We start from the raw sequence: 109,867 nt of genomic DNA on the forward strand, positions 1-109,867 counted from the left end.
TAAGCATTAAGGACAGACTCCCTATATTTAAAAAAAGTGATTAAAACGTAAACGTCTATCATAAATTTGATAGTTACTGCTCACTCTTAAACGGCTGAATCGATTTCGATTATATTTGGTATGGAGATAGTTTGAATTCCAGGGATGGACATAGTTTTATTTAAATTAACCCTCGATGGGGTAAAATAGGGATTGACGTTATGTATGTTCAGTTAATTATAGATAAAAACAGATTGAATTAAGATACTAATGCTTTACTACTAACTACCTCTGCCCATGTGTGTTTGAATTTAACAAAAAAGTTATTTTTGTAGCAAAGTTACTTCTTATTATATCCGCTATCTGCCGAGATATCTAGAATAGCTATGAGGAGCCGAGATAACCGATTGGTTAGAGCGCGTACATTTAACCGATGATTGCGGGTTCAAACCCAGGCAAGCAAAACTGAATATTCATGTGCTTAATTTGTGTTTATAGCTTATCTCTACCTCGGCTCGTGAGGAAACCTGCATGTGTTTAATTTCAACGAAATTCTATCACCACTGGATCAGCCTGGTGGAGTGTGTTCCTAACCTTCTCCTCAAAGGGAGAAGATGCTTTAGCCCAGCAGTGGGAAATTAACAGGCAGTTACTATACTATACATAACATGAGTTCTTTGCATCGAAAAACGTAATTCGATTTTTAATTTAATAATTATTCGCATAAGTCGATCTTAATGGTCACCGAAATTACGATGAATGTCATTTTTTTATACCAGGAACAAATTACAAACTCTTCAATGTAACCTCTTTATATTTATTACCACATTAAGCTATATATTAACGGCTCGGGCAGGGCTCCGTTTTGGATTCCAAGGCTACGTTAAATGTCACTTTTGGGAGTCCACATATGGGTTTGGACATCTTCATTCTTATTACAAGTTATTTTAAGGACGAATTATTATACAGAACACTAGTTAATCTTGGTAAAATTAATGTGTGGGGTTCAGTAGTGAAATGTAAAAACCATTCAGAAAGTATTCTAGAATATTTATTTTTATTACTAGTAGTCGAACGCGGTTTCGTTTGCTTTTTAGGGTGTTGGTTGTCATGTGTTAGGCAAAAAAGTAGCCCATGTCCTTTTTTGGAGTCCATATTTGCTTCACACCAAATTTCATAAAATTTGGTTCAGCGGTTCGGTCGTGAAAGAACGATAGACAGACATACAGACAAAGTAACATTCACATTCATAATATTAATATACAAATTAATAAAGATTTAAGCATTTTTTTTTACATATATCTTTTTTCTGGAAGTTTTCGCTGGGTATATAGTTTTTTATATGTATTAAAATCATATAAATGTATGCTTATGTTTTATGGAAATCTGTAAACCACTTAATATATCTCCATAAAGATATAATATTAGCATATATTGTTCACAAAAAAATAACTCTTAATCTATACACAATGGGTTTTGATGCGGTTTTAATAAAGTGATTTGAGAGGATGGTTTTTGTATATAATACATGGACAATATAGTAAAGAAACGCTGACAATTTTAGAAGTTTGTACTGTGATGTCGTAAATAAAAAAATAGACTATTTGACTGGTTTTTAAATTCCACTTTATATTGTTTAGGGGTTAAGGAACCCAGTAAAAGCTGTTTTTATTTTTATTTTTAGTAACTCTACTTGGACAATATGACCCTGCAATGGGTTCGGTGACGTCACTTACTTGTATTTTAATCTGTGGTACATATAGTAGGCAAGCAAATTTAACAAGCAATTGATTTCATCATAAGCCAATCAGAAGCGTTTTGTGTCACGTGACAAACGTTTAAAAATGCATTTTTATCTTTGAATAGATTAATTAATATTATCAACCTTGATTAACAAATAACCAATTTTAAACTCACAATACATACTGATTACAATAATTGACGCTTTATTTTTCGCATTGCCTATTCTATACTATATTTAGTATCAGTTGAAAATTCAACGGATTTTGATGCAGTTTTTTTTAATAGATAGAGTGATTCGAGATGAAGGTTTTTGTATATAAAACATGGACGATATAGTAAAGAAACACTGATAATTTTAGAAGTTTCTAATGTGATGTAAATAAACAAATTCTATAGTATAATTAGTATCAGTATTGCACCCGTGCGAAGCCAGGCGGGGTCACTAGAGATAAATAATTAATATTTATCACCATAATATCTCGTATACGAATCTTCAACGACAACTACAATACTCGTTATTATTAACGACCGGCGTTAATAATAACGAGTATTGCCTTGAAGTCCAGTGAATTTATTATTATTTTTTGTAACGTCTTCATTTCTCAAGACGAAGGATTTTCCTATAATGTACTAGCGACCCGGCTTCGCACGGGTACAATACTGATACTAAGTATACTATAGAATATGTTTATTTACATAACATTAGAAACATCTAAAATTATCAGTGTTTCTTTTGTTTATTGTCCATGTATTATATACAAAAACCTTCCTCTCGAATCACTCTACCTATTAAAAAAAACTGCATCAAAATCCGTTGCTTAGTTTTTAAAGATTTAAGCATACAAGGGACAAAGGGACAGAGAAAGCGACTTTGTTTTATACTATGTAGTGAAGTAGATAATGTCAAAAGAAAAAAAAACAGATATATTTAAAAAATATAGTTCAATATCACTACATTTTATACAACAAAGTCCCCCGGCCAGACTTTTTACGTTCGCGATAAACTCCAAAACTACTGAGCGGATTTTCATTCGGTTTTCACTAATAAACAAACATATTCATGAGGACGGTTAAGGTGTATAATTTATTAAGGTTTTTATGTTAATAAGTTGAAATAGCAGGATAAACATGTCGCAAAAAATCAAGCCGCCAGAGTTTTCATTAAAAAAATACATTTCAATAAATTTAATAAAACAACACTAATACAAAATATAAGTAAAAGTTTAAAATATTAAAAAAAAATATGTTCTCGCGCTAGTAGTAGATAATAAATTATAAACACGTTTTTTTTTTTATTTAGTCTACCTTCTCCAAACAAAACCTCTCCTACACAAGTCTAGTAATTTTCAGAGCGAAACAAAGCTACATTACTGAGCACATTGTGAATAAATGTTATTTATGTCATAAAATTTTCTGTATTAATAAATAACTTCCATGCAGAGCCGGGGCAGATCGCTAGCCTAAATACTATATCTGATACTGTATTTCACTAAACTACATAACTATAACCTAAAATTTCCTTCCGATCTACTGATAGTAATTTTATTTAAAAGTCTTCGAATAATCTTGTGTTATTCTATAAATAAAAACGCTAAAATATATAATTTAAACCATATTACTACTACTCTCTTAAATATATCCATTTAGGAGATTCCTTTACCCATACAACATAAAAAAAAAATGCGCGCGAAACCGAAGTAACCGCCATTATTTTTTCATTTTGGGCACAGATAATATGATCGAGATCGAGAGCTGAGATAGCCCAGTGGTTAGAACGCGTGCACCTTAACCGATGATTGCGGGTTCAAACCCAAGCAAGCACCACTATATATATGTGCTTGATTTGTGTTTATAATACATGTCGTACTCGGCGGTAAAGGAAAACATCGTGAGGAAACCTGCATGTGTCTAATTTCATCGAAATTCTGCCACATGTGCATTCCACCACATTGGAACAGCGTGGTGGAGTATGTTCCAAACCCTCTCCTTAATGGAAGAGGAGGCCTTATCTCAGCAGTGGGATATGTACAGGCTGTTACTTTAATATTATCTATATTGCTATATTGGCGCGACATATAATTTTTTAAATTCATTGTTAGTTACGTTTTATTTTGGAGTTTTAAACTTAATTGAGTATGATATCTATGATTTGGCAATTTGAGATATATTCGAAGTTAGAACTTTTGTTTTGTTAGTAAATTATTTTGAAGTCCTCAGGCACGGTGGAGTGACGATTTACGCAAGACGGCTGGCAGAGCTGGATGCGAGTAGCCGAAGAAAGATCACAGTGGCGTGCATTTGGAGAGGCCTATGTCCTGCAGGCCATAAGAGGACACGACAAATGGAGCAAAAGAGTGACACGGTGGTACTCCAGAGAAGGTAATAGGAAGAGAGGTAGACCGCAGAAAAGGTGGGATGAAGACATCAGACAACTGGCAGCAATCATGTGGAACAGAGTGGCTAGAGAAAGGGATGAGTGGAAAAGTTTGGAGGAGGTCTTTTCCGACTGGCAAACAGATCTACATATGATAACCAAGAAACAGATATTAGTCTAAATACTTTATTTAGTTCAGCGTTAGTATTAGTTTTTAAGTTCAAATTTATTATAACTTGTTAAGAGATCTGAATAAAAATGCTATTATTATTATTATAGGTCCAGCGGTGGACAAATATGGGCTGTTAAAAAATGAAGTTTTGTTTTTTTCTATTTCACTTCTGTATTCATCCTTTAGATGCATCGAATAAATCATCCCAAAATAACAATTTTATTTGCCAGACTAACCGGATAGAGAGCGTACTTGACAAAAATTTTTGTTTCTATAATTTCCCTTTTATTATCACACTTATTATACAGGGTATTGGTACCAATGTCCAAATTGGTGGAGTTACCAATAACCCTGTATAACCTTCTCCTCAAAAGGAGAGGAGGCCCTAACTCAGCAGTGGGAAATTTACAGGCTGTTGTTGTTATTATCACACAGAGAAAACGATACTCGTATCATCCGCCAAAAGTGGAGGGTTATGTGGGGCTCAGTCAGTCAGTCATTCTGGTGCCCTGGAACCCTAGTACCCAGAAAACCCACTTGAAAACCAGCGGTACTCTTTCCGTCTCCTTCAGCAGGCTCGAATTACTTTCCCATTCTACCGTGACGGTTTTTTGTATGTTTTTTGTTTAGCGGTAGAATATCTGATGAGTGAGTGGTAACTACCCAGCCGAGCTTGCACAAAGCCTTACCACCAAGTACGATTCCTATCATTACGTGTCATAAGTATATCTAAATTATTATTTTATCTGTGTAAGCTGTTTTAATACAGAATACAATAACTTGTCAATTTTGCACATATTTTGCGTCTAAGGAACAAAAATGTAATTCTTGTCTATACTTATATCTGTAGATGCTGTTGAAATCACAGAATGTATTTAAATAAAATTCGATATTTGAATCGGTATCAGGCATGTATCAAATAGGAATTTATTACAAGAAATTTAGTATATAATCAGGAATTTTGATCCAATTTTAAGTAAGTAACAGCCTGTAAATTTCCCACTGCTGGGCTAAGGCCTCCCTTCTTTTTGAAGAGAAGGTTTGGAACGTATTCCACCACGCTGTTCCAATGCGGGTTGGTGGAATGCACATGTAGCAGAATTTCTATGAAATTAGACACATGCAGGTTTCCTCACGATGTTTTCCTTTACCGACGAGCACGAGGTGAATTGTAAACACAATTACGCACATATATATAGTGGTTCTTGCCTGGATTTAAACCCGAAGTCATCGGTTAAGATGCTCGTGTTCCATCAGGCCATCTCAGCTTCAATCTTAATATACATAAATGTATCTATACATAACACACACAAAAGTGCCCAAGACTTCTAGACATTTTCTACAAAAATAACGAAATGGTACTTAAGGCAATAGTTATTTTTTCGTGATATTCTCATTCACAAAATACAACACAAATACTGACGTTTTGTGAAAACATCAATAATAGACAGACTATAATAATTAATTATTCTAAATTCATCATCATATCCAAACTTTTATTTGGAAATAATTGAATAGCTTCCAAATATCTACCCCGATTATCAAAAACCTAAATGGAAAATACTAAGATATAAGTTAGTGATGTTTATGATAAATGAAATTATTACAAATATTTTATAAGGCGCTTTAAAAAAACGAGAATATCAATTTTATTTCAAAATCAGATGTTTACACGCACTTTGGAATCGTCATTTAACAACTAGGTATATTAAGTGAAGCTACGATTCAGATTCTACCGAAAAGCACCGGCCAGAAACTAAGCAGTTACTCTTTTTCAACATTTAAAAAATACAGTCGTGTTAGTTAAATACAATTATATATGTATGTAATACATCCTGCCTGAAAGTCAAAAGCTCAACGCTTTTTTATCATCTATACAAATTACAATATTGAATAACATGCCTTCTTACCAATGTATTTTTTACAAATGATTTGAATTTACGAAACGGCAAAGTTAAAAATATCTGCTGTTAGAAATATATTATATATTAGGGTAACCATTAATAATACTCCTTTGTGAAGTATTTACGTACTTTATTTCTGTAATTATTGGTAATGAAAACCTCCTAATAAATGACTCCCTACTGATCAAAGCATGGTGTTGAGTTTATATCACTACTTCTACTACACTACGGAATAATGGCACACATTATTTAGGTTTCCGAACATATACCTCCTTTTTCCCAATTAATACAAGAAATAAGAATAAACTTGTAACCCCTAGTTCCCGTTTGCATACGGTAAGGATAACGTTTTTGGGCAATGGTATACGCATACATAATAAGACACCGGGAAATATAACCAATTTACATTTTTAAAATTTATAAAGATTATTAAGACTAAATTAATAAATAAATCATATTATTCATTAAAATAATGCTTTTTAAAAGAAACACCAGGAGTTAGGGTCGGGTTCCATCATAGGACACTAATTAATGTAAATAACAGCATTGTAAATCTGTTTATGTGAAAAGAACAACTATGCGAGTTTCTTGCCGTTTCTTCTCGCTAGAAGCTGCTTTCCGAAACGTTGATAGTATTTAATTATTAACGATTCAAAAACGCTTCATTGTGAGGTTACTTGAATAAAATTGATTTGAAATGAATCAAGATGGCAGAGTAGATGAGCAGATGAGCAGATCAAGATGGCAGTGGTTAGAACGCGTGCATCTTAACCGATGATTGCGGGTTCAATCCCACATTAATGTGCTTAATTTGTCTTTATAATTCATCTCGTGCTCAGCGGTGAAGGTAAACATCGTGAGGAAACCTGCATGTGTCTAATTTCATTGAAATTCTGCCACATGTGTATTCCACCAACCCGCATTGGAACAGCGTAGTGAAATATGATCCAAACCTTCTCCTCAAAGGGAGAGAAGGCCTTTAGCCCAGCAATTTACAGGCTGTTGTTGTTGTTGTGTTGTTGAAATTAATAAAATTAAAAATTAAAATTGATAAGAGTGAGGAATCGTTAAGAATCAATAATGCTTGCAGCACAGCACAAGCGTGACCTTGTGTTCTCCCGTTTTAAATGTTGGGCCATCTCGGATGTACTTATAACTATATATATAATTAATTCAATTACAAAACAAGTGTAACGAGACCCACGACACGTTCTGATTAGTTAGTTAGTTTCTTAGTTTGTTTACGAAGCGCAATTACTGTAGATGAAAATACGTAACATCTGTTACATGTTTTTATCTTTTTAATAATATCAAATTTGTTCAAGTAGGCTCATAAAATTACTTGAATTTTAGAGTTGAATAAAATCTAAAGCTGTAAGACATTCTAATTGTCTGTATATCTGCATATATTTTTATAGCCCCGCACAACCACTTTGTGGAACCAGCTTTCGCCGCAGGTTTTTCCGAACCGATACGACATGGGAACCTTCAAGAAAAGAGCTTACTCCTTCCTTAAATGTCGGCAACGCACCTGCAAGCCCTCTGGTGTTGCAGATGTCCATGGGCGGTGGTAGTCACTTTCCATCAGGTGAGCCTCCTGCTCGTTTGCCACCTAGGCCATAAAAAAAATAGATTGAAGTCTTTATATTTTAATTTGGAATTGAAGTTATTTGGACACGTGGTAGCACGTGTCAGCCAAGTTCAAGTAGAATTGGCGAGCACCGTGTGCAATGATATTGTAATAAACAGATATGTTATATCCATACTAAACAACAGAAAAAAGTGTGCCGCGCCGGGGAACGTTTATTTTAATTTATTTTTACATTTCGTTAAAAGTAAAAAGGATAGCTTGATAAAAACAATAAGTAAAAGGGATAACTAGATGTTTTAATTACGCAAAACGTATTACTACGTAATTATGATGTATTATAACGTATTACTACGTAAAACGACTAAAGGCAAACGTCCCAATTAGGACGTTTTCTAGTCTTCACTTTTTGCGCATTAATAGCATCTGTTTACTATAACATCATTGACCGTGTGTAATACACGAACCAATTTGATTTATATACTACTAGATGCACTGTCCTGTACTGAGGTCTGAGATGAGATTTGATTGAGATTTTGCGCTAAGCTACAGTCAATTGACCTCAACTAATTTAAATTTGGCTGAAGACATGTAGGAGAAGCTGACGGTTGTTGGTGTTAGCGATTTATTTTGATTCTTAATAATCTCGGATATCGTTTGTACATTGGCTACTACAAGCGCGTTTTTATTTAAATCTTTTAATAATTGTTTACGGTTAGTATTAAAGTATTTAATTTCGTACTAAAGTATTTCGTATTGTCCTGTAGAAAAATATTTGATTCGTTATTAGGTTTATCAAAGAGGCTGCGGTACAACCGATGTGTGGGCATAGATAACAGAAAATACATAAAATAAATGCACCAAAAACAGAACAGCTAAAAATTTAATTTATTCTTCATTTTTTTTAAATAAACGACAAATTGCATTCTTCGATAAGAACAAAATAAACTCTTCTGAGTAAGAGTAAAATAAAGAATAAGAAAAGGTTATGGATAGACGCATAGCAACCGGGAATCTTTTTAAAGATCTTTTTGTGGTGTACAGTATTGTAGTACATTATTTTGATCTATCTCGTAGGATTCAGCCAACGTTTGCAATGTAAGCGCAAACAAATTTTGTATACGACATCACTGAACTAATTAATTTTTTACTACATTGTTCATACAAAAACCTTCTTCTCGAATTACTCTATCTATTAAAAGAACCGAATCAAATTCCGTAGTATAATTTTATAGATTTAAGCATACATAAAACAGACAGCGATAAACGACTTTGATTTATACTATGTAATGATGATGATGATGATATATAAAATGTTCTTGTATCTTTGATAATAGCTACTCCAGAACGCTCCCGAACCAATCAAGAACTCAGTAATGATAATTACACAGCCACAAGACGCGCCGCCTTTTGCGGAGTTTTCGGAGGTTTCCTTCCTCGTCCATATTTTCTCTGCACCTAATGTCCCTTAGATATAACGGATCGAAATGACTTCGAAATTTTATTGAACGCAGTATTATCTATAGGGTCTGTAGCGCCAAAACGTCTAAAATAACATATTACTTTGATATTCCATTATTTGAAACAGGTTAAAGAGTAGATTTGTAGAGCGAAATAACATATCCTAGGAGACACAATATATTTTCTAAGTAATTCGTCATTTTATTTTGAGCTTTAAAATTATGAAAGCTCAACTAAACTTACGGTTTGTACTTTATATTTCTTTAAATTACATGAATTACCCAAAATTACAATATTTTTTTAAATCCTCAGTTTGTATGTAATTGTATTTAACTAAAATGATTATGTATTTTTAAATGTTGAAAAAGAGTAATTACTCTTTCTGTATTCCAAACCGATGGTAGCAGACTTGAATAAATATGTTTTTTTATTTGTTTTACTAAGGTTATGAAGGCTGGCAACTCTATTTTGACGTTGACAATAAAAAATGTCAATTGGCAAATAGAAGTAGCTGATTTTGAACTCAATTAATTCATTATTGATTTGGGCTGTTTGGAGTTTTATATCTTTCAAATGGATTTAAATTAAATTTCTTAAGCTATTAATATGTGTCGTTTGTTTAAAATGTCATTGTAATATTTACAAATTTTATCATAATACGTGATTATGGCATAACAATGCAAACCCATTGAAGCGAAACCAAAAAAAAAGAAAGTTATAATCGACTGTAAAACAATTTAATCAGATACAATTATATTTAAGTAATTTAATATGTTACCACGTACATATTTAACTGAGCAAGACATAAGGAAACGCCAAATTGACACGTTAAAAATATTCAACGATAATGTTACCGAAATAAATGAAAACTCCGAGTATAAAGTTGAATTCGAAGCAGGCGGACGCAATTTCAGTCTAAACGTAGTTCTAAACCCGGAATTTCCTAATGAGAGACCAAATATATTCATAAATCCTGTCATACCTCATCCATGGCTGCTAGAAAACTCGAACCAAGTAATGGGAGCTCCCGGTTTAATGAACTACACCCCACATTCAGACCTAGGTCGTGTAGTTCAGGCTATTATCCGAGAATTTCAAAGATCTGTACCAATTATGAGCCACGAGGATAAATCAACGGACACTAGTCCCCAATCCAGTTACAGCTCGCAATCATTGATGTTTCCGGAATTAAGTGAATTGACGGTTGAGGAATTGCAAGAGATTATGGAGAATCCAGATTTACAGGTAAATAAAAATTTACTATACATTGTGTAGATTGATATGTATAATGATACTAATGTATATAATTATATCTAAACTATATTTATTAAAATAAGAATTAATAACATTAAATGCTAAAATATATACAAATATGAACTAAAACTAGTTACTGTATAAATCTTGACCGTGTGGAATGGTGGCAAGAATGCTAGCAGCATTTCCCCAATGCATCGCTATTTTGATCCTCTGGGCAAAAAACGAACCAGCCCTCCTGTCACCAGTGGAGGTATTATCTTAAGATAAATGACTAAATGATTAGTTGCAGTCATGTGCTGTATAAAATAATTCAAATGATTTCATATTCTAGCTAGGTGTACAACAAACCCTGCTTTTTAAATGTTCTATTTTTAATTATAAATAAGAAAATTTTCATTTGGTGTTTTCCTTTTTTGCTAAAAATCAAATACAGTGAATATATATTTGCCCCTACCCACCTGATGCTGAATAATCTCAATTATGTGACCACAGCTTCAACTCAATACAGAATAGCTAATCAATATCATAAACTGCTAGAATTCCTAAAAAATATCACTAATATTTTGCATATATATATTGATACCCATATTTAGTCAATAAATCTTTCTTGGGGCAAGGTGTCCATTTCTATAATAAAATCCGTAGACATTTTTAACTTTACCGTTTCGTAAATTCAAATTGTTTATAAAAAATACATTGGAAAAAGAGGCATATTATTCGATTAAAGATTTTTTAGATGATAAAAAAAAGGTTGGATTACCTGTTGACTTCCAGGCAGGATACATTACATACATATATAATTGTATTTAACAAATATCATTGTATTTTTTAAATGTTGAAAAAGAGTAACTACTGAGTTTCTTGCGGGTTCTTCTCGGTAGAAACTACTGTCCGAACCGGTGGTAGCTTCAATTAATTGTTAAATGACGATTCAAAAGTGCTTGTAAAAAGCAACTTGAATAAAGTTTATTTTGATTTTCATTTTTAGATAAACTTTTTTGTCCTCGGTAAAATCTGTGTATGCAATTATGGGTAGATACCATTAATTTGACACATATTTTCCTACTCAGCAACAATATCTTATATTGTCTTGCTCCAGGATAAAAGTTAAGTGTGCCAATGTAAGAACAGGCACAAGGGACATAACATTAATTAACAAGGCTGGAATAAGTTTATATTGTTTATATTTGCTGTTCCTAGTCAGCTTACTAATGAAAAATGAAAATATTAAGAATTCAACTACATTTATTCTATTATTTAATTTCAGGATAAATTACTAGAAACAAATCCACAGTTATTGGAACTAGATTTGGAGACAGAGGAACTGATGACGAGCATTGAGCTCATAGCACAAGAGAATATAATGAAACAACAGGTTTTAGACGATCTCAAAACGGACGTGCTCGATCGTATATCGACGATTGTGCAAATGAAAATGAGTTTTGAAGAATTGAATAGGAAACATCAGAAGTTATCGGAAATGTACGATCCGCACAGGATCAGAGACTGCTTGAAGGATGGAGCCTGCAAAGCAGATGAAGATGCAGAAGTGATCGCAGAACAGTTTTTATTAGGTATTTATAATTGTCATTCATTCAGTCATTCTACCGCCAAAAAACAGTACTCAGTATTGTTGTGTTCCGGTTTGAAGGGTGAGTGAGCCAGTGTAACTACAGGCACAAGGGACGTAACATCTTAGTTCCCAAGGTTGGTGGCGCATTGACGATGTAAGGAATAGTTAATATTTCTTACAGAGTCATTGTCTATGGGTGATGGTGACCACTTACCATCAGGTGGTCCATATGCTCGTCAGCCAACCTATACCATAAAAAAAAGAGTATGTATTATCCCCATAACTTGTCAGTAAAGAATATATATGCTTTGCTGTATAGTTAAAATGTTATACCTGACTGCAATAGGGTATACCTGTAGTCTATCCCAATCAAGAAAGATAAACAATAATAAAACTTGGATTTACGTTTTTCATACGATTTCCTAGCTCAGCAATATTGTACTATACTTGCTGTTCTCAATTAATGTATCTCAATATAAATATCAATACAAAATAATAAATAAAACCATACCATTCTACTTATTACTAATTATATCTACTCAAATTTTATTTTCTCTTTTTTTATAACAACTTAGTCGACATACAATATGGAATTTTTTGAAAATCCATTGATATTTAAGCATAAATACTTAATTAACTCTCGACCAATGATATTGTGTCAATATTGTTTATTTGGTTAAGAATTAACAAGGAAATAAATACTACCTACTATTCTTGGCTTTAAAATTCTATTGAGTTTAGTGTCTCAACCGTACGTGACATTGGCGAAATAATCTGTGCCCTGCCTGCACAACTAAAAGCCATTAAACTAAGAATTTAATTGAATTTAATTCTTCCTATTGTGTTTGGACTAGATTATACATATGACCCTTGATTAATGAAAGTTCTGGATACAAATTAGAAAGTTATTACCAACATCGAGCATTACTCTTTCTAAAACATATTGTGCTTGTAAAAGAGGTCGGCGGCGGCGGGTCTCGAACTCTATCGTAACAAAAAAACGTTTCTTTTTTTTTTTTTTTTTTTTATGGTATAGGTTGGCGGACGTGCATATGGGCCACCTGATGGTAAGTGGTCACCATTGCCCATAGACAATGACGCTGTAAGAATTATTAACTATTCCTTACATCGTCAATGTGCCACCAACCTTGGGAACTAAGATGTTATGTCCCTTGTGCCTGTAGTTACACTGGCTCACTCACCCTTCAGACCGGAACACAACAATACTGAGTACTGTTGTTTGGCGGTAGAATAACTGATGAGTGGGTGGTACCTACCCAGACGGGCTTGCACAAAGCCCTACCACCAAGTAAGTTTCAATACAACAACAACAACAGTCTGTAAATTCCCACTGCTGGGCTAAAGGCCTCCTCTCCCTTTAAGTAGAAGGTTTGGAACTTATTCCACCACGCTGTTCCAATGCGGGTTGGTAGAATGCAAATGTGGCAGAATTTGTATGAAATTTGTCACATGCAGGTTTCCTCACGATGTTTTCCTTCACCGCTGAGCACGAGATGAATTATAAACACAAATTAAGCACATGAAACAGTGGTGCTTGCCTGGGTTTGAACCCGCAATCATCGGTTAAGATGCACGCTTTCTAACCACTGGGCCATCTCGACTCTTCTCGTTTCAATAAGGTTAATATTATTAATACATAAAAGATTTTATTTGTATCAAGATCTGTTTTGTATTCTTATTATTTAAAGATTACTAGTGTTCGCCAATTGATCGTAACTCGACCATAATAGGTATAGAAAATATTTATGAATTTAAACATTTTTAATACTCTCAATCCCAATTTTTTTTATTGGCAACACTAATATTGAAATAAAAAATAAAACAAGAACCTCTGTTGAAAGACAGTGAAAACGGTACTATAACGTTTTGTCTTTGCCTTTTATAAAGATGTTGTAATTTTTTTTTACAGGTAACATTCCAGTCGAGACATTCATAGCTAAATTTGCTGAAAAAAGAGCACTGGGGCAAGCAAGACGGGCCAGAGAAGAGAGGCTGGCTCACCAGTTAGCGCAGTTGGATAAAGCTACCACATAAAATTATTTCTAAATTCATCATAACTAAACATTTATATATAATATTTATTTGTAGTCTGTGAGTTAGCTGAATGGAACGAATGGAAAATTTGTTGGTAGGGAGTTCCCCGTCACCTTTTGAGTGAATGATAACGATAATAATTCATGTCGGTCTTTTCTGTGTGCAAACCATGTAGCAAATAAAATTAGTTTGTAATTCATGTTTATGACTGATCATTTGTTATAAAAAATCATATCATTTGTAATATATTAAACAGACAGTAATTACACGATTTTTTTTTTATTGATGTAATCAATGATATTCTAATAAACAAATATGTTATACCCATACTAAACAACAGAAAAAGTGTGCCGCGCCGGGGACCGTTTATTTTACATTTCTTTAAAAGTAAAAAGGATAGCTTGATAAAAACAATAAGTAAAAGGGATAACTAGATGTTTTAATTACACAAAACGTATTACTACGTAATTATGATGTATTATAACGTATTACTGCGTGAAATAACTAAAGGCAAACGTCCCAATTAGGACGTTTTCTACTCTTCACTTTTTGCGCGTTAATAACATATCTGTTTACTACAACATCATTGGATGTAATAAAAAGATTGAATAAGAATGACTATGAATAATTACAAACACAAGCGCCGATTGATAATGTATAGAATAACTAGTAGTAATACGCTGGTATTATTTATACAAATTGGATTATTAGCGTTGGATATACTTTTATTACAAGTTTATAACTTATCGCTAGAGAATTATATTAAAACTGTATTGGAAACAGCAATAGTCAGTATTATTAATAAAAAATGTACTATGACCTCAATAGAATAATTTAGCCTTTTGTTTTCCTTTATAAAATAAAACTATTTAATCCTTAAAAAAGTTACATTTTCACCTCGTAGGGTATCTGTCTAATCAATTTTAACGGCAGAAGATTTAAAATAAGTAAATAACTTTGTCTGAATTGAGTTGACGTCATTTGTTGAGATCTGAAATAGTCTGTGGTTTTATTTATGGTGTTGTCAAAAGTGCGTTTCTGAATGTTGGCGATCCTAAAATTTATAAGTAAATATGAAAGCTGTGAAATAAAACTAGTTATAACGGATTTGAATCGCGTATATTAATTATTTTTAACATTCCGACGTTTCGAGCACTTTACAGCGTTCGTGGTCACGGGTACACTAAAAAAAAAAAAAAATTAATTAACATACGCGATTCAAATCCGTTATAACTAGTTTTATTTCAATGTGTAATAATCGCGAAAATTTAAGACAACATTATAGGAAAGCTGTTATAATCAAAAATTGTTTGTTGTGCATCATCATCATCATCAGCCTTTTGCTTTCCACTATTGAACATAGGCGTCCCTTAGAGCGCGCCACGCTGCTCAGTCCACTGCCCCCCTCATCCAGCCTCCACCGGCGATCTTACGCATGTCCTCGGATCAGCGGGTCGGAGGTCGCCCTATACTACGTCTCCACACTAGGACTCGTATGCTCCAGCGGCCATCGGCCCTACGACAGTATAATTAGATTGGTGTGCATAATAAAGCAAAATTATTAGCAAATGGAAGATTTGTTCATCTTATTCCTTCTTTAATTGAAATAGATTAAAAATAACAATTAAAGCTCCGCTCTGCAGAAACAGTAAGTATAACTTGTCTACAAAAGACTAAACAACTGAATTTATTAAATTTAATAATTACATTTAAGTATTGGCAATAAATAGACGTGGCTTTTAAATAATTAAATATAAATTTAGTTACATTTTTAAATACATATGGCAATATACCAGTATCTACTCAACAAAGTATTTTATTAATTTCCTAAATATTTAATATTTCCTTATCATAGTTATCGTAGAGCCTTGTTAATGTTAAAGAATGATATAATCTGTACCGAATTTTGCATTTTAGAATAATTAGGTTTAACAGGCGTACTTACGACGGTAAAAGTGTATATTCTTCGGAAGAAATTTTATTAAACTATTAAATATAACGCATATTTATTTTAATTTAAATACGAATGCATAATTGTAGCATTTTAAAGAGTTCTCCATCATCTTCATCTCTATTTTTATTATTAACACGATATTTATTTTATCTGTATGCTTCAAACATATCAGTAACGACGAATTTAAAAAAAATGCCGGTTTATACATGTTTTCTGAAAACTTGTCAACTTTTAATAGGTCATTTATAATCAATATCAAAAGCAGAAATAAAACAACGGTTTCTGGAAAATTTAATTTATTTTTACTCGTTTTCTAAAAAAATTTGTCATTTTTTTTCATAAACACTAATTATACTATCGTAATATCGATTAATTTTAAAATACATTATACGTTATAGTCATTACATTCCTCTCAATAATAACGTCTACGAAATTATTTAAAAATAAACTATTACTTATAATTAAAATACAGATTATGTAAAAATTTAGGTACTCTTGGCTTATAGTATTGCACAATATTATTATTTTACAGAAACTACTTCCAGGAACAGCCCAGGGAAAACTAAGATATTTCATTGAAATATACACACAATTATTAACGCGGATAATATATATTATCTGTATGTATGTATGTATAACATTCGCGTACTGAATATGTATAATTTCCTTTTGAATCAGACTGTTTTTGGCGAAAACCACATTAAAATCTATGTGTACAGACGGCGGGAAACGTCTTGTTTTATACTATATAGGAATAATCTCCTATCTGTTCACCTCTATTGACTAGAAGACATGGCAATTGATAGCTTATCAAAAAAGTAATGTATACATGATAAAAACGAAGAAGTTATTGAACTCTATTTATGTGGCCAAGTTCTCATTTTATATATTAAAAGATTGACTTTATAAACAGATCTTAAAATCATAATTAAACCAACACTTTCTGTTATAATAAAAAATCGCAGCAGGCTTTGAAGAAGTTTTTGTTTATGTTACATCTTTTGAGTAATTGCCATAGATAATGTTGGACAGAAAATAGAAAATATGTCATATAATTTTGATTTAAATTTTTACAATTTGTCCCTTCAGAAATTTCATTTGAATTAGACGTCTTTTGCGTAAAGGCACACTTCACGAATTCATTAATTCTTTTTACCACAAATACACAGGACCTTAGGTATTATTATTAGATAATTAGGCTAAACGATTTAATATTTTTATGAGTAGTTAGTGGTAGCTAACTGACCATTATTTACTTTCTACACTCATTCTATATACAAAAAAACATTATCTAAATCAATTTGTTTTTAACATTATATTGTTTAATATATTTACTTATATCTACTCTGTTAAAAATAATGGCACCACAGTAGTAATTACAAACCCATGAATAAAATAACATAGTTGATTATTTCTTTATATTTTCATAATTATGGTGTTATAGTTTATTTAAAAATTGAATAAAATCATCCCAAAGACAGAAACCGTTTTTATCTGTTTCACAATATTTTAATTCTAACAAAGCAAAGTTTGGTGGGTCTTCAAGTGATAATACATCACCATCTCTCAGTTGTTTGTTTGTTTGATAAACATAATTAATTTTGAGCAAATATTTATTTAATGCCCTATCGAACCACTTCTGGAAAACAATTTTTCCACCAATTGGCGTTGAAACAAAACTGTCCAGTAAATTATACGGCTTAAAGGACATTGCATTTAAAATTACGTTAATATTTGCATCATGCCCCATTAATAAAACAACATTCGAGATTTTATTATTGAATATATCAGTCATATATTTTAGAAGTGGTTTTGCTATATCTCTAGACACATGTGTTGTGTTAAAAGTGACATTATGATAACCAGCGGTAAGTGCCAAAATGGAATACCATTTTTTTGTTCCGTTTAATTTGCCCCAAGCAACATCTTCCATAGGAAATCCATTGTAATATGACATTAAAAAATCATCAAGAGCTTCATTGCATAATTTTAAAGGTCCCGATAGTTTGGGCTTTTTGCCCACCAATATTTCTAATTGATTTTTATCAGTAGTCATGTCACATTCTTTATCGAGTTTACAAAATTCTGAGTATTTGTAATTGAGAATATTTTCCATGGATTTATAGGATTGCTCTAAATTTAAATTGTCTAAAACATTTTTCATTTCTTTAAGAGCAATATCCTTGAAAATGGCTGAAGAGTTATGAATTACTGGATTGAAAATGATATCTGTTTTATTTAGATCGGTATGGTGCACTGTAATATTACAATCAGGGAAAGCATTATTAACAAATGCTTGTGCAGAGAACAGGGTTCTTTGCATTGAATTTGCATAAACATAAAATTCTTCATCAGTTGGACAACTTTTAGATATTAAGCCTTCATTGTGCAACCAACTGAAAAAATATGTACCCATAAAACCTTCTAAAACAAAACCTTTTTCGGTAAGATATCCAGGCTTTTCTTTGAAATGTGGCCAAGGCTGTGGGGTCATTCTGCCAAGGTTTTTAGACAAAGGAGTTCTTACATTGTGTCTGCTTAATATAACTACTTGCTCTAGTCTCATTGATGGCACATTTGAAAAAAATATTAACACAAAAATAATCACTTGGGTTACCACACATATTAAAATAAGAAATATCGTATTAATTGTTTCGCGTTTGTCACGCATGATGGTTGAAAACTTAACAAAGAAAGTGCATACTACCTACGTATAAAATTGTGTAAGATAAATGTGTAAATACAATGATGAAAAGGTCAAATAATTGTAACCTAAAAATAAATTGTTTGACATAGTGATATTTAATCTTGTTTGCACCTTATCATTTGTATTTACTTTAAATTTAACACATGTTTAATAATCCTTAGAAATAATTTTAACATTAGATCTATTAAAAAAAAGCAATAGGATTTCTATTTTGCAATAATATTGTTTTCCAAATATACATTTTTTTGACTTGACAATTGACAGAACACAGAACATGAGAACAGATTAAATATCGTACCTACTACCTACCAATTTTAAAGTACAATACAAAAAATTAGGCAGTGATGCCAGCTCTGAAAAACACTTGACATTTTAAAATAATCCAATCGTAGGAGAAATTCGTTGCGATATACTAATAGCCCTATTATATTATTTATAGTATGTACTACTAACAGTTCTTATTTAATAAACCTTTTTTTATAATAAACACAATAACACATGGCTTAAATTTCAAGTTCGAATAACTGTTTCGTTGATGTTCACAACGTGATAAATATAATGGATTATTCAAGCTCTCGACCAAAGAAATCGTATCAATTCAAATGTTTATTTTAATTTTTCGCTGTCAAGTCTGGAATAGGATATTGGTCTATTCATTTACCATATCGATACTGATATACGATATTGATCTATTCATTCATTATAAGTTACGCTCATACTTACATTAGCTCAAAATATAATTTATTTTGCTATTTATTTTCATATTCTATATCTATTCTGAATTTAGGCGTCACACGAGGATCACTTTTAGGCCCGGTTTTTTTTGGCATACACGAATTGTTCTCATCTTTGTAAATTATATAGTCCTTACGTCGCCATAAAAACATAAATATTTAACAAATGCGTCTTACCTTCCAAACGTGGACATTAACTGCGTTAGACCACAAATTTTATGCCGCTTATAATACGAAATGTGATTATTTTAGAAGAACTACATTTACAACATAAAGGGCTTTTTGGACTTTATTGGTAATGAGCTGGTCATGTATGTCGATGGGTCGATGGCCGTTTGAGATGTAAATGATCTTAAGCAGGTAGCTGGACCCAACTAGCTGTGGAAAACAGAGAACCGTGATTTTGGCACATTTCGGGAGAGGTCTTACAGACATTAATAATATTTTTGTACTGCAGAATGCTAATCGTGCAATTTATAACCTGGGTCCAAAAGATTCGTTAAGATGTAAATTTAAAGAAATTATAATAATGAGTGTCGCTTCTCAATTTGTTTTTGATAATGTTATGTATGTACGCAAAAATATAAATGATTTTCCCAAAAATTGTGACGTATATTCTATTAATACTAGGAACAAGAAGAAACTTGTTACGCCTAGTACCCGATTACACGGGGTTAGTAACTCTTTTTTTGGGGCAATGTATACGTTTTTACAACAGGATCCCAGAAAACGTTCAACAATATTCAATTATAAAATTCAAAAGAATCGTTAAAGAGCGTTTGTGTGCTAAAGGATATTACAGCACTAATGACTTTCTAGTTGACTGTACACCTTGGGAATGAGATGATCGCCTCCAGGCTGTTTCAAATAACAAGAATATGTTTATTGTTGTAAATTATAAATTGACATTATAAAAAAAAAAATCCCACTGAGTTTCTTTCGCCGATTCTTCTCAGGTCTGAGGTATTATATTCCGAACCGGTGGTAAATTTTCGACAATCAATAAAAGTGTAAACACTTCTATTTTGAATAAAGATTTTTGACTTTGACTTTTGACTTTGACTATGAATTGAAATTTACTTGGTGGTAGGGCTTTGTACAAGCCCGTCTGGCTAGGTACCACCCACTCATCAGTTATTCTACAGCGAAATAACAGTACTCAGTATTGTTGTGTTCCGGTTTGAAGGGTTAGAGAGCCAGTGTAACTACAGGCACAAGGGACATAGCATCTTAGTGTACAATGTTGTCTATGGTCGTGATCTAGGTATATCATAAACAAAAATGCTGTCTCGAAAAAAAAAAGGTTTTCTCATAATGCTCTCTACCAAACGAAATAATTCTTATCATAATTAGAAACACATGTAGAGCATGAAAGTATTATGAGTGCTTGTCTTGATTTGAATCTGTTACATTTAGTTAACATACACGTATTGTATCCACTGTTCCACTTTCATAATAAATAGGTTGGTGACACATGACGATGTAAGGAATAGTTAAAATTTCTTACAGCGTCATTGTGGGGTGATGGTGACCACTTACCGTCAGGTGGCCCATATGCTCGTCCGCCAACCTATACCATAAAAAAAATAATTCTTTTCGATCGTATGTTTTGATTATTTTTATAGTATCATATATTATGATGAATCCCACTTTAGTATAATACTCTAAACACAAATATTCGTTCCTCAAAACCGAAAGTTTTTCCATCGAGAGGTAAGATACACAATACGAATTTATATATAGAAAATTAGTAGTTTATTAAAGCGTCCAAATATACTTACAATATCATGAAAAACCAATAATGTCGATGGTAACAGGTACAATTGAATTTGTTAAAATTTGAAACATACATATCATTGATAACAATTTAAAAATGCTCATACATGGAGGGAATAAACTAAAACAATTTGGTGTATTTTTAAACAAGAACAAACGATATGTTATCAGATCAGGGTTGCCAAAGACTATTCACCTAATTCCCCAAAAATGTAAGCGAAATTCCCCAAAGGCGGCAATTATCGATCGTTTTGGTATAATATAAAATTCCCCTCGTTTTCCCCGCACAGTGACAATCCCCACACCAATCCCCGATCGACTGGCGATTCCCCGCATTTTGGGGAGTTCCCCACACAGTGGCAACGCTGTATCAGATACATATATATTACATTATACATATATTTTAACATATCTTATTCATATTTTTTCTTTTCCAGCCACCTACGCTTGCAACACACTAGCCAATTCCGCTAATGTCAGGCAAATCAACATGAATATCTTCATTTAATTTACATTTAATAATAAAAAAGTTATAAAGCTCCTTAAATCCTTTTTGTTTTATTTTTCATCTTTATTATTTTCCTATGTAATTTATTACAAACTATTGTTACATTAAATTTCGTTTAATATTTTCATAAAATCGTTCCAGAGACAATATCCTTGATTATCTTTTGGACATCCTGCTATTTCCATAGCCACCCAACGAGGTGGGTTTTCTTTTGACAGTTTTGTTCCTTTTCGCAATTGTTCAACGGTTTGATAAACATAATTTACTTTCAACAAATCTAAATCAAATTCTTTGTTGTGCCATTTTTGAAATACTAATTTCCCGCCTAATGGGGTAGTTTCATATTGATCTGGCAACACATAATGCTTAAAGCCAATTGCCGCCATTACTGAATTCAAATTCGAATCATGTCCGTGTAACAGAGTGAATTTTGGCGCGTTTCGATTTTCAAATAAAGCTTTCATGTATTCTGTTAATGGTTTAGCTAGTTCTTTGGCTAAGATCGTACTATTGAAGCGAACGTTTTGATTTGCTTTTGTTATTTCTGCGAGAGATTTCCATTTGTCAGAGCTGTCGATTTTGCCCCAAGCTACTTTTTCTAAAGGCATTCCTTCATAGTAGCTCATTAAAAATGAATCTACGATCGAATTACCATAGGCTAACGGACCGATGATGTTAGGTTCATGTCCAATTTCATAATAAATATCATCTTTAGTATCAACAAAGCTACAAATATTATCCATTTTACAAGCTTCAGAATTTTTTAAATCAATAATTCCTTCCAAGTCTTCATATACTCCTTTAAGTTGAAGTTCGTTTAATTTTTGCTCCATTTCCTCATATATAACCTTTTTTAAAACATCCGATGTATTTCTTAAGATAGGATTAAATAATGGATCCATTTCTTCCGAGTTAATGCTGTGAACATTAACATTGCAAGAACTGAACGCACCTCGTACAAAAGCCTTTGCAGATTGACGTGTCCTTTGTCTTGTATTCGCATAAATGAAAATGGTATCCTTATCCGGACAACTTTCACTCAACAACTTTTCCTTTCGAAGCCACTTCACAATATAATCACCCATATACTCTTCTAATCTTGCACCTTTCGCTGTCAAAATACCCGGGTCTTGATTCCAATCAGGCCAAACATTTGGCGATAAATGTTCCAAGTTAGCTGTCAACGGTGTACGAATATTATGCCTACTTAATACGAAAACTTGTCTGAGTTCGTGTCCACTAACAATTAAAAACAAATTAAAAAAAATAAAAACGTCAAACTTTCCCGCCATTTTAAATTTTAACCGAACGAAATTAAATTAATTTTTGCACAATTATTTATAACTGTTTCGGTCGATCGAATCGACAACACTGATTACATTTCACTTAAGTTTATTTCATCATGCTCTCGTGCGGCACGAGAGCTAGTACTACGTTAGGCACGAGTCGTGCCTAACGTAGTACTAGCTATCACAAACGGACAATTATTTAGCGATTGCTTATAAAGTCAAGGTCACTTAACGCATCAATGTATTCATATCGTAGTCAATTAATGAACAATCATAATTTCCTGTTTGCAAAATTAGTCATTGTATTAACTAAGATACTTTTACACTTTTTTATATATCATCATAATATTCTTATTATTGTAATACCATAAGTGAAGAGTGTTCTTTTTAACGGGCGGAATAAAAATATATGTATAATTTGTCGATTAAATGAATAATAAGTTTTAATTTATTGCGAGTTACGATACTGATATATTATTAGATTATTAATATTATATAATAAGATTATCATATTGAGTGTTGTGAGTGACATATCTACGTCATTGGCTGGCAAGATTTAATAAAGATATCAATGTTTAATAATTAATTCAGATAAATGATGTTTTCCTTATTACCCAATGATGTTCTAGGAAACAGATATGTCATTAACGCGCGAAAAGTGAAGACTAGAAAACGTCCTAATTGGGACGTTTGCCTTTAGTCGTTTTCATCATAATTATGCCAGTAATACGTTATAATACATCATAATTATGTAGTAATACGTTTTGCGTAATTAAAACATCTAGTTATCCGTTTCACTTATTGTTTTTATCAAGCTATCCTTTTTACTTGTAACGAAATGTAAAATAAACGGTCGCCTGCGCGGCACACTTTTTTCTGTTGTTTAGTATGGCCCATTTGAGCTGATGCCTTATATTAATAAATTTGCCGCTATGAGCTCTATTCTTAAAATAGATCATTACGAAATTTCAAACAAGAATTTGCACCTGTAATTATTTTATTTTAGGTTACAATAATATAAAACCTCTTTCTATTACGAACCTCTTTCTATCAGGAAGTATAACTCTTGTTCTCTTTGTTGATAATCATATGTCCGGAACTTTCTTGTCTTTGTAAAGGTGTTTAGTTGTATGAAGTGCGTTGTTTCACGTGCGTTTCAATAATATAGGGTAACTGTCGCAATTGTGAATGCTGTTGTGAGATTTAAGTTTTTATCTCGAGAAATATTTTTTGATAGGTTTTTTTTTACAGTATTGTTCATCGTGTTTGTTATTTAATATATAATATAGCGAAGGCTTGGTGGAAATCTTGGTGTCCCACTACACATTTCATTTTTTTTCATTTAATTAATATTACCGTAGGGCACTAGGGGACCTGCCCAGGGCCCCCATCCTGAGAGGGCCCCGAACAACCAAAAATTTCTTTCTCCCGTCACGTATTTTCGAAATTGCCATATATGTAAAAAATAACTAACATATTTAAAGGCTAGTAGCTATAGTCGAAATTAAAAGTAGATAGCTCTAGACGTGCTTTGTGATAGTAATAGATGTACTTAAGCCATTTTAAGGTTTGGCTATAAGCAAATTATTTTTACATTGTAGTAAATATCTACCAAAAGGGCCCCAAATTCATGGGCATAATTCATAGGGTCAATAGGGCCCCAGCTAACTTGAGACGCTGTTATTATGCACTCTAATCATACTCACTGTACAAACCAGTACACAATTAATTATACAAGGTATTGCAGCTTGGCGTTAGAATATTCGACGAGTGCTGGTACCTACTCAAACGGTCTTACACAAAGCCCTACCATCTTATGGTTTGACTCAAAATCCTACCTGTAAAATGTGTCTTCTATTTTAACCTTAAAAATATAAAAGTTTAATTTATAAGATTTAAAGATATAGAAAGTCCGAAATTCATATCCTTACCTTTTACTCGTACTTCGTACTTGGCAAGCGGCCATATTGGCGTTACTCCAGCCATGGCTTCCCCGATGCCACCACAGTTGACGCTTTACTGTTTTAGAGTATTGACGCTACCCAGTTTGTTGAACATTCAATTGAAAGCCAAAAAGAAATATAATTTCATAAATCACGACTGAAATCTGAAATTATTAAATTTAATACAAACGTCATTAAAGCGCGGGAAAAATTGCGCGCTTTTCGTTCATAGAATTATAGAACAAAGGCTTTGTGTCATACATCCTTGTGTTTTGGATACTGATTAATATATCAGGTGAGTTGTTTGATTTTAATTAAAACTTTAGATAGTAATAATATGTTTTTATTCAAATATACTTGAATGCTCATATTTTTAGGAATATTAAGATTTCCTTATTGGTTTAGAAAGTTATTACGACATGGAGCTTACACAAAGAGGTCTTATATTAAAATATTGATCGTAAATTATTCGATACAACTTTTATAAACATTTCACTTGTGTTTATTGATTATTTTGAACAGCTGCTTTGTTGTGACTCCATTCATAATGTGTAATTCTGACGTCCAACAGACTGCGACGAGAGATCGGGACTTTTGCGTAGAAATGTCATTCGATTAAAATTTATTATGTTCAAAGTCTCAAGTGTTTTTTTTTTAATTTATTGATTTTTATGACTGTCATCTTACTTATAAATCAAACAACACGAAATTATGTTTTATGTTCTGTGTAAAATAAAGATAAAAGACAAAAAATTAACAGACTCAAAATAGCAACATATAATATGGTAGCTGATTTTCATGTCATCCTTTCTACTTTTTTTTTTGTTTAAATATCCAAATCTTTATCATCGGGTAAGACAAACTTAAAAACTAAATAGGTAGTATAAATGTTACATTTACCGATGTCTTTACGCACACAAAGATGTTTTTAGCCTTATAATATTATAATAATTAAATTGATGACGCTGTCTTTATAGCTTATAACATTTTGTTATATATGTCAGAATCATTTAGTAACTGTTCGTCATCTTTGATAATAAATCTCATCAACGCTAATTTTTATAAATCCATGTAGGTACCCATAAACTATCCCATACAAAAAAGTACATTTACTTATTTGTAAATGCACTCACAATATGCATTCAAAGCATTTTTTACATACAAATTAACTAACATAACAATAATTATATAATATATGTATCTCAATTCCAATTAAACATAGCACTTCCAGATTCATAAATTAAAAAAATGCAAATTGATTTTTAGGTTAGTATAAGTGTTCGTAAAAAATAACATTGGATATTATTTTATAATATTATTGATTTCATCGCCATTTTTGTTTCGCAATTTTATACCATATTTCATTACTATATAGTGCTATTTTGAGTATTATTAAAATTAAACTAGTCACTTGACAGTTAATTGACATTTACGATATGATTCTATGAGAGTGGTAACAGTGAAAGAAAGTTTAAAATACTGAAAGTTGTCTATGATTATCAAACACAGTAAAACACTAGTGAAAGTTGTCTATGATCATCAGTGTACTCTAGAAAAATAAACAACAATAAATTGACAAGGCTACATGTGAATCCAATCTTCAAAACATAAAAAAGTGTGATATTTTTTTATTGCAAGTTGTGTGTGCGTCACAATTACAAAGGCTTTGTAAACATAGAAATTACGCACACAACAATAATGTCATTATAAATCTTTCTTCACTCACACAAAACGAAAATACTGTTTGTAATACGCACACATGTATACTAAAACAGTATAAGCATAATAAAATATATTCTTACGCTACAATACTGTGGATAAATGACGTTATCGATGTTTTATAGGCATACAACCGTGTTAATACACATTAAGAAAAATGCGGTTATTTTAATCTTACAAACAGACACTCTAATTTTATTCAAGACATAAATTATCATCTGCAATTGAGAGCCGAGATGGCCCAGTGGTTAAAACGCGTGCATCTTAACCGATAATTGCGGGTTCAAACCAAGGCAAGCATCACTAAATATTCATGAGCTTCATTTGTGTTTATAATTGTGCTCGGCATAAGGAAAACGTCGTGAGGAATCCAAATGTGTGTTCCACCAACCTGCATTGGAACAGCGTGGTGTAATGTTCCAAACCTTCTCTTCAAAGTGAGAGGCGGCCTTATCCCAGCCGTGGGGAATTTACAGGCTGTTGTTGTATGTGCAGCTATCGTCCCATAATCACTGGGTCAAAAATCGTCATACCCTATTATAAGGAAATACTTGGTAAATGTTTAAAAGCGATATCGTAAACAAGCGTGTCGTACAAGAAAGGGTTATAATTTACGAATTCAGTTCATTCAAATCTCTCAGGTAAACAGGCCAGATATATTTGGATCCGAATCGAATGCGTACTTGTAGCTGAGAGTTTATAAACAGACGCCTACACTTTGAATTTACGGGCACGTGAATTAAAACTCGATTTTTGTACCTGCATCCTTTGTTTACGAATAAACTTATCAAGTGTTAATCACTACATATGTAGTATAAAACAAAGTCGCTTTCTCTGTCCCATTTATAGGGACCATTTATATGCTTAAATCTTTAAAAGTACGCAACGGATTTTGAAGCGGTGTTTTTTAATTGATAGAGTGATTCGAGGAGAAGGTTTTTGTATATAATACATGAAAAATATAGTAAAGAAACGCTGATAATTTTAGAAGTTTCTAATGTGATGTCGTAAATAAATTCTGTAGTACATTTAGTATTAACTTCGCAAAGACGAGTCGGGTCGCTAGTAATATTATATTCTGTGAAAACACTTTCGAATGAAATTGATTATATTGGTGGCTTTGTGCTAATTGGTTTGGTACCAACCACTCATCAGATATTCTAACCAAACAGTAGTACCCAGTATTGTTGTGTTCAGATTTCAAAAATGAATGAGCCAGTTTTAATGTCTATGGGCGTTAGTGACATTTAACATCAGGCATATTTGCAGTTCCACTGTCTATTTAGATTAAAAATAAAAATTGTCAATTGGACTTACAATCGAACTGTGGCATTTATTATCTGTGGAAGAAAGATTGGTATTTTTGGCGGGCTTTTTTGAAAAGTGACAATTTTCATTTGATAGAAATAAAAATGGCCGATTCAAATTGATTATAAGGTCAGATATAATTTACAAATTGTTCGTACATTGTTTACTTGTTCACCTACCTATATTAAAACAAAGAGTAATGCTTTATCCGATTATAATATACGAGATGACATATACGATTTTCCATTAACTGATTTGAAGCTGATTCCAGTAAACTTGTCAGTGTATTGCTTGAACATGACAAGTCTAGTTAAGTTTGTAACGTCATGTAACTTGAATATTTCATGACGTTAGTCGAAAACCGTCCGGCAGGCAACGACTTTATACTCAATGGATTTATCCTCCATCCAATCGCTTCTTTCTGTTTTCTGCCACTAATAAGTCTAGGATGGTTAACGCGTCGTAATTCGTAACTGTTCATGCCATAGTTTCATTGCGGCATCATGCAAACTAGAAGAGGAAATTGAATACGAGTTGTCTGTATGAATGATACTCGAAGTCTGGGGTGGTCTGGGGGGGGGGTGTATTGAAAACGGAGATCTAAAATAGTGGATCTTATTTGAGTAGGTTGCTAAACTGAGATGATGAGATGATGATTAGAACGCGTGCATTTTAACCGATGATTGCGGGTTCAAACCCAGGCAAGCACCACTATATATATGTGCTTAATTTGTGTATATATTTCATCTCATGCTCGACGGTGAAGGAAAACATCTTGAGGAAACCTGCATGTGTCTAATTTCATCGAAATTCTGCCACATTCTGGATTCCACCAACCCGCATTGGAACAGCGTGGTGGAATATGTTCCAAACCCTCTCCTTAATGGAAGAGGAGGCCTTATCTCAGCTTTTTAGTGGGAAATGTACAGGCTGTTACTTTACTTTACTTATTACTTTACTAAACAACATTAATTTCTATTATCTATTTCCCAACCGACAATGCCACTATTATTCTGTCAAAGGGTTTATCAACGAGCTTATTTCATTGATAGCAACTACATCTCATACTTAATTTGAGAAAGTATGTTTTTTTGTCTCTTGTGTTGAAAAATAAAACAATAATAATCAAGGGCTTATTAAAAAATACCACTTACCAATTGGTTTTCGAGATGAAAAGCTTGAGGAACTCAAATCTACAACAGACAGTTCTAATGATTAGAAGGTTATAGCACATAAATCCACACTGGATTTCTGTACTAATCCAATGAGTAGGTATAATATTTTTAAAAAGCTTTTCTTAACTATTATAATACACGAAGAAAACAAAATTTCTATCCCTATTTCAGTCATTGAATCATTGGTAAGCTTCCACGTGCGTTTTCCAACCTAAATCAACGAAATATTTAACTAAGAACTAAATATGTTTTTATTGAATATTTATTACTGTAAGGCCATGCATCTACCTACCCATAGTGTTCTAACGCACAGTCACTTTTCAAAGACATTAAAATAATCCAATAGACAATTACTGCTTTTATTTACGATACAATTAAACAATGTCAACCTATATTATAGGTACCAACAATAATTTAAATACTACGTAGTATAATGACCTGAAAATCTGTTTAAAACTTGGTTTTTAATGCCAAACAAAGTTATTTAGTGTCAAGGTTCCGGTCAAACAACCGGGCTATTTCTGGAAGCCATTTCTCTCCGCCATTTTGTTTTGATACAGACGCGAGACTCGGTCTGTTCAATAAACTTTTAGTTTTTTTAAATTAACTTACTTTACACACATTATTTGAACATAATTTAAATTTTTTATATTGATAATTGATAAATAATAAACAACCTTATTATATAAACATTATTTAAAAAAAAAGGATACGGTCTATTTAACTGTCATTATTTTTTTTTTTTTTTTTTTGTAAATAAGTCTAAAGTCGCTTTTTGCCATTATTGTTGCATTTAAATTTTTAAAGAAATAAATTTTATGTTTACAAAGCTTTATTGTGTTCTATTGATATCAGAAAGAGTTTTCTGAATAGTTATCATCGCTAAATTCAAAAGTGCTTGTATGATTTCATAACAATAATGCAAATGTATTTTACTAATTACATATATTAAAAAAAAAACCCTTTTGAGTTTATTTTATAGAGAATGGCTTATTTTCGGGAAGTTCAGAACAAGTTGCTTTAATAGCTGTCGTTTTGCCCAAACTATTGAAAAATACAGATGAATAATCCTATAATGTCACATTTTTTTATTTGACATTAATAATTACAATGATAATAAGACAAAACCGTATGAAAATACGTTTAAATTATGTTTAAAATACCACAAAGAGTAGACAATCACTCTCAATACAATATAGGAGCGGTATATACTAGATACGGCTGGTTTTGCTTGCTGATATTAACACTATGACATATTATGCTTATGTGTAATTTAGGTATATATAATATCTATACAAACAGCCTACTAGACAATCGAAAATATTTCAGAAATTGTCTATTTCTAAATATAATCCTCTATTATTAGTATTAATTATATTTCATATACCGTGTAATTAGTAGTTAAACAATAATAACTCATTACAATCATGACAATAATACAAGGATTAATGCCTATCCGGACAATAAAGACAGTGTTTACCGCTCAACTGTCAAACTCAGAGTTATTGCTGACATATTAATGGGGGGAAATAATTTTGCTCCTACGTGAGATTCGATTTGATCCCAGGACTTACAGTTAGCTGGTCAATAAACACCCACACACAAATATGCTTTGTTTATGTGGATATTTTCGTTACCATAGCAACGCTGCTGCGCTTTCATCAGACGGAAACGTTGATAACCTTGAATTAATATACGAAGTACAGATACAAAATAATATTTATATACGTACATCAATGATGTTTTAGTAAACAGATATGTTATTAACGCGCAAAAAGTGAAGACTAGAAAACGTCCTAATTGGGACGCTTGTCTTTAGTCGTTTTACGTAGTACCTAATACGTTAAAATACATCATAATTACGTAGTAATACATTTTGCGTAATATAAAACATCTAGTTATCCCTTTTACTTATTGTTTTTATCAAGCTATCCTTTTTACTTTTAACGAAATGTAATAATAAACTAAACTAAACGGTCCCCGGCGCGGCACACTTTTTTCTGTTGTTTAGTATGGATATAACATATCTGTTTATTAGAATATCATTGACATACATATAATGATTCCTGAACGATTGCAACACTGGAATGTATATTTATTTGAAAGTATATACGTTAATATATACATGAGTATCACATATGTACAATAATTTGATTTATGTCTGAAACCAAAAATTTACTCTGTGATAGTTATATGTAAACTCATCTGGCTAGGTACCACCCACTTATCACCATATTCTACCGTCAAACAGTGATACTTCGTATTATTTAGTTTTGAAGGGTGAGTGAGCCAGTATAACTACAAACACAAAGGTCACAAGTTCGTTCTCAAGGTTGGCGGCGCATTGGCAGAATAAAATGTATTAATAGTTTGTATATCTACGGATGGTAGTTTACTACTTACCATCCGGTGGCCTATTTGCTGATCCAACTACCTCTTTTGATTTAAATGAATGTCAATAAGACTTACAATCGAACTATGGTATTTATTATCTGTGGAAAAACAAATAGTACTTTTGGCGGGCTTTTATACAATTTGACGTTTCATAAAATTAAAAATGGCCACCTCTAATTGTTTACAAATTGATAAATTAACCAGTATGACTGCTTAGAGAACAATAAAATTAATATTTAAAATAACATAAACTGTACAAAAGACTTATCACTTTATGAATAGATTTTAACATAAGTTTTTTTTTTAATAAATAGAAGCACCTAATTATATTAAACAATTAAATAACATAAAAGCAAAGCAAAGTAATTCCTTACTGGCGAAATTTAAGCAACGCGCAACCGCACAAAACAAATGATAAACAAAACACACGTGGCGCCATCTTTTATCCACGTTAAAATAAACGATCAAGGTCATTGGCCTGTGCGACAAAATTGAGAAGGTCCCTCTAATTACGTTAAATCTTCCGATGCTCAATATCATTTGGAAATGGCTGGCGTCCATCCAAATTGGAACGATATGTGACATTTCATCATGATCTCGGGTTTCCCGAACTTTAAACCTTTGTAGGAAAATGTGATGATTGACTTTTTCTTTTCTTAGTAAGATTTGGGACGTTTGTTAATTAATGAGAGATGATTTCTTGGCTAGTATCGTAGCTAGTTTAAGAGAGAAAGTGAAGTGAAAGGTCGGGTAAATCTGTTTGAGTGTTTCTGTTATGAAATTCTCTATAACAGTCCGTAATTTGGAAGTTGGCAAAGTGAGCACCGTTACTCAGAAGTACTCATTATTAAAGTGATCTACAATTATGTTTATGTGAGTGTGCACCAGTTTTTACGCACACACGTAAACAACATAGGGATCATTTCAATACATGTTAGGGGCCATCCATAAATTACGTCACAAGTTAAGGGGGAGGGAGGGGGTCGACGTAGTGTGACATTGTGTGACAAGGGGGAGGGAGGGGTCCTAAATTTGGTGACGTCACATTTCAAAACTCTTTATAATCTAAGTGATCAGGGTTATACTTGAGACTTCTTCCCAGACGAGTCAATACAGAGGAAGGAAAAAGACATGTCGTAACTGTTCCTATAAAACTGTGTAAACCAGATTCTACGCTACATTTGAAACATAAAAATGGCACATTCTGTACTGCTACTATAAGAAATCTTGAATCGTTAGCTTCAATTTTGGGTCCTGATCAAGTTTTCTTTTTATCAATGGATGACAAAGGACGCGTGCCATTGGGTATAACAGCAGCAAACGCTCAAGCACCAATATTAATGCACCTTGATTATCGCGTAAAATTACCAGATCATGATTTCGTGGTCGCGGAAAAACATAAACTTATTCCCTCTGTCTATGCAGGCATTGTAATAAAGAAGGACGGTGAAGGGAAACCTGAAGCTGTGACCCACTCTGGGTTTTATAAAACCCGTATTTATTTTTACTTGTGATGGTAGTCCCGACGAAAATCCACGATACGATCGATGGATGCTATTTACATTGCCACAAATGCTCCAGGAAGAAGCTCCACAAATGCTTTCAACAGAGTGGAACGACGAATGGCGCCACTTAGTCGCGAACTTACTGGTGTTGTTTTAAAATATGACAATTTTGGTTCCCATCTCGATTCCAGTATTCGAACAACTGATTTGGAGTTAGAAAAACGAAACTTTGAGAGTGCAGGCATTGTGCTGGCTAATATTTGGAGCCAATTGGTGATAGATGATTTTCCTGTGGTTACCGAATAAATTAGGCCAACAGATACTGGACTGAATAATATACAGGCTAAGGAATTGAAGAATGATGCGACTTGGTACGCAAATCATGTGCGTGAATCACATTATTTATTACAAGTAGCAAAATGCGAGATTGTGGTGTACGACGATCTAGTCTTTGGCGACTGTTACAAGAGGGGTTTTAACCACCACCTGTTTTAATAAATCAGACGTCAAGCGGTTATGTAACCATAGAAAAAGATAACCCCGAGGGTAAATTCGCTCTACTGTTACTTCAGCTAGCTATGAATCTTCGAGCGTCATTACATTTGAAGCAAGTTCCGTATGATAGCTATAGCCTCAGTGTCGAGGCATACTTGTTTAAGCGATCATGAGACACCTGTGGTCTATATTTTGCATCATACACGGCCACTTATCAACACAAGGAATTACATAAGAAACAACAAGAAATGTTTCCCATCGCGAAGATTCGTCCTCAACCAATTGCTGCTAGACGTGCCAGAGAAATTCTTTGTATGGATGATGACGGTAATGCGGTATGGTTTGGTAAAAAAGATGTTGACACATCGAATCTTCCTGACATTCACAACCCTTACGAGAACGTAGTGGCTGCTATGCCAGTTATAAATAATTTAAAGGAGTGGGTTCAAAGTCCATGGACTCAAGATGATTAAGGTTGTTCTTTAATTAATAGTATTTATTTTGTTAATTCGTTTAAATGTTTGATTTGATCTAAATATTTAAAAAAAAAATTAAATTGAAATAAAAAAATACGTAACTGCTGTTTTAATTAAATAATTATTTCTAGATTTAAAAATAAGTATAAAATATGTGACGTCACACTAGGTAGGGGGGGGGGGTCTCACAAACGTGACCAGCTGTGACAAGGACGGGGGGAGGGGTAAAAAATAATGAAATTAGTGTGACGTAATTTATGGATGGCCCCTTATTGAAAATATCACGAAGAAACCTGCATGTTCCTAATTTCATTGAAATATTCAAACGTCTGGCAGAAGAGTGATAGAATTCGTTCCGAATCTTTTGGTCAATGGTAGAGGAAGCCTTAGTACTGTTGTCATTAAATCTGCCGTAGTGTAATAAAATGCCGTGAACTAACATCACCCATAGGCAATGAAGCTGTAAGAAATATTAACTATTCCTTACATCGTCAATTTGCCACCGACCATGAGAACTATGGTAAGATGTTATGTCCCTTGTGCCTGTAGTTACACTGGCTCACTCACCCTTCAAACCGAAACACAACAACACTAAGTACTGTTATTTGGCGGTAGAATAACTGATCAGTGGGTGGTACCCAGACGGGCTTGCACAAAGCGCTACCACCAAGTAAACCTATCACACCTCCACCATATAACCTATGGAATAGTTTTGGAATAATAAATTTAACGGTTTGTCATCGATGCGTTTCATAGGTTTACATTTTTACCACGTTTTTTGATCATAGCTCATTTTTGACTTTAGGTAGATAACGGCATTATAGTTATACCACGGCAGAAATAGCTTTTATAAATAGTAAGAATATCATGTACCAAAAATGTTTTCCTTCACCGCCGAGCACAGGATGAATTATAAACACAAATTCAGCACGTGAATATTCAGTAGTCCTTGCCTGGGTTGAACACGCAATCATCGGTTAAGATGCACGCGTTCTAACCATTGGCCCATCTCGGCATATTATAGTTACCTCACAAATCATGAAATATGTAGGTGTTGATATATCAACGAGTAAGCTTTAGTTTAGTTTAGCTTTAACGTGATGTCACCCGCCGTTTCGGTCTGGCGTCACTCTGGTTGGATTATCGCCATCTTTGTATCGATTTTCTTAGCATTTTTGATCACGAGTTTAGCGATGAGAGATTTCCTCGAAAGTTTATTGTAGGGTCGCCAACCTTTGTGATCTATTCTGTCTTGTAATAACGGTCACGTAAACCTATTGTGACTATTATGTGATGTTTTACTACCCAAAGATTGTGAATTTAAACGCGGATCAGCGCCTTTGTTGGTCACATGCTTATAATTATGGAAAAGTATTGTGATTCTGCTAGTGTGTAATAAGCATGGATGTAAGCAAGGATGTTCGTGGCATAGTAAAGAGTATATCCATTTGTCACTCACGGATTCTTTTTGATTTTTTTTGGGAACTATTCATCCGGTTTTTTGCATAAGAAGTTTGCTTTAATATCAAGTTTCATCTAAATCAAAAATCAAAAGAAACTTTATTCAAATGGGCTTTTACAAACACTTTTGAATTGTCATTTAAGAATTAAGTGAAGCTACCACCGGTTCGGAAAGTAGATTCTACCGAGAACCGGCAAGAAACTCAGTAGTTACTCTTTTTCAACATAAAAAAAATACAGTCATGTTAGTTAATAAATTTAAATTAATATATCCTGCCTGGAAGTCAACAGGTATTAATTCCACGGCTTTTTATCATCTACAAAATCTTGTATCGAATGCCTTTTTTACAAATGTATTATTCCACATACTCGATTGAGTGTTTTGGTCGTGAAAAAGTTCAATTCCATTCAATTTTTGGTTTAATGGCTTTTAGTTGTGCCGACAGGGCACAGAATAATTCGCCAATGTCACGTAGGATGGAGAAGACACGAAAGAGATTGATTGGTACAGTTGAGGAAACAAACATAATTAAATTTTGAAGACTAGCACAGTCGTTGTAATTTCCTTGTTAATCCTTAACCTAGAACAACACAAACATTAAGGGTTAATAATAAGATACAGTAAAAATAAAGTGAAAAAGTTATCGACAGATAGTTAGATTTTCACATTGACATTTGACGTTTTACGTTTGACATTCATAATATAAATCTCTCGCAAAATTGAAAACTTGGTTCGATCTAAATAAGTTAGATCATATATATTATCTGTCAGCATATTCACTTTTTCCGACAGGTATTCACGACACTAGTCGAGCCTTACTCAAAAAATAAAAACGAAAACATTCTTTATTCAAGTAATCTCATATATGCACTTTTGAGAAACCGAGTGTTAAACAGTCTTGACAAGAACCGATAACGAAAACAATAGTTAGTCATCTGCCATATTAATTACAGAGTATACCTTGATATGTAGACAAAAATTACAATATTATAAACACTAACAGCTTATGTAAATCAGACCACATGTGTCTATACACATGATCGTTACACAATTGAGACACTATCGCCAAAAAATAGTTCGAAACACAGGCGTGACTTTGGCGCGTAAATTAACATGCGATGTTAAATGTTTATTATTATTGTTTGTTATTTTGCAACGCAATACAAACAGACATGGTGTCTAGCGATGCTTTTGTTTTTAAATACGAGTTAGTTTTATCTATATATAGTTGTGTATGCCACGTGTTCGTACTATAACTGTTTGTAAAAATAGATTTATTGTAGGCGATTGGTACGTTTTTAGTGTATCGGTTATTTCAAATAAGGTATTAGGCTGACAAATGGACCTTGATAGATGACCCATTAACAAATGTTAAGAATCATTGAATCATAAATACACCAATGCTTAGAAATCAAGATGAAATATCCCTGTTGTGGCTCACCCTTCAAACTAGAATATAAGAATACTAGGTATTACTGTTTGGCGGTAGAATGCGCAATAACTGGTGGTACCTACATAAGTTTAGACTAAACTTTGCCGCCTGTTAGCCGATAAATTTCCCAATGCTAAACAAAATTCTGATTGGGAGCTTTTTTCACCAAGACAAGTTTCCTTGGGTGTTTTTTCTTCATTGCCTTACCTGAGCTGAATTAGACACATGAGATGAATAAAAGGTCACTATTTTAAGTTATGTTTAATATCATTTTAAATCTAGAAGATATATCGGTTTATACTTGGGGGAGGTCTTTATCCAACAGTGGACATCTTCCGGCTGCAATGATAAGGATATTTAAGTTTAGGTGGATTTAGTAGCGGCGTTTTTATTGCAACACACACACACACACACTTTTTACACTACAACGTTTACATATGTGACGTTTATACATTCTCAGGATCGTTATATCTTATCGAGTTATTTAATTAAAATACACACCTGTTTGATATCACAGAACCAATTGCGTCATGCTAATAGTTTAATTTTTAGACGCATAAAACTGCGAAATATAACTGTTTATGGAATGTAATATTTTATACTAAAAAGTTTTCCGATGTTTTTTCTTTTCAAAAGACACTCATTGTTAAGTATAGAATTAAATGTTATATTGCGATTCGTATGGTATAAAATTCATCAAAGTCCAAATACTCTCTCCAAGCTTAACTGGAAGACTGACAGGCTGTTATTAAACTTTTTTCTCTTCCCCAGCGATCATGCCGTCCGAAGTTATAACTGACAAATCGCTGCAGCGCGAACTAGCTGACTCCATCATCCGTATGGTGCCATTGGATGAAATACGCATATTGCTCGCCTGTGGGGCTAAGGTAATCACTATCGCTACATATTATATAAGTCCCCTGGCTGCGTCTGTCTGTCTGTATGTTTGCCATAAACTCCGAAACTGTTGAACGGATTTTCATGCGGTCTTCACTAATAGACAGAGGTATTAATAAGGAAGGTTTAGATTTATAATTTATTCACTTTTTGTAAATAAGTTGAAATAATACGACAATTTTTAAAGATATCGTTAACATAATCATAACAAAAATATATAAATAGAAGGTAAAAATTAAAAAAATACTTATGTCCACTTCACATAAAAAAAAAAACTTATGTTCGAATCTAAAAATACCAACATTAGACAAGTATTGCTTAAATATTTGGGCTTTAACGTTATGAATGATTGAATTCCTCGGCATAAAAAAATCTGATAACTAAGGAATAACAAGCACTTAATACGAAAGAAAAGAAATAGGATACTTAACAAACGACTCCGTTCTCCTCCCACGTGGGGATGAAGCCAACAACAGCTTATAATATTAGTTTTATTTTAGTTTCTGAGATATTTGAAATAGTCGTGGTTTTTGTCATGTAAATATTTTTTATACATATGTTTAGGTAAACGAGCCCGTGACACAGGGCCTACGTCCACTGCACTACGCGATCTGGCAGAGATACTTGGAGGCGACAAGGCTTTTACTCGTTCGAGGCTGTGATATAAACGCTAGAGATGATTGTGGTTACAGCGCACTGCATCTATCCGCTGAACACGGGTAAGTATCATCAAAACTATAGTATATAACAACCGTGTATCTGGTTGTCTTGGAAATTTAAGGTTTTTTTTTTCGCACTTCACATTAGCGGAACAATCTTTGCCCTTTCGGCATATTTTTTTTGTGCTATAGGTTTGCGGACGAGCATGAGCCACCTGATGGTAAGTGGTCACCACCGCCCATAGACATTGGCACTGTTAGAACCATTCTTTACATCGCCAATGCGCCACCAACTTTGGGAACTAAAATGGTATGTCCCTTGTGCATATAGTTACACTGGCTCACTCACCCTTGATTGTTTGGCGGTAGAATATCTGATGAGTGGGTGGTACTTACCCAGATGGGCTTGCACAAAGCCGTACCACCAAATCCAAAATAAAAATAAAGTATTTTTACATGTATAATCTCACCCAGATACAAGGAGTTGGTGAAGCTGTTGCTGGAGAGTGGAGCTGCTGTCGATTACCGTCCAGATACCGGCGAGGAGTTTCCCCGCACCACGCTCTGTGATGAACCCCTAAGGCTTGCGATACGTAACAAACATTATGTAAGTATTACAGTCACAAAAACGGGATATACACCAAGTATTTTATTTTTATTTGATGGATCTCGATATTTCGACGAATGTCTTGTTCCCCAGACTTTAATGTAAGTAAAAGTAAGGTTAACCTTTCCAAAAAACATTTTACTACTACAAAAACGCCATATACCATATCCTATTAAGGCTATCTGAACTCGGGAGCCTCCTGACATACGATTTTTGTTTATTTCTTGATTGTATTCTTAAAAAATATCTACATTGTTATTTTTTGTCGTAAAGTCATTGGGCTTCCTCCTCCTATATTACGGGTAGTGCTCACCAACATTATCATTATCAAAAAAACATTTGCAGTAAAGTCATTTCGCTGGCCGGACTCTGGAAATTAGAAATGTCTCCCTGTAACGTGGCAAGCTCGTAAATCCCTTGATCCTGAACCCTTTCCAATTAGCTTTGCCTTTCTACGGACTATGAAAATATGAGAATAGATTGTATTTTAAACAAATATGTCCTGCATTGTTAACTGGTCGCCTTAAACATTGACTGCAGTGGACAAAGGAAAAAGGTGTCATAATGTCTTATAACCTTTTTAGCTTACCATATACCGAAATAAAGCTTTTTATTCCAGGAAGTGGCCCGTCTTCTTTTGGAACACGGAGCTGACCCAAACAAACGTTACTTCTTTGGTTCAGAGATAAATCTCGTCTCGGATCCCGAGTATTTGGAGCTGTTGTTGATGTTTGGAGCCAATCCTGACTCCAGGGACAGAGCTGGCCTTACGCCGTTGATGAAGGCTGCTAGACAAAGAAAGGTAATGTTTTACCAAACTAGCCATACTTAAATAAGATAACTTGAAGGATAGATCTGTTATTTCAGGTAGACCCTGAATCTCCCAGATATACACCAAATTAAAATCCCAACAAAAAACCAAATCAAAATATACTTTTTTCAACAAGCTCATTAAAACAAATTATATTAAGTGAATCTATCACCGGTTCGGAATGCAGTTTCTACCGTGAGGAATCGGCAAGCAACTGAGTCACTATCATATTCTGTGGTGAATTTAAATTGTTTGGTGATTAAAACTATTTTTTTTTTTCATCCAGTATTTTACAAAACGGAATACTAGTGTTACCAAAAAGTATTTACATGAAATGTTCGTTTCTTGAATACAAATTAATATGAGCCTCAATATTATGTTCAGGGTATCGAATCAGTGCTGATGCTGATCAGCTACGGGGCGGATGTCAACGCGATCGCCGACGCGAGGAATGACTACCGAACGGTCATGCATTACGCCGTTTTGGGTGGTGAGATATTAATCTTTAAATATTATTTCTGAAAAAAACGAAAATCAGCTAAAGTTACGCAAAATATTGACGTACCATCATTGATTTTGGACAATCTATGATGTTCATTATGGATTCGCGAAAAAAAAACACCTCGCCTCATTGCCTCCACTGGTGAGGAGGGCTGGTTCGTTTTTGTCTAGAGGATCGGAATTGCGATTCAACGAAGAAATACTGTTAGCATTCTTGCCACCATTCCAGGCGATCAAGATTTATACAGAAACTAGTTTTAGTTCATATTTGTATATTTAAATTTAAGCTGTTGTTAATTCTTATGTTAATAAATTTTTGCGAAAAAATGGTATTTAGGATATCTGCGAAGTTGTTATCGGAACTTCTGTAGTAAAAACAGGATAGAGGATTTACGATAGTTAAGTGGAATTTTATATTTATAATATTATTAGTAATAATATTAGTAAGTTTTATATCTAAATAAGAATCATGTATAGCAGATCTCGTGGAGTATTTAAATCTGAGTTATATAGATTAAAATAGAGTATAGAATATTAAAAGAACTGATTATAGTTTTATTGGTATCACTTTGATTGACTAAGACATATTTTGTGAAGCCAATTAAATGGCACGGTTTAAAAACAGAATTTTGGAAGACAATTTTCCTAATGTAAGGTTTTTTTTTTAATGTATAGTAATTTTATTATTAATCTCCAATGAATAAGAACATGCAAATCAGAAATAAATCAAGAATGCTAGCAATATTTCCAGGTTCTGAGGCAGTTTCGATTTTTTGAGGTATAAATAGACCAAACCTGTCACCAGTGGACGGATTAAAAGACTGATGAATTTTGTAAATAGCATATTCTGCTACCTGGAGTAATCCAGAGGTCAAAGAGGTTTCTGTAAATATTGCAGAGAGAGGGACGCCAAAACGCTGCCAGCAACCGATCGTTTCTCTTATTTCAGATGGAGAACTACATCTAGCTGATTATATCAAATAAAAGATTTTAAATTGACATGGTTATTAATTATTATTATTATTAATTAAAAAAAATATATATTATTAAAGAGCTGAGATGGCCCAGTGGTTAGAACGCGTGCATCTTAACCGATGATTGCGGGTTCAAACCCAGGCAAGCACCACTATATATATGTGCTTAATTGAGTTTATAATTCATCTCATGCTCGGCGGTGAAGGAAAACATCGTGAGGAAACCTGCATTCCACCAACCCGCATTGGAACAGCGTGGTGGAATACGTTCCAAACCCTCTCCTTAATGGAAGAGAGGCCTTATCTCAGCAGTGGGAAATTTACAGGCTGTTACTTTACTTTACTTTATTTTTATTATTAAAGTAATTAATTTCGGAATATTTACCATGTTTATTATTTTTGTTCGGTGAAGCTCGATATTTCGACATTGTCTACGAATGTCTTGTTCACGAGACTGAAGTTTGCGGGTAGATGTTGATAATGTTAGAAGCGTCCGTATCGGACTACCTCCTTTCTCGTACGTTTGTTAAACACCGGTCACCCCTACTGTTGTCACTTTCACCCCTACCAATGTCACTAGTTATATTTATTTTATGTACACTCGACATTCGATCCCGCGTTTTGCAGACGAATCTCACCGTATCGATTCGCAATTTTAAATAAGACTCGTAGACGCGAACAAATATTTTTGGAAGATTTATATCCAAATGATCTGTATGTTACAATAGAATCAATTAGAAGCAAAGAATATTATAAATATTGCTTCAGCATTTTCTCAAGCCCATTTCTGTTTCAGGCAGCACAGAAGTAGTGAATCTCTTGATCAAGCAAGGGGCCAGAGTCAACTATGAATGTCCTGACTTGAACAAGCCGAGTCCATTGGACCTCGCGATATTGAAAGGGGATGTGGCTATGCTGCAACTTCTGTTATCAGCTGGTGAGTTTCTGCATAGCATGCAATAGCATTTTTCCATGATTCAGATAATATGTAAAAGATCTGATGATCTGTGGTCAAACGCGATGATATTTCGATATAGACTATTTTATTAATCTCTATGAAATAAATGAGCCGAGATGGCCCAGTGGTTAGAACACGTGCATCTTAACCGATGATTTCGGGTTCAAGCCCAGACAAGCAGCACTATATATATGTGCTTAATTTATGTTTATAAATTATCTCTTGCTCGGCTGTGAAGGAAAACATCGTGAGGAAACCTGCAGGTGTATTTCACCAACCCGCATTGGAATGGTGGAATATGTTCCATGCCCTCTCCTTAATGGGAGAGGAGGCCATTAGCCCAGCAGTGGAAAATTTACAGGCTGTTACTTTACTAATTTCCACTAATATATTCTTAATATTACACACAATTATTTACCGGAAATAAATTTTATAAGTATTTAAATATGTTAGTTCTGTAGCTTTAAACGCAATGACCATTAAACCTTTCAATTCCAGGAGCTCGAGTAAACTCGTCCAGCTCAGTAATCGGTACACCTCTACACGTGGCCTGTTCGGACAACATATCGAACAGAAAGGAAATTGTTAAGGTAGGCTACATATATTCCATGCACGAATCCATATACTGATAGCAGAACATGCAACGAGTTTTAGGGGAGTTTTTAGTGAATGATATTATACCACTTGGTTCTAGCCCCTATGTGTTTGACGACCTCCGTGGTCGAGTGGTGTGTACACCGGTTCTCATGGGTACGCCACTCCGAGGTCCCGGGTTCGATTCTCGGCCGAGTCAATGTAGATTATCATTAGTTTTCTATGTTGTCTTGGGTCTGGGTGTTTGTGGTACCGTCGTTACTTCTGATTTTCCATAACACAAGTGCTTTAGCTACTTACATTGGGATCAGAGTAATGTATGTGATGTTGTCTTATATTTATATTTATATGTGTAGGTACCTACTGATTAGATGTTCTACTGCTATATAGCAATACTTAGGTATTGGTGTGCTTGGAAGGTGACTGAATATAAAAGGCACAAGGAACATAACATCTTTATGTAAGGGAAACTTCCAAGTTTGGTGGCGCATTGGCGATGTAAAGTTTGTATTTCTCACAGCGCCAGTGTCTATGGGTGGTACTTATCATCCCGTTTGTCAGTTTGCCTACATATTTTAATATTTATTGAGTTGTATTCGTTATTATTTCATAATGTAAGTTTTTACTGCACCACCATATTGCCGTCTTCCATACACATTATCCTTCTAACCCAAAGGTTGTCTGGAAGAAATGGCTTATAAGCCATAAGACCGCCTTTTGCTTGGCCAATTTTGTTTTAAAGAAAATATATTTTGTATCTGTATGTAAATTTGGTGTGCAATAAAGAGTTAAATAAATAAATATAAAAAACATAATTAGCTGCGTATTGCAATTTCACCAGCTTTATTTAGAATATCGTATTTTTGTTCTGTATGGATCAAGTGTTGGGCCACAAAAGGGATGACTGAAAGACAATTGCATGTTGCGGAGATGAGAATGCTAAGAGGAATGTGTGGTGTTTGTTACGCGAATGGATAGAGCAAGGAATGACTACATAAGAGGAAGTTTGAAAGTGACACCGATAGCCGAGAGGTTGTGGAAGTTGTCTGTCATGGTATGGGCATGCAATGCGGAGGAATGAGGAACATATTGTGAAGAAAGCCTTGAGCATGGCTGTGGATGGATATAGAGGTAGAGGACAATCAAGGAAACGATGGATGGATTGTGTGAAAGACGATATGGTTGTAAAGAATGTTACTTGTGAGATGACGTCTGACAGAGAAGTATGGAAGGAGAAGACATGCTGCGCCTACCCCTAATAAAATTGGGATAAGGGCAGGAGGATGATGATGATCGTATTTTTGTTAAGATTGCTTCAAAAGCGAATGTATAATAAGCATGTTACTACGATACTTTTTTTTTAATTCTAGATCCTTCTAGAAAGTGGTGCAGATCCAAATCTAAAAGTTTACAATGAAGATGACGGCGCTCAATTGCGACCGGCCCTAGCGGAGTACCTCGCCAGTAACACGGAGCCCTGTGCAGAGACTGTAGCCCTATTGCTTAGATATGGAGCTAGGGTAAGTTATTCTAGAATCTTATTTTGTACAGATTTAACTCTGCAGATTACGATTTAACGAAAAATGATGCGTTAAATTGCAATTATATTTCACGATTCACATTATTTCGACAGTTTAAAATCTGACGAGACAGATTGTAATCTATTGAATTTTGTAATCTTACTGTAACATATAGTAAAAGTAAAGTAACAGCCTGTACATTTCCCACTGCTGAGATAAGGCCTCCTCTTCCATTAAGGAGAGGGCTTGAAACATATTCCACCACGCTGTTCCAGTGCGGGTTGGTGGAATGCACATATGGCAGAATTTCGATGAAATTAGACACATGCAGGTTTCCTCACGATGTTTTCCTTCACCGCCGAGCACGATGAATTATAAATACAAATTAAGCACATATATATAGAGGTGCTTGCCTGGGTTTGAACCCGCAATCATCGGTTAAGAGTGCACGAGTTTTAACCACTGGGTTCTGGTTCTAACACTATATATACATATAGATATATGTTTATATAATATTTGCAGGTCATAATGAAAACCCAGTTCCGAGACCCGGATGGCATCCTGAACCATCTTCAAAATGTAACCTCTGAAGAATACGAACACATATTCTACCGTCTCCTAGAAGCCGCGGAGGCCTTCGACTTATGTATGATAAAGAGAAATAATGTTCTGAAACCCAATCAAAAACAGTCCCTAATCGAAAGTGCTAAGACTCCAATTTCCTTACTAGCTCAAGCTAGAATATATCTGCGTAAATTCTTCGGTACCTCACTCGTAAATATTGTTAAAAAGCTGGAAGTACCGATAACTCTTCACAGTTACTTGCTTTTTGAGTATAAATAATTGCATTGATATCAAATTCTTGGCATTATTTTACATTGTGGCAGAACGTCAAATTCTTTTGCCCATTAGTTAAGTTTTTATTCAATGTTGCTAGCTGTCAATGTTACCTCCAATAAAGGGGTAATTGTACAGGGATGGAAATGAAGGGAATTTGTTGATTTTTATGAAAATTAAAGTGTAGGATTAACGGGCATCCGGGGATGTAGCCCATTATAAATTTATAAAACTTTTTTATAATTTTTTTTTTGAAAATAAAAGGATCTCTTTGGTGCCCCAAGGTGTGCAGGCCTTTAAATTCCTGGTAGTTTGTATGCTTATATATGCCGTAGGTAATGATGGATTAATACATTTTTCATAGATTTATATAAAACAATATGTTTTATGACTAGCTTTGGTTTGTTAAGGTCATTGTTTATATAACGAATATATAAATAAAAAGGAGAAAATATTTTTTTAAATGATTGTCTGTATTAGTTTGTCTTTTTTTATTAAATTGAATAGTTTTTCGATAAATAAAGTTAATCTTGAATTACTATGTTATATCCTGTATATCATGTTATATTCAATGATTTTCGAATTGATAAAAATATTTGCTTTTTATTATAAAATAGTTGATATGATTTTCGTAGTCTGATTTTAAAATATTGTGATATTTTGTGATACACTTTAGGTTAAGATTTATATTAAATATCTCAATGTATTACAAATACTCATATATTCGACTGGATTATATATTTTAAATAAATAAAGTTTGTGTGTAAATGTTTTTATTTATTTTTATTTCCTGTGTTACTACGTCAAAATACTTTCTTTAAAATAAAATTATCTTAAGCAAACAATCTTACTCTACGTGATCTAAACTTTTTGCGTATACAATTAGCTTCAAAATTAAATAAAAAACACGAATAGAGTCGAATTAAGCCATGAAATTTTACAGTACTCAAGTGAAAATCAATCGCAGTACTGGGCTAATCGACTTATGAGACTGAAGTAAACCTACGATACAAATCCACCGAGAATACTATCTCATTGTGTTATTTATTTGGTGCATTGCCAACAAAATACTCTCTAATACATTGTAATACTAACACATATTAAGTTAAGAACTAGAGGTATCATAATTATAATTGCTATCGACATTCAAACGAGGCAGGCAATATAATAGGTTGGGGAAAAAGTTTCTTCGTATTTTATATGAAAATTCAAAAAGTTTTTTTTTATAGTTTATTTACATTTGACTAAAGTATGTAGGTGCCATTTTGTTCCATAACTTTTTGCCATCTTGTTGGTAGTGACATGATCCCATTGCTGTAAAAATTTTGGGGCTTCGAAAAACTGCGACAAGTGGTTTTGGCAGTCCTCTCGTGATGTTAACCTGACACTGCCTAAGGAATTCTGCAGAGACTGAAACAGATGAAAATCTGAAGGTGCAAAGTCAGGACTATATGGCGGATGCATTAATACCTCCCAGCCAAACTCTCGTAATTTTTGTTGAGTGGCTAAAGATGTGTGAGGTCTAGCGTTGTCATGGTGAAAAACCACACCCCTTCTGTTGATCAATTCTGGCCGCTTTCTCTCAATTTCTTGCTTCAATCTCATCAATTATTCGCAATACAGATCTGAATCGATGGTCCTGCCGGGTGGTAACAGCTCATAATGAATGATGCCCTTCCAATCCCACCATACACACAGTATTACCTTGTTGTGAGTTAATCCGGGTTTTGCCACAGTCTGTGAAGCTTGACCGGCCTTTGACCACGATCTTTTTCGCACGTTCTTGTCGTATGGGATCCACTTTTCATCACCAGTTATCAGCTTCTTCGAAAAATGGTTCGGTTTCATTACGTCGTAATAAAGAATCACAAATGAGTACACGGTTCATTAGGTTTCTTTCAGTGAGTTCATGAGGCACCCATATATCGAGCTTTTTTGTGTACCCAGCTTTATCTTCATCAGCTTATCAATTGCCAGTTCTTCAGCTACATCGTAACTACTAATATGCCGATCTTGCTCCACTTTTTCAAAAATGGCATCAATTTTGTCCGTAACAGGGCGACCAGAGCGAGATGCATCTTTGATATCAAAATTTCCGGCTTGAAAACGCTTAAACCAAACTTGCGCTACTCTCACAGATACTGCATTAGGTCCATAAACATCACAAATTTTTTTCGCGGCTTGAGTTGCATTTTTACCTTTTTTATAGTAAAATTTTAAAATGTATCGAATTTCTTCTTTAGATTCACTCATTTTAACAACAACAAAAACAAATGAAAATCACACAAATTCCTATTTGAATTTGGAAGTGCCTTCTAAAGAAATTAAAACTTTTTAATGATACCAAAACCAGCCAGATACAAATGGTATAGCCAAAGAGATTTTATTACAAGTTCATACATACGATATGCGAAAAGACTTTTTCCCCAACCTAATATTTAGTTACTTAAAATAAAATGTTTTGGTGTAGTTTTCAACAGAACGAATGTTTAAGATCCTCAAAATAAGCGGTGTACTATCTACGATAATGTACAATTTTCGATACAAAGAAAATGCGCACTGTCTGTAAGATACAAATCATCATTCAGACGCATCAAAGAAATTTGATGAGTGAACTAGTATTCAATTTGCATATTAAATTCGTTAGGCTGTTTTATAGAAAGTCTGCATATCTATCAGTTTTGGCTACTAGATTTAAAAAATAAATTACTAAGAAATATTTTTAATATTCACTTTTCTTATATGAAGAAACTACGGATTTAATATAAATAGGAAGTCACAAAGGGCAAATAAAAACGATTTTGGACAAATTATAGAATGTATGACCAATTATAAATGTAATGTTTACAGAACCGCGCTAAAATTATCTTTTTATAATAATATATAGGTAAATTAAATAAATATGGCAATGGCAACATTAGAAATAACGTCAAATTTCGTGACTTGTCAAATAATCACAATTTCTGGAAAGCCACGCTCAAAACATAACAAAAGGACTCAGGAGTTTAAATTAAAACTTAGCAAAACTATTTACAATGGCTGACAAGCAAAAGGTTGATCTAGGTTTGTTGGAAGAGGACGACGAATTCGAAGAATTTCCCACCGAGCGTTAGTATTACTGCGTCGTATTAAATTTGATACAGAATTTCAGTTTTATTTCGTGCTCTTAACTAACAATTTTTTTTAAAAACGTCAATCGTTTTTACTGGTGTAACAATGGAATCGAATAATTTAAAAAATAATATAACTTTTTTTGTATATCTATATGCCTAAACTGGCAAAGGCATCATAGTTCAGTTCATTAAAGAGGTTTAATGTTATTGATTTAAAATATTTAGAAAAACTTAATATTTATATTTGTTTAATAGATTGGGGTACAGAGGATGCTGATGATGAAGATGTATCAGTGTGGGAAGACAACTGGGAGGATGACATCGTACAAGATGACTTCAATCAACAACTAAAGTATGTAACTTGATATATAACCTCATAACTATTTGTAGAGATAATTTTAGTATTTTTAAGTCTATTTACTTGAGGCTATTCTAATTTCAAAAAAATTAAGACTATAAAAGACCTTTGACACTGAAAGTAACAGCCCATAAATTTCCCACGGCTGGGATAAGGCCTCCTCTTTCGTTGAGGTGAGGGTTTGGAACATATTCCACCACACTGTTCCAATGCAGGTTGGTTAAATGCACATGTGGCAGAATTTCGATGAAATTAGACACATGCAGGTTTGCTCACAATGTTTTCCTTCACCGCCAAGATGAATTCTAAACTTTGACACTGAATTGACACTATTAGTGTTGAGCTAGGCGAAGCTTACTGCTATTTGAGTAAAAACCAACCATGTCGTACTCACTTCTACTTTATAGAGTTTATCGTTATAAAGGATGACATTACAAAGAGTTTACACTGTATATTGTTTATGAACAAACTTGACTGAATACTGTTATCCAACACCTTTCATTCTTGTTAATAAGTTGCCCTTAAATACCCCCCAACAGGGGGTCTGTTGGGGGAAAGCCTTCTTTCTTTTTAAGCTTTGTCACCATACTTTACCATGGTACATCCAAATGCATATTTTCTGATACTGTTATGAAATCAGTACATTTAAATAGTTGAAGCAAAATTTTGTATTGCAATTATAAAATTTTTATTTTATCAAATATAACAGCATACTTTTATTTGTTACAGGCAACAACTGGAGAAACTTCGTGAACAGAACATGAGTTAATTTAGGCATTAAATTTGAAAACTGCCCAGCAGTTAAAATATTCTTTTCTTTTTATTTTATTCATTAAGTTGTCATAAAATTAAATTAATAAAGTAAAATATTGTTTTATTGAATTGTATTACCCTACCCTAGAATTAAGTGCATGTTAAATCTGCATTTAGAATGGGTATGATAATAGCTCAAACGAGTTGGCATTGATCTGTTTTTGTACTATTGAAAGAGTGAGGCACATTGTAGTGCTCAAAATTCCTTGTTTTAACAGCAGGATATAATGGATCTACATAACCATGAAGGAGTCTGATAAAAAATGATTACTATTATATTTTTTGCTTAAGGTGGGTTAAATTAAATTTTAAACCTATTTTTTGTGATATTATTTGGTATATAAGTATTATATTATACTGCAAATAAAAACAAATTCATAACTTACATTTTTTTCTTATTTTTTTAATTTCCAGTAAATAATTTGATATCCATAATTGACCTAACTGAATCAATCAGATGATAAAATTCGTATCAATAACATTCCTGATGAACTATATTTATATATACAATTGTTACATTTATTTTTTGATAGTTTTAAGTAGGGTTGTTGAGGAAGAGGATTTGTCACGCGTAAAGAGGATGCGGGTGAGGATGAGGATATTTTTCGAGAAAGAGGATGCGGATGAGGAAGTGGATTAGGAAGATGGAAATTAAAAATACTAGCGAACCCAACCAAAAAGCCGCTATCCTGTCAGTTTATAACATACATACACTAAAAATAATAAAACTATTCTCAAAACACACAATAAACAATCATCAAAATCGGTCCAGCCGTTATGAAGGAGTTCAATAACAACACAAGCACACAAAAAAGATGAGTGAATAATACAATTTATTTTAGGAATTCAAATGATATGTAGTATATAATAAGTGATAGTTTATAATTCTTTATTAATTACTTAAGTCGAATATATTATTCATCAAAATAAAGGTTAGTATTCCTTAGATAAATAATCCATAGAAGTTAGGCCGTACAGCTCCCAAATATTTCTGATCATTTTTCCACCATAGAAGACTATGTTCATGCAAAATGGACTCATTTTACTTTAATGTCGTTATTTAATAGCAACTTTAGTACGACGCACCTATCATCTATTGGTAATATTTCATTTTCATCGTCACTATTTGGTTCAGAGGCTAGCATTTCGGCTAACATTGACTGTACAATCTTACCCGTGGAATCGGTGGCTGTCGGGCAGGATGTGTCTTTTAGTAGACACGGTAGCTTCAGGTTCCTCATAAATTGCTCTAAAAATTGGAGGAAGCGATAGAGGAAGAGGATTTTTAAATTTCATTTATGAGGATGCGGTATCGGTTGAGGAACCCAAAATTTGCGGAACTTTCGCATTATGAGGAAGCGGAAGAGGAATCCTCAACAACCCTAGTTTTAAGCAGAGACAGTTATTAAAAGCAAATAACGTTGCTGAGCGAACAAAAAGCATTTGCGAAGTTGTCTATTATTTTATTATGTAGTATTTTAATATCTTCCTTTTATAGTAGGTACAAAAAGAAAACAAATTATAAAAAAAATTATTTATTTCTAAAATTTACACTACAATTAACTACTGAAACATGAGACCGGCTCAATTATCAATGAATAAAAATACAAACAGTTACAGTTGGCTACAAGTTGATTGCCGATGGGGCCTGAAGTAACCAGTGATTGGTCGTTAGTATAAATAAAAAATCTCATTATCAATGATAGATTTCTTTGTATTTTAATATCTAATTGATTCGATTTTTTTTTGTTTTATTTACACCCTCGTTGAAACAACCTTGACCCTTTACTTGGAACAGTTTTCAGTTTGTTTGCAGTTTAGATGCATATATGGGAAATACACCATTATTACAATTTAAGTGCATTCAGCAGATGGTGTACTGTTCTAATAGACCATAGACACTACCTAAGGTCCCCCATAAGGCTTTCATGACGAATACATAATTACATAGTAACCTCGATATACTCGAGAAAAAAACCAATACAAAAATTTTGAGTACAGTATAATAATTGTTAAAAAAAAATGGTTAATAAAATATTATCTAACTTATATACAACATATAGAACACAGTAATCATAACAAAAGGCACATTTTAACGACTTCAGACGTTTTCATGGCAAATCGGCATATACAGTCATTTATCACGAATTTACTTACATTCATAAAACATTGAAAATGCCGACTTGACATGATGTTTTAACATAGGATTTTTATAGCTTTTTTCATTTTTTTTTAATCTCAGGCTATTGGCTTATTCTTTATATACTCGCCGCATGAATAGCTTAACATAATAACTCCTTCGCATAGCTGGATAGCCATCATACAATTAGCTATTTAAAAAGATCACTTACATTTTCTTTTAAACATATATTCATGTAAAAAACGGTATGATTTAAAAAAGTTAGAAATAAAATCACAGAGTACACACATTTTTACAAAATCATCAATGTGAATACCTATTGATATAGGAGAAATTTATATATAAACGTCTTACTATTATTTCAAATCCTCTCTTTTAAGAAGCACATATAGTACGACACAAGTTAGATGTAGCATCGGAAAATGCAATGGAATGAAAATAAAACCGATTACTGGCGATTTACACAACCAATAGAAATAGCTCCCTATCGCGCCATTCGACGCTATTCGTCGCTATAGATTCTCGCGTCAGAGAAAGCAAGTGCATGTAAATCGACGCGTCATATATTAGGTCATATGATATTATAAGTTATTTACCTTTGTGCAAAGATCATATTCGCATGAGAAATGAATATCGATAATTTGGGTTAGCGTACTCAATTCGGATGTGATCGGTTTTACGAATTTTGCCGATGCTACACCTAAGTTGTGTCGTACTATAACTAGATATTATTATTTGATTATTATAGTACAACCAGTCTTTATTTCCCAAGTACATTGGTTAAAAATTGATGTTTCCATCTGCTTCGGTCGGCGCAAATTGGTACACATCTGCCGACTCCTGAGGTTGGGTGTTACGATCTTCTTGATCGACGAAGTAGTTATCCAAGATATGGAGAGCTTTCTTATAGATCTATATGAGAACAAAATATATAATTAGTTATTAAGTAAAAAGTACAGAGGACGTTTTTTGACGAGTTTGAATGGGTACTTTTTTATTTATAAAGTAATTTCGGTACCCACCGTAAAAGAACATAAATAAACAGTTACTTGCGCATTTATAATATAAGTATAGTCTATACTCGCAGGCACAGCTAGTTTTATAGACTAGTTTGAATTTAACAAAAAAAAAAATTATTGTAGCCAAGTCACTTCTTATTGCATCACTTATCTCCCAGTGAAAATCCCGTCAAAATTGGTCGAAACAAACAGGCAGACAAAAATGGTAATAAGTATTATTTTCATATATGTACCATGCATACATACATGCATTGAGTAAAAAGGGATATTTTAATATTACAAACAGACACTCCTATTTTATTACATGTATAGATAATAATTATAAAACCACCCAACATTGAGTGGTCAAAGCCTATACAATGTTATGATTCCCATTTCGCCTAAAATTACACTGGCTTACTCAAATTTCAATGCGAACTTATCAATAAAAATAAATTAATGTTTGTTCGTAACTAACTAACCGCCTTGTGGATTGTGAGCATTGTGATTATAGATAAAGAGTTTTTGAGTAAAGGTTGTTTAACTTCGATAATCGACTTAGAACTTGGTGAAATTTCAGTAACATAATTACTATAATATCTAACACTTCAAACTTGCCTCATATTTGTGTCACAGAATATCTTTATATCAGATACACAACAGATTATCACACAACTATTACTCTTTACAACTACTCATCCCTTTTTTTCAATTTAAGCAGAACAATATAAATTGAAAAGAAAAAGACAATATCATCGGTTGATTCAGTACGGATCAGTCATACAAAATCAGACATGTGTACAATTCCTTAAGTATAACTTCAATTCAGATCATACCTGTTCATTTTCGTGCTCTTGCAACGATTCGATGCGATCCAACGCACCAATCTCCTCGAGTTTTATACAAAGTGGTTCGACTTGACCAAATTCCGCGGCAGCCTGAAATAAAGAAACGATTAGTTGCTAGGCATTTTTATTTCATCTCAAATCAATGCCCAATTTCGCATTTTTTTATAGAATAGGTTGGTGGACGAGCATATGGGCCACTTGATGGTAATTGGTCACCATCACCCATAGACAATGACGCTGTAAGTAATATTAACTATTCCTTACATCGTCAATGCGCCACTAACCTTGGGAACTAAGATGCTATGTCCCTTGTGCCTGTAGTTACACTGGCTCGCTCACCCTTCAAACCGGAACACAACAATACTGCATACTGTTGTTTAGGGGTAAAATATCTGAGTAGAATAATAAGTGGGTGGTACCTACCCAGGCGGGCTTACACAAAGCCCTACCACCAAGTAAAGCTACATCTATATTAAATATCTGAATCAAGATACGTGCCATTCATACTTTAGTATTCACGATTTATTTCTACCAATGAAAATTGAAAACTAAGATGTTGTCAACAAAAGTTGATACTGGCCTAACGAATATTGACTGTAAACTTATTATATTTGTAAAATGAAAAAAAAAAACACAAGTTACAAACTAGCCATGTTCAGACATTTTAGAAATTACACCAAAAAAGACAACAACTTTACAAGAAGAGTATATCGATCAATGATTATGAGTTCAAATCCTGGGCAAACACAATTGAAATCATGTGGTTAAGTTGTATTTAAAACTCATATCGCGATCGGAGGTGAAAACTTTGTTAGGGTGACGTGATACGATCTGCCACGTATTGGAGTAAGCTACATAATATAGTCCAACACAACTCAGATGTAGCATCGGCAAATTCAATGAAACCGATTACTGCCGATACAACAATAGACATATCGCGCTATTCGACTCTATTCGTCGCTATAGATTCTCGCGTCAGTTCAACCCGAAATAACAAGAGCATGTAAATCGACGTGTCAAATTGATGACTATATCAGTTCACATGATATTACAAGTTATCACGTTTGTGTAAAGATCATATTCACATAAATAAATATTGATAATTTGGCATAGCGGACTTATTCGGATGTGATCGGTTTTACGAATTTTGCCGATGCGACATCTGAATTGTGTCGTACTATATCTTCTGCTCAAAACGGGCATATCTCCAGTAGTGGGAAGTTAACAGCTTGTCACTAAACTTTTTATACCAAAAAGAACTAGATAGAAATAATCATTTAAGTAAAACTAGTTATTACGGATTTGAATCGCGTATATTAATTATTTTGGACATCCCGACGTTTCGAGCACTTTACAGCGTTCGTGGTCACGGGTAGACTGCCTGTGGTCACGGGTAGACTGCCCGTGTGTGTTATTTAAATGTGTAATAATCGCGAAAATTTAAGACAACATTATAGAAATAATCACTTACCTTCATCAATTGTGTGAGTCCGTCCAAAACCACAGTGACGGCACGTTGGTCGGGCGACGCCAGGATGGCGCAGTAAGGCTCCAAGAAACCGGCCGATATTAACGCATCCAACTGCCCCGGAGTTCCTCCCAGGCACAGATTTGTTATTGCCCAAGCTGCTTCTTTTTGGCATCTATAATTAAATATTGAATATGTTTATATAATATGGCAATATTTCATTTTCTACCATGCGCTCCTTACCCTCCCGTAACTACGAAGAAGTATATCCTTAATTTTATATTATTAATACATATTGTTTCGAAATATTTGTTGTGGTATAAAATGATAATTATTAAAACGCAATTTTCTTCTCAATGGAGTGATAGCAAATGAAATATCTTTTTTTTTAAAGCTTTTTTTAAGCATTATTAATGTTTTATTCTTATAAACGCCTGACATGGGTATATGTATGGCGTTCCAATTCTTATTAAATTTTTAACCTCGGACTGAATTTAGTCATAATAAAGGACGATATACTACGATCTCTTCGCTCGTATTGCATTTGTTTTTGACGGCGGCACAGTACACTTTAAATACTGCTGTAAAAACATCTATACATAATAAGCTATTTGACTGGCATTTTAAAATACCATTTTATATTATTTAGTAGAGGTTCAGGAACCCAGTAAAAGTTGTTTTTGTGTGTATAGTGCGTTTTATGTGTGTGCATGTGTGTTTTTAAAAAATGCATTTTTATTTATGGCTTTTCTAATAAATTATCTTCAACTTATGTTTATAAATACCCATTTTAAAACTCATAATATATGCTGATTACAATATCACCCTGCAGCTCAGCATATATTTTCCTTCCATACTTCATTGTCAGACATCTCACAAGTAACATACACTTTATTTTTCTCATTGTCAAATAGGCTATTTGACAATGTGTGAAAAATAAATTGTGAAATATTGTAATCAGTATATATTATGAGTTTAAAAATGGCTATTTACTAACAAAACTTGAAAATAATACTTAATTTATTCAAAAATCAATAATTAAAAATGCATTTTTTCAAACATTTGTCACGTGACACAAAACGCTCCTGATTGGCCGGGCTTATGAGGAAGTCACTTTCTTGTACACCTTGCTTTTCTACTATATGTATCACAGATTAAAATACAGCAAAGTGACGTCACCGACACCATTGCAGCGCCATATTGTCCCAGTAGCGTTTTTGCGCGTTATTTAAATATGGAATTTTTAATATGATATTTTTCGGCAAATATGTACTACTGATATTACTGGGTTCCTTAACCTCTACTAAATAATATAAAATTGATTTTAAAAACCAATCAAATAGCCTATAGCCTAATTAATGACGTACTATTACATATTACTATGATGTATATACTTACTTGATGTCCTCGGTGGTGAGAACAGACACGAGATGCTGCAACAACCCCTTGTCGACTGCCATCTGGATCTGCGTCTGAGTCCCTGCGAGCACGTTGCTGACGGCCCAGGCTGCTTCCTTCACCAGCGACGGCTTCCCGCAGTGCATCAGCGCTACCAGGTGATCCAGACAGCCTGCTTCCAGGCAACGATCCGTCTGGAAAATTACGATGAAAAGATAATGATGCCGACAGTTTCCACAAGTTGATTGATAATACAATGAACATGTTGTGCCCGCGACTTGATTTTAACTAAATTTATTGTTCAGTTCAAAAACTTTCTATGACTTATTATTTATTAAAAGTAGTCTACATAAGTTAAACCTTATTACATTATATTGCTTGTGAAAGTCTTGTCAAAATCGGTCGAGCTGTTCCATTAACCGAAACAAACAGAGAGAAAATAATTAAAAAAAAACAATAATAATTTGTAAAATATACATTTAGTGAACTGGAAAACTTTTTTATTATAAATAACAAGAACTTATTTTATTGAAAACTTTATATAATAAAGCTATTATAACAAGCATGGAATAATATGCACATAAATCTATTTTAGATTAAGTCTTGTTTATATTTTTCTCCAAATTGGAATCATCATGACTCTGCTCTGTCCCTATGTATGCTTAGATCTTTAAAATTACACAACGGATTTTGATGCGGTTTTTTTTAATCGATAGAGTGATTCGAGACTAAGATTTATTTTAATACTACATGGACATTAGTAGACATTGATAATTAAGATTTTCTCTACTATATTTAGTGATAAAGGATCTGATATGATTAAGTATCATGTAAAAGTATTAATCTTACTTGTACATCCGAGCCGGTAAGCATGTTTCCGACAGCTCGCAGCGCTGGAGTGCGGACGGCTGGCGACTTGTGCTGCAACAACTTAACCAAGCGCGGTAGGAGGTGTTTTGTATTTTGCACTTCTTCTATACGCTCATTTGGACCGTCGGTTAAGTATGAAAGGGCCCAGCATGTGTCCGCTGTGAAAAAAAATAATTAATTAAGTTATTAATTATTACTTTACTGCCTGAGGCAAGATGGCCCAGCACTTGGTTAGACTTTAGGTCTTGTTTATTATCTCGTGCTCGGCGGTGAAGGAAAACGTGAGGAAACCTGTATTTGTAACAATAACATGCATTGGAGCAGCATTGTGGAATATATCCCTAAGAGAAACCTTCTCCTCAAGGGATCAAATTTAAAGGGTTTTATTGTTGTGCGTTATATAAATTACAATTCAGTTATTTAAAACCTGTGTTAAATTGCATTACATGTCAATAAATTAAACCTCCTCTAACCCTTTCAGTACTAGCAGCTAAGTATGTAACCTATCTGTTGTATTGCCTATTGTATTTTGTATGTATGTATATTTACTTTGAATTATTAATACACTAGCCCACTATGTTTTCTCTTGTAAGTCTCTTTCAGTATCGTTGCCTGGAAGATATTTCTGCTTAGTGATAAGGCCGCCCTTTGCATATGTTTGTAGTGATTTTGATTTTAAGCTTTTTTCTTGTATTTTGTTCATTTTCTGTGTGCAATAAAGCTGTTTATTATTATTATTATTATAAATTTCTTACCCAGCACTTCTTGGTCAGCTACAGTGAGAAGTTCCGAAACATAAGGCAGCGCTGGGGCGACTAGTTCAAATTTCACTAGCGGATTTTTATTCCTGTAACAATTGTTTAATTTGTAAGTAAATTCACAACCATCATCAGACATTCAAATACATTATGGTAGAGAAACATCAAAACAACCAAAAATATTTTTGATTTGTCGGAAGATTCAAGTTTGCCATGAATGTATATATATAGATATAAGAAAGGAAAAGAAAGAAGGATATAGCGAGTAATATGATCTGAACAGAGAGCTTTTCCAAGTTGTTACCAACGTCCTAGCTTTTCGCATTCCCTCAAAATCTACAGGACTACCATTTACATGGAAGTAAGGCTCTGTGTAAACCTTTTTACTTTTTATTACCATCACCATCTGCAACAATGAAGGGCTTGCAGGTGCATTGCCGGCCTTTAAGAAATGCTTACTTTTTCTTGAACTTCCTATATTCCCTCAGTAGGTTCCCAAATCGTATCTGTTCAGAAAAACCGCCTCCAAAAGATTCCACAGAATGGTTAAGTGATGCAGCAAATGCCTTAAAAGTTGTGGACTATTGGACATCTTCCTTAGAAGCGGGTGAAATTTGGAATTTTGAGGCGATGTCCACAGATGAATTTAGCCGTCCCCATACCCAACATACCTTGTGAAAAATGTGGTGTAAAACGCAGTACAAAATGTAGAGTGATCCAACATCTCTAAGCAATGCCAAGAGATCATAAAGGTCGTAAAGGTTTCGTAAAGTCAGAGACAAAAAATAATTTGACAAAAAAAAAGCCCCTGAATTTCTTTCGTCGATTCTTCTCAGGTCAGGGTGTTCCTTTTTCCGAACCGTTGATAGTGTTTAATTTGACAATCAATAAGTAAGTGTAATGCTATATTGAATAAAGGAATTTGAGATTTTTGAAAGGGTTTGGTCATCGATAATTCGAGCCGCTATATTAGAAATGGTCAAATCGAAGAAGCTGGTACTGGGGATATAAAAAAAAGAGCCAGACTACGAGTTTAAATAAAACTAGTTATTACGGATTTTAATCGCGTATATTAATTATTTTGGACATCTCGACGTTTCGAGCACTTTACAGCGTTCGTGGTCACGGGTAGACTGTCTAACCGTCTACCCGTGTGTGGTCTAACCGTGACCACGAACGCTGTAAAGTGCTCGAAACGTCGGAATGTCCAAAACAATTAATATACGCGATTAAAATCCGTTATAACTAGTTTTATTTAAATGTGTAATAATCGCGAAAATTTAAGACAACAGACTACCAGTTCTGGTAGCATAGCAACCTGCAGAAGCTGGTATATTAAAAAGCTGGGGATATTAAAAAAGAACTAGACTATAACTTCTGGTAGCATAGCAACCTGCAGAAGTTACTGTAGGTCCAAGCGGCGGTCCGCAGCTGACTGGGCGCTGTGGTTGGCGTGAGGTGCGGCAACAGCGCGGGCAGAGCGCCGTGGGCGAGCACGGCGTCCCGCGGCGCCGCGCCGTCACCCGCGATGTTGCCCAGCGCCCACGCACTCTGCTCGCCCACCACGCCGCCGCGCGCCAGCAGAGACACCAGCTTCGGGATCGCTCCTCCCTAGTCCACGAGTGGGATCAGTTGTGTATTTAATGAATATAGCCAAAGTGTGCTTGGACGACATTTTTTAAAGTTGTTTTTTAGAGTTGAAATACAAAATTTTGCAACGAATGGTTGTAGGAACTATGTACAAAGTTGTTCAATATTTATATTTATTTATTTTTGAAAAATCAAGACAAATTCACATTATTTATTTATCTATGTTGTAGTCCCTTATAGGAAGTCACATCATGTACCATAAATTATACGCCTTTAATTTTATGCTTTTGAAAATATTCAAAATAAAAATACAATAATATTTTTAGTATGAAATAACAAATCAGAATAAAGAAAGAAGTTTTAATAGTTAAGTTTATTTTTTTTTTTTGTGATTATACCTTATTATATATCTTTTGGTGTAGTTATCTAAATATTTACCCTTTAAGAGTAGAACTACATAAAAGACTAAACACATTTCTTTTTCTAACAGTAAATTAATACTTACATTGATAACAGCCATCGTATGTTCATGAGTGCCCGATGCAATATTTGTGAGAGCCCATGCTGCTTCGAACTGTAAATCTTGGCTAGAAACAAAAAAGTTAATTGTAGGTGCACATATTAGTTATGACAAATGTTAGGGACTGGTGGTAGGGCTTTGTCCTAGCCCGTCTGGGTAGGTACCACCCACTCATCAGTTATTCTACCACCAAATAACAGTACTCAGTATTGTTGTGTTCCGGTTTGAAGGGTGAGTGAGCCAGTGTAAATACAGGCACAAGGGACATAGTATCTTAGTTCTCAAGGTTGGTGGCACATTGACAACGTCATTGTCTATGAGTGATGGTGTCCACTTACCATCAGGTGGCCCATATGCTCGTTGCCAACCTATACCATAAAAAAAAACTGTACATCTTTAAGTTTTTAAGGATTGAGTGCAGGCATGAATAATGAAACCCCTAGTATCCTGATTGCATAGCATTTGATTCACATTTGCAAAACAAGACTCAAGACTTATGAACCCGTGATATTAAATAACAATGAAAAATAGTGACCTTTTCGGTATCTTAACAATTTATATTTAAAACAAAATGAATATTTACTACAACACTCCAATAGTAAGTAAGTTTACTTGGCATCAAACTAAGGCAACTATTTTATATGTGGAATTATATGTAATAATTGTAATTTCATACATTCAACAAATAAAAAATTAGAAGTCATCAAGACCCTTTTTAATGACCATAAACCAAAAGGATAAAAAGAAAATTACATTCCATAGACATATTTTGAATATAAATTGGTTCATAAGACTCTTCAGATTTAGACAATGTAATACAATTGTACTGGTCGGATTTATCCTAAATTTATGTTGAGTTAAATTAAACAATACTACAGCTATTATGATGAAACTTTTACAGTTAACTTATCAGTATTTAGAGGTCATCATAATAATATAACAATTTTTCAAACCGGAACACAACAATACTGAGTCCTGTTATTTGATGGTAGAATAACTGATGAGTGGGTGGTACCTACACAGATGGGCTTGCACAAAGCCCTACCACCAAGTGAAGTTACTGAGTAATACTTTATTAGTTTACAATATTTAATGTACTTATATGGTAAAGTGTATTTAAAACTATGTATATGGATAATCACCCTTTGGAAATTAAATATTTCTTAGGCCATATTTAGGCCATTTCAAATAAAAAATACACTTATTACAAATAAGATTATTCAAGTTATTATATGATACTAGAGCTTCACAGTATCAGTTGTGCATTGCAAGATCTGCATAGTAATATTCATTATGGTATATATATTACATAGTTATATGTAAATTATAATATGCTATCAGCGTTAAGTGTGTATACCATTCATCTCTATCGAGGGCATCCACCAATGGTTTTATGACGCCAGCGTTAACCATTACAGATATTGGAGGATTCTGCTCCCTAGATAACATACGTCTACCGGCTCTGGCTGCAGCTGTTTTCACGGCAAGATCGACTGATTTCAAACCTGAAAAATATACAACCTTTGTAAAAACCATTAATTATATCTATTTATATGGTTGTTTTGTTATTATTCTTGATTGCTTTGCACGGACAGACATTAAACCACATGTTATGGAGTGAACAATATTACTTCTTGGTTTGACTGAATAATTATGGTATTAATTATTACCTTGTACGATTTCTGCAGGTGTCATGAGCTTTTCAGTGTCCAACACCTCTCCTGCCTCCGGGGACATAGCCCTGCGTTTGAGGAGTTGCTCATCTCTTGCCTGTTTGCGGAGAGTCACGCTCAACTCGGCCCTCTTACGACGTAATTCCTGGTGTAAATTAAATTTTGTAAGTAATTAGTGCAAAGTTTAATGCATAAAAATTGAAAAAGAGACATTTTTTGATAGGAGGCAGTATATTTTTATGAAATCACGAAGTAATCTAGCTTAAGATTTTCATTGAAATATTTTTTAAATAAAAATAAACCAGATTGCATGCATTATGTACTGACTATGATTAAACAAAGAGATGCTAGTTTTTTTTTTTTTTAACACAATTTAAATAAAAAGTGCTAACAGATAGAACAAATTTAATTGCTAGGCATTAAGTAAATACTTAAAATGTTAACCCTGTGAATAATTTAAATATCGAATGTTCAAATATAACTTACAGTAGCTCCATGGCCAGCATTTTTGTATGAGGCTAATCTGGAAGTATGTGTACGTTCTGCCATTTTAATTCACTTTGATGATTAAGAAACTTTTTCGTAATAAATTAATTTGATAAATTTTAACAAAGGAACAATGTGCTGAGCTGTTGGGAAGAGATATGAAAATTTAAAAGCCAACGGATTCACTAGCCGGACTTTGAAAGTCCATATGCTTTGAGTGTTGTCGCACGTAAATATGTTAACAAAATATGAATGAATAAAAATATTTATGTAATACATCATTTAAACATTTCACGAAATTCGTATGACAAAATAAATCAAAACTTTTTATGAAAAATAATTAGCTTACACATACAGGATTTTTTTTTGAATTTTTTATTACGGCAACATTTCATTAGTGTTGTTGTTCTTGTTTTGTTATACAATCGATTATCTTACTTCGTTCATGCTGTCGGGTTTCTTTAGTCTGCATATTTTGTTTTATTTCTCGTACTAATTATTCACTACAATAAAGTAGCTTTTTAATTATTAAAATTAGGCTAAACAATGAAAATTTATTTAATTATAGCAAAGTAATGATCATTTTTATTTATCTATTATTTTTTTATATATTTCTATTTTACAAAGTTAATCAATACATATTAATAATTATTAATACATATTTTGTATTTCTTAAGGTTCCTTACTCTTAATATCAGTTATAATAATTTGAAACGAAATCTTAATTTAACTTTTGAGCATTGTCATAATAAGATAATATATTAAATCTTTAGGTTTTATGAAAGAGCCAATGAAGTAAGAAAAAGCTTATTAGACTTTAACTTCATTATTAATCAAACTGCATTGCGACTGCACGGTAGCATCGAATTAATGCAGTCGAGACAAAGATCTGAAAAAATCCTGAATAAAATAAGAAGAAGTAGGAGGCGCTTTTACGACAGATATTGAGTGGTGGGACGGGCCTAACATGCGCAAAGACGAATTACCCTGCATTATTACCGCGTTACATTATTATTAATCTCTGTCATGACCGACACTTTCATCCGGTGACCTTATAATGCAGAACGATTGTATATTAAAGTTATTAAAACAAGTTTACAAGCCATCATTGGCGTGTAATTACGCAAAACGTTACGCCGCTGGGCGTGACATCACAAATCAGTCCGGTCGGACTGAAGACAACACGTCTACTGTCCATCCCTTTCTAAATCTTGCGTTGGAAAGAGAGAAGCGATACGAGCCGGCTGGTGCTGATCGTATTCTGTCGAGGGTGTCGCCATTTTCGTTTTGACGAATATTGACAGCACGGCAGACAGACAGTGGCGCGGTCGTCGACGCAGCGTCTGCCAGACTATTTTTATTTTGATTGTGAATCATATAACAACCTGGCTTAATTTATTTATACATTATAAACATTCGATCGTAATTAATTCTGTATTTACAAAACACATACTCGTGCCGAGTGATATATTGTTAAAGCGGTTCCGATATTTGGTGCTAACCTCCTTCTTTTTTACTTGTGTTTTTGAGAACTGCAAGACGTGATCGATATGTGCAAGATGTATTACAGATGACTTTGCATTACGTTTGACATCGTGTTAATTATCTGGTAAGTATTTATGTGGATAAATATAGCTTTTATAATCATTTATTAAAGATTATTGTGATATTTCATTGTTCCTTTTTATAAGATAAGGTTTTTTTCTGAATTTTGTTGCTATAACTAGGTACTATGATTATTTTTCGCGTGTTAAATGTCAGATGTTCATTGTTGCGGTAGCTCCAGTTTGTTTACGAACTGTCACGGGCAGTATACGGCCTAAGATATATTGCCTGGGTTGGCGACTATGCGTGGGCCGCCGTAACAGACCAAAATCAACCTTACGCCCTGGTATTAAAGTATAAAATACATGAAGAAGAATCGCGATAACAGCCCGTGGAATTAATTTATCACACGCCGCGCTTGACAAGTTGAAAACATAAATTCGACCTTGGCGCACCACGTGGTTTGAAGTCGTTGTGCTTTCTTTTTATGTCATTGTTATCTGTGAAAATCGATTTTCGAAATATTATTTTATGCAAATTAATTGAAAAATAAACATCACTATAAACATGTAAATTATCGCTACATGATTTATTATCTACATTTCTTGTCAAATTCGTTAGACATTTCAAATTTTTAGACCTAATTTGAAATTTAATGGAAAATGTAACATATAATAATCTAGTATATTATTTTAATATTGAATCTTGGACCTTATCTGGATAGTATATTGTTGATTTTTTGTGTGAATATCTATGTATATGTATTTCTACAGTCGTCTTTGATTTTTTAAGTAAGTGCGTTACGAGTTTAACAAATCGAGCAATAAGAAAATTTAGGAAAGTATTTAAATAAAAATCAATTTTAATTATTCTAAAAAAATGTTTTTTTTATAAGCTTCAAATTTTTCACGACATTTTTATCGTCGTAATTTTCAACTACAATAATATTAAAGCTAGCTATTATTATATAAATAATTAAACATTGATGTTAGGATTATTGATAAATAGGTCTCTCAAAGTGATTAGATAAAAAAAATACCGAGATAATTATTGATAACTTTTTCGACATGATAATCTACAATCAATAGGCCTATATTTAATTATATTTCGTGAACAACAAATAAAAGTAATATAGATTGCATCGTAATTATAAAAAGAATCTAAAAACATTTGATCAATTATCACAAGATAAGCATATGATAAGTGCAATTTTTATTTATTTTTTAATATCGGAAATGGTTGCCTCGTGGATTTATAATGTCAATGTTTTGTCCCGAAGGTCAAGATAATTGGTTTAGAATGTATAAGAAAAATCTTGACAGATACAACAGACAACTAATTTTAAGCTTAATTGACTTGATACAACTTGATGTTGCTTCGTACTATTCCATCTGAATAGGAATCTGTATTGAGTGGGTGGTACCCACTCGATATAGACTCTACTACCAGGTAGTGATACTTATTATTGTTGTACTGTGGTTTGTAGGGTGTAAAACCGAGTGTAACTACAGCCACAGGTGATATAACACCTCAATTCTCAATTATAATCTTATCTAATGTAATAAATGACTTCATTTGTTTTTTTGTTACATCTTCTAATCATGATCATAAAATTTTGAACATGCATCATAATGGGTATTGAAAACAACATGAAATGCCTAGCTAGCCTCTCCTCTTCTTCAAAATAAAATCTAGGACGAGTATTCCTATTAATATAAATAATAGATTTATCACAATTTTTTACTCTACTGGAAAGTTGTAGTGTTATTTCTATGAAGCAGAGTTTTAAAGATCTCATATATTAACAATATTAATTAAAGTCGTAGATTTATTTTAGTAGATTTTTTTACTATGTTATGTTTAAAGATTTTATTGATTTGTCTATTGTACAAAACTTTCTGCCATTGTCATTTATTTTTAAATATTTTAATCAAATTATATAATCATAATTAAATTTGCTGCTTAGTGGGCACTTGCTAAGGTCTCTCTGTTATTCCGTGTCAATTCTAATTATTACACTTTCTGTGATTTTTATTTATGTAACAATTATTTACCTTTTGTCTGGCTCTCTCATCTCATCTCTGATCATTATAACATTGTTTTTTTTTTGTATTTTTGCAAATCTCTTTGGTATAAAATTTTAGGGTTTTATTTCAAATTAAAATATGATATAGTTATTTGTGTTCTGCTTGAATTAAATGATTTATCTATGAAATATGACTGATAATAAATTAATATCATATTATGTGTAGGTTTGTGATGTTATCCCTATTTTGTTAGTAGTTGTGTGCTAGACCAATGATATATCGTCAATTTGCTTTCAAATGACGTTTATTTGGCTTTCTTCTGTTTTCGTTGGAATATAGAGTATATATGTTTATATGTTAGTCTATACAAAGTATCAACTCGCGTCAAGTTTTACGTTTCAATCACTGTAGTAGTTACTAGCACAATATCCTGGCTTTGCATGGGTGCAATTTATTTATAAAGAAACTGCTATGGTGTGGATGTAATTTATACCCCATAGAATTTAGGAGTAATGTACCTTAGGTGTAATTGAATAGTTGGTTCAGGCGATTACTTCCTACATACAAACAAAATTTCTCTTCATAATCTATATATGTAAAAGCGACATTAAACTCGCTGATTAATAATGAAATCTCAGAAAATATAACACATACAAAGTTGAAATTTTGATAGGTTTCTTATAGGGTTTGAGCTGAGATGGCCTAGTGGTTCGAACGAGTGCATCTTAACCGATGATTGCGAGTTCAAACTCAGGCAAGCACTACTATATACAAGTGCTTAATTTGTGTTTATAATTCATCTCGTGCTCGGCAGTGAAGGAAAAAATCGTGAGGAAACCTGCATGTGTCAAATTTCATCTAAATTCTGCCACATGTGCATTCCACCAACCCGCATTGGAACAGCGTGGTGGAATATGTTTCAAACCCTCTCTTTAATGGAAGAGGAGGCTTTATCCCAGCAGTGGGAAATTTACAGGCTGCTACTTTACTACTTTACTTTATTCTTATAGGGTGCAGACATCCGCTGAGAACGGATTTTACGAAATTTCATCCCTAGGGGGTTTAACGGGGGTTCGAAGTTGATGTTTTATAAATTTCGCGCTGGTAAAGTCACATTTAGCCAGTATTAGTATAGATGTGGATATATAAAGATTTCTTGAACATACAGACATATGATATGTTTTATTATATTTTACTATGTTGCAAAAACCGGCAGACGTCCTGCCTGTGTACGTACATGAATATTTATGGCGATCGGTTGAACGGGAGTTGATGTGCTGCAGAGCTATCTAGGGGCGAATTATAAAAACAAATTGGGTTATATAAAAACCGTCTCAATAAAAATACACTTTTCTGGTGATTGGTCAAACGACGTTGAAACCATTATAAACTAGTTGTTACCGCGGCTTCGCCTGCGTTTTTGAGGTTGGTTGTCTAGTCCTAGGCAAAAAGATAGGCGATGTTCTTCCTCGGAGTTCAAGTTTACTTCATAACAAATAGGCTATTTGACAATACGAAAACTAAATTGTGAATTAAATTAATCAGTGTATATTATGAGTTTAAAAGTGGTTATTAACTAACGAAATTTGAAAATAATACTTAATTTATTCAAAAATCCATAAATAAAAATGCAAATTTTCAAACGTTTGTCACGTGACACAAAACGCTCCTGATTGGCCGGGCGTGTGATGAAGTCACTTTCTTGTAAACTTTGCTTTTTTACTATATGTACCACAGATTAAAATACAAGAAAGTGACGTCACCGACCCCATTGCATCGCCATATCGTCCAAGTAGCGTTTTTGCGCGCTATTTTAATATAGAATTTTTAATATGATATTTTTCGGCAAATATGTACTAAAAATAAAAATCATATGGGTTCCTTAACTTCTACTAAATAATATAAAATGTATTTTAAAAACGTATTTTAAAAAACAGTCAAATAGCCTATTTCATCAAATTCGGACAGACAGAGTTACTTTCACGTTGATATTATTGGTATAGAAGTATAGATTCCAAAGTAACTGTCTGTTTGTTTGTCGCTCTTTCACGGCTTAACCACTAAACCGAATTTGACGAAATTTGATATGATGCAAGCTTGAACTCTAACGAAAGACAGACCTTTTTTTGTCTAATATTTGATGATCTCTAAAGCACGAGCAAAGCTGCGGAGGGGAAGTAGTCTCAAATAATTAGTCAGATACCAATGATTTTTGGTTTTTTTTTTATCTTTGATAAAATTGAAATGCGGACCGGCAGATAGACCATCTGATGGTTAGTGAACACAACTGGCCCAAGGTGACTTCAAGGTAATTACACCAAGGGGATGATTACTACAGGTACAATGGAAACCTAAGCCAAAACTTGGGAAGGTTGTTGACGCATTAGTGATCTAAAATATGATTGATATTTCTTGTTGCACCAATTCCTATATGCAGCGGTAATTGCTAAAAATAAGCAGCCCATTTGAACCCTATAATTAAAAGCCATCTTCTCGTTACCTATACAAAAATTATTAAGGACACTAAATTGTATATTTCTGTTTTAAAATTCCTCAAATTCTAGTTTTGTTAATTGATAAATTTAATTGAAGATGGTATAGAAAAGCGTGGAGTTCGAATGCAAATAATTATTTCTTCAGACGATGATAGACGATACTTCATTTTTTTAATTATATAATTAACTTAATTAATTAAAAGAGTAAGCTTTGAACTTCTTGCCGGTTTCTCTCTGTAGAATCTACATTCGGAACCGTTAGTAACTTAAGATTTTAATTAGTCGTGTGATACGATGATTTGTTGTGGGTCAAATAAATTGGTTCATAAATGTGCAGCAAAATGGTTTATGGGGCATAAATCATAATAATCTATGAATTGTGTACAATATTCTGAAGAATCAAAAGAAATTTATTTTGAAGAATCGTTTAATAATTTACATGAGCTGGAAGTTCTGAAATGTTCCAATCCTCAGTGGTAATGAAGAAGTAAGCGTCTCATTCTCTCTTGAGGTCTGGAAGTTATTCTATAACTGAGCTACATTTGTAGATTGACTAAACCAATGTCTTTTGTTTCGTTGGCACCCCTAGGTAATAAATAGAAGTGTACCTCGCAGACGCCCTTTTCTATACAGTACCCTTGAAATGCGTTTTGTTTGCTTTCAGCGCTTTTAAAAAGATAATAATTGATACAGTTGATCTTATATTTTTAATCTCCTTCAAAGAAAAGAGTTTATCCATTCGCTTTCATTTATGAACTGGTTTAGTTGTTATTCTTTTTTGTTTTGGTGGGTTTCTTTTCCGTTTGGTCCCATTGAAATTTGAAGTTCGATTGTTTCTTCAATAAAGCTCTGAATGTTTATTTCTAACATTTGTTACTATTTATAGCATTCTTATTTTGAGTGCTGTCTCAATTAGATATCATACATATAGAGATGAGATGGCCCAGTGGTTAGAAAGCGTAAAACCCTCTCCTTAATGGAAGAGGAGGCCTTATCCCAGTAGTAGGAAATTTACAGGCTGTTATTTTACATAGTATAAAACTATAAAACAAAGTCGCTTACCGCTGTCTGTCCTTATGTATACTTAGATCTCTAAAATTAAGCGACGGATTTTGATGCGGTTTTTTTTAATAGAGAGTCATTCGAGAGGAAGATAATTGTATATAATAAATAATTATATACAAAAACCTATATTTTAGAAGTGTTTAATTTGTGTCTTAAATAAACAAATTTTGTAGTCGGTAGGTATATTAAGCATCATTATTGGACCGTGCGAAGCCGGGGTGAGACGCTAGTATTATTTAAAACGTTTTATATAGAGACAAAATCAATTGGCATACAGATGAGAAATGCACAAGACAGTTGTTTTGTCTTGACCATTTTTGTATAGATGCAAATACAGTTAAAACCCCCATCAGTGGCGGATTTACAAATCTGCCGCTAGTAGGCTACTTTTTTTGCAGTGATATTTCTGTCAGTTACTAGATTATTATTCCAACCCGCTATGTAGTGACGAGTATACGGATTACGGACGTAATGTGTATACATATAATTATAAGTATTTTTTTTTATTTCTTTAATATAATAAATATTTGGGCTAAATTTGCCGCCCCTCTAAATCTGCCGCCCTAGGTTCCAGCTTACTTAGACTACTGGTAAATCCGCCACTGCCCATACTTTTCATATCAATCGTTCTCTTGCTTGTCTTTAATATAATATTGTTGATGTCCAGTACCCTCATGACCGATTTATGCCTTGGTGACCTTTCTTCACAGACACTAGGCAATCACGCAATGAATCAAGGATTTGAGAGCTACGAGATATTATTTTACAGAAAACTTATAATTTTCAACTGCCATTGGAGTTTAAAGCTAGCCCCTACATTGGATGAATTTCAGATAATTTTTTAATGTTTTCTTAAAATAACAGTTACTTTTTAGATATTTAATGTTAAATGCTCAGATATCGTACAGTTGTTTTCGACATTTATATATAGTGGTAGGTATATTGGTACAGTCAGGGAAAGAAAAAGTTCGTCACCTTAAGATCTATTTTCATGTGCTCAGTCTGATCGAGAATGACATATTGCGTAGCAATGATTTGATGCTTAAAAAGTACTAAGAGTTTAAGACTCGATAAAGGAATGAATTTGAAAACTGATGAAGTTTTTCTTACTCTGACTGTATATAGTAACCAATATATACCTGAAAATAATTTGACCAATTGGCATATTAACTAATGTTTACTTTTAAAAACTTATAATCGTTATTCAATAACAGCACCTTAAAAGAAACATCATTATTTGTTTATTATTACCCTTACTGTTATGATTCTGATTAGTATAATTAATGATAGTGATCGTGATCGATAACAATAGTATTTTTTTAGAAGGCACTGAAGGATTCATGATCTTGTAAGGTTATTTTAATTGCACATTTCAAATAAACTGAACGGAGATTTGAGATGATATAGTTTTCTTTGGAACACTTAAGATTTAATGTATATGTGTTGCTAGTATTCTGGCTGATTTATTATACGATGTTGCCACCATCAATTCAAATCGAATTTTCATATTAATTGTGTAATAACTTTTTTTTTATATATAAACAATCTGGGGGGGTAAATATTCCACCTGGTGGGTAATAAGCCAAAACGCCCATAGATATAGTCGCCGTAAGAAATATAACCTTAAATCTTTAGTCTTAGGGCGGGAGACGTTACATCCTTTTTTCAGGTAAGTAAATATTATACGTAGCATCGCTGTATTGTTCTACATCGTTTATAGTGAAACTTACCCACTTGGATTATATCTAGAAGCGGCATTATGCTGTTTTTTTTTAAATGATTGATGAATTATGAATTTATATATATTTATTTACCTACCTTTTTATTTATCTAGGTATGGTATATACATTGAAGAATTGGGTTCTTAAAAAATATAGGAGTTGCAATCAATATGCACAAATTAAAAAAAAAAACTAATTTAAAAATAATATGAAGCTAAAAATAACCAATGGCATTCTTAAAAATAAAATACCGTCTAAATTTTGTCACGAATGCAGAAACCGAACGGAGAATTTAACGCAGCTTTCCCGCGAAAAAACCGCTTTGACAGCGAAAAAGGCGGGAACAGCCGCCATTACAGACAAGTGACGCCTCGGCCAGCGGTATAATTGGCGAGCTGGAGTTATGGACAGATTTTAATAACATTCAACCTCAAGTTATTGCTTGTTCATCTCGATGATATTTATCCTTTATTTTTTAAGCATATCTAACATGAGGTTATAGTGCAGAAAAGTTAATTAGAGGCAGCGTAATTTACATTAAGAATAGATACGTTCGTTTCTTTAATTAAGTTCTTTTAATTAGTGTATTCTTTGCATAATGAAAAACCGCAAGATCGTTTATTATCTAGGTTTTCTTTAAGTTTTTTTTTTTTATCTCAAGATTTTTTCAATAATAGTTGCCAGTCTTCGTTGTTCATAATGAAATGTTATTATTATTATTTTAATTAGGTCTAGAATACGATTTTCCTTTTTGGTGTCGATTTAGACAACGTTTTTATCTTCAATAATATTTCTGTAATTTTGTACGAAAATCAGGATAAAATCATTATTGTAATTTATTCTCTATTTCTTAAGCAGTAAGGACTAGTTTGTAACGTAATGTCGGTGTTCTTTGTTTAACTTAACGTATAATATTCAGATTCTAACCAGAAGCCAGTTTTAGATAGTGGAGAGTCAACGCAGAGAATTTACTCTTTTCAATGTACATTAGGTAAAATCTTTTGTGGGAAGCTAAAATTGATGGCAACTTTTCGGTTCAGTGAGTACGTGATAATTTTTTGAATTGGTAACTTTGAATTTTTGACATATTAGTGAACGATATAATATTTGGTGAGCGTTTAAGTCTAGAAGATTCGAAATTTGAGACCTATTTAGTGCTCTCATTAAAGGCTCGCTATATTTCAGAACTGGTTGTATCACACGGTTTTACCTGTATTATGTTTTAATTATACACGTAACGATACAAATGTCTTTCTCTAAGTCCGTCTGGGTAGGTACCATCTACCGGCAAATTGCAATACGTTGTATGTTATAATCCGTTAGATACTATAGATAGATAGGTATGACAACTAACAAAATTTTGATAACTAATGTGGGCATAGATTCAAGTGATTTAAACGAAATTGAGACAAAACGATACATACTTACAATATGTATTTATTTAATATTTCTAAGGCGTATTCCCAAAACGACATTAATAAAATTGTCACCGAATTTCCTTACCGAAATTTATGTATCGAAGTTTCGAGAATTTTAATAAAAAGCTTTGCCAAAATTAAAACTAGCCGAGAACGTGTTCCGAATGTATATTATTTTGTAACAACCATTTTTCCCTTTGCACCGGAAACATCTCGCAAAGCGAATTCAAATTTGGAATTGTATAGAGGGATGCTGACTATACTCTCAGAGGGTTAACTGACTTGTTTCTTGACTGGTCCGTGGATTGGTTGGGAGATGTGGTCTTGAGTTAACTTTTACGAATTTTCTTCGACGTTTACTATAGTAAGTTTTACTGCGATTTCGTTGGATTTGTGGTTTGGATATGCGAATTCTTAAAGCTTTTATAATTTTAATAATAAAACGAATATTATATTAATATTCCAGATTTAAATTCAGTGAAACCGTGAAGAGCAGTAAAACCTTTTCCAAGACGCTGTATTTTCTGCTGTACGTTTTATGGGTATAAGTATACTTTTTCCAGAAATTACTTTAAAACTATACAAGATTGCAAAGCCAAAATAATCAATCCATACTCAATATATTATATACTGCTTTGTTTTTGTAAGATTACTTCTCATCCATATTTCGAGGCTTGCAATATCAATCTATCTACATATATAAATTGGGAGAAAACCTCAGTGGATATAGGGCTGATGCATTGGCATATATTTATTTCGATGATAATTATATAAACGAAATAATTCCTTTTATGTCATCATCATCATCAGCCCGCAACCGTCCACTGCTGGACATAGGCCTCTCCAAGTGCACGCCACTGTGGCCTTTCTCCGGCTACTGTCATAGTTTTGCCTTAATTATGGAGACTGCCTCTTTGTATCGTTGGCTAGATAAGATTTCAGCCAGGATAAGTGTGTCCACGTAAATTCGTTCGTTCGTATTGGATTTACAGTCCAATCGAATTATACGAAACTGAGCTGTACAATAATCTTCTTTGTTTTGATGTATTATATTAAAAAAAAAATGGTTATTAAAAAATGTGAGAAATGAACGTTAAACAATAATGGACAAGTTTTAACGTCGACGGCGCTTGTGCCTTTGCGCGATTAATTGTAAAACGAATACGTTCGTGAAGTTTCGTGTAAGTTCGTGAAAGGTGATAGACGAAATGATGAACAGTTCGTTATATTATAAGTAGTCTATACTTAAAAGACCTACCTTTTAGCGTTTGCAGACACCCTTGTGAACGGTAAAAGGTAGGCAAGGGCATCTTGGAAGTAATAAGATCGTCTTTGGCAATTTATGTTATATTATTGTAAACAATCACACAGACAAATAAACAAAAATCAGCTGAGTTTCATTCGTTGGTTCTTCTCAGGATATTTGAAAGTTGGTCTATTGTTGTAGATTTAACTTTGAAAATCAATAAGTAAGTATTATGATTAAAGGATTATGAAATTGTCCTGCTTTTATTAATGGAAAAAAGATATAGAATAAATATATTAATACAAAGTTAGCTGTAATAAGACGCAATTTTTGCGAGTCCATCTCGTATTCCGAGGCTGAAGCGTGCAACTCAATATTTGAGCAGATGTGCTTCTGGGAGGCGCGCGAAAATGTTATTTTTATGCGACCTACATGGAAATGCCGATGCCTAACATAGTGATGGGTTCTTATCGACAAAATACGTTAACTTTTCCTCGATAACTCGAACACTCGCGAATATAACTTGTGTTTTTTTTTTGTCGTGTTATCGTACTACCTATTCAGGTTAAGATATATGCTATTATGTTATTATTTATGATTGATAGGTATCCAATAAACATTATTACGTCATTTAATGAGTTTATTTTTTTTTGGCTTTGAAGAAGTTACATTTTTTTTTGAGATTTTCTCCTACAGATCTTTAAGTAAATAAAGGCTTTATTTAGGCGTATTATTTCGTATATTACAATAACATGTGTGTACGACAATGGTGAAAAGGAGTGATTTCTGAGTTTCAATTCCCGTAATTCTCGGCAGAATCTACTTTTGCAGCCATTAGTAACTTAACAGTTATTTGAATGTGCTATATTTCGTGACTGTGCCTACTTAACTAAAGAATATTATAATATTAATCAATATGCACGTCATCCTGTTATTGGTAAAGCCGTGCTTTGTCACAAGTAAATTTATTTATAATATCGATAGTACATAAATCATCGATACATGTCATATCGATTTGAAGCGCATCACTTGAAAAAATTACCCTTCCCGAGTCCGAAACAGCGCCCTCAACGGAACAAGAATTTGTTTCTTAATACATGCCTCCTCTATTATTTAACGAATATTATCATAAATTCAAAGAGGGTATTCGAATGAATGTTTTTTTGTGTTGCTATTGCATTTTGATTAGATATTTATATTTTATTTTTCACAAGTACAACTGATGTAACTTGATTTTGTTTATGGCAACATTTGTTTCTTTATTGTCAGTATGACATTTCTTATTATGAATTTATCTTTAAAGTTTCGGTTGAAAATTGTGACAAACTATTTTGTTTTTTTTTTATCTAAAAATATATATGTATGTTGGCAACACACGAAGAATGTAAAGAAAGTGAAAGGTCAAGTTATGGGGAATATTACGATCGCCATAATATGGTTATTTTTTTTATCAATTACAATGAAATTCACATAACTCTTATTTCTTAACCTATATTATGGAGTTTTGCAATTTTTTGTTGTCCAACATGTCTGGACGTTTATTTGTTACAAATTATTATTATCAACCCGGCCACGCACGGGTGTAATATTGATACTAAATATACTACAGAAAACTACTAAAATTATCAGTTGTGAAGGTGCAAAAATCTGCCTATCTATTAAAACAACGGCATCAAAATCCGTTGCGTAATTTTAAAAATCTAAGCATACAAAGGGACAGACAGCAGTGGGCCGACTTTGTTTTATGCTATGTGATGATGATTTCGTTGAAATAAATCTTTAGTGGATAAAGTTGACGGTAGGGTGGTTAGAACTGGTTAGAACTGTCAATTTCCCACTACTGGGTTGAGGCCTCCCCCCTTTTGAAGAGACGGTCTGGAACATATTCCACCGCGCTTCCAATACTGGTTGGGGAAATACACATGTGGCAGAATTTCTACGAAATTAGACACATGTACCTTCCCTCACGATGTATTCCTTCACCGCCGAGCACGAGATGAATTATAAACACAAATTAATCACATGAACAATCAGTGGTGTTTGCCTGAGTTCGACCCGCAAACATCGGTTAAGATGCACGCGTTCTATAACATTATTATAATTATAAAAACTAAAGCTTTGTTTATTTCGTATTCAAAGCGTTCGCGTATCATTCATTCGATTGAATTGATTGGAACATATTTGGCACTTGAGGTAGCTGGCAGTGTACCATCGAAGTATTGTTTACGAAATGTTTTAACACAAAGTAATTATAAAAAATTGGTCGATAATTCGATCAAAATGATTATTGATTTTTTTTAGGTCAATATGTTTAAATTTTCGGTATTCGAATATGTATTTTTCATCTGTTACTTGTACTTATTACTTTGTGTTTATATATATGAGACATTATTGTCTAGTTAACCGCTTCGGAAGAAAAAAAAATTCTTGATAAATAGAAGAAAGCAGACAAATATAGTCTTAAATTTCATTTTTTTTAATTTACATTTGAATGGGATCCTGGATAGGTAATATTGAGTGGCGTTACGTAACATAACCTACTACATATTGTAAAACAAAGCTCCGTCTGCGTCTGTCTGTACGTTCGCGATATCCTCCAAAAATACTGCTTGGATTTTTATGCGGTCTTCAATTATAGACAGACTAATTCATAAGAAAGTTTGAGTTATATAGTTTATTAAGGTTTTCGTGTAAATAAGTTAAAATAGAACGACAACTGTTAAATATGTCGGAAAAACGAAACAAAAAATATAAATAAAAGCTAAATATATTAAATCAACTTATGACCACCCATGCTAAGCTGGACTGGCCGATAGTTAGGTTATACATACATAAATATTATCCTATTATATATATTATAGTTATAGTCGTTATGACGATAAATTTTAAATATTTTTTACTTGATTTAAATATATATCGTTTGTAATCCAAGTATAGTAGAGCTGTTTTGTAGAAAATTCCCTAAACCGCAGAACAATGTCGTTAATTCACAGATAGTGATAAGCGACTTTGATAGTAATAATTATAATTTTTTTAGGCTACACGAATCAAAATAGCGTAGCATTGTCATTCGACTTACAACGTTTTACGAATGAGATGTCTAGCGAGTTTTTACTAGAGAACAGAAAAGTACACTGTATCCCATTTGGCCATTTCTACTGATCGTTCTGGTATGTTTTTATAATGATAATTTTATGACTTTTTGTGTCAACATATTAAACATATATAAATATTTATGTAATGAATTAAATAACGTTTCAAAACTGTCAAGTTTTACCGTTTCTTAACGTGAATCTTCGAAGGAAAATGGCCTAAAAAACATGTTACATGTTCAATCGTATTTGATTGGCTTTTTATAAACTTTTAGCGTAGTGTAAATCTAACCTTATCTACACTAATATTATAAAGAGGAAAACTTTGTTTGTTTGGTTGTAATGAATAGGCTCAAAAACTACTGGACCGATTTTAAAAAATCTTTCACCATTCGAAAGCTAAATTAATCCCGCATAACATAGGCTAAATTTTATATTGAAAAAAAAAAAAAAAAGGGTTCCGTAAGATATTTTGCGTTTTTCGGACAAAAAAGGAAAAATACTACCAAAAAAGATTGTTTTTTTTTGCGTATGATGCCTAAACTATAAAAGATAGAACTATAAAATGTTCTAACTCCGGTCCTTAGAGGGCATAGTGGCCTCCGACCCTAAGAACCTCATCAGATTCGCGGCTGATGTTGGTCTGGCTGAGGTGTTGTGATCACAAATTTGAGGTTTATCACAATAGATCCAAGCGCCGGTTGCAATAATTCTTCAAATGTGACCGTGCCTCAGCAGTAGGGATATTAGAAGACTGATTATGAACCGTTATCTACGCGGACGAAGCCGCGGGCGACCGCTAGTATAGTAATAAAGGAATAAAAAACATTAATCTTGATAATTGTTGTTCAATCACTTTTATACGACGATAATGCGACCGATTTAAATTAGCTGTTACAAATGACATTATATGCAATGACATAACTATTTAAATAGTCTTATCAACTTACTTATCGATAGAAATCATCTACCAAATAGGTCCCCTAATTCTGATATATTGACTTCAATATGTTACAACAATAGCAACAATTGCTATGGCATAAACGTTAAAATCGTGCTGGTAATGAGTGCTGTGCTTGGGGCGACGGTGATCACTTGCTATTTGGTTGTCTAATTTGCGGTTCATCATTTATTGATACAGAATTATCAAGATTTAATTGGACATTTTACTACAAATACCCAGCAGAAATAAACGCAGATAAAAAAGGTGACAAGAGAATTAACAATATATGCCATGCCAATGAAGATTTTTCCTTTCGATAATTGAAGAAATCTTGAAGGATGTCTTCAGTCAAAATCAAAAATCAAGTTGATTTGTATTTAGTATTTAGTTGTATTATTGGTAGACACCGGTGCGGAAAAAGACACGTCACTAAGGAACTCAGCGGTTTTATTTGAAATGTCATATTTTACAATTTTTCTTTACAGATAGTAGCAAAAATATTTATTTTTTGTTTTTTGAAAGACTGTATTGAAGGATTTTGGATACCTATGTCTTCTGTACCATGTATTCAAAATGATCTTGTATTCATAAATTATATTTCATTATGATCGTAACAAGTAAATGAATAAACTCATTTACGAATTTATTTTGGATGTAAAGAATTTTTGGGATAAATTTATCACATAGAAGAATTCTCCAACGAAATCAATTGTTACTCTATACATAGCTGATTTTTCAGATAAATTTGACGTTATAATGGTACGTTTACACAAGATACACACGATACGGCGTTTCCTTAACAGCTTACCAAATAACGTTAATAAACATTAACACAATTTTACACCTTTTAAAAATTCTTCAAGCATGCTCCTTTACGTTAAGTGATCGTAATTCTATGCCGTGTGTGGCCTTTTATGTGTGGTCCAAGATATGAACATTAAGAGGTATATACTTATTAACAAGAATCAAAGACAACTAATTTTGTTTTATTGGATTGAGATCGATGGAACGAGATATAGGATAATTATTTGTGATATTCAGGGAATTAAATGGCATTTTGAATGTTGATAAAGCCGTTATTTGAGATTCGAAAGTAAAATTGATCTAAGTTGATAATTGATTTAATATAAATATATATTAATATATGTTTATGGTGCATTATATATAGCAGAGCTATAACTAAATCGTACTGAATATAAATATTTGATGTTTTTTTATGTTTACAACTAAAGGAATATTTTATAATTACAATTGAAAAAGGTTTAAGTTATTTCCAAATTGAATATGATTTTTGATAGTAGCTAGTAGCAATTTTGAAACTAGATGGACAGCACACACACATGGACATTTATTATTTTAGTTTTTCTTTTTATATAGTCTTGATAGTTTCTGTCGGTGAACTAATAGAAATTGCCTACAGGTATTTATTTGCTTTGATATTTAATTTGTTATATAATTTATGGCTAATAATACCATGGTTGAAATCTGCCCCCTGTATGTATGTCCCCTGACTGTTCTCTTATTAGCTCAACTTTGATTGGTCCTATGTTCAGAATCCTCTTATTAATCGCTATTTTATTTGGTTCGTTTTATGTTGTTTTATTAATTTTTTTTAAGTTTAAATTATGAATGAATGAATAGTACGCTTGTAACTTGTACCACAATAAATTTCCAATATGTATTATTAATTAACAAGACTGAAACCAAAACTGGTTATCAATTGTTTGAAGCAAATAGAATTTTAATAGTTACAATTTGTTAGCAACGATAGCTGCCGAGTTACACTAAACGTATTTGGTTATCTATTAACTTCTTTTCGTTTGAAAGAGGTTGTTATTGATTCTATTTTTAAATATATTTTTTTAATTATAATTTCATTGTGACAAAAGTTAGTCCTTAAACTGCCTGATTATATTGAATATATTTTAATTATATAAAATGTAGTAAACGTAACGTTCTATCAATATCAATAAATGTAATTAACGAGTTACTTTCGAATTTGTCTGTTAACTCATCATCATCATCCTCTTGCCCTTATCCCAATTTTATTCGGGGTCGGCGCAGCATGTCTTCTCATTCTATACTTCTCTGCCAGTCGTCATCTCACAAGTAACATTCTTTCTATCCATATCGTCTTTCACACAATCCATCCATCGTTTTCTTAGTCGTCCTCTACCTCTATATCCATCCACATCCATGCTCAATTCCTTCCGGTAATATGATCCTCATTCCATTTCGAATTTGCCTGTTAACTGATTCAGAAAAGAATTGGTATGGTTTTAGTTTCAGTCCCAGAAAGATACACAGATACATAGATTACTTACGAACGCAGTAAGCTAATATATATGTGATATCAATATGTAAAACCGTTTAGACGTTACAACATAATGTCTAAACACACTGACGATTACGTAAAAAACATATATGTCTAAAAATAGTTGGACGTTGCAATTCTTACTTATTCATTTTATGCGACAAAGATATCCGTTACAAATAAACTATTCATTTAAAATAAATACGCTTTATAGAGAAGGTCGAACGTGACAATAATATAAATCTTCTTGATAACTTGCTATTGTCATTATCATTACAGAGTATAAAACAAAGTCGCTTACCGCTGTCTGTCCCTATGTATGCTTAGATCTTTAAAATTACTTGGTGGTAGGGCTTTGTGCTAGCCCGTCTGGGTAGGTACCACCCATCAGTTAAATAACAGTACTCAGTATTGTTATGTTCTGGTTTGAAGGGTGAGTGAGCCAGTGTAACTACAGGCACAAGAGACATAATATCTTAGTTCCCAAGGTTGGTGCACATTGACGATGTAAGTAATAGTTAATATTTCTTACTGCGTCATTGTCTATGGGTGATGGTGACCACTTACCATCAGGTGGCCCATGTGCTCGTAAAAAAATAATAATAATTACGCAACGGATTTTGATGCAGTTTTTTTTTTATATAGAGTGATTCGAGAGGAAGGTTTTTGTATATAATACATGGGCAATATAGTAAAGAAACACTGATAATTTTGAAGTTACTAATGTGATGTCGTAAACAAATTCTGTAGTATATTTAGTATCAGTATTGCACCCGTGTGAAGCCGGGGATGGCGCTAGTTGGGTGCTATAGTGTTCATTTCATAGGTGACTTGCTAATGGTTTAACTAGTATAAGAAAGAATAGTGCAGTAAGCTGTAGTTGTATTTGCATGCTCTGAGAACACGAGAAAAGCCGAATAAAAAACATTTGACTGTAAATTGACGTTATGTCATTGGTCGAGAGCTTGATTAATCTATGATATTCACTATGAATTTGTGACACAATGGCGTTTTTAATGTTAAAGAAACTGTTTTCGGATTCAACAACAACAACAGTCTGTAAATTCCCACTGTTGGGCTAAAGGCCTCCTCTCCTCTTGAGGAGAAGGTTTTGGAACATATTCCACCGCGTTGTTCCAATGCGGGTTCGTGGAATAAACACGTGGCAGAATTTCTATGAAATTTGTCACATGCAGGTTTCCTCACGATGTTTTCCTTCACCGCTGAGCACGAGATGAATTATAAAGACAAATTAAGCACATGGATCAGCGTTGCTTCTCCTGGGTTCGAACCCGCAATCATCGGTTAAGATGTACGCGTTCTAACCACTGGGCCATCTCGACTCATCTCTTTTCGGATTGTTTTGATCAAAATTATAGTGAATATAAAAGTAATAGTGTTGTATTATTAAATAAAGTAATAATAACCTCTAATATTTTAGTCTTAGTAGTGCACGATAGCTGAGTTATCGTTTCGTATGAAATACGTAAATATAATATTTGCTTAATTTTATTACTATTTCCAATAGAATAAACTACACATAGTATATTATATAGACATGAATGCAATAAAGATATTACAGCTTCATTATTAAGCAGGATATATTAATTTAAATAATTGTATTTAACTAACATGACTTTGTATTTTTTAAATGTTAAAATAGAGTAACTACTGAATTTCTTGCCGGTTCTTCTCGGTAGAATATACTTTCCGAACCGGTGGTAGCTTCGCTTAATAGTAAAATGACGATTCAAAAGTGCTTGTAAAAGCCCACTTGAATTAAGTTTATATTGATTTGATTTGATTGGCCTTGGCATGTTTTTTTTTAATATTTTTAATAGCAAACGGATGAGAATAATTGAGAAAAGGGCACAATGATTTAATATAATTTAGTCATGTTATATTAATATCCTCTACCTCATGTATAAATAAAAACATTTATTTCTTATATGAAAACAGTTCCACAATTAAAAATTCGAGAATTAAAATATACGATAAAAAAGTTCTTATATTTATTTTTCGTTTTATAAAATTAGTAAAAGGAAAATTAATATTGCACTGGCAACACTTGAGAAATTGGACTAATTGGGAAGCGTTCAAGATTCGACGTCCGAACGAACGTCTCGAATACGTTTTTTTTTTTTGTTTTAATTGTAACGAAAAGGGCTTTCAATTCGAGCACTCTCGAATCGAAAGTGTATTATAACGAGCTCATATTATTTAATTGAATATTCAAAGTAGATTGCGTAATTTTAGCGTTTTAATTGTTACCTAAACAGCGAAACCGGTTTGATCCGGTTTCGTCGTAGATATTATCAATAAATTATCTGGTTTTATGCTAATTAATATTTATAATATAGATTTTAGATACACAAATACGATTACATTTATTTTCATAACGGCTATAATCGACTGTAAATACTTTAATTACATAAGCGGTGACGTCACATATGTACAATTTAATGTTGTTAACATATTTTTATATAAATCGACACTTTTGAAGGTTACTACTTAACATTCGGTACAATAAAATTAACGAATATGACAGATTAATAAAAACATAGAGAAAACAAATACGTGATCTGTTTGCGAGACTTTAATTGATCTGTAATTAAAGACAGCGCTAAAGTATTATATTATGTATCTCTCAGATATGTACAAGATAACAGTTTTTCTTATTATTATTTACTTGGTGATAGTGTATAAGTTTGTCTAAGTATCTACTACACATATTCATACATATTCTACAATCAACAGTAATATTTAATGTTATAATGTTATGTTTTGAGTTATGAGTGAGTCAGTTAACAACAGGCCCAAGATACATAACTTTTTGGTTAGTAAGGTTAGTGGAGTATTAATATTTCTACAGTCAGCCTGCCTACCGATTTAATGAACAATATATAGTGCTCGGTTTTAAAGATATGAGATTTGTTACGCGAACAATTATATTATAAACGGTATAATTGATACTGTAATTGCTTTGTTGAGTAATTATTAATATGTTCCTTCTATTCTATTCATCATTGTTTTTATAAAGATTTTATCTCGGATTCTAAGTATTCGGGTAAAATAAGTTATATCATTATCGTTATAATATTCAAAAATGTTACGTTAAATGTTTTAAAAGTAGTTATTTTTAAAGAGTAAAGAAGAAAATACTAAAATATTTCTATCGATAAACTAGCAACACTAAACAAAGTCTCAGCGCGGCAAATGTAGATAAGTTAGCAATTTGAATTCCGCCCGCGTTCGATCCGGCGTTCGAATTTTGAATATTTACAATACACGTATAGCGCGTGCTGGCTGAAAAGTTGACGCCGAATTGAACGCGTTCGTTTTGTTAAGTTGGTATAAAAATGTGACAAAGATAAAAAATAGTTTTTCATTCGAATTTTTGATTAAATAATTAAGGAACCGGTTTCTTTATAATTGTTTATAGTCAATTAGCGAATTACTTAACAAACTCAAGCATTACGTACTCTAAGAAACCCTTCTCGTTAATAAGCGAAACAATTAGATGTCATTTATCGTCTAAAATATGTATGACGACATGTTTTTTTTTATCTTTGTTTTATAATTATGGGTAATTGTGTTAAACATTTGGATGTTGCAGTTGTGACAGTTACAAAATAATATAATTAATTATTTAAGCTTTAAAAAAAGCACGAAAAATTTTACAATTAAAAAATAAATTAAACGTATAGGTACATTTAAACAAATAAATAGGTATATACCTGTAGAAGCATTTTAAGTGGCTTAAATTTGACACTGTTAAATTAAAAAAAAGCCTTGATAGTGACAAAATGTTGTGTTTCTACGATATAATCAAAAGCTCGCATTTGCCTCTATAGCCGCATGCCAGAAAAAAACATTACTGAATCTAATCAAAAAAAGGAAAACAATAAAATATTTCTTTTTTTTAAGAACAATGACTGCAATCATGTCCTTATTAAGTGTACTGCTCAGCTACCAAGTTGGGTTCCAATAAACCAACGCCTATTTCCAATAGTATCTATTGCATCCTTTAATAATTAAAACGTAATATATAACACATTCGCCATTGCTAAACAGGACTTATTGACATGGAGGATTTTTGACTAACCGAGGATTGATTTTTTCCCAATAAAAGTCTAACACAGATGAGAGACAGAGAAAGGATAAGGCATTTGAACTAAGAAGTAGGTAATTACTTGATTTGATAACTGACTTTTGTAGTTACAAGGTAGAGCAAATCAATCACTCTTGGGAAGTCCGACACGACACGACACGACACGACAGCGAGATGGCCCAGTGGTAAGAACGCGTGCATCTTAACCGATGATTGCGGGTTCAAACCCACGCAAGCACCACTGAATATTCATGTACTTAATTTGTGTTAATAATACATCTCGTGCTCGACGATGAAGGAAAACATCGCGGGGAAATCTGCGTGTTTTTATTCCAACCCGCATTGGAACAGCGCAGTGGAATGTGATCTAAACGTCTTCAAAGGGAGAGGAGGTTTTAGTCCAACAGTGGGAACTTTACAGTCTGTTGTTGTTGTTGTTATTCCACGATTCGTATTTTGGGTGGAATATCTTTCGACCTGTACAGATAAAATATATTTTCCTATACCGCGATTCAAGAGTCACGTAATCTAGCCACTGGTCCATCTCACATAACAGACAGATCGAAGCGAATATCAAGCGTGTTAATACATGGTCACCTAAAATATTATTAAATTAAACAGGTATAGTACAAAGCTTAGATGTAGCATCGGCAAAATTCGTAAAACCGATCACATCCGAATCAAGTACGCTATCCCAAATCATCAATATTTATTTCTTATCTGAATATGATCTTTGCACAAATGTAATAATTTGTAATATCATATGACCAAATATGTTCGTCAATTTGACACGTCGATTTACATGCACTTGCTTTCTCGGATTGAACTGACGCGAGAATCTATAGCGACAAATAGCGTCAAATGGGGCGATAGGGAGCTATTTCTACTGGTTATGTAAATCAGCAGTAATCCGTTTATATATTACTATAAAATATGTCAATATTGCCGTTAGATGACAAGTCAATAATTTCATAAGTCTGTTGATTTTTTAATTGCTCGTCTAGGAATAGTCCAGATCAACTTTGACTATGGCGTTCAACTCAACAAAGACCAGCCAACGTTGGCGGTGCATTGGTGATTTAAAGGACCTTCAGATTCACAATTTGCGAATCCGTCTACCTAATTACAATAAAAAAATATACATAATTTAGTAAATAGAAAATCAATTTATTAAAATAGCTCCAACTTAAATTCCTATAATGTATGGGATCGGGTCTCAAATCTTATATTTATATAGAGCTATTTCTATTAGTTGTGTAAATCGTGAATCGGCAGCAATTTATTGAATGCCGATGCTACATCTAAGTTGTGTCGTACGATATATAATGTGAATTTACTTAAGTTGGTCGAATGTGTTTCACCTCCAGCCATAATTATAGAATGGCCGATTAGGGCGATAAATTAGAAATTTAATTGCTTACAATTTTTTTAATGGCTTTAATGTATTGCTTAAGGCACTTGACCTAGATTAATATAAAATAATATGATTAATATCGACGTATCTGTTTGTGGATATGTTTATAAAGAGTGACTAGCGAGTGTCTTGCCTGCAGATCCGTCTTTCCCATTGGGCACTTTGGGCAAGTCCCCAGGCCCCGCGATCGATAGGGGCCTCAGATCAAATAAATGAATATAATGTAAATATTTAATATGTAATTGTTAATAAAAATAAATCAATAACCTTGTTAATCTATTCTAACAAAATAGTGTTACATCGAAGTCATAGGGCCCCCATTATGCCCAGGGCCTCCAATAGTTTAAAGACAGTCCTGCTTGCCTATTCTTGTCGTTTAATTTAAAACATTAATATGATGTTTTAAATGTGCTTTTATGAGCCTACTTGAATTGAGAATATATTGATTTTGATGTGGATTTGTACGTTAGCAAGTTTTAAAACGGTTTGAGTTAATTTGTCTTATTTGAAGTCATTGTTATTGCAGGAACAAAATATGTATATAATGATATATATATATATATATATATATATATATATATATATATATATATATATATATATATATATATGGATAACTTAGTGTACAAATAGCTTAGTTTAAGGCCATAACTTCTTATAGATTTTAAAGGCTTTTGATCGGTATTTGATCATCAATGGATGAACCATCCTATCAGCCTATCTAAAACTAAACAAAAATATTTTTTTGCTTATTTTTGTTTACAAGTTAATTTAGATAACTAACAACCCGCCCCGGCTTCGCACGGGTGCAATACTGATAATGTTGTCTTAAATTTTCGCGATTATTACACATTTAAATAAAACTAGTTATAACGGATTTTAATCGCGTATATTAATTATTTTGGACAGCCCGACGTTTCGAGCACTTTACAGCGTTCGTGGTCACGGGTAGAATGACCAGTCTAGTCCGTTATAACTAGTTTTATTTAAATGCAATACTGATATTAAAATATACTACAGGATTTCTTTATTTACGATATCACATTAGTAACTTCTAAAATAATCAGTGTTTCTTTACTGTATTGTCCATATATTATATACAAAAACCTTTCTCTAGAATCACTCTATTATAAAAATCGTATCAAAATCTGTTTCGTGATTATGAAGATCTAAGCATATATAGAGCTGTCTCTAGATAGCGGCGAAAGACTTTGGTTTATACTATATGTAATGTTTAAAAATTTAAAGATATATATGTTAACTATATAGATATATATTGATATTATTAGATGCTTATTACTACACGGACGAAAGTAAAAGTATTAGTGGGATTTAATTATATAAACGATAAATTTATTACACATAATTATAATGCATTCCACATTTAAAAGGCGATGAATAGATTTTAATGTGATCATAACATACAAGATAGTTGTACCGGTTTTGATCAGGGATTTGTAAGACGTTAAAACGTATGAGGAAATTGATTTTTAGGTTAGTATTCTTTTTGGACATTGTTAAGTAATAATGAAATAAACAGATATGGCAAGATAAATATCCCCATAGACAACGCGTCTATAAATGTGAAATTATTGACAAAGTAGATTTTACCGAGAAGGACCGGCAAGAAACTCAGTAGTTACTCTTTTTTAACATTTAAAAAAATACAAAGTTATGTTAGTTAAAAACAATTATTTAAATTAATATATCCTGCTTGATAATAAAGCTGTAATGTCAAATGTCTATATAATAAACTATGTGTAGTCTATTCTAGTGGAAATAGGAATAAAATGAAACAAATATTATATTTACGTATTTCATACGAAACCGTAACTCAGGTATCGTGCACTACTAAGACTAAAATCTTAGAGGTTATGATATCTTTATTTATAATATAACACTATTATATTCACTATAATTTTGATCAAAACAATCCGAAAAGTGATGAGTCGAGATGGCCCAGTGGTTAGAACGCGTGCATCTTAACTGATGATATCGGGTTCAAACCCAGGTAACCACTATGTATATGTGCTTCATTTGTGTTTATAATTCATATCGTGCTCGGCGGTGAAAGAAAACATCGTGAGGAAACCTGCGTGTGTCTAATTTCAAAGAATTTCTGCCACATGTGCTTTCCAACAAACCGGATTGGAACAGCGTGGTGGAATATGTTCCAAACCCTCTCCTTAATAGGAGAGGAGGCCTTAACCCAGCAGTGGGAAATTTAGGGGCTGTTACTTTACTTTTTTTTACTTTATTGACAACTTTATAATGGCATATGTCATGTGGAATGGTGGAGCGGGTTGGAAAAACAATCTAGTAACTGACAGAAATATCACCCAGTTTATAATCATACTAATAATGGGAAATAACTGATGTAATGAGGACGATAGAACACAAATCATAAATGTTGCAAAAAAGTAGGGGCGGCAAAAATTGAATAGCCTACTAGTGGCAGATTTGTAAAACCGCCACTGTTTACCATTGTTTTGACGAGTTAATAAAAGGATATTTGTTTTTTATAACTGGCAACATTGCTTGCTATGAGCTATTTGTTGCAGCTAAGGAAAACATTTTCCTACACCATATCTTGTTTTCCTCGCCCTGCTCTTTGCTTACGTAATTATATTAGGGTTAGTGGTGTACTGGTCGATACCCAATGGCGCTATTTATAAGGGATGTTTTGCTGTTTTTATCGATTTTTTTCTATGTGTAAGAAAGTGTGATAATTTTGTAGAAAGTTGAGAATTGAAAATTTTAATGTTAATTTTAAATGCTATTTTATTTTTAAATAGAAATCGGTTTTGCTTTATGTGCGGAGTTGTTAGATGTGTCTTTCAATTTTTAATTTTTCGAAGTTTTTCCAAATGCTAACGTTTTGTACTATCAATAGTTTGAATCTACGTTTTAGCATTAATTTGTTTTTATTTGCGTTTATATATGATTTATGTTTGTGTATTTTTTCGTAACGCTTGATTTAGAAAATAAAGAACTACCCGTAATTAGTGATTACTAATTAACTAAAAAACAATCAAGATCATTGGACTATGACATCAATATTTACGTATTGATGGTAAAGAGTTACTAAGTCTTACCTAATCTAGGTACTACATGAATGATAAATAGACATATTATACATATATCTTTATACATAGTAACTATATCTTGTTTGTAGTTTAATGTGCAACTACATGCCGTCCTCAGCTTTGCTCATAATTGTTACCATGTCTTAGATACATAATTAGTATATGTATGTTTTTCCTGGTAGTTCAAGAGTACTTTATACAAATTTCATCAAAATCGGTTCAGCAGTTTTGCCGTGAAAGAGCAACAGAGTTTCTTTTGCATTTATAATATTAGTCTATATATGGTATATAAAAATAGATTGGACAGTGGGAAAAACCCATACATTTTTCTATACTGTTTATGCTCGGTGTATCCCCGCCCCTATTGCAGGATATACAAAATCCTTGCCCCTTTTTCCATGGGAGATATAAACGGAATATAATTATGTAACCCCTGTTTCCCCGGAAGAGAGCTTGTTACGGGGACTAGCTTTTGATGGTATTATTCAACGTGTAGAATAATATTCTATACAAATTATATATCATTCGAACTAGCAACCCGCCCCGGCTTCGCACGGGTGCAATACTGATACTAAATAAACAGAATTTGTTTATTCACGACATCACATTAGAGACTTCTAAAATTATCAGTGTTGCTTTACTATATTGTCCATGTATTATATAAATAAATAAATAAAAATAAATATGAGACAATATCACATACGTTACTCTGATCCCAATGTGAGTAGCTGAAGCACTTGTGTTATGGAAGATCAGAAGTAACGATGGTACCACAAACACCCAGACCTAAGACAACATAGAAAACTAATGGTAATCTACATCGACTCGGCCGGGAGTCGAACCCGGGACCTCAGAGTGGCATACCCATGAAAACCGGTGTACACACCACTCGACCATGGAGGTCGTATATACAAAAACCTTCCCTTGAATCACTCTTTCTATTAAAAAAAAACCGCATCAAAATCCGTTGCGTAATTACCAAGATCTAAGCATACATAGGGACAGACAGCGGTAAGCGACTTTGTTTTATAGTAATGATGATATTTTAGACATTTCTTTACGAATTGATCTGATTGGAAAAATAATCTAGTAACTGACAGAAATATCACCTAGTTTATAATGATACTCATAATGGGAAATAACTAGAAATAACTAGAAATTAAACACATATAATATATATCAATATATTATATGTGTTTTTAGACAAGTATTAATGCTCTAACTTTGCCAATGCGCTTTCAAACTTGAGAACTAACATCTCAAGTGTGTGTGCACTTGCACTGGTTTACACAAACAAAACGCAGCACAAAAGAATAAAGTATTGCTGTTTAATGGTATTCTGTAGCTATATGACCTTGTGGATCTGGAGTTTCTGGGTCAGGTACTGGTCGAGTACTAAGGTATAGTACGACACAAATTAGATGTAGCATCGGAAAATGCAATGGAATGAAAATAGACCGATAACTGTCGATTTAGACAACCAATAGAAATAGCTCCCGATCGCGCCGTTCGACGCTATTCGTCGCTATAGATTCACGCGTCAGAGAAAGCAAGTGCATGTAAATCGACGCGTCAAATTGACGAATATATTAATTCATATGATATTACAAGTTATTACGTTAGTGCAAAGATCATATTCGCATGAGAAATAAATATTGATAATTTGGGCCAGCGTACTCAATTCGGATGTGATCGGTTTGACGAATTTTGCCGATGCGACATCTAACTTGTGTCGTACTATACATGCATATCTTCTGAAATACTTAGTTTGCTAATAAGAAGTACGAAGTTTTAAGGTAGTATAGCGTTGTTGTTTTTAGAGGGTTCCGTAACGAAAAAGAATTACTACTAACTTACTTACTCTATTACTAATAGGTCTGTGTGTGCGTTTGTCACCAGGCTGTATCTTATGAAACGTATTAGTAAGAACAGTTGAAATTTTCACAGATGATGTATGTATGATGCCGCTGTATCAACGTATAAAAGTAAAGTAACAGCCTGTGAGAGGGTTTGGAACATATTCCCTCACGCTTTTCCAATACGGGTTGGTGGAATACACGTGTGGCAGAATTTCTATGAAATTTCTCACATGCAGGTTTCCTCACGATGTTTTCCTTCACCGCTGAGCACGAGATGAATTATAAAGACAAATTAAGCACATGAATCATCGGTGCTTGTCTGGGTTTGAACCCGCAATCATCGGTTAAGATGCACGCATTCTAACCACTGGGCCATCTCGACTGATCAGGTCGTAAGATAGTATTTATACAGATGTATATCTGTGTATATATAGTCTAAGAAAGATTAAGCCTACCCTAAATAGGGTGGAATGGGAAAACGTAGTATCTTATATCAATCCAGTGGCAACATTTGTGATAAATGCGACGCGTTAGGTTTTTAATATCCGTTTTTATTGCCCACAGCGTCTAGTGTTGCCAGTACGTTGTTTGTTTTCTTCAAATATAGAGGTTTATTGAATTTTTATCATGTTTTTTTTCTATCTTTGCGTAAATTTTATTTCTTTATTGTAATTGGTTTATGATTTGAGTATGGTATGGTATGTTTGTATATCAAAGCGACAGCAGCGTTATGGCTTATGAGCCGTAACGAAAAAGTCGCAGGTTTGATCCTCGGCCTGAAACGAAATAACAACAGCCTGTAAATTTCCCACTGCTGTGCTAAAAAGAAAATAAGGTTTGGAGCATATTCCATCACACTATTCCAATGTGGGTCTGTAAATACACATGTGGCAGAATTTCTTTGAAATCGCACTCATCCGGATTTCCTCGCCGTTTAGTTATTTGTAATTTTATCTCTTTCTGTCATCAGTGATTTGACATTTGAAAGAAAAGGACAGCATTATTTCACTAATCACTCCCCTAAAGTTTAGAGGTTATGTTTATTATAAAGTTGAAGATTGTTTTTGTTTGCGTAATGAATCCTTGTACTTTGATTTGTTTTTTTTTGTGTTGCCTATTTGTTAGATGAACAACACACTTTGACCCATGGGGGCGGAGCGGTGTGTTTTACGCGGGGGGAAACGCACGGGTCATGATAAAATGGTTATAGCAAAACTTCTCACTACAGAGACGCATATGGGCCAAGAGTGAGCTACGTATTTTGGGCTCTTATAATAGTGTTTATTAGTTGTGTCCAGTTCACCATTCAGCTTCGGCTACTGTCGGACAGTTTTCGCAAAAATTGACCCAAGTTAAAGTTCAGACTGTGACGACCTTCGTGGTCGAGTGTGTACACCGGTTTTCATGGGTACGCCACTCCGACCGGAAGAGTCGATGTAGAAAAAATTCATTAGTTCCTATGTTGTCTTGGGTCTGGGTGTTTGTGGTACCCTTGTTACTTCTGATTTTCTATAACACAAGTGATGTTGCTACTTACATTGGTATCAGAGTAATGTATGTGATGTTGTCCAATATTTATATACTGTTTCTTAAAGGCCTAACGTCATCAGGCAATTATTAATAACTGGTAGGTCTATCGCGAAACATCGAGTTTATTCAAAAGATGTTTGTAGTAATTTCAAAACCATTATTTTCGCAGGTTTTAGTAATCCTCTAAATTTGGCGCCAAAATAATGAAATCCTTTTGTTTTGAAATAGTATACATTGGTTTTTTTAATATTTTAATATTTTTTTTTTTTTCGTAGACGTAGCACTGCTGTCTAACAGGCCACTTTATTCAGCTCTCCAATTTTATTATCTGTTGAATTGTAAAAATTTACTAAATTGCAACTAAAAATCCTCTTGATTTTTTTGTATATCTACGCCTAAAGCTCTTCGAAATGAGACCATAACCGATCTAAGTGCAGCTATCATCCCATAATCACTGGGTCAAAAATCAGCTTACGCTATCTAAATATATAGATATAATTCAAAGGCGACTGACTGGCATAGTGATCTATCAACGCACCAAGCTTTGCTATGCAGCTATGTATATATGATATGATGTAGGCATCCGCTAAGAAAGAATTTTTGGTCAATTCTATCAAGAGACCACGAAAGTTGAACCTCAATTGTGGTTTATTTAGAGGTCTGAAATTTTGGTAATATTTTAAATTGAATTATTTATATCCACGGACCCACCCACGCGGGAAAAGTTCCGGGCAACGGCTAGTTAATATATAAGAAAGAAAGATAGCAATTTTACTTATTATAGATAGATATATGTATGCATTTTAAATATCAGGTACTGTACATTATTTTATTTTATTTTTATTTTTTTCAATATATTAATATTACACTGTATTTATTTACTATGTTTATATCTGTATAGTACGACACAAATTAGATGTAGCATCGGAAAATGCAATGGAATGAAAATAAAACCGATTACTGCCGATTTACACAACCAATAGAAATAGCTCCCCATCGCGCCATTCGACGCTATTCGTCGCTTTAGATTCACGCGTCAAAGAAAACAAGTGCATATCAATCGACGCGTCAAATTGACGAATATATTAGGTCATATGATAATACAAGTTATTACGTTTGTGTAAAGATCATATTCGCATGAGAAATAAACATTGATAATTTGGGATAGCGTACTCAATTCGGATGTGATCGGTTTTACGAATTTTGCCGATGCTACATCTAAGTTGTGTCGTACTACATCCCAACCTCTTTCTATATCTGTTTTCTTCTACCTTAAGGTTGCCTGTAAGAGATCGCTGTGTTTGCGATAAGGCCGCCTCTTGTACATCTTTCATCTAACCGTGTATATGCGATTTATTTACTGGTGTACAATAATGAGTCGAGATGACCCAGTGGTTAGAACGCGTGCATCTTAACCGATGATTGCGGTTTCAAACCCAGGCAAGAACCGCTGATTCATGTGCTTAATTTGTCTTTATAATTCATCTCGTGCTCAGCGGTGAAGGAAAACATCGTGAGGAAACCTGCATGTGACAAATTTCATAGAAATTCTGCCACATGTGCATTCCACCAACCCGCATTGGAACAGCGTGATGGAATATGTTCCAAACCTTCTCCTCAAAGGGAGAGGAGGCCTTTAGCCCAGCTGTGGGAATTTGCAGGCTGTTGTTGTTGTACAATAAAGGGTATTTTGATTTGATTTGATTATTAACAGGAACGATGTGTCGTGCTAGCTTTGTATTCACTTCTGTTTTCGTATTCGCTTTCGTTCCCCTCGCTATAATGATTTATGTTAATCTTGTACTGTCAACAACACCACAAGACTGGCATATCGTTTACAATTTTTTTTTAATTTGGTAACCACATCCCTAGCGGCTAGTGATGTGTAAAGGGTAGAAAACAATTCGTTATGTCATTCTTAACTTTAAATGTGATAGTAATTCTGTCTGTCTGACGGTCTTTCACGAATAAACCGCTGAATCGAATTTGATGAAATTTTGGTACGAAGCAAACTTGGATTTAAAGAAAGGACATAGGTTACTTTATTGCCTAACATATTACAACCCACAATCTGAAACGCGAGCGAAGCCGCGGGCATCTACTAGTTATAAGTAATTGATATTGATAATTGCACAGGTTTTGTATTAGAACTTCTTTCTACTACTGAGTTTCTTGCTGGTCCTTCTCGGTAGAATCTACTTTCCGAACCGGTGGTAGCTTCAATTAATTGTTAAATGACGGTACAAAAGTGCTTGTAAAAGCCTACTTGAATAAGGTTGATTTTGATTTAGATTTGGATTGATTTTCGGGTTGTGGTGTACCAAAAAAAAACATACATTACTAGTCCTTTCGCTTTCGATTATATAAAGACATTTTAACATTTTAAAGATAGTGTAACTACAGGCACAAGGGACATAACATCTTAGTTCCCAAGGTTGGTGGCGCTTTGACGATGTAAGGAATAGTTATTATTTCTTACAGCGTCCTTGTCTATTGGTGATGGTGACCATTTACCATCAGGTGGCAGGGAAATAAAATAAAATAAATAAAAAATAGTATATTCTAGAATATTCTGGTTTATTTCTTTAGTTTTATTATAAAACGCTCTGCGCTAACCAATAAGATAAATGTCAGTGGATGATGGTGGTGATAATGGTGTTTTTTTATGGTATAGGTTGGCGGACGAGCTTATGGGCCACCTGATGGTAAGTGGTCACCATCACCCATACAATGACGCTGTAAGAAATATTAACTATTCCTTACATCGTCATTGCGCCACCAATCTTGGGAACTAAGATGTTATGCCCCTTGTGCCTTCAAACTTCAAACCGGAACACAACAATACTGAGTACTGTTATTTGGCGGTAGAATAACTGATGACTGGGTGGTACCTACCCAGACGGGATAGCACAAAGCCCTACCACCAAGTGATATTGATGATATTATGTTTGTGGTCAGATGCGGTGGCGGTGGTGAAATTGGCGGGATGCAGGGCGGCGGCGCGCCCGCCACCGATGTCGATCAGGCGCAGTTCGAAGCGGACAAGCGCGCTGTTTACAAGTAAGTCATTAAATGTATCATATTATCTAACTAGCGACCCGCCCCCCGGCTCTGCATGGGTCAAAGGTCCAATGCTGATACTAAATATACTACAAAAAAATTCTTGTTTATTTACTATGATAAACATGAGACAACATCACATACATTACTCTGATCCCAATGTAAGTAGCTAAAGCACTTGTGTTGTGGAAGATCAGAAGTAACGAAGGTACTGTCTATACGGTATTGTCTATTTCTTTTCTATATATTGTCTATACCACCAACCCGCATTGGAACAGCGTGGTGGAATATGTTCCAAACCCTCTCCTTAATGGCAGAGGAGGCCTTATCCCAGCAATGGGAAATTTACAGGTTACTTTACTTTACTTTAATTTAACCGTTACTTTACTTTACTATATTGTCTATGTATTAGGTAAATTCACCAACCCCGCATTGGAACAGCTTGGTGGAATATGTTCCGAACCTTCTCCTCAAACGGAGAGGAAGTCTTAACCCAGTATTGGGAAAATTATTTTGTTGTTGTATTAGGTATATACAAAAACCTTCTTTTCAATGTGTCTATTTTAACAAACTGCATCGAAATCGGTTGCGTAATTTGAAAGTACTACGCAGACAGACAGCGGTAAGGTAGTTTGTTTTTTATACTATGTAATGATAATAATGGTGCTTGGGGAGAAATTATTGCTTGTATCAGATGATTTGTAGTCAAAATCATAATCAAAATAAACTTCATTCAAGTAGGCTTTTAAAAACACTTTTAAATCATCATTTAACAATTGAATGAAGCCACCGATTTGGAAGGTAGATACTACCGAGAAGAACCGGCAAGAAATTTATTAGTTAGTCTTGCAAGAAAGCTGTTATATCTCCGTGGACTCTTCAGTCTCGGGCGGGGCGATCCGACTGTGGACACGCATAGCCGCGTCCATAGTCGGATTGTCCAGTCCTGGACTGACCCTCAGCAGTGGAACAGCTGTCACCGAAACGCGAAGAGAAAATCCGCTGGACAAGCTCCATCATTCAATCCTTTGATTCTTGTATGCTTATTTACTAATGTTCTTAATTTAAATAATAGGCTATTTGACTGAAAATCTGTTTTATACTATCTGTGCCCGCGGCCTGGTAAGCCTTTGAATTTAACAAAAATAAATATTGTAGCCTAAGTTACTCCCTATTATATCAGTTATCTGCAAGTGAAATTCCCGTCAAATCGGTCCAGCCGTTCTAGAGATCAGTCGGAACAAACAGACAGATAGACAGACCAACAAAAATTATGTATGTATCGTGTATAAATACATATGTATTGAGTAAATAAGGGCTATTTTAATACTAAAAATAGACACACCAATTTTATTATATGTATAGATTATTTAGTAGAGGTTAAGGGACCCGGTAAAAGTTGTTTTTTTTAATTGTAGTACATTTTTGCCGAAAACTAATCAAATTTTAAAGTTAATATTTAAATATCACGCGGAAACAGTAATTTGTCAATATGGCGCTGCAATGGGGTCGGTGACGTCACTTGCCTGTATTGTTATCTGTGGCACATATAATCCACATACAGTAGGCTAACGAGATAAACGAGAAAGTGACATCAACATAAACCCGACCAATCAGGAGCGTTTTGTGTCACTTGACAAATGTTTAAAAAAATGCATTTATATTTATGGAATTTTGAATAGATTGAATATTATTTTCAACTTTCGTTACTAAATGACCATTTTTAAACTCATAATATACGTATACTGATTACAATAATTGATTTTTTCACATAGTCAAATAGCCTATTATATAAGTCAATAAATGTTACCAGTTTTTAAATTTACATCTTCAAATTTAATATGGAAAGTTGAAATGACAAAACAGATGGATCATTGGGCTGTCTTGTGGTAAGTGGTACCCCTCTAAGATACTACATGTATTAGTATAAATCATTCTTTATATCGTGTATATGACTGCCTTATTAATTCTGTGTGCCTAAAATCTGCCATAATTGAATCTACTCACAATTATATTAAAAAAGTATTTATATGTTTTTGTACAATTTCCAGACACCCACTCTTTCCCCTCCTCGCTCTACTCCTGGAGAGATGCGAGCAAGCGACAGCTGGAGCCGAGCCTCCAGCTGCAGATGCCTTCGGTGCAGACCTTCAAGCCTTCGTGCAGCACCAGAGGAGGGACAGGCGACCTTTCCTCGTCGACGATCCAGAGATAGATGGGCTGATGATCAAGAGCATTCAGGTTGGTGTTTCAATGATTGATCAGAGATTGACTACTAGTATTGAATCGATGTAAATCTGCGTATTGATTAAGTTAAGAGTCGACCAATAATTTGCAGAGAGTACCTACTTTTTTGTACAAAGTCATATAATATTTTATAGTAATTAGGAGTCATGTTTTGACTAAAAATACTTGGTGTTTTTATTTTGTAGACAAATATACATTATAATTGTAAAACATCTATTATGTATTGTTTAAAGAACTTTTTTCGTATAATAGGTTATTTGACTGGTTTTTAAAATCCATTTTATATTATTTAGTAGAAGTTAAGGAACCCAGTAAAAGTTGTGTTTTTTATTTCTAGTACATATTTGCCGAAAAATATCATATTAAAAATTCCACATTTAAATAGCGCGCAAAAACGCTACTTGGACAATATGGCGCTGCAATGGGGTCGGTGACGTCACTTTGCTGTATTTTAATCTGTGGTACCTATATTAGATAAATAAGACACCGACTCCAAATATAACAATAATTATAACTACATGATATAATCGTTAATCGACTTTTAAGTAGTCTAATATTTTTCATTTCATTTAACTTAGGAAGACTCTAAAAAATATGTTGAATACGCAATTATTTTTATTATTTTTTCGTGCATATTCATTTGTTTTAAAATAGTGTTTTGTTTGAAGTCGGTTTTTCTTTTTGTTAAAATTTTTATTTATTTTTTGATTTTAAGTGAAGCTGATGTTGACTAACTATTTTTTTTTAATATGGATAGATTAAGCGTTCCGTTTATATGAGTCAGAAACTACTTCGAGGACAATTTCAAAGGAAACTTGCGAATAAAGCAAAAATAGACTTTCGAAAATGCGGATTTAATACGTCACGCGGCGTAAACTACAAGGGTCCCTCGAAAGAGCTGTAATCGAACTCAGCAAAAAAACTTTGAAAAAGACCAACTATATTTCGTACATCATATGACATCACATCACATACACAAAATTTGATTAAAGATAGTAAGAAATTCTGCCCCATATCGCACCCTAACTGCGAGCCGTATAGGAGTTCCATCACTACATAGTATAAAACAAAGTCGCTTTCTCTGTCCCTATATCTTTAAATCTACGCAACGTATTTTGATGCGGTTTTTTTCAAAAGATAGTGTGATTCAAGGGGAAGGTTTGTGTATATAATACATGAACAATATAGTAAAGAAACACTGATAATTTTAGAAGTTTGCGATGTGATGTCGTAAATACACAAATTCTGTAGTATATTTAGTATCAGTATTGCACCCGTGCGAAGCCGGGGTGGGTAGCTAGTTGATTATAATATTCGACTATGATAATTACATAAACATAACCACATTACGGAAGGTGACTCAAATATCCAAATAACCTATAAATAAAAGATTCGACTGAGTATCGCTAACGTGCTCCTCAGAATTGTTCCGTTCCCTTCCGTTCCGTTACTTTGTCATGGATCCTGTGCTCAGAACCTTACCAAACTTTCACCAAATTACCCTTGAAGTATATATTTTATAATAAAAAAAGAATTATCAAAATTGGTTAACGTGATTTTCAGTTATTCACCTATTTGTCGCGCATATACATAATGCAAATTAAGGATTATGTCGTTTTCATATGGATACCATCATCGGAAAAAAATAAAAAAAAAATGGGACCCCACGGGAAGCACTACCTTTCAAACAAAAAAAAATTATCAAAATCGGTCCACCCAGTGAAAAGTTATGAGGTAACAAATATAAAAAAAAAAAAAAAAAAATACAGACGAATTGATAACCTCCTCCTTTTGGAAGTCGGTTGAAAAGCAAAGTTTACAAGAAAGTGACTTTATCATAAGCCCGGTCAATCAGGAGCGTTTTGTGTCACGTGACAAACGTTTGTGAAAATGCATTTTTATGTATGGACTTTTGAATAAATTAAGTATTATTTTCAAGTTTCTTTAGTAAATAACCATTTTTAAACTCATAATATACACTGATTACAATAATTCACAATTTTGCATTCGCATTGTCAAATAGCCTATTTCGTTTGGTAAGGTTCATTTTAAACAACTTTCATACAATCAACTACGGCGAAATACACACAAGTGTGTTCATATCATCATACTGACGACTCAAAAATCGATATTTCATTGCTGTCCAAAATACCTCATATCCAAGATTATTATCGTGGTAATTAGTAAGCCTTCCTTGTGTCGGTTGAAAAACTGCCTATAGTGCATCCACCAGCATGGAATTTAGGGGCTAAAATTGGTATATAATTTTCCAGGTCCTACGGATTCATCTCCTGGAATTGGAAAAGGTTCAAGAGTTGTGTAGAGACTTCTGCGGCAGATATATAGCGTGTTTGAAGACTAAAATGCAGAGCGAAAACTTGTTAAGGACTGATTATAGTGCGGGTAAGGATTAAAAGTCTACTAACATTATAAATGCAAATGTAACTCTGTCTGTTTGTAGCTCTGTGACAGCCAAACAAGTTTGAACCACCAGGAAGGATGTAGTCTACTTTTTTATGAACCTTATATCTGATGACAAACCCCAAAAACGCAAGTTAATCAACGGGTTCAGAGGTTACTGTAATATCGTTTTCCGTCTCCAATTTTTAAATTTGGGCTGATAATGATTGTTTAAATATTGACAAATATGTACACTGTTTATTCGTTTTTATAAATCAGAAGAAAAGATTTTTATTGATATTTTTGTCTAAATAAATTTTTGAAGTTGCATTTTTGACAAATTTTGAAAAAATCTAAAAAACGTGATAACTCAAAAATGGTTCACTTTTGCACTATACATATGGGGGTTAAAATTATTGCAAATAGTCACCCCTATCACCTCCAAACGGATATACGTCGAGTTACCAATAACCCTGTATATTTAAATAAAACTAGTTATAACGGATTTGAATCGCATATATTACCGCCAACGTTGGCGGTAGTTGTAAATAATATTTCTTTTGTTCCTCAAATAGACAAATGCCACCTTAGTCTACCTGTGACCACGAACGCTGTAAAGTGCTCGAAACGTCGGGATGCCAAAAACAATTAATATACGCGATTCAAATCCGTTATAACTAGTTTTATTGAAATGTGTAATAATCGCGAAAATTTAAGACAAAACCCTGTATATGTATATTTTTTTGTGTAAGTGATATCTCAATTGAAGTGGTCATTATCCCATAAACATTGGCGCTGTTAGAAATATTAACCATCCTTTACTTAGCCAATGCGTTACCCAACCCTTTGGAATGTTGGATGTGCCACTCACTCACCGTCCAAACTGGAACACAAAAATACCAAATCCCTCTGCTTGATGGCAAAATATCTGACTGGTGGTACATACCCAGATAGACTTGCACGAAACCCACAAAGGTGGTAGCTTCACTTAATATAGTTGTTAAATGACGATTCATAAGTGCTTGTGAAATCCTACTTGAATAAAGTATATTTTGATTTGAATTGATGCCCCACCACTTATAATAATTCATCTTGAGATCCATGGTTAAGAAACGGGGAAAAAATTGCGAGGAAATCATAGATCTATGTATAAAAGGCAGAAGGCTTCTACTCTCCTCTAAGAACGAGAAGTAGACCTCAGCTCAGTTGTGGGATAATGACAAGCAGTTAGATTACTTCTCTTACTTTTTGGATATTACAACACTAATGACTTTCTAGTTAACTGCACACCTTGGGAATGAGATGATCGCCTCCAGGTTGTTTCAAATAATAAATATTTGTTTATTATTCTACATGTCACATGAAATTAAAAAAAAAATACATTTATCCACTGAATTTCTTTCAGCGGAGGTGTTAGATTTAGAACCGGTGGTATATTTGACTACAAATAAGCAACTGAAATCACTTCTATTTTAAAAAATGATTTTTGATATTGACTTTTGACTTTTAATTCCAGGAGGCGTTGAAAGTAACAACAACCTATCTGGGACGATGGATGATCACTCCAGTACGTCAAATTCGCCGCAGTATCAGGTAATATATGTTTGTTGCAACATAAAGTGTAGTTAAAAAAACATCTGTAGTTCATTCCACTCTCAAGAGTAAAATTTTAATCTTAAATTGATCCAAAATTCGATTTAGTGAAGAGAAAATTGAATGAAAAGTTTGATGAATGAATGATAGAGATTTATGTAGAGACAGAGTGTAGTACCTATTCGAACGTTGATTGGGCTAGTGTAATTACAAGTGAATAACATTGAGATGAGGTGTACTGATAGTGTAAGGGTTAGTTTATCCTTACAGTGCTGGTGTTTATTAGTGATGAATGTGTGAGTGTTTTGAGGATGAAGTGTTGTGAGTGGGGGTAAGATTGAATTGAATGATTTGCGCACCTCTTTATTGCTTCTATTAAAGTTTAAATCAGGTGACATTACGATACAATCTTACTCCTAGGCTGATTTTGCTCCAACTAAACTTTATTAATTAATGTAACTAACTTCCTCGTTGATCCTAAACCATAATTTATATTTACAAATGAAGTACTAATGCTGTAATTAGTCACCAAGAACGAATGGATCTATGAGATATGAAGTTGGTATTACGTCCTTTGCTCGATGTTCGAGACTGTATGAATGAGTGAGTGAGTGAACTGTATAATCCAACGATAGTTGTGTCCCGGCAGTCCCCCGCGCCGCTGGCCGCGCCCCCCTTCCCCGCATACCCCGCCGTCGCCGACCTGCCCTTCCAGCACCGCGAACCTCGTGAGTACACTCGCCCTACACTTATATGTCCATAATCTAATATTGGTAGTGCTTATTATATTGATAGATATTATTTCAAAGAGGTTTTAATGACGTTTTCAAATAATATTAAAAAACATAGCTTAAAAAAAATAGCAGGGATAAAACTGAACAAACTTCACCGATACGAAATCAGAAAAGCACCTAGTACATAATAATCATTTTCTTTGAATATATCCCAAAAATTTTTATCATTCCCATGACTTGAATGAATTAAACCTAATTCAATAAAAATTACCTGTTGCCTGTAAAGTCGGTATACGGGCGAAAGTTTTACGTGACAACGACTTTGAGTGGTAAAATAATTTTAATGTGAATATTCATTCGTATAGTAGGAAGAAGGATGAAATAATTGTAACAATTTAAAACATTAATTTATACAAAGAATCTCGCACTGAATTTTGTCTGTCTCTCTCGCTCTTAGGCGGGCTAACCATGCCCGAGTGGAAGGCACGCGTGCCTCTCACTCGCTCTCGTTGTGAGCGCATAACGTGAGCGGAGCGTAACGCAGTTTCTTGAAGTGTCACCCGGCAAACCAATTTATAAGACGTTGTCACGTCAACAATTTATTTTGCTACACACATACATTACATAGATCATACACAAGAAAATAATTAAATTTAAAGAACAGTGTTGGTAGCAAGGGGTTCTCAGTATAACCTGTGCCAATGCACAGCACAGGTTTTCAGATGGCCCCTGACTATTGGGTTATAAACACATAGAGGTGACCTAGTTAATAAATACAAGTATCTCAATTTGATTTTTCTTGAATTTTCTTTTAGGAACTGATAAGTTAATATTCTCTAAATTGACTTAAAAAATATTTATATTTCGACGCGTACAAAGTTATTTTTAGTTCAAGTAATTTTAATGACAGCTATCCGCGAAAAGAAATTTAAAAAACTAATAAAAATCGTGTTATATTAACTGGTCAAGTAACGATCTAAATAAAATATTATAATATAATATACTACGTTCAAAATTTGAACAATCACAATTTGATTTGTAACAAAAAAAAAATGGTTAAATAAGATCATTTGTGAAGTCTATTTTGAGCGATTTGATTTGAAGTTAGCAACTTCATTGTATAGTAATCATTTAACCATTTTAATTGTCAAATATAATAAAATTTAGTATTTATTTTATAGCTAATACATACAGACAGATAGAGTTACTTTTACATTTATAATATTAATATAGATGTTAAAATGTTTGCAGCGGCTCTCGTAGTACAAGGTTCGACACCGATCGGTCAAATTGGCGCCGGGCTCCTCTCCACGGATTCGTTTACCGGTAAGCGTTTTTATTAAGTTCATATCACTTTATCTATCTATAACGCTTTTTCACGCAAATGTACTTTACATATGTGAAAAGTCATCTGAATACATTCGTCAATTTTACGATTGTTTTTTTAATCTGTTGACGCTACATTTTAATTTTGTCGTTCTATAATAACGACCTCTTTGTATTTATTTTGTCTTTTTTATATAAAGCATTAATTAAAGATATTTTTGTTATTGTTTCGTTGTACAGTCGGGGTAAGAAAAGGTTCGTCACCTTAAGATCTACTTTTGTGTGCTCAGTATGAGCGTCAATTTTGACAATTTAGTAGAAGATATGTCTATTTTAAATTCGTTATGAATAATAACGCCATTAAAGATATTTAATGTTGATATAAAACTAGACGTAGTCCAAAGATGTTACACTATTTTGAACCAAGTAATCATACTATGTAAGTTTAATTTTATATGGTGGTTTTACTTGGTGGTAGAGCTTTGTGCAAGCCCGTCTGGGTAGGTACCACCCACACATCAGTTATTCTAACGCTAAATAACAGTACTCAGTGTTGTGTTCCGGTTTGAAGTGTGAGTGAGCCAATGTAACTACAGGCACAAGGGACATAACATCTTAGTTCCCAAGGTTGGTGGCACATTGACGATGTAAGGAATCGTTAATATTTCTTACAGCGTTATTGTCTTTCATCAGGTGGCCCATATGCTCGTTCGCCAATCTATAACATAAAAAAAAAAATATGCAGCTGTCAGTTTAGTGTTTCAGTTTCAAAAGGTACAAAGTGTTTACGACTTGATAATGCATTTGAATGTTGACGGAGGTATTCTTATTCTGACTGTACATTGTGTGTGTGTGTGTGTGTGCAGGCACGAATTCGAATTCTTGCTCGTCGGTGTCGGGCTCCCCCCCTCCCGCGCCCGACGATGAGGAGGAGGGCGGCAAGCGGGGCGTGCTGCCGCGACACGCCACGCAGGTCATGCGCGCCTGGCTCTTCCAGCATCTCGTGGTCAGTGATCATTGTGTACCCTATTCCAGCAGTAGCAGGAGAAAAAATAAACAGCATTTGACAGATGCAATGATATTAAGACAAGCCAAATAAACAGCATTTGACAGCCAATGCAATGATATTAGTCATGGATTTGTGAGAAACGTTGCTTTGAACGTGACCAAATCTTTATTGGAATTTTAATTAAAGTGGATATACGTAATTAAAAGTAATAGTGTGTTGTAATATAATAGTTTAAAAAATCAAAGAGTATACTTTTCGCACGCACTTAAAATTACAAATCAAATCAAATCAATTTTATTCAAGTAAACTTCGCAATGAAGCGTTTTTGAATCGTCAATATTTAAATACGGCCATCATTTCGGGAAGAAACGACGAGAAACTCGCATAGTTGCTCTTTTTAAATAAACCGATTTACAATGCTGTTGTAAATGTGCAATTTACAGTAATTAGTGTCATATGATGGAACCCGAGAGTAACTCTAGGGGTTTCTTTCTAAAAAGTACTCTTTTAATGAATAATATGATTTATTTATTAATTTAGTCTTAATAATCATTTTAAATTTTGAGATTGGTAAATTGATTATATTTTCCGGTATCTTATTATATATGATTCCATTCAAAATTTCAAATAATCCAGTCCACCATCTTGGAAGTCAGCCATGTTGGATTTAAGTCACGTGGCTTTTATTTTCGTATTCCTAACAGAAAACCCAATTTAATATCCGTAACATTGAAATAGATTTCAAGCAGCCAGTCCACCATCTTGGATTAACCGCCATATTGGATTTGTAATGACGTTTCTTAGTTAGTCAAGTATTATCATCAGAACAGAAAAGAATAGCAAAATTTCACCCTATTCAAATATCGGGAACTAGGTCATATTAAGATTACAAGATTATCTTACATACAGATTATAAGCATGTTAATTAAGATATAACTCTCAGTAGTACACAATATTTATTTATTTATTTAAGATCCACCAGTGATAATTAAATTAATACAATATTGGGTAAAAAGAAATACAGTGTAGCTTAATTCTAAATGCATTATCTTTTAAGGCAGTTACAGAATGCAAATATTAGGAAGTTTATAAATAATTTATTACATTATATTAAAAACGTATTAACTTATTGGTAAAAAATATTAAAATCTCTATATATAAAAATTAGGTTACAGGTTCATTATATTAAAAATTAGATCATTACCTATATATTGTTTATGTAAAAATTATTTATTTAATTTATCGCTGAACAGAAACTTATAACGCAATGTAGCTGATATATAACATTATGATAATAAATACAGCGGTTTATATATCAGATATTTATGTTTCCAGCATCCGTACCCAACGGAGGAAGAGAAGAGGTCACTGGCGGCTCAGACTCGGCTCACTCTGTTGCAAGTCAACAACTGGTTCATCAACGCGCGACGTCGCATATTACAACCGATGCTCGACTGCCAGGATAAACCTGGTAACGTATCATTCATTCATTCATTCACTTACTTGGTAGGGCTTTGTGCAAGCCCGTCTGGGTAGGTACCACCCACTCATCAGTTATTCTACCGCCAAATAACAGTACTCAGTGTTGTTGTGTTCTGGTGTGAAGGGTGAGTGAGCCAGTGTAACTACAGGCACAAGGGATATAACAACTTAGTTCCCAAGGTTGGTGGCACATTGACGATGTAAGGAATAGTTAACATTTCTTACAGCGTCATTGTCTATGGGTGATGGTGACCACTTACCATCAGGTGGCCCATATGCTCGTTCGCCAACCTATTCCATAAAATAAAATAAAAAAAATAAAATAAAATAGTCATTTATCTGTGAGAACTGTTAGAGGTGGCTAGAATAAAACGGCCGACGGCCTTGCTCAGAGCCCCATAAATTACGATGTTTATTGAATGATGTCTATATCTTTTTACGTTTTATTACAGGAGGTAAGAAAAGTAAAAACGGGTCGTCTATCAGCAAACGATATTGGCCTGACGCGCTTACCAACCCACAATTTACAGCAGGTAAGTTATTTTTTACACTAGTAGTCGCCCGCGGCTTCTCTCGCGTTTTAGGGTGTTGCTTGTCACGTGTCAAGCAAAAAAGTAGCCTATATCCTTTTTTGGAGATCAAGTTTGCTTCACACCAAATTTCATCAAATTCGATTCAGCGATTTGGTAGTGAACGAGCGTCAGACAGACAGAGTTACTTTCACATTTATAATGATAAATAAATTGAGTTGTTAAGTAACAAACTTATTTATTTTTATTATAACAGTCTGAGTTTCAAACTCTGGTAGAAACCGCCTAGGTTAGGTTGTATTTTCTTTTCAGAACAGGTTGATAGTTTTTTATATAACAATTAAGTGTGATGCTTCTGTTATGTTGGGTAATTGATTCGTTAAAATCTATTAAGGTCTTTTCGTCTGTTCTTACTATCTTCATTTTAAGAACTGCTGTCTGTTTGTCTTTCTATACAAATTTAACTAAATACCTGCTGTAACTCCTTGCAGGTCTTCTCTCATCATCAGAGGACGAAGACCAAGAAGGTGAACAGTCCGGTGACGAACACGAATCCCAGAATGAGGAGCAAAGTGAAAACACCAACTACCCACCCTTACAGCAATCTATGCATTGAGGTAAATTAATTACAAATATAAATAATAACAAACATTTCAGTTTTAAAGTCGAGATGGCCCAGTGGTTAGAACGCGTGCATCTTAACCGATGATTGCGGGTTCAAACCCAGACAAGCACCACTGAATCATGTGGTTAATTTGTGTTGGTAATTCATCTCGTTCTCGGCGGTGAGGGAAAACTTCGTGTGGAAACCTGCATGTATCTAATTTCATAGAAATTCTGCCGCATGTATATTCCGCCAACCCGCATTGGAACAGCGTCGTGGAAAATGTTCCGAACCTCAGAGGGTCAGGACTTAGCTCAGCAGTGGGAAATTTACAGAATGTTGTTATAATTTGATCTTGTTCAGTATTGAAATCGCTCCAAAAATATTCTTGTCTCTTTCCAGCACCATAATGTTAGAACAGGACAGCACGTCACATGACACGCATACAAACAAAAAGACAAAACTGTGTATACCATAGATATAAGTAGATTTAATAACATGTATACGTAATAATTACCTCACTATTTTAAACTAATAACCAATAGCTGCTTTTATATCTTTTTGCAAAGGTCATATAGAATAGATAATATATAAATCTGTCTTAAAGTCATTTTTATATTGAAACGATTAAATAAAATCGATTATTCGTTATAAATAATATTTAAACATCGATTAAAAATCGAGAATATCGGAAATATATTGTCTATTTTGTAAAACTGAATGATTAAATAGAATTAAACGAGCACTCTTCTGCGCTTTTTAATCTGTATTTTTGTTTTTTTATCAGCTGTTACGTTAATTATTTATGTAATAATTTAACAAAAAATTCGCAGAAGAATTTGCTGTTTCGGAATTGCCCTTTGTTTAAATTATATTTATTTTATGAGCTGGCAACATGTACTATCAAAATTCTAGTTCTATATTTTTTGTTAATATTTAAAAAAATTCAAACCACATATAAATTTTACAATCAATCCTAACTAAATTAATTTCACGGCCGCCATATTGAATGTTGCCATATCATAAAATAAATTATTCAAATAATTTTTTACACAGCTTTAAAATTATAAATATAATATTATTTATCGCTTAACAATTATTGTGTATCGTCAATTTTTTAACCGGTTGTGAGTAAGGTAGATTTTTTTTCTCACTTTCACCGACTGAACAGTATGAAAAAAATAGTAATAAGAATATTTTTACCACGAAAAAAATAAAACTATAGACAATACCGTCCATAGACAGAAATTGTATTTATTTGTATATATGTTTAATATACTCGATTATTTTTATTATTTTTTTCTTTTCTACAGCCGCCATATTAGGTTAGATGTAATTTTAGTACAAGCATACGATGTATAATACGATTTCAATTGTGGTATACAGACAACCTACCACTTATGTCGTAGAATTCACACAAGTCACCATCATCATCTTCATCATTTTTATCATTACTAATACAAGCCTTATTCTAATTCGCCAAATGAAAATTCAACTTTTCAAATTCATTTTGTGAATTTAGCAGTCGTTAAATATACCCATATGTTACGTAATATAGTTTTTAGTCAAAGAAAAATCAACTACCGGTTCCAAAAATGGTTGACTAACCCGCTGATTAACTAACTATATTTTATTATTGTGATACTTTAAGTTTATTTTAGTCTCTGGCAATATTCTTTTTCTTTTTTAAATTGGAATCTATTTCATTAATAAACTTGAACTTGCTTCAAACTACTTTGAAGATATTCAAAGTGAAGTGTTATTATATATAGTATTATTGTATTATTAACATATAATTCAAAACGTTGAGGGTTGAGATAAGAAAACGACATTATTTTTATTTTATTCTCAGTACAACAGTAAATACAATATCACATAAAAATAAAATAAAATGCATTACAAAAGTATCTCGGTAAATTTTCTACTATTTACAGGTAGTCTAAGAACTAGCGCGCACTGGTAACTTTTGTCACGGTGACTGTTTCGTCACTCTTGTCGAGTCCGTGAACATGTACAGATGCAGACACAAATGTCACGTCGTAATGTGAACCTCCATACATATTCATGGACTCGACAAGAGTGACGAAACAGTCACCGTGACAAAAGTTACCAGTGCGCGCTAGTTCTTACCGTGCACTGTCACATTAAACATTATGTATTATCCAAATATTAACCATTCATCAATCACATATATATGAAACATACTGTTTATAGAAATACTAATACCCTTTATTACTTATAATTTAATTACAACTAAAGTAACCCTACCAATTTGCCTTACCTTTTAAAAGTTATGTCAGGTTATCTTGTCTCTCTTTCTATCAACAATAATTTTCTATGACTCAGAAAAGGATGGATAGATATTTGAACAGTTAATTAAAAATCGTGTTATACATCATATATGTTTGTTAGCGTTAGTTGGATTATACGATCAAAGTAAATAATGTATACTCAAAAAAATAAAAACCTATTTGATTCAAAACTGTATACGCGGTTATAACGTGAAATTTTAAAAAGGTTAGATGTAAATTTTTATTATTCGGACAAGGTTGAAACGATCGCAATCGCAGTATTCGATTATTGGGAATCGATTTAATATCGATTTTCAATTAAGTATTAAATTATCGTAAGTTTAAATGTAT

At 33.4% G+C, this 109,867-nt stretch overlaps 6 protein-coding genes across 6 annotated transcripts; 3 read left to right on the forward strand and 3 right to left on the reverse strand.

The window, feature by feature from the left end:
- Positions 1–9,709: 9,709 nt before the first annotated feature.
- On the forward strand, positions 9,710–14,324 carry LOC124541996 (vacuolar protein sorting-associated protein 37A-like). The gene is made up of 3 exons (XM_047119944.1): positions 9,710–10,466; positions 11,746–12,052; positions 13,982–14,324. Exons 1-3 carry the CDS (start codon positions 9,993–9,995, stop codon positions 14,104–14,106), a joined length of 906 nt encoding a protein of 301 aa, XP_046975900.1. The 5' UTR covers positions 9,710–9,992; the 3' UTR covers positions 14,107–14,324.
- Positions 14,325–17,193: 2,869 nt separating this feature from the next.
- LOC124542018 (glucose-1-phosphatase-like) lies at positions 17,194–19,013 on the reverse strand. Its single transcript, XM_047119974.1, has one exon. It carries the CDS (start codon positions 18,729–18,731, stop codon positions 17,499–17,501), a length of 1,233 nt encoding a protein of 410 aa, XP_046975930.1. The 5' UTR covers positions 18,732–19,013; the 3' UTR covers positions 17,194–17,498.
- A 2,245-nt stretch (positions 19,014–21,258) lies between these two features.
- LOC124542006 (glucose-1-phosphatase-like) lies at positions 21,259–23,193 on the reverse strand. The gene has a single exon (XM_047119959.1). It carries the CDS (start codon positions 23,075–23,077, stop codon positions 21,890–21,892), a length of 1,188 nt encoding a protein of 395 aa, XP_046975915.1. The 5' UTR covers positions 23,078–23,193; the 3' UTR covers positions 21,259–21,889.
- A 1,873-nt stretch (positions 23,194–25,066) lies between these two features.
- On the forward strand, positions 25,067–45,552 carry LOC124542040 (serine/threonine-protein phosphatase 6 regulatory ankyrin repeat subunit B-like). The gene is made up of 10 exons (XM_047119996.1): positions 25,067–25,312; positions 37,755–37,870; positions 38,445–38,599; positions 39,014–39,146; positions 39,766–39,948; positions 40,342–40,447; positions 42,229–42,369; positions 42,889–42,980; positions 44,355–44,504; positions 45,027–45,552. The coding sequence occupies exons 2-10, from the start codon at positions 37,760–37,762 to the stop codon at positions 45,345–45,347; spliced, it is 1,392 nt and encodes a 463-aa protein (XP_046975952.1). The 5' UTR covers positions 25,067–25,312; positions 37,755–37,759; the 3' UTR covers positions 45,348–45,552.
- Positions 45,553–52,416: 6,864 nt separating this feature from the next.
- Positions 52,417–62,576, reverse strand: LOC124541923 (importin subunit alpha-1-like). Its single transcript, XM_047119854.1, has 11 exons — positions 62,375–62,576; positions 61,886–62,033; positions 61,573–61,720; positions 60,201–60,282; positions 59,499–59,716; positions 58,103–58,194; positions 57,327–57,505; positions 56,478–56,671; positions 55,083–55,254; positions 53,600–53,701; positions 52,417–52,677 (listed from the first exon to the last, which is right to left on the reverse strand). Exons 1-11 carry the CDS (start codon positions 62,435–62,437, stop codon positions 52,546–52,548), a joined length of 1,530 nt encoding a protein of 509 aa, XP_046975810.1. The 5' UTR covers positions 62,438–62,576; the 3' UTR covers positions 52,417–52,545.
- Positions 62,577–63,659: 1,083 nt separating this feature from the next.
- On the forward strand, positions 63,660–107,681 carry LOC124542001 (homeobox protein PKNOX2-like). The gene is made up of 12 exons (XM_047119953.1): positions 63,660–63,983; positions 95,199–95,300; positions 97,352–97,541; positions 99,821–99,950; positions 101,464–101,540; positions 102,190–102,268; positions 103,526–103,600; positions 104,467–104,606; positions 105,945–106,080; positions 106,544–106,624; positions 107,113–107,238; positions 107,628–107,681. Exons 2-11 carry the CDS (start codon positions 95,227–95,229, stop codon positions 107,235–107,237), a joined length of 1,107 nt encoding a protein of 368 aa, XP_046975909.1. The 5' UTR covers positions 63,660–63,983; positions 95,199–95,226; the 3' UTR covers position 107,238; positions 107,628–107,681.
- Positions 107,682–109,867: the final 2,186 nt, after the last annotated feature.

The sequence above is a fragment of the Vanessa cardui genome, chromosome 29 (assembly GCF_905220365.1).
Source record: "Vanessa cardui chromosome 29, ilVanCard2.1, whole genome shotgun sequence".
Taxonomy (NCBI): domain Eukaryota; kingdom Metazoa; phylum Arthropoda; class Insecta; order Lepidoptera; family Nymphalidae; genus Vanessa; species Vanessa cardui.

Coding starts and splice junctions, on each gene's coding strand:
- LOC124541996 (XM_047119944.1), top strand. CDS start 9,993: ATGTTACCACGTACATATTTAACTGAGCAAGACATAAGGAAACGCCAA. Junction 10,467..11,745: donor TGGAGAATCCAGATTTACAG/GTAAATAAAAAT, acceptor ATTTAATTTCAG/GATAAATTACTAGAAACAAA. Junction 12,053..13,981: donor CGCAGAACAGTTTTTATTAG/GTATTTATAATT, acceptor TTTTTTTTACAG/GTAACATTCCAGTCGAGACA.
- LOC124542018 (XM_047119974.1), bottom strand. CDS start 18,731: ATGCGTGACAAACGCGAAACAATTAATACGATATTTCTTATTTTAATA.
- LOC124542006 (XM_047119959.1), bottom strand. CDS start 23,077: ATGGCGGGAAAGTTTGACGTTTTTATTTTTTTTAATTTGTTTTTAATT.
- LOC124542040 (XM_047119996.1), top strand. CDS start 37,760: ATGCCGTCCGAAGTTATAACTGACAAATCGCTGCAGCGCGAACTAGCT. Junction 37,871..38,444: donor TGCTCGCCTGTGGGGCTAAG/GTAATCACTATC, acceptor ACATATGTTTAG/GTAAACGAGCCCGTGACACA. Junction 42,370..42,888: donor GCAACTTCTGTTATCAGCTG/GTGAGTTTCTGC, acceptor TTTCAATTCCAG/GAGCTCGAGTAAACTCGTCC.
- LOC124541923 (XM_047119854.1), bottom strand. CDS start 62,437: ATGGCAGAACGTACACATACTTCCAGATTAGCCTCATACAAAAATGCT. Junction 59,717..60,200: donor ATACGATGGCTGTTATCAAT/GTAAGTATTAAT, acceptor CTCGTGGACTAG/GGAGGAGCGATCCCGAAGCT. Junction 58,195..59,498: donor ACCTACAGTAACTTCTGCAG/GTTGCTATGCTA, acceptor CAATTGTTACAG/GAATAAAAATCCGCTAGTGA.
- LOC124542001 (XM_047119953.1), top strand. CDS start 95,227: ATGCAGGGCGGCGGCGCGCCCGCCACCGATGTCGATCAGGCGCAGTTC. Junction 101,541..102,189: donor CAAATTCGCCGCAGTATCAG/GTAATATATGTT, acceptor GTGTCCCGGCAG/TCCCCCGCGCCGCTGGCCGC. Junction 103,601..104,466: donor CTCCACGGATTCGTTTACCG/GTAAGCGTTTTT, acceptor GTGTGTGTGCAG/GCACGAATTCGAATTCTTGC.